This window comes from Tursiops truncatus, chromosome 16 (genome assembly GCF_011762595.2).
Source record: "Tursiops truncatus isolate mTurTru1 chromosome 16, mTurTru1.mat.Y, whole genome shotgun sequence".
Classification (NCBI taxonomy): Eukaryota; Metazoa; Chordata; class Mammalia; order Artiodactyla; family Delphinidae; genus Tursiops; species Tursiops truncatus.
In genome coordinates, this window is record NC_047049.1 from 82,139,422 (window position 1) to 82,282,228 (window position 142,807).

At 45.0% G+C, this 142,807-nt stretch overlaps 3 protein-coding genes and 1 long non-coding RNA gene across 7 annotated transcripts; 3 read left to right on the plus strand and 1 right to left on the minus strand.

Moving 5' to 3' along the window:
- Positions 1-8,162: 8,162 nt before the first annotated feature.
- ABCB10 (ATP binding cassette subfamily B member 10) lies at positions 8,163-40,343 on the plus strand. Its single transcript, XM_033841466.2, has 13 exons — positions 8,163-8,668; positions 15,848-16,048; positions 16,819-17,021; positions 20,743-20,877; positions 21,638-21,784; positions 22,770-22,905; positions 29,146-29,241; positions 30,458-30,667; positions 32,539-32,618; positions 33,769-33,949; positions 36,437-36,480; positions 38,244-38,278; positions 38,745-40,343. The coding sequence occupies exons 1-13, from the start codon at positions 8,173-8,175 to the stop codon at positions 38,974-38,976; spliced, it is 2,196 nt and encodes a 731-aa protein (XP_033697357.1). The 5' UTR covers positions 8,163-8,172; the 3' UTR covers positions 38,977-40,343.
- LOC141276706 (uncharacterized) lies at positions 25,257-47,712 on the minus strand. 2 transcript variants are annotated; one of them, XR_012326684.1, is made up of 3 exons: positions 46,577-47,712; positions 34,247-45,476; positions 25,257-26,669 (listed from the first exon to the last, which is right to left on the minus strand). It is a non-coding gene; the product is annotated as an uncharacterized lncRNA (long non-coding RNA). The 2 variants fall into 2 exon arrangements; XR_012326685.1 differs by lacking the exon at positions 25,257-26,669 and having other exon boundaries at positions 33,945-34,368; positions 35,902-45,476; positions 46,577-47,710.
- Positions 47,713-47,824: 112 nt separating this feature from the next.
- Positions 47,825-105,043, plus strand: NUP133 (nucleoporin 133). 3 transcript variants are annotated; one of them, XM_073793675.1, is made up of 26 exons: positions 47,828-48,123; positions 49,781-49,899; positions 52,478-52,581; positions 58,907-59,014; positions 60,712-60,846; positions 61,466-61,636; positions 63,244-63,399; positions 63,713-63,783; positions 67,238-67,385; positions 68,857-69,004; positions 69,854-70,011; positions 71,415-71,506; positions 75,745-75,908; positions 77,175-77,269; positions 79,876-80,100; positions 83,282-83,404; positions 83,979-84,078; positions 84,646-84,897; positions 85,539-85,672; positions 88,007-88,165; positions 94,138-94,273; positions 95,851-95,969; positions 97,516-97,596; positions 98,348-98,412; positions 99,707-99,795; positions 104,280-104,400. In XM_073793675.1, the coding sequence occupies exons 1-26, from the start codon at positions 47,942-47,944 to the stop codon at positions 104,297-104,299; spliced, it is 3,354 nt and encodes a 1,117-aa protein (XP_073649776.1). In that variant the 5' UTR covers positions 47,828-47,941; the 3' UTR covers positions 104,300-104,400. The 3 variants fall into 3 exon arrangements, 2 of the variants coding, with proteins under 2 accessions (XP_073649776.1, XP_019797170.1); XM_019941611.3 differs by having other exon boundaries at positions 47,829-48,123; positions 104,300-105,043; XR_012326683.1 differs by lacking the exons at positions 94,138-94,273; positions 95,851-95,969; positions 97,516-97,596; ... (1 more) ...; positions 99,707-99,795; positions 104,280-104,400 and adding an exon at positions 87,229-87,407 and having other exon boundaries at positions 47,825-48,123; positions 88,007-88,143.
- Positions 105,044-111,552: 6,509 nt separating this feature from the next.
- ACTA1 (actin alpha 1, skeletal muscle) lies at positions 111,553-114,340 on the plus strand. The gene is made up of 7 exons (XM_019941614.3): positions 111,553-111,695; positions 112,478-112,618; positions 112,724-113,048; positions 113,132-113,293; positions 113,386-113,577; positions 113,664-113,845; positions 113,945-114,340. Exons 2-7 carry the CDS (start codon positions 112,490-112,492, stop codon positions 114,086-114,088), a joined length of 1,134 nt encoding a protein of 377 aa, XP_019797173.1. The 5' UTR covers positions 111,553-111,695; positions 112,478-112,489; the 3' UTR covers positions 114,089-114,340.
- Positions 114,341-142,807: the final 28,467 nt, after the last annotated feature.

Below are 142,807 nucleotides of genomic sequence, written 5' to 3' on the forward strand. Positions count from 1 at the left end.
TTTAACTGCACAGAGGGTCGGTGCCCCTAACCTGCATGTTATTCAAGGGTCAACTGTACTATATTAATGAATTTCCAAATATTGAACCAACCTTGTATTTTAGGATTAAATTGTATTTGGACATGATGCATTTCCTTAATGTGGTGGTACACTCTGTTTACTAATATTTTGTTTAGTATCTGTCTGCTGAATTGTGTCTACCTAAAATGTTGAAGTCCTAAGCTACAGTACCTCAGAATGTGACTGTGTTTGGAGATAGGGTCTTTAAAGAGGTAATTAAGTTAAAATGAGGTCTTTAGGGTGGGTCTCAATCCAATGTGACTGGTTTTCTTATAAGAAGAAGACATTTGGACCAAGACAGGCATGCATACAAAAGAAAGGCCGTGTGCAGACTCAAGGAGAAGGGGGCCATCTGCAAGCCAAGGAGAGAGGCCTCAGAAGAAACAAAACCTGCTCTCACCTTATCTTGGACTTTCAGCCTCCAGGACTGTGAGAAAATAAATGTCTGCTGTTTAAGCCACCCAGTCTGTAATATTTTGTTCAGGCAGCCCTAACAAATAATAAAGTATCTTAGCCTTGATAATCATAAGTGACATCAGTCTGTAATTGTTTCTGTATTATTTTAATCAGGAATCAGTATGAACATTATACTGGCTTTATAAAAGTTTTCCCCAACATCACTTAGTTGAAGTTCATCCTCTAATAGACTCTTCAAGTGGGGCTCATAAACTCTGTTTTTCCCAAGCTTTTGCATGTTCAAATCAATTTTTCTATAGTCTTGATACTTGAAGGAGAATATAGTGGGTTGAATAGTGTCCCACAAACAGAGATGTTCAAGGAACTTCCCTGGTGGTCCAGTGACTAAGACTCTGTCCTCCCAATGCAGGGGGCCCAGGTTTGATCCCTGGCCAGGGAACTAGATCCCACATGCAGCAACTAAGAGTTCACATGCCACAACTAAAGAACCCGCGTGCTGCAACTAAGACCCGGTACAGCCGAATAAATAAATTAACATTAAAAAAAAAGAGAGAGGGCTTCCCTGGTGGCACGGTGGTTGAGAGTCCGCCTGCCAATGCAGGGGATGCGGGTTCGTGCCCCGGTCCGGGAAGATCCCACATGCCACGGAGCGGCTGGGCCTGTGAGCCATGGCCGCTGAGCCTGCGCGTCCGGAGCCTGTGCTCCGCAACGGGAGAGGCCACAACAGTGAGAGGCCCACGTACCGCCAAAAAAAAAAAAAAAAAGAGAGAGAGAGAGATATTCAAGTCCTAACCCCTGGTACCTGTGCATCAACTTATTTGGAAATTGGGTTTTTGCAGATATAATTATCTGCAAATCTTGGGATGAGAGTATCCTTGATTTAGGCTGGACCTGAAATGCAATGACTGGTGTTCTTCTAGAGAAAAGAGGGTGAGATTTTAAACAGAGACACAGAGGGGAAGACCATGTGAAGACAGAGACAGAGATTGCAGTTATGCAGCTACAAGCCAAGAATGTCGAGAGTTGCTGGCACCCACTGGCAGCTCGGAGTGAGGCATCGAACAACAGACTGTCCCTCAGAACCACCAGAAGAAAGCAATTCTGCCAACACCTTGATTTCAGACTTCTGGCCTCCAGAACTCTGAGAGAATAAATGTCCATTGTTTTCAGCCACCAAGTTTGGTAATTTGTTACGATAGCCCTAGGCAACTAATACAGACTAAAATCTTTAGTTCATACTTTTCTTTTCTGTGCTGCTCCATGGTTGCCTTACTTCGTGTGTTACTTTGGAGAAGTCTGAAGTCTGAAGGCTGTCTAGTTCTCTTGCCCTTGCAAGTTATTTAACCCTTTTGCCTGGAGGCTTTGAGAATTTTTCTGTATCTTTAAGGTCTAATCTACCACAATGTCTCAGAATTGACCATTCTCCGTTAATTTTCTCAAGTGGCTGCGGGTTCTTTATCTATTTTTATAGACAATGATGGAGATTGGTACTTTATCTTTATTTATTTATTTGTGGCCACACCGCATGGCTTGCGGGATCTCAGTTCCTCAACCAGGGACTGAACCCTGGCCATGGCAGTGAAAGCACCAAATCCTAACCACTAGACCGCCAGGGAACTCCCCCATATTTTGCTTTTAGGTAATCTTTTGCTATCTTAAAAAATTTCTTCTTCCTTTTTTTTCTTATCTTTGTTTTATTAGTTAGTCAATAGTTTTAACTGATTTTTGAATAATGGTGAAAAATCCAAAAGTTACAGGACACCTACCCTTATACCCCATTCACTTCTCCCCAGAGGCAACCACTGTTCATTGTGTATCCTTCCAAATATATTCTATGAATATATGAATATTAGTGTATTTATATTTTTTGTCAGTGTATTTATATATATATATATATATTTACACAAATACACTATATTATACATGCAGCCCTGCACCTTGCTATTTTCATTGTACATCTAGGGTATGGTTCCAAATTGGTGCATGTAGAGCTGCCTCATTTTTTTGAAGACCGCATGGTCTTCCATTGCATGAATGTACCTCAATTTATTTAACTAATGCCCTAATGCTGGACTGTAAATTACAGTCTTGCTATTATAAACAATACTGTAATAAATATTTGGTACATATTTATCATTCCACACATGTGGGAGTATACATATAGCCTAAATTCCTAGAAGTGACACACCTATTAGAATGGCTAAAATCCAAAACACTGACAACACCAAATGCTGACGAGTATGTGGAGCAACAGGAACTCCCATTCATTGCTGGTGGGAACGCAAAATATACAGACACTTTGGAAGGAAGTCTGGCAGTTTCTTACAAAACTAAACATACTCTAATGTTATGATCCAACAGTGGTGCTCCTTTGTGTTTACCCAAAGGAGTTGAAAACTTACATCCACACAAAAAACTGCCCACAGATGTTTATAGCAGCTTTATTCATAACCGTCAAAATTAGGAAGCAACCAAGATGTCCTTCACTAGGTGAATAGATTAATAAACTGTGGTACATCCAGGCAATGGAATATTAGTCAATAATAAAAAGAAATGAACTATCAAGCCATGAAAAGTCATGGAGGAAACTTAAATGTATATTATAAGTGAAAGAAGATAATCTGAAATGCTACATGCTGTATGATTCCAACTATATTATATGGAATTCTGGAAAAGGCAAAACTATGGAGACAGTAAAAAGATCAGTGGTTGTAGGGGGTTGGAGGGAGGGAGGGATGAATAGGCAAAGCACAGGGGATTTTCAGAGCACTGAAAATACTCTCTATGGTACTATTACGGTGGACACATGTCATTATACACTTGTTAAAATCCACAGCATGTACAGCAGCAAGAGCGAACCCTCATGTATGCTATGGACTCTGGGTGACGATGATGCATCAATGGAGGTTCATCCATTGTAACAAATGTCCCGTCTGGTGGGGGTGTGGTGGTTAGGGGGCTGTGCTGTGTGTAGGAAAAAGGGGTCCATGGGAACTCTCTACTTTCCACTCAATTTTGCTGTGAACATGAAACTGCTCTAGGAAAATAAAAGTCTATTTTTTAAAATCCTGGGGGCGTCTGCAGGATCAAAGGATATATGCATTTAAATTTTTAATAGATATAAGAGCTTTCCAGAACTACTGTGGCAATTTACATCAGCCTTGCCTATTTTTATACCTCACTCTCATCAATACAATATAGTTGAACTTTTTTTTTTTTTTTTTTTTGCGGTATGCGGGCCTCTCACTGTTGTGGTCTCTCCCGTTGCGGAGCACAGGCTCCGGACGCGCAGGCTCAGCGGCCATGGCTCACAGGCCCAGCCGCTCCGCGGCACGCAGGATCTTCCCAGACCGGGGCACGAACCCGTGTCCCCTGCATCGGCAGACGGACTCTCAACCACTGCGCCACCAGGGAAGCCCCTATAGTTGAACTTTTTGATCATCACTAAATTGTTAAAGGAATAGGGTATCTGCTTGTCATTTTAATTTTCATGTCTCATTATAAATTAGATAGAACACCTTTTTTTTCTTTTTTTTAATATGTCTGAGCCATTTGAATTTCCTTTTGGGTGAAGTGCCTGTTCATTTTCTTTGCCCATTTTTCTATTTGGTCTGCACCTAATTTTATAGTTAAAAATCTACAAATTGGAATGGGAATGATGGTGTTAAGATCTTATATTTTGGATTGAAAAATACAGTTATCATATACCCTGCAGTCAACCTTGCATCTTTAAGCATGAGGTGAAACTAGAACCGAATGAGAAGAGTAATAGCGTATGGGTACGTTTTCTGTATATCTGGGTACAACCTCAGCCTCTTAACATGAGAAATAATACCATACCTAAATGTTATAAAGAGCATAGAATCAGGTGCACCGTCTAGTTTCATTTATGCTGTCTTTTGTGGAACAGTCCCGAGCTACATTTCATTAGATCATGCAAGGTTCTTTGTGTAGCCTGAAATCTGGATAGCTGCTGAACATACTTTTTGGTATAATAAAGTTAAGCACTGTACCAGATGTGATCTGCAAACTGACTATTTAAAGTAGCCTGAATAGGGACTTCCCTGGTGGTGCAGTGGTTAGGACTCTGTTCTCCCAGTGCAGGGGGGCCGGGTTCCATCCATTGTCAGGGAACTAGATCCCACATGCATGCCGCAACTAAGAGTTTGCATGCCACAACTAAGGAGCCCACGTGCCACAACTAAGACTCAGTGCAACCAAATAAATAAAAACATAAATATTTTTAAAAAATAAATAAATAAAGTAGCCTGAATAACTCAGTTGCTTTTTTGGCCAAACATGAGTAAGTGGACAAACAGTGAGCATGTGTTGCAGTATCAGACGAGATACTGACCTTTGTACTACTTTCCTAAAGCTACCTTAATAAAACAAAAACAAACTGGGTGTTAAAACAAATTTATTGTCTCATGGCTCTAGAGGGTAGAATTCTGAAATCAAGGTTTCGGAGGGCCACGCTCCCTTTGAAACCTGTAGGGAATCCCTCCTTGCCTGTTGGCAGTTTCTGGTGATTTGCTGGCCATCTTTGGTGTTCCTTGGCTTGCAGCTGTATAACTGCCGTCTCTGCCTTTGTCATCACGTGGCATTTTCCCCGTGTGTCTCTGTCTTCACATGGACACCTTCTTATAAGGACACCCTGCTCCATCTCCAAAATGACCTCATCTGAACTATATCTGCAATAACTCTATTTCCAAGTAAGATCCCATTCTGAAGTACTGGGGTTTAGGATTTCAACATACCTTTTTCGGAGGGACACAATTTAACCCATAACAACCTTTCTCTAGAATCTTTTGGGAGAAGGTGAGAAAGACAAGGTAAAAGCCAAAGAGGCTGACACCTTCTACATACATTGCATTCAGCCTGCCTGAGCCATATCGGCATTTGCTGTAAGCACAGGGTGGATGACTTACCAAAAGCTTAATTTCAGAGGAACTTACAAAGCACTTCTGCCCCCTGTGGATCCTAGTCCTTTCGTTTGTGATTCACTGAACTGTATGCTCCACCTTCAGCCATCACCCTGCCACCCTGTCCCTGACAGGACGAGCTGCAAGCTGCAGAGAAAAAGAAATGAACTAAGAAGGGTCAAATGATCCCCCATTAGATCACAGATCAGACTGCAGGCCGGGGAGACTTCTGTCTGCTTCCCGTGCTATTGTGCTCCGAGGGGGGTCCCCTCCTGTTGTCCACCTTGTCGCCCTTTGAGACTGACAAGGACCCACACGTGGAGCTGTTCCTGAAGTAGTCTCAACTGATCTCAAGTTTCAGCCAAAAGACATCCTTTTTGAATTCGACACCTACTGGCCGCCTAACCTATTAAGCATCTATTCACCAAGGGCCAGATTTTACTACTTGGTTCAGTCACCCCTCTGCCGAGAGCCCTTTCTGTCTCGCTGTGGGTAGCATCTGAACTTCTGCTTGTTGTCTCAGAATTAATGTGCAGCCTTTCCTTGCTTTCCTGAGGAATTTTGTACTACTAATCCACTCACATCTAAGTGGCTTTTTCCCTTCTTTCCCAAAGTCACCTTAGAGCATTTCTTGCCCTTTTCAGTGGCCAAGGAATTTTATACTAACTTCTAAAAAGGCAGTGAGAAGTTATCCTTATTTTAAAATGGGAATACACACACACACACACACACACACACACATATATATATATAAAATTGCCAATATATATTGAATATATATATTTAGAGCAGGCCACACTTTCACTTTTTTTTTTTTTGGTGTGATGACTATATAAGTCCAGATGAGCTTTCAGCCAATTATTATTCCCTGCTCCATTCCCCCATTGTATTTTTTTTTTAAAGAGCCACGGATGTTTTCTTTAGATTCTTTGCTAGTAAATAAAAAAATTCTTGCCTTGAATATCATATGATAGCTGGGTGGGGTTTTTTTGTTTTTTTTTTTAAGCATGACAGTTTTGTCAGGGATAATTTTCAGATTATCAACTGACTGTTAGAAATGCAAGCAACACAGAGAGTTTTGGTTTTTTCATCAGCTACACTTCAGGTATTTTTCTTTTGACTCCAGGCCCCAGAGATTGCTGGCTGAAAAGGCCTGGCGGACTTCATTCCAGGGAAGGCAGAAAGCAAAGGCCAATCCTGCCCTCCCCAGCGATCAGCAGCAGTTTTCTGGAAAGTAGGAAACAGAAAAGAAGAGGAAGATTAGATTTGAGTTAAAATTGTCACTTTCTCTCCAACTGGGAGAAGGTCATTCTCTGACATGATGTGGGGTATGAGGCACCGTATCTCTCTTGTTTGCAGAAGTCACCTAACAAAATCTTTCCCAGTAGGACATACCTACTCATAAATCAGCAGCGTCAGCTTCAATCACAGCTTGCATTCTAGAATGCAGACACCAGGGAGAGGCTGACCTAAGGTAACCTGGGGGGACTCCATGCCCCCCTGGCTCTCAGAGGTTGGAATTTAGAGGATGGCATGCTTCCTGCTGTCTTCACAGGGGCATTTAGAGAGCGATTTAATCCCGCATTATCTTTCCATTATGGGTACTTCTCCTCAAAAGTCCTACAGTCTTTATCTACCAGGGCCCCAAGTAGGGGGCGGTAAGTGAGGCACTCTCCTAGGGGCAAAATTTAGGGGAACCCTAAATAGCCCCAGTAATCAAGATAAACGGTATTTTAACGCAAAAAAATTAAACAAACAAATTGGCAAATAAAGCTGCTAACTGCTTGGTTTTGGAAATAAAGCTTCCAGGGCTGGGATCAAGGTGAGGAGAGAGAGGTGGGCTCGTACAAGTGCGGGGGCAGATCCTGCATTTGATATTTTGATATATTGTTCATTATGGGGTTTTCTGCATTAATTTTGGCCTTTAAAAATTTTTTAACTAAAATACTTACCTTGATTATTGACTTTTTTTTTCGAATCCATAAATACTGCAACTGAGGCAATTGCCTCTCACTGGCCTCACCCGAGTCCCGGCGTTTAAAATACTGACGAGTCAACAAAAAGCTATCCACCTTCCCGAACCACGACTCTTAGATAAGGACCAGGCCCCGGGGTACAGACACCCTGCCGTGAAGTCTCCGCGTCCCAGTGGGTTTAGACCCTCCCCTCCTCCTTTCCGCGCTCGGGTATTAAAACACTGCGCGTTCTGCCCGGCCTTACTCGGAGCGGCCGGCGCGCCCGGGCCACGTCCGCTCCCGCACGTCTGTCCACGTTAAGAGATGACCCCTTCCCTCTCAGAGACCCAAGTTTCACTCACCGCCAAGGCCGTCCCGCACAGCGGTCCCCAGGCCCGCGCACTGCCGCAGCGCGCTGTCCGCTCTCCTCTTTCAGGCGCCGGGCCCGTGTGATCGCGCCTGCGCGCTCCGCCGTGCGCGGGCGTGAGAAAGGGCCCGCGCCGCTCCCAGGTTCTTCCGGAGGGGCAGAGGAGGGCGAAACTGCTCCCCGCGCGGCAGTGCGCAGGCGTAGCGGCGCGCGGCGCTTTCTTCCGCCTCAGCCACTGCGGCTCCGGCGGCGCGCCAATCGCTGGGCTGCCCTGTGGGGGGCGCTGCGGGCCGGGGCGCCCGGGGGTGGTCGGGGCCGGGCTAGCCGCCCCGGGGCGGGGCCGCGCGGGCCGGGATGGGGCGGGCGTCGGGGCGGGGGTCCAAGCCGGCGAGCGGCGGCGGCGAGCGCAGGAGAGGCTGCGGACCGAGGCGCAAGGTTCGGACGCGGCGCCATGCGCGGCCCCCCGGCCTGGCCGCTGCGGCTGCTCCTGAGGCGGGGCCCAGCCGCCCGCGCCCCCGGGACCCGGCCGCCGCCGACGCTCCTGGCGCCGGCGCGGCTTGGGGACTCGGGGCCATCGCTCCTCGAGGGTGGCGAAGCCGCGCGAGCCCCGCGGTGCCGGGCGGGCCGCTGCCCGGGCGGGGGTCCCGGCAGCCCCGCGGGCGGCGCGGGCCTGGCGCGGCTCCTGGCGCTGTGGACGCGGCCCTCCGGGCCCTCCAGGTGCGGGGCGCTCGCCGGGCCCGGCGTCCCCCGGCTCCCGCGCGCCGCGCTCCCCGGTGGCCCAGCGGCGGTCGCGCGGGCCGGGGGCGAGGCTTGGCTGCGCGAGCCGGCCTTGCCTGCGGCCGCGGCGACCCCCGGACACGACCCACTGCAGCGGCCCGTGGCTGCCGGGCGCTCGGAGGCCCAGAAGCTCCTAAGGCTGGCGCAGCCCGAGCGCCGGAGGCTGGCAGGTAGGGCCCCCGTCCCCTCCCCGCGGTCACCGCGACCTTACACACGCGAGGTCCGGGGCCGCCGAGAGGGGCACTGCGGTGGCGGCAGGGGGACCCGGGGCCACTGGAAACGGTGCGGAGGACGGGGTGCCTCTACCTGGGCGTCCCCACCTGGAGCGCGGACAGAGCGCGCCTGCTGTAGCGGTGTGGAGCCGGCAGGCCCGCCAGGAATCTGCTCCCAGAGCTAATGTTTGTTTTCTTATCTTGATACGTATTATACAAATGGGGTAGCATCTCAGTGTTGCAGTTTTCGGGTCTGTTCCGTTTTTACTTTGCTGGCGTTCTCAGAATGACCTGGGTTTTTTCCCCGTATCTTTGTAAAATTAATCCTAGCCCCAAATAAACCAGTGTTGTCATATGTGCGTGCTTCAGGCAAGTTTATTAAGCAGCCAACAATATTTTTACTCTGTGAAGCAAAGCAGTGTAAACTTTTAAGGTTTGTCCCCTGCTTTTGTCTCCTGGGTGGTAGGCAGGAAGTTACTAAGTTCTTATCAGAAGAGTCAACACTGGTCGTGATCAGTGATCTGTAAACTCCAGAAGTGTTGAGAAACTGTGACTCATAACCCAACTAAATCATAATTAAGTAATTTTTAAAAAGAAATCAAAATGAATATTTTTAGGGCTTCCCTGGTGGCGCAGTGGTTGAGAGTCCCCCTGCCGATGTAGGGGACACGGGTTCGTGCCCCGGTCCAGGAAGATCCCTACATGCCGCGGAGCGGCTGGGCCCGTGAGCCATGGCCGCTGAGCCTGCGCGTCCGGAGCCTGTGCTCCGCAACGCGAGAGGCCACAACAGTGAGAGGCCCGCGTACCGCAAAAAAAAAAAAAAGAATATCTTTAGAAACAAAATCCAGATAAACAGATTTTTGTATAGCTTGTCATTTTAGCCATAAATGGAGAAATGTTTAAATGCAAGGGCCTTGTAAGATCTCAAAGGTTTTGAGACTTCTCCAAGTCTTCGTTTCTTTAATAAATATTGAGTCTCATTGTGTGCTAGGCCCTTGGGTTCCACTGATGAGCAGGAAGAAGCATGGTTCCCGCTCCTGCTGGGGCTTGCAGCTTAGTGGGGGAGAAACATTGATGAAAAGATATGTGACTGGAGATGAAACTGCACGTGTGATGAGGGCTTGCAATGAGGGCTTGTGAGGTTCTTAGGCTTGAAAGAGGAGAGAATCCCACCTTTTTTTGTTACAAGTCCATTGCTTTAGGAAGGATAGTCCTAGAGAGCTATTTGTGATGTAGGGCAGGTTGGTGCCGTGGAGGAGGGCAGTAGAGTGGGAACATTTATACCTCTCACTGACTGTTGCAGTTTAGGGGGCTTCTTGGTATTACTGAGGTATAAAGAGAACTATCTCATCGCTCAGTTGGTTGTGCGTGTATTTTTATGGAAATAAAGTTTTTTTCCTTTTTCCTCTTTTAAAAGAAAATTTTGAGGCTAGGAGCTCTCACTGGCCTGTGAGCTGCTTGGGAAAGGGGCTGTGTCTGCCTCATCTTTCTGTGTCTAGTCCTTAGCCTGTGTGTGTGTGTGTGTGTGTGTGTGTATGTGTGTGTACTTTTAAATGAAGAGGCCAAAAACAGCTGAGTTGAAGAGAAGGAATTACAATGTTAATTTGTTAATTTTTAGGAAAAGGAATACAAAAATCCTTTTTCAAAAATTCCGCTGTACGTTTGAATAACAGTGTTTTCATCTGTGTTCAGTAGTTTGGTGAGCATGCTGCCTGAACTGTGTGACCAGAAAACTTTGGTCTTAAGTGATTTGTGTCAGAAACTTTAAAAACAGGGTCCGCCATTTGAAATGTTTATAGGTGTCTGCTGAGAACAGTCATTTTCATTTCTCTTCTAAAGGAACCACAGTCCTCGATGCTCTCCGCGGCCCCTCCTCCCTGTGTCTCACTTTATGTAGGAATTTGCAGATATCTTCCAACAGCTGTGGCCTACAAGGTTGCTCTGCAGTCTTTTTTCACTGATAATTCTTCGTCTTATCACCTTGGTCACAGGAGTCTTAAAAGATGGAGGAGCTCACTGCGGAGCCCCTGTGGGCTGATGGGATAAGAGGTAACTGGTCAGAGCCGTCCTGCTGGGCCTGGCAGATAGAAGCGGCTGCTGGGGCTCCCAGGGAGTTAGAGGCAGGCTGCGCCCTGCGTGGGGTTGGGAGTTAGGAGGGGGCCGTGAGATGCCGATGGAGGGTCTCTGTGCGGCGGGCCCGGTGCAGGGGAGCTTGTCTTGCTCACGCTTTGCAGGCAGGCCCCTGGTCAGATGTGGCAGGTGCACGTCCAGCCCTCCACCCCCAGGGTGTTCACTTAAACACTGATAAGGGCCTGTGTGGTTTGAGAAGAGGACAGTTCTCAGAACCTGATGCCCGCCAGGAGCTTTTGCTGCATTTGTACTTACATTTTATGGAGATAGACCGTGACGTGACCAAAATGAACAGAGTGGTGAAACCAGTGGGTGCGGTAAGCAAGGAGAGGGCGAAGCATGTTTCCTGCAGCCCAAGTCGGGACAGAGGGTCTGACAAGGACAGCACTGGTGGGACAGTGAGGCTGAGCCTCCGCAATGGAGACTGCTCCAGAAAGCCCTACGGAAGTACCACGTTGCAGAGAAAACATGAACATTCTGTATCTGTGCTGCGAAATGTGCTAGTCAGAGTTGATTCAAGACGGAAATACACGCCAGATTTTGAAAGGACTTAGTATGGAAAAAGAATTGTGAACTTTCTTTACTTTTTAATGTTCATCGCATGTTGATTAATATTTTGGATATATTGGATCCAAATATACAAATAAAATACAGTATTAAAATTAATTTTACCAGTTTCTTTTAAATGTGGCAGCTAGAAGATTTTAAGTTCTGTGGGCGGCGCCCGTCGCGTGTCTGCTGGACAGGAGCACCCGACGCTCTTGCCTTGCCCAGACCTTTGTTCTCCAGGTCACTCCACGAGCCTGCGAGGCTTCCTCACCCTCCGCTTCCTGCTGGCTGTCAGCCCCCTTCACCTCCTGCCCTGTCCAGCTTAGCTAGATGCCGGGCTAGCTCAGCCTCCAGCCTGCACCGGGCCTCTACTCCTTTGTTCCCTGTAGACACAGAAAGCTCCTTTCCTCCTCTGTCCCACCCGTCAGAGAGTGGAGCTGCTGGCAGGGACACGGGTCATTCCTGACGCCTTGCGGTGACAGCTGTAATATAGATAATAGCGGATACTTACTGTTTACTAGGTACTGGGCACTGGGCCAGAGGCTTTACGTGTGTGTGTGTGTGTGTGTGTGTGTGTAATTTCTCCTCACAACATTTCTGTGAGGGAGGGATTCTTTTTATTGCTATTTGACAGATGAAGAAACTGAGGCACAGAGAGTTTGAGTGACCCACTCAAGGTCAAACAGCTAGATGGCAGACCCTGTCAGTCCCAACTTCAGAACTGACCTTCCCAACATACTTCCCAAATCTGAAATTCTCAGGTCCTATAGAATCTAGTTCTTAAAAATATCTGCAGTCCTTGTCACTGTCCGTATCCCCTCTGCCCCTCCCCGTTTCACCCCAGTTCCCCTCTCGCCTGGATCAGGGGAGCCTCAGGTCCTTTCTTTTCACTCTGCTGCCAGAGTGGATCACGTAAAATGCAAATCTGACTGTCTCACTCCCCAGCCCGAGGCTCTTAGGCCTGCCTTGCTGCAGAGTCCCAGTTCTACTTTAGAACCCGGAGCCTAGTATGCCTCCATTTTATTTCTCAGTACTTCTCTGCACCAGAGTCCCTGTTCCAGCTTTATCCTGCAGCCTTCCTGCTCCCTGGCTGCCCTCACCCCCAGGCGAGGCCCCTGCTGTGTTCTTGGCTTGGAATGTGAGAAGAAGACAAGCTTTGTCTCAGAATGTGGTTCTTCAGTGTATGAACTGGGTGACCTTGGGCAAGCTCCCTCACCTCTCTGTGCTTGAGTTTCCTCTCTGGAAACAAAAATGAGGGTGATAAAAGCATTGTTGGAGAGAGTGCATATCAAACGCTTCAGAGAGTGGTGGGTGGTTGGTGCCTTAGTACTTGAGTGACACGGGGGTAGCTGCACCTGCCCAGCACAGTGAGCAGACGAGTCATTAAAAGATCTGTCCCGTATCCAGTGGTGATAGACATGCTTGAGAGCCTCCTCCGCCCCCCAGACCTGTCCATCCAGGAGCTGTCTACCGGCCACAGCCCTTCTCCCAACAGCCTCTGTTTCAGGTTTTCCATCCCCCTTCTTTTGGAGGAGATTTCTCTTATTCTTTGAACGCTGTGATGCAGTAGAATGAGGGTAACGGAAAGATACTTGAAGATACCTGTCAAGAGACAGATGACAGTTGCTTGGGACCCGTCAAGCAAGGATAGGAACAAGCAAGATGCTTAACCATGGAGAAAAGGTGGGGAAGAGTTTCCAGAAGGATTATGGTATACTTGGCTTGTCGGGTTTGGGGAGGAATCAGAGATGATAGTTGTGGCGCAAATCTACATGATTCATGAATGTCCGAGATGGTGCTATGTAGTAAAACCTTAATTAACAGGAATCCAGCCCACCCAACGCGGAAAAAAAAATTTAACTTTTGTATACATTCAACTTGTAGAAGAAAGAGGCAAATGGCAATAAGACAAGCTGTCAATCGTTCTTTGTTTTTGTTTTTTTAATAAAAAGGAAAGAGAGGGGAGATCCTGGAACGAATTTTGATTCAGCCCAATTCCTTTCTCTTTGTAATCATTATCATTACTGTGTAAGAACTAGTGTGTGTTCATGAGATACAGGTTCTTATTTCGGAGTTGTAACTTTGAGTTTGAAAACTAGAGGCGGGAGGGAGAGATGGACCTTGATGGCACTCTGCATACATTACACTTACTGAAGTATTTGCCAAAGGGAAGAAACAGACCAGAGAAGCTGGCTGCTGATGACAGATGAAACAGGCCTTTCGGGTTAACCCCCGGCTCGCCAGGCCACTGCTTTCTGGAGCAGCCCGTTTGCCACGACCGTGCCCTGCAGAACCCGAGCTACACTTGCCTCCTACACCCTTCGGGCTTCCAGTCCCTCTGAGCACTGTCATCAGGAACACGCGATTTGAAACAAGACCCCGGGTCTTAAAGCAGAAGGAAATGGCCCTTGGCCAGGTTCACGTTATGCAGTTCGGTTGTGATAAAAGGGGTTTTCAGCCAGTCACATGGGCTTTCTGGCTCTGGTAAAGGAGTCATTGCCACACACGGACTTCCTGAGCCACCAGATCTTACGATTCTCTTTAGGCTGTTGTCGAACTCTGATACGCTTTCATGCCTCCTTTGCCAAAGTTCAGTTTATTTGTTCATTCATCCAACAAATATTTATTGAGCTTTTCCTATATACCTGTCCCTGTAGGCAGTGGGGATACAACAGTGAACAAAACAGACAGAAATCTTTTATCCTACTGGAGAGAGACAGTAGACAAGTGAAGCGTTGGGAAGTGCTGGGAGGAGAACGGAGGGCGAGGCTGCTGTGTTTGGGTCTGTATTAACAGATAGGACTGCAGAGCAGGCCGAGGGGAGGCCATTAGAAGACCCCCAGGAGGGGAGAGAGTGTGTGCAGTGTTCCCGACTTAAGTCAGGCTCACATTCCTCCTACAGCTCTGTTTGCCAACTGAACAACCGGTTCACACTGAGTTCGTTCTCTACTCTTTTTATTAATGTTTTGTGAAAGTAAAGCCTTTCACTGAAGTGTGAGCATTAGGCAAGACACAGATAGAGAAGCTGTTTGCAGGGTGTTGGCAGCGCCCATTCCCCAGGGCTCAACCCTCATTGTGTCCACTTGGGGTTCTCGCCATTGATTCTCCAGTGATGGAGCTAGCTGGGCCCCAAGCGGGACCAAACTCAGAAGGTGCACAGTGGCACGCGCCCTGCCCCAGTCACTTGATGCCACTCTTCAGAAGGAACCTCTGTTACTTGTTTCTTGCTACTCTCCTGGAGATATTCTGTGCATTCATGAGCTTGAAAATCAATAAGCAAAAAAGTGCCACAGATGTTAACATCTGTGTCCTGGGCTTTTTCACTAACAGTGTATCTTGGTGGATGGCTTCATGTCTCTTCCTATAGACTCACCTCGTTCTTTTTAACGACTGCATAATATTTATAAAATAAATGCTCCATAATTGATTTAACTTTTCTCCATTAATGAACGTTTAGGATATTTTGAATCTTTTGCTGGGATAAGCAATGTCATAATGAACACCCTTGAGTGTACATTTTTTGCATACACATATGGGAGTGTATCTGTAAGTTAGAATCTTAGAGCTAGAATTGGTGGATGAAAGGGAATGTGCATTTATGTTTTGACTGATTAGATCACATCGCTCTGCCATTGCAACTGTACCAGTTTGCACACCCACTAGCAGTGTAAATGCTTCCTTTCCCACAGCTTTACCAACACCATGCTGTCAAATTCTTTGATCTTTGCCAGTCATTAGATGAAAGTGTAGTGTAAATATGCATTCCTCTTATTAGGAATGTTGTTATCTGATACATGTTGTTCCTAATTGGATTTTCTCGATATTTTCTTTTCTGAAAAGATACTGTGTCCTGTGTCTTTTTTGTTTTTAAGCCGTGTGAACAGTTGTGTTCTTACATGTTTTATTATCATGCTCATACTCTGGTACTTTATCTCCCAGAGCAATAATATTAAGAAGGAACGTATCACATGTGTAATGGCTGCCCATAACTGCTTTCCAAAGGTTCAAGTGTTTTGAAATATTAGACATAATCAAGAGCTTTACCTGCATAGTTTGATCTTCAAGCTAAGATACAGTTAGATGCCAGGAAATAACAGTGTGTAGCACGAATGTAGGAAAAATGTCATCTCGGGAGGGAGGCCAGAACGGATTTTTGTGGTTAGCTGTCAGTTACTCCTGAGGAAGAAGAGAGCAGCAGACCAGGGTAAAGCAAAAGCCGTCTTGTCTGGGTACTTGGGGACGATCAGTGCCCTTACAGTCATCCTGCCTGATCTGGCCCCAGAAACTACTCGGTTCTTCCCTTTAGTCAAGGGTCCAGGAGCTAAAGGGAGGAGACTCCCGGCATCTGAGAGCATCACATGATCTGAAAAGTTTATTCGGGAAAGAAGCGTGATGAACTCAGCACCCTGCCCCTTGGCCGAGGCACCGATGAACCGGAGAGTTGCTTGTGTTTTCCAGCTGCAGTTGGGTTTCTGACGGTGTCCAGTGTCATCACCATGTCCGCCCCCTTCTTCCTGGGGAAGATAATTGACGTCATTTACACAAACCCCTCTGCGGACTACAGCTCCAGCCTGACCCGCCTCTGCCTGGCGCTCGGCGGCGTGTTCCTGTGCGGCGCCGCGGCCAACGCCGTCCGCGTCTACCTCATGCAAACGTCAGGTGCCACGACCCACCTCCTGGGCCACATGGGGTGGGGGTTGGGGGGCGGATCTCGTGGGTTCCCTGTGCTCCGGCCCCCATGTTGTCCTCTCTTCCTCCACCGCGTGGGGGACAGGGCCAACACGGGGCTGGGGATTGTTGTAGATCATGTGCTCTGTGCTCAACCTGCCTCTCCCGTGAATTGGAGCGCAGTCGCCTGTGTGCCTTCCGGGAGGTTTGAGTGAGGCGGCCGCAGAAGCCGGGCGCCCCGCGCTGTGCCGCCCCTGCAGGCGGAGCCGGGCGATAGTGGTCCGTGTCACTGTGAGGCTTGCTTGTTAGTAGGCGGTGACACCACAGTGACGCTAGAGCCCGGCACACCCGACTCCAAGTCGGTTGCTGGCCATTTAGCTGATGAAATACTCTGTAGATAAGTAACCAGTTCTTGCCATTCGAAGTTAAATCCAGGAAAGGATTGCGAAGGAGAAGCAAAATTAGCTTTTGAGAAGTTAAGGTCGTAAAACTTCTCTGTAAGTTATACTTTACGAAAGTCTCTTGGTCACATTCCGTTTACTACTGTATCCTGTTCTCGGCATCCTCGGGCTGTGGGCACCGAGAGGAGATCGGTGCTGGTCAGCAGCGCGTGCCGATCAGTGCGCCCGGGCTCCCACCGCACCCGAGCCGGCGCAGACAGGCCTCCGGGGCTGCGGCTCAGAAGAGGCGCCGACCTCGGGCCGCGCGGCTGCGTGTTAGCGGCTGAGCCCAAGCCGACGCCACTGCTCTTTGCCTTGCAGGTCAGCGCATCGTGAATAGGTTGAGAGCTTCGCTCTTTTCCTCGGTTCTGAGGCAGGAGGTCGCTTTCTTTGACAAGACGCGCACCGGAGAGCTGATCAACCGCCTGTCCTCGGACGCGGCCCTGCTGGGGCGGTCGGTGACCGAGAACCTCTCGGACGGGCTCAGGGCCGTAGCCCAGGCTTCCATTGGCATTGGCATGATGGTATGTCGGCCCGGCTGCCGGGGCGCCCTGCGGCCGGGGCTCGGCCCGCGCCCTCTTCTCAGGCGTGAGGTGCGCTCCGTTGAGCTGTTCTCATCACTGTCGCAGAGGCCGCGGGGACCTGGAGCAACTGCTTCCTTGGTGGCACCTGCGCCTTCACTTCTCCGCCATGAATTCCTGTCTGGAGAACGGACCGTTGGCATTTAGAAAAACTTACCTTGTTGCCTGGGTTTTCCGAGAACGTGTGAAAGTGGTGGGAGGGCCCTCGGGTCCTGAGTGTGGGTCAGAGGAGGGGTGTCAGTTCCGTCCCCAAAGGCAGGAAGCTGCCACTGCCGTCTGGATGGGATGGACGCCTCGTTTCCTCTCCTCCTCCTATCAGGAGCAGGTCCCCTCCTGCACGCAGGCAGCTCTGCCCTCCCTTAGGGGAGCCCACTCCACCAGGCCCGTGTCCCTTCCTTAGCTGGGGGCTTGAGCCCAGCTCCCTTCTTCACACCAGTGGTCTCTTCAGACCTGCGCGGCTGCCCGGTAGGAATGTAGTGCAGGCCACGTGTGCCAGTGTACATTTTCTAGTAGCCACGTTTTAAAAAGCAAAAAGAGGGAATTACCTGGCGGTCCAGTGGTTAAGACTCCGCACTTTCACTGCTGTGGGCCCGGGTTCAATCCCTGGTTGGGAAACTGGTACTAAAATCTTACAAGCTGCGTGGTGTGGCCAAAAAAAATTAAAAAAAAAAAAAAGCGAAAAGAAAGGTGAGGTGAGATTAATCTTAATAATTTTACTTAATATAAACAATATTATCAATTCAACATGTGTTTAATATAAAAATTGTTAGATATTTCAAATTATTTTTTCATATTAAGATTTCAAAATATAGTGTGTTTTCTTTTATAAATTTATTTATTTTGGGGTCTTAGTTGCTTAGTGCAGGTAGTTGCAGCGAGCGGGGGCTACTCTTCATTGCGGTGCACGGGCTTCTCATGGCGGTGGCTTCTCGTTGCGGAGCATGGGCTCTAGGCGCACGGGCTTCAGTAGTTGTGGCTCGCGGGCTCAGCAGTTGTGGCTCACAGGCTCTAGAGCGCAGGCTCAGTAGTTGTGGCACACGGGCTTAGCTGCTCCACGGCATGTGGGATCTTCCCAGACCAGGGCTCAGACCCTTGTCCCCTGCATTGGCAGGCGGATTCTTAACCACTGCGCCACCAGGGAAGCCCCCAAAATATAGTGTGTATTTTATACTTACGGAACACTTAAATCTGGATGCTAAATTTTCATTGGGAATACCTGATCTGTATTTAGATTTCATAAAATTTGTGGTTGAAAAAGTATATTAACATACCCAAATTCCCAGACATTCTTAAAACTTTACCAATAACTAAATAGAAATGGAATCAGTTTTTAAATTTAAATTTTAATTAAAACTAAATAAAATGTAAGGTTTAGTTCCCTAGCACACTGGCCACATTTCAGGTGCTCAGTAGCTGTGAGAGGCTGTCATCTTAGCACAGTTCTAGACCCCTAGAATGAGGACGGTGACTGATCTTTTCTCACAGGTGGAAAAGCCTGGGTTTCTGTCCTGTGTCCCACAGGGCATTCAGTCCAGAGCAGAAGGATATGTTGAGCCTGTAAGATCTGACATACAGAGTGGAAGACAGCTTTGAAATCTTATGTATGCCCAGCCAAGAGAGAAGCAAAACTCTGGGAAAGGGCCCTCCTGAACTAAAGCACCATTTCCAGATATTAATAGTCCAGGGCTCAGGAAGAGCTGGGAACCTCTTTTTGTAGCAGGTGAAGAGAGTCCCAGTGTAGGGCAGGTGGCTCATCAGGGGGAGGGAGCCTTAGTACCTTGAGCTGCATAGCAAAGTACCACACCTGGGGGCTCAAACAACAGAAGTTTATTTCCCGTGGTTCTGGAGTCTGGGAGTCCCAGATCAAGGTGCTGACAACGTAGGTTCGTTCTGAGGCCTCTTCTCTTGTCTTGTGGGCAGCCATGCTCTCGCTGTGTGCTCCGCTCACAAGGCCTGTCCTCCGTGCTTGTGGGGAGAGAGCTGACTCGCTGGTGTCTCCTCTCTTAAGGACCCGAATCCTATCAGATCAGGGCCCCCGCCCTTATAACCTCATTTTACCTTAACTCCTTCCTTAGAGGCTCCATCTCCAAGTCCAGCCCCATTGGGGCTTAAGGCATATGAGTGTGGGGGGGACACAAACACTCAGCTCATAGCAGGGCCTCATAAGGGGGCATCCCCTGGGACCTGGCCTTTAGCTCTGGAGGAACAGAAGTGTGCTTTGTTTCTCATGGGCTCCCTGGACCTGACTATGGTAAGCCTGCTCCCAAGAACCTAATGATGTCTGTACCATACTGCCAGTTTGGTAATTTACGTTCGGGGGTCTCCCTCCCACCATTAAGATGTGTGTCCTGATACTCCAGCGCTCCTTGTATGACAGCACCCTGCAATATTCTTCAGAAGGATATTTCTAAGCGTGGAACCGGAGCACGGGGAGGGAGGGTTCTGAGCCCGTCCCCAGGGCCTGGGGGGCACCGAGGGATGCTCCTGCCCCCCGTGCAGAGGGCTTGCTTGGGCTGTGCTGAGACCTGCCTGGGTGCCTCGCTGCCCCTGCATGTGTCCTGTGGCCACTGCCATCCCAGCGTCTGCTTGTCTGCTCAGGGTGGGTCGTCCCATGGATCAAGGTGCTGAGCTCATTGCTGCCTCAGGGCCTCTGTGTACTTGCTCTTCCAAGACCACATGTCCCTGTGGTTTCTCTCTCTCTCTCTCTTACCTGTTTGCTCTCCGACTCTCATCTTTGCTGTCCCCTTGGATGAAGCTCCATGTGGGTCAGTTATCTCCCAGGTGCCTAGAATAGTGTTCGCTGCATGACGGCATTAGGCAACCAATGAGTAAATAAGTGAATGATTGCGTGCTTCGTCCTTTACTTTACATTTCAGTCTGCAGCTTTTCCTCAGCATTTTAGGAGAGCCTTGTACTGATGATACTATTTTATAATTAATAATTTGTCGAAGAAATGCTAGTACCATTTAAAATACAATCACCTAATTGCAGGGTTGGCTACGGGAAAACCACACTGTGTTACTTCCCCTTCGAGCAACTCCAGTTGTTAGGAGACTCCTCCTTTTGTTGAGTCTAGATCCATCCGACTGCGATTCCAGTCCTCTGAGCCGCGGAAACAGCTCTAACTTGGTTGTTACACCCCCTGCCAAGTCCTCTTTCAACTCTGTCATATGATGTGGGTATTTTTGGTCTTGCTGCCACCTGAGTCATTTCAGTGAGATATTGCTCAGGTTGTTCAGAGCCCTTGATCTGGACCTGAATGCAGAACTCCTGGTGAGGTCTGGCCAGCGTGGAGCAGAAGGCGGCCTCCTTCCTCTGCTCACATCCTGCCCCCCTTCTCTGTCGGTGAACAGCGTGGCCTGATTTACACAGCACTGGTCCTGCGTTGTGTCAGTAGTGGTGCAGCAGTGGAGGGTAAAAGAGCCCCACCCTTGCTTCAGCAGCTCTCTGTCGCGTCACTCCTGTGTGGCAGGCTGAATATTCATGGGGCTTTGTGAAGATTGAAAATGTTTGAAAAGTTCTACCAAAACTGGATGTACGATTTTGAGACAGCAACCTTTAAGCCTGCCTGTTAATTTCAACACACGCACACACTTAGAGCGGGCAGTGAGAATGTCTTGCTACTCTGTGTAACACAATACCTTTTGGCTTTTGTTTTTGACAGTTTTTTGTCTCCCCTAATCTGGCCACTTTTGTTTTGAGTGTGGTGCCTCCAATATCCATCCTTGCTGTGCTTTATGGCCGATACCTACGGAAACTGACCAAAGTCACTCAGGACTCCCTGGCACAAGCCACTCAGGTAAAGGCCCCTCCCTGGTGTGGTCTCCACTTGAATGAACTCAGAGCCAGGGTATCGGTGGGCAGACCCTAAGGGATGTGCTGAAGCTTTTCAAAAAAGTACTTCCTTTTCCTTACATTAGCCCCCCGGATCTTAGCAACACAAAGTACTCTGCCTTCTAGACTAGATTAGTACCCACACCTCAGCGTTGAGCCCACTTGACTGTACATTGTGTGAACTTCTTACTGTCACTATTTCTTATAGGACGAAAAAGCTAATTATATTCTGAAAATAGTTTCTGGATGATACTCTGTCCTTCATTAATGAATAAGGGTAGCTTTGTAATGCTATCCAGTATTGTCTTTTTTAAAAATTAAAAATAACTTATATTTTCATGTTACAAAACCATGCATATTTATGAAACTAAAATTTTGAGAATATAAAGAGAAAAAATAACATGCATAATTCTAGCTCTCAGAATGAATGTTATTAACATTTTGGAGTCTATCCTTTTCATCTGTCTTTTTCACTACGTAAAATATATGTCTTTATCTATCTACCTACCTTCCCATTTATCTCTTTATCTACCTATATATATGATGTGTCTATGTATAAATATATATTTGTTTCCAAAAACAGGATTGTTTATCACATACTCTGCTTTGTAATCTATTTTTGACTTAGTTGCGTATCATGAGCAGCTTTCTATTGATAGTATCTTAAAAATGAGAACCACATTTTAATTTTGCCTCCCTCGAAATATATGTATTATTTCTCCCAGCTAGCTGAGGAACGTATTGGAAATATAAGAACTGTTCGAGCTTTTGGGAAAGAAATGACTGAGATAGAGAAATACACCAGCAAAGTGGACCATGTGATGCAGTTAGCAAGGAAAGAGGCATTTGCTCGGGCTGGTTTCTTTGGAGCAGTAAGTAGATCATTTTGGAAAGAGTGGAAAGGGTAGACGTTATGACTGGGAGGGGTTTTTATTCTGTGAATCTTGCCATACGTAGAAAATACTTCTCCCTCAAGAGTAAGAATTACCATCCTTAAAATATTTTTGTGAAGGAGGAGGAAAACAAGTAAATGTAATTAAAAGAAAGGTGGTGAGACCAAGACAGTGTGGGATTGGGCACTGATTCTCAGAGTGTGGTCCAGACCAGGCATGTCAGCTTCACCTGGGAACTGGTTAGGCACACCAGCTCCACTCTGGATGTCCTGAATTGGAAACTCTTGGGATGGGGCTGGCAATCTGTGTTTTAGCCCCAGGTCATTCTGATGCAGGCAGTTTGAGACCCACTGAGGATTAACCAAAATAATCTCAGTGTATTTCAAGAAGGAAGTATAAGAAAATTGATCACGTTGATCACAATGAACTCGGGTAGGACACCGAACTAGAAAATCACCATGATGGCAGATTCATAATATGTTCAAACTGGAAAGAATGTTAGAGGTGATTCAGTAACGGCTTTGACTTAACGGATAGGAAGCCCCAAGGAGGCAGCACTTACAGAGACCACGCACCTAACGCAGGTCAGGGCAGGTGAGCGAGATGCAGGGCTCTAACTTCTCAGTGCAGCCTGCCCAGCCCAACACGGTACAGTGTACTGATTTCCTCCAGTTAGGGAAGGCCTCCTTACTATCATTTTTCTCCTTTGCAAATTGATTAGACTGAGTAAAATAGGAATCTGATGGGTGACTTAGTGTTTAGGTTTCTGTGTTAATGAGATTATTTCCTTCAATACTGTGATATTTCAAAAGTATTTTTAAATTCAGATTAAAACTTACTTAGTATTTTGGAAAAATCTTGCTTGATGGTGAAATGCATAAAGGGAATTATAGGCCATGCAAATGCTTTTTGCATTTGGCGACTTTGGTTCCCACCTGACTTCTGTGTTTTCTTCCCTTGACAGACCGGGCTCTCTGGGAACCTGATCGTGCTTTCCGTCCTGTACAAAGGAGGACTGCTGATGGGCAGTGCCCACATGACAGTGGGTGAACTCTCTTCCTTCCTAATGTATGCTTTCTGGGTTGGATTAAGCATTGGAGGTATATAATTTAAATAGGCTTGGGAATTTACAAATCAAAAATAGGGTTATAGTTTCTGAAATGAAAAGTTAACTTTCCCATTACTCCACCTCTCATCAATTAACTAACTGCAAAAACCTCTCCTAGAATGTTACTCCAACTTGACTTTGAAAGAAAGAGCAGAGATACAAGTGGGATCCTCCGTGGGGTCTGGAATTTCCAGGGTTTTGCAGGCCCCCCGTAGCTGGTGGAGCTCCGGGTCTCACTGGAGCTCTTTCCAGCTGCATGTAGGGCAGCCTGTTCCCTTTCACCGTAGGATGGATGCTGGGGAGGAAGGATGGTGTGAACAGACATGTACAGGAACCCCCGTCCTCTGGTGGTGATGCTTCCATGATGGGCAAGTCACTGGTGGGGAGTAAAGTTCCTTCTGTACAAAGTCAGCCATGTTCAAAACTAGTGAACAATCACAAATATAAGTGATAAAGTACATGAAGCACAGTTGCTTGCTTTTGTCAAGAGCCTCTCAGATGAGCTTTCATCGTCTACTTCTGAGTGAAGGGAAGCAAGACCCGTGGAGTCTGCGAGGTTTTCTTTTCCGTAGCTTTCCTGAGGCCCCAGCCAGCTGGGAGCAGATGATTTCCTGCTTTGGAAAGGATGGAAAGGTTAGATAAACACTGAAGTCTGGTTCAAGGAGCTCAGGTATCCCATGGGGGTCACCTCAACCCGACACTCTTGTTGTTTTCAGGGTTTCAGGGTTTTCTACTGGTTAAAGGTATAGACTTTTCCTTAGACATCTGCAGGCAAGTGAGGATGTTTTCTGGACTGAGATTTCCAGAGACTCCTTTAAAAATAGCATAATAGTTCCTCTGGCTGGTCTTGAAAACAAACCTGATCAAGACACTTCCGGGTGCTGAGTGACTTGGGATGCGAGAGGGCCAGTTCAGGAGGACAGAGCAATGACAGTGTTTCTCTTTTCTCTCCGTCTCTTGGGTTGGGCCTGTCGGGCTGTAGGCTCGCACACCCGTGTGGGTGGGTTCCTTTCAGCCTTTTGTCCCACCTCAGAGCGGACTTGTCTGCCGCCACCTTCCCTCTCTGTGGCCTTCCTGTGCACGGTCCACGCTTGACCGCTGTCAGCTTTCTTCCTGCCCCCCCCAATCTTGAGTTTTCTGCCACATTTGTCTTGATCTTTCTTAGTCCCTCTGCTGACACCTCCTTTTTCCCATAGTACTTGACCTGATAGACACTACCTCTGTTTTGGGGTGTTCTGCTGCCCTATCTTTTGTCCCAGGTTCATAGCTGTGTCTTGCACAGAAATTGGTTGGAAACACAGTTCCCGTCCCCTGGGAGTCAGTTACCTCCCCTGGTCACAGATGTGCTGCTGAGGCTTTGTCTGTGCTTGAGATTTCGGGGGGCTCGGCCTCCTGAGCCACAGGCCACCCCACAGCTCTGGTTGATGGTTCCTGCCGTCTGGAGGTGGAGAGAGGAGTGAAGTGTGGGCGGGACTGTAGGGACCTGTTACAGGTTGAGTTGGGTTTTAAATGTTTTTGTGAAGCTCACTGTTTAGAGTGATTCTGTAATGAATCTGCAATCAAGAAATCCTGTTTTATTTATTAAATAAATCAGAATTTTTATATGTTGGTTCCTGCTTAGAATAGATTTTACTGAAAAAAAAAACCCACAGTAAATTCTACATTTATTTTCTGTTGTGAGAGTGTCAGAGGTGCTATTTGAAGGAAAACATGCTTGTTTCTTTTATACCAGAGAAGGCTCTTACATCTTCCTATCAAACCCAATATCTTTTTTTCTTACATTTTTATTGAGGTGAAATTCACATAACACAAACTTAATCATTTTTAAATGTACAGCTCAGTGGCATTTAGTACATTCACAGTGTTGTGCAACCACTACCTCTGTTTAGTTCCAAAGTATTTTCCTCACCTCGAAGAAAGGCCCATACTCGTCAAGCAGTCTATACCCGCCTCCCCAGCCCCTAGCAACCAGTTTGCTTCCTATCTGTATGTATTTACTTATTCCGGATATTTCACGTGAATGGAATTATATAGTTTGTGGCCTTGTGTGTTTGGCTTCTTTCCCTTCGCGTGTTTTCAAAGTTCACCCACATTGTAGCATGTACTTCATTCCTTTTTGTGGTTGAATAATATTCGATTGTATGGATAGACCACATTTTGTTTATCCAGGGCCATTTTGTCTTTGTTTCTGTTTTCCAGAGTCTAAACTCTTTACTATGTTGTGAACTACTTCCAACTCTTTCCCTTGGCTTTTCCTTCCTTCCTTCCTTCCTTCCTTCCTTCCTCCCTTCCTTCCTTCCTTCCTCCCTCCCTCCCTCCCTCCCTCCCTTCCTCCCTCCCTTCCTTCCTTCCATAGACTTCTTAAAAGAGCAGTTTTAAGGGCTTCCCTGGTGGCACAGTGGTTAAGAATCCGCCTGCCAATGCAGGGGACACTGGTTCGAGCCCTGGTCCGGGAAGATCCCACATGTCACAGAGCAGCTAAGCCCGTGTGCCACAACTCCTGAGCCTGTGCTCTAGAGCCTGTGAGCCACAACTACTGAGCCCACGTGCCACAACTACTGAGCCTGAGCTCTAGAGCCCGTGCTCTGCAACAAGAGAAGCCACCGCAATGAGAAGCCCGCGCACCACAACCAAGAGTAGCCCCCGCTTGCCACAACTAGAGAAAGCCTGCGTGCAGCAACGAAGACACAATGCAGCCAAAAAAAAGGAGCAGTTTTAGGTTCACAACAAAGTTGAGCAGAAAGTACAGAGAGTCCCATAGACCCCCCGCCCCCCATGCACAGACTTCCCCATTTATCAGCATCCCCCACCAGATGGTACATTTGTTATAATCGATGAACATACACCGAAACGTTATCACCGAAGTCCAGAGTCTACCTTAGGGGGTCACTCGTAGTGTTGTACGTTCTGTGGGTCTGGACAAACGTATAATGGCATGGATCCACCACTGTAGTGTCATACAGAGTAGTGTCACTACCCTAAAAATCCTCTGTGCTCTGCCTATTCATCCCTCCTTCCCGCCAGCCCCTGGCAACCACTGATTTTTTTACTGTCTCCACAGTTTTGCCTTTTCCAGATGTCGTGTTGTTGAAATCATGCAGTGTGGAGCTTTGCACCTTAGCTTCCTTCACTTAGTAGTAGGCATTGAAGGTCCCTCCATGTCTTCTCATGGCTCAATAGCTCTTTTCTTTTTAATGTTGTCTGGATGGACCACAGTATCCATTAAAAGGACATCTTTGTTGCTTCCAAGTTTTGGCAATTATGAATAAAGCTGCTGTAGACATTTGTGTGCAGGTTTTTGTGTGGATATAAGTTTTCATCTCCTTCGGGTAAACACGGAGGAGCACGATTGCTAGATTGCATACAGTAACAGTATGTTTAGTGTTGTAAGAAATCGCCAGACATTCTTCCAAAGTGGCTGCACCACTGTGCGCTCCCACCAGCCCAGAATGGGAGTTCCTCTTGCTCCACGTCCTCACCAGCATTTGGTGGTGTTAGGATTTCGGATTTTTGCTGTTCTGATAGATTCGTTGTTGTCATAATTTGCTTTTTTCCCTGGTGACGTGATGCAGAGTATCCTTTTATATATTTATCTGCCATGGGTGTATCTTCTTTGGTGAGATGTCTGTTTGTCCATTTTTTAATTGGCTGTTTGTTTTCTTATTGTTGAGTTTTAAGAATTCTTTGTATACAATAGTCTCCCCTTATCCTCGGTTTCACTTTCTGTAGTTTCAGTTACTGGTGGTCAACTGCAGTCTGAAAATATTAAATGGAAAATTCCAGAAATAAGTCATAAATTTTAAATTGCACACCATTCTGAGTAGCATGATGAAATCTCACGCTGTCCTGCCTCCTGCCTGGGACATGGGCCATCCCTTTGTCCAGCGCATCCCACCCGTTAGTCTTTTGGTAGCCGTCTCAGTGATCAGATGCACTGTGTAGTACTGCAGTGCTTGTATTGACGTGACCCTTGTTTCACTTAATAATGGCCCCAAATTGCAAGAGTGGTGATCTGGCAATTCAGATATGCCAAAGAGAAGCCATGAAGTGCTTCCTTTAAGTGAAAGGGTGAAAGTTCTTGATTTCTTAAAGAAAGAGAAAAAATCATATGCTGAGGTTACTGAGATCTATGGTAAGAATGAGTCTTCTGGTCATGAAATTGTGAAGAAGGAAAAAGAAATTCATGCTGGTGTTGCTGTCCCACCTCAAACTGCAAAAGTTACACCACACTGCTTAGTTAAGTTGGAAAAGGCATTTAATTTGTACAAGATACTTTGAGAGAGACCATGTTCACATGACTTGTTACAGTATATTGTTATAATTCTATTTTATTATTAATGTTACTCTCTTTATAAATTAAACTTTATCTTAAGTATGTGTGTGTAGGAAAAAAATACAGTTGACCCTTGAACAACACGGGTTTGAACTGTGAGGGTCCACTTATACAGATTTTTTTTCAATAAATACGTACTGTAGTACTACACAATCCACGGATGCAGTTACAGAGGGCCTGCTACAAAGTTATACATGGATTTTCACATGTGAGGGGGTTGGCGCCCCTAACCCCTGTGTTGCTCAAGGGTCAGCCGTAGTATATATGGAGCACCACGGTTTCAGGCATCCAAGGGGTTTTGGAACGTATCCCCCGCGGATAAGGGGGAACTACTGTATTTTGGATACCAGTCCTTTGTCAGATGTGTCTTTTGCAAATAATTTCTCCCAGACTGTGGCCCATCTTCTCATTCTCTTGACAGTGTCCTTCACAGAGCAGAAGTTTTTAATTTTAATGAACTCTAACTTCCTTATTTTTTTCTTTTGTGGATTGTGCTTTTGATATGATACTTAAAAAGTCATTGCTGAACACAAGGTCATATATGTTTTTCTCTTATGTTATCTTCTCAGAGTTTTATAGCTTGGCGTTTTACGTTTAGACCGCTTTGAGTTAATTTTTGTGAAAGGTGTAAGGTCTGTGTCCTGAATCATTTTTTGCACATGGATGTCTGGTTGTTCCAGCACCATTTGTTGAAAAGTCTACCCTTTCTTCATTGAATTGCATTTGCTCATTTGTCAAAGATCAACTGACTATATGTATGTGGCTCTGTTTCTGACCAATGCATTCTTAATTTAACCTGAAGGTTTTAATCCACCGTATCTTGTATAAATAACCGTATACCTTAGACAGAATATTTGAATTGCATTTTTTCAGCATGCTTACTGAGGGAAAGTGTTACAAGTATATGTTCTGGCAGTTGACATGGAGTGTACTTGGAGTTTAAATCATTAATTAAATCATAGTTCAAAGGTGGCTTTAAGAAGAGGTTGGAGGCTTCCCTCGTGGCGCAGTGGTTGAGAGTCCGCCTGCCGATGCAGGGGACATGGGTTCGTACCCCGGTCCGGGAGGATCCCACATGCCGCGGAGCGGCTGGGCCTATGAGCCATGGCCGCTGAGCCTGTGCTCTGCAATGGGAGAGGACACAACAGTGAGAGGCCCGCGTACCAAAAAAAAAAAGAAGAGGTTGGAGTATTTAATATTGCCAAATTTCTTTTCAGTTTTTAGCCTAGTAAAAGTTGTATTTGTTGAGTGTCTGAAAGGAGGGTTTGATTATGTGGATATGTCTTTTAAATGAATATTGGGGTACCTTAAGTTCCTTATAAGTGTGGGATAAGCATTATATTTTATTTATATTGCTATGTTTTTGAGTAGGTAGACTTTTATGTAACATTGTGATTTGTTTTTTGTGTTTTTTTTGCGGTACGCGGGCCTCTCACTGTCGTGGCCTCTCCCGTTGCGGAGCACAGGCTCTGGACACGCAGGCTCAGCGGCCACGGCTCATGGGCGCAACCGCTCCGCGGCATGTGGGATCTTCCCGGACCGGGGCACGAACCCGTGTCCCCTGCATCGGCAGGTGGACTCTCAACCACTGCGCCACCAGGGAAGCCCTAACATTGTGATTTTAATTCAGTGGTTGATTAATATGACTATATGTATTTATAAATTCCCTGATCTGACCAAACATTAAATCCTTACTAGAAATAATGAAATTGGAGGAGGAGAAACTGAAGGAACACAAGGGTATGAGACTGAGGGAACTCTGATGGATTCCCAGGTAGCTGCTTCAAATCAGATTCTGTATTAACAGCAGGTTGTGGTCACTGTTCCCAGAGGTGCGGGAGTAGCAGAGGGCCGTTTCCTGGTACCAGTGATAGACGTGTGCCTTTGCTTCTCACCCAGGTCTGAGCTCCTTCTACTCAGAGCTGATGAAGGGCCTGGGTGCCGGGGGCCGCCTCTGGGAGCTCCTCGAGAGAGAGCCGGAGCTTCCTTTCAATGGTGGGTCTGAAATGGGTTTGCTCCTCTTGGCTGGGGTTAAACAAATGTGGTTTCGGACCGTGACACCAGCTTCCTGCCCCACTTGGGATGGACGAGCTGGAGCGGGACGCTGTCCCTTGCATGTGGCAGGGACAGGGCCGTCAGCGGGGTGGGCGGTGAGGAAGCACAGCTGCTGGGCTCTGTCATGGGGCCCCAGGGCGTCCCTGGAGGCGTGGGGACTGACCACAAAGTGTGCAGCCACTGCTTACCTCCCTGCAGGCGATTTGCTACCACAGACAGCAGGGTAGAAGTGAGTGCCTCTCAGGGGTGCAGATAGGAAGGGCCCGGCCAGTGGCCAGTGCCCAGACTCGTCTCCCTTGGTGCTTTTGACGTTTGTGTAGGCAGGGGGAGGGAGGCAGGAAGAGGGATCACACGTATAAAAGCCTCTGAGTTGCCTGGCTTCGGGGGTGGGGTGGAGGGTGCTGGTGCTAATTGGCCGGAGCTGTCTCCTTCATCAGCTGCTTCCCGGGAAGCCGGTGCTCGGGGCAGCTGTGTGGCCTGGGCCAGCCAGCCAAGGGGTCGGGGGACGGGGCTGGGAGCGGCAGCCACTGCCAGCTGCTCGCTGATTCCCTAGGTACTGGCGTTGGCCCCAGGTCAGTAGTGAATGCCCAGTATTCTCCACTATGACAGGCTGGGAGAGACTGAGCCCCTTCTCCCAAGTCAGGAGCAAGGTTACACAGGACAGAGCAGACCTCTGACCCCCCTCTAGCTCCGGGGCTGTTGTGCAGCGCCCGCCTGTTCATCATCATCCTCTGAAAACATTGATTAAGAGAAGGTGAGGTAAACCCTAGACAAGGGAACCGCGGAGGCAGCGTACAGGGAGAAGGCCACTGGGCTCGCCCGGATGGCTCCCGGGCTGGAAGCTCCATCCACGGCTCGGTTGGCACGGGCAGCCTGGCCCCTCTTCACCTCGGCGTCCCGTCAGTAAGCCTGGGATGGGGACTTCTACCTCTCAGGGCTGCGAGGCTCCAGCAGGGTGGCGGGCGTATGGTTGTAGTGCCGATGCAAAGTGGGTTCAGGGAAGCGCTGGTCGGAGGCCTCCTGACTTGCCCGGGAAGAGCCCAGACTCCAGGACTGGCCATGCTGGGCCGTGTCTGCAGTCAGACAGGCGGGCACTGGGCTCCGCTGTGAGCCTGAGCTTTGCCCTGAGTGATTGGAGCTCCATCTTCCCTTGCAGAGGGGGCCATTTTAAACGAGAAGAGCTTCCAGGGTGCTTTGGAGTTCAAGAACGTGCATTTCGCCTATCCAGCTCGCCCAGAGGTGCCCATATTCCAGGATTTCAGCCTTTCTATCCCAGCAGGATCCATCACAGCACTGGTTGGCCCAAGTGGTTCTGGCAAATCAACAGTGATTTCTCTCCTGCTGAGGTTGTACGACGCCAGCGCTGGTGAGTGGCTGAGCACATTGTAGGACGGGAGGCCTCTCCTGGGCCCCCAGAGAGGGTCAGGTTACACAGGGGCCGTGCAGTGCGCGAGTTCTGAACACAGAGGGTTTGTTCCCAGCAAGGAAGTCCCAAACAGAGGATTCACTTTTCAGGCTATGGCAGCTCACACAGAGGGCCCATCAGGCACGTTGTATCTTGTGTTCGCCACTCAGGTCCAGAGTGACTTCCTGAACCCCACCTCCTCGTCTCCCGTGTGGTGCTTCCTCCACCGGGAGAGGGGCTCCAAGAAGGTGCCTCGGGGCTGCTGAGCACCACCGGCCACGGCAGCGCCATGAGTACGTGCCACTCTGTGCCGGCCCTGAGCTTGTGCAGGAGCCCGGGCTCTCCCTGAAGCCCTCCAGTCCTCCTGCCTGGGGCTGGTGTGCAGACAGGGCATGTGGCCGTCACTGATTCACTTCTGGGCCGCTGCTCCATTGAAGCTTTCTTGCGGTAGTAGAGATTTTCTTACAGACTTTTCTCATTCAGATTTTTTTTTTTAATTTTTAACTGGATTATAGCAGCTTTCAGAGCAAAGAACACATTATTTTACTTCTTTATATCTTTTTAAAATATACAGTTGACCTACAACATATTAGTTTCAGGTGTAGAGCATAATGATTCCATATATGTATATACTGTGAAATGATCACCACAGCGCGTCGAGTTAACATCCATCACCGCACACAGTTACAGAGTTGATATCCTTCTTTGTATCAGAGCTCGGAGAAGATAGTCTGTTTTTGGATTAAGAAAACAATGATGGGGACTTCCCTGGTGGTCCAGTGGCTAAGACTCTGCGCTCCCTATGCAGAGGGCCCAGGTTCGATCCCTGGTCAGGGAACTAGATTGCACATGCATGCTGCAACTGAGAGTCCGCATGCCGCAACTAAGACCCAACGCAGCCAAAGTAAAATTAAATAAATATTAAAAAAAAAAAGAATGGTATTTCTCAGCAAGAAAACAATTGTCAGTATAAAATAAAACCATGAATTTGAAGAGTATGTCTTATGGTCTTTTTGGTTACAACAGTGTGAGAGCTGGTTATGTGCCAGGTAATTATCTGACTCACAGGTCCTGACCACAGAACCACCAAGTGCATTAAAATGGGTATTACTACACTGTTGGCCTCTGGCATCACTGCCTTGGTTTACCCTCTACTTGCTGTAAAATTCTGAGTTTAGAAAAATCCTAGTGAGTGGGATGCAAATCAAGTCAAAATACTAAGTCTCTAGTTTCTTCACAACGGTGAATAAATCAAGGAGAAAAGCAACTACACTTACATTCCTGCCTTGTGTAGCCTATAGAACACTTACACTTTTTAAGTCAAGACCTCAGGTTTTGGTAGGTTTATGAAAGTTTACAGCTGGCTTGTATAATGCCACACACCTAACTGAGAAGGAATGGGATTTCTTGTGTTGGTCACTGTCATTGTCATCGGGAAGCATGATTGCGTTCCCTCAAGGTGTAGAGGTAATTCTGTCAGCTGAGGTCACAGAGTTACATCTGACTGTTGAAACACTCTGCCACCGTGTCAGAGTGTTAGTTGCAGACAGCAGACTCTCCAGCTGTGCTTACTCGGGAAGGCGAGCTGGATGGATGAGCTAGGTGGGCTTAGTCATCTAACCACTGCAGGGAGATAGTAGGCGTGGACAATCCAGAAAAGTCCCTTTTAGCTCTGAAGTTCCCTAAAATACGTTGGTTTTAGATTCTGTTTGGAGATTTTGAGTATCTGATCTTTAAAAAACTGAGTCTAGAATTTTCACACCAGAGCCTTTCTGGGTTTACATGAGTCATTGGCCCCATGACACTCAGTGACTCTCCTTCTTCTCTGCAAGGAACGATCAGTCTTGATGGCCGTGACATCCGTCAGCTAAATCCAGTCTGGCTGAGATCCAAGATTGGGACAGTGAGTCAGGTAGGAGGAGAGGGCTCCATTTTTATTACATTTTCTTTTAAAATTGCTTTTGTCATTTGCTTTTTTCTTGGTCTTGAACCTTTCAAAAGAAAAGGAATGGAAGTTTTCTAGATGTATGAAACCAGTCTCCAGGGCAGGTTGTTTAGGTTTGTAAATAGTGCTGTTTCATGAAGACCTTAAACATTTTAGCCACTCGAAGCATTGACTTTATCAGAAGCTGGGGACTGGCATTACTTTGTAATGCAGATAGTCTAGAAGATTGGGGAGAAAAAGATACAACTGTTTAGCTGCTTCTGGCTCTTCCTCAATTCTCATTTTCATTGCTAGCCAGTCTACTCTTTTGCATAATGGGTTTCAGAGACAAGCAAGCAAAGGCTGTGGCCAGAGCCAGGGTCTCCTTGCAAAGAGGCTGCAGATTTCAAGAACCTTGATGGAATGCGGTGTCTTTGATGAGGCTGTTTTCACAGGACCACTCGGTGCAGGGGAGTTTTGACACAGCTATTGGTATTTTTATCACCAAGCTTCGTGCACAGCAGGCAAACCCAAGCACCCCGACTGCTGAGCCTCTTCCTCTAATGAGCCTTCCCTCAGCACCACTCCATTGGTGGGGGGCAGCGACGGGGGGCTTGGCTCGGTGGTGCAAGGGTAACGGCAGTGCCACAGCCTTATTAGGGAGGGAGAAAGAAGCTGGGAGTTCATTTGCTTTTTAGCACTATTCCACAGAATAGCTCTGTCCAAATGCCACGTTCCCTTCTGCTCTGTGTGTATATCAAAAAGTGATAGAAATGGATTCTCCCATTGCCCTTGGAAGGCAGGCAGCTGGAGAATGCAGACGGGCTCGGGGTCCTCCTCGGGGAGGGGGACTTGCGTTTACAGAGCGCCTGCTGTGTGCTGGACGCTTGCAGGTGGCTACTGTGGGACCCCGTGTCCTGCAGTGGGGGACCTACAGGTGATAAAGGCAGTCCTGCTCGTGCTAATGCATGAATTTTTTAATCGCCCATGGGGTATATTTATGGAGAATGAACCAGAAAAACAGTATATATTCTCTGGGAACCGTTTAGTGTCTTAGCTGTAAGTATTGTACTAAGCTCCACTGTATTTACTAGACTGTTGCAATTTGCAATAAATACGTTTTATTTCCAATGTGTAGGAACCAATTTTGTTTTCTTGCTCAATTGCGGAGAACATTGCCTATGGTGCAGACGACCCTTCCTCGGTGACGGCTGAGCAGGTAGAGAAAGTGGCTGGTGTAGCCAATGCAGCTGCTTTCATCCGACATTTCCCTCAAGGGTTCAACACTGTGGTCGGAGAAAAGGGTGTTCTCCTCTCAGGTACCTTTTTGTTACCCCTTTGCAGCAAACACTCTCTAAACACTTCCTGTCGCAGTGTTATTTTCTAATTAGGCTCTTGTCCTTAGAGTTTATGAAATTAACCTTTTTCGTTTTCTCACATCTCTTTTGTATGTGGACAACTCCCCAGTTCCTTTCACTTTCTACCCCAGACATGTTTCCAGATTCCCACTGGTGTCCCACTGGGTAGTACTCAGCCACAGCAGCTTTCTCTCATCCCAGAAAAGATACGTTTTGTAACTCGAGATCCTTGAAAATTGTAGAAAATAAGACAGATACCGCGGATGGCAGGATGATTTGTCCAGGGAGGCAGAGACTGCATCAGGGCAGACGTGCAGCTGAAGGGGCTCCTTATTCCTCACTTCGTAGGTTATGTGTAGACCCAGGACTTACAAACTTTTCTGTAAAGGACCAGAGAGTAGATGATTTAGGTTTGTGCGTCACACGTGGTCTCTGTCACAGTCTTATTATCATTTTTTAACGACTCCTTTAAAACATAAAAAGCATTCTCAGCGTGAGGCTGTGCACAGACAGGCCCTGGTCCAGACCTAGCCCAGGTGGAGTCCGCTCTGCCCCATCCTGGACGAATGGGGGCTCGCAGGGCTGTGGCACCATCTGGCCCATGGTATCGGCTCACCCCGCAGGTCAGATCGCCTTTGGGGGCGGTGTTTCCAGGAGGGAAAGAGAAAACAGTTCTATTGCTTTCAAATACAGAAGTGGGACCAATGAATAGAGGAGTAAATCTTTGGTGAAACAGATTTTTTTTTAAATACAAATATTCAACTGTACTTCCTTTCACGACGAGCTCTGTCACGGGATGTGTGCGAGCAGGGGGTAGAGGCCTCCACGTCAGAGTGAAGCTGCCGGGTTGGGTGGGGGCAGGAGTCCTTCCAGTGCTAAACCGTTTGCTTGAACTTAGACTGCAGACAGTTTAACACAAAAACGTTTTAAGTTTGTTGTGTATGATTTGTTTCAATGATAGGCAGTAGATGAAAAAATATTTTTTGATAGATTGGGGAAGTTCCGGGGTTTTGATAGATTGGAGAAGTTCCGGGAGTAGAACCACTACTGTGTCGCTGGAACAGACGTGTCCTTGGGCAGGACTCCAGTGTAAGCTGCTGGTGGTGAAATTACCGAGATGGAGGGGTGGGGTTGGGAGCTACCTGTGCTCTGTCCCATGAGCACAGCACCTGCTCGCTTGGAACAGGTGCTGCATGTCCTTCCCTTCGACCAGGACGCTCAAGCTCCATCTCCAGTGAAGTAACCGAAGGTCACAGTCTACCCTGGAGGAAGGCCCCCCCGTGTGCGCATTGGCACTGGGGTCTTCAGAGCTGACCAGAGCCCTTGCTGGCCGCTCTGCTGACCCACACCAAGCACTCAGACCCCCACCAACCAGAGAACTGGGAAAGGAAGGGTTTTTCCTCCTTCCCTCCTCGTGAGGGTGGGGTTGCCTGGTTGAGGACAGCTTTTAGCAGCACCACCCATTTCAGTTTAAATGATTAACTTGTCTCAGATGAAATAATAAGTAGGTTCAGCCAGTAACATCAACCAAAAAGGAATGTTTTCGTCACCAAAAGTGGAATTGAGTTTCCTAACATGAACTAAGTTGGGAGGAGTGAGTTGAGTCCTGTGCTGAGACTTCACCAGTTATAACTTAGGAGAGCGTCCCTGGGGGGAAGGAGAGGGTGGGGTGCAACAGGGGTGAGGAGGGGAAGTATCATCCGACCGTCCCTCCCCCTTCCCCCACACCACCCCCTGGCGTTTAGTCGAATTTGAGTTTTACAAAGGGGGCTGGCTAGCATGGCATAGTCTATCTGTTGCCCCCATTTTCATACACGCACAAAGTACCGCGTGTGTCGGTTGTTCCCTGGGGCAGGAAAAAGAGCGTGAGAGTGGAAGTATGAAGTAGTGTTCTGGGCGGACAGTGGAGTTACCAGTCCCAGCTCCTTTCGCTCCTGTCCATCTCACGTACTGCTCTGAAACCTCTAACTTCCTCGAGTTTCCCGTTCGTTTCCTGCTACAAGAGGTGCCCTCTTGCGGGGCACGGCACGTGTGGTTAAAAGCGCACAGCACTGTTCAGACCTCGGCTCTGCCACTGGCCAGCTGTGAGGCCTCTCACAGGATATTGTGCCTCAGCTTTTCACCTGTAAAAAGAGAATCATTATAGGATCTACTTCAAAGGCTTGTTTTTGAGATGAAATGAAATAATACATGTAATGCATTTAGGAAATGCCTGGGACGTAGGAATTCCTCAATGTTAGCCATGATAATAATTATTGTTATTATTAATCTTGAGATAGATGAGGAAACATTATAATATTTAAAACGTAGGTTTCTGTTCTCGCATCTATCTCAACTATGACTGGGAGAAACTACCTTCAAATTGCCACATGGCTCATCAGAAAAGCCTGTTACCAAGAATTTTTGTTAAGGCGTTCAATTTTAAAATGTATATATTGTCATTGTCAGGTGGGCAGAAACAGCGAATTGCAATTGCCCGTGCTCTGCTTAAGGTAAGCCGGAAGCCTCTCGGCGGGGGTTGGCATTGTTCTTAATCAGGGACCTTGTAATTTGTAATGTGCAACTTTTCTTCTTCTTCCTTTTTCTTGGGAAGGGGCGGGTGGGTATATGGTTGACAGTTCTGGTGAAAGATGAGTTGGGAATTCCACTGAGTACCTGTGGTCCAAATTTAGCAAGTGTTTCCTGAGTATTAGGAGCCAGAGGGAGAACAGTTTAACACACGGATCTTCCATCAAGAAGCATACAGAATATTTTAAAACAAGAATGTCTCTATGTGTGTAACTGAGTCACTTTGCTGTGCAGCAGAGCACAGCATGGTACATCAACTACACTTCAGTACAAAAAAATAATAAAATTAAGCATACAGTCTAACTGGTAGAGTAGTGATTATATCAAAATACCAAAATAATACAAGTATGCTTACTTGTGTAATCTGTAATCACCTGCTAAACTGAACAGTACAGACTTGAAATACTTATACAAGGCTCCTAAGAGGAGAGGGAAAAGCTGAAAGTCATAGACATTGTATTTTGTAGGAAATGATGGCCTTCTCCTTCGTTATATAACTATTCTCCTCAGATTTATAGGTGATTTTTTTAAAAAAAAAAAAACAGCTTTATTGAAGCATGATTTACATATCATAAAATTGACCAGTTTTAAATGTACTTTTCAGTGCCTTTTAGTAAATTTACAGAGTTGTGCGCCCATCACACAATCTAATTTTAGAACATTTCTGTCACCCTGATACCCTTTTGCAACCTTTCTGCCTTCCCAGCCCCAGCCCGCCACTAATCTACTTTCTGTTTGTCTAGATTTGCCTTTCTGGACATTTCAGATAAATGGAATCAGACAAGATACAGTCTTCTGCTTCTAGCCTCTTTCAGTAGTATAGTTTTTGGGGCTCCTCCATGTTGTAGCCTATATCAGTACTTTATTCCTTTCCATTCCTTTGTATGGACAGACCACAATTTGTTTATCACCCAAGTGTTAATGAACTTCTGGATTGTTTCCGGTTTAGGGCTGTTGTGAATAGCACTGCTCCGAATGAACAGTGTACAAGCTTTTGTGTGGGCGTGTTTTCATTTCTTACGGACGGATTCCTAGACAAAGCTAGAATTTATGTGTTTCTCAGTTCTGTGTGTACTACTCCTAGCTAAACTACAAGCAGGACCTTGAGAGTCTAGACTCCATCTGACTCACTTTAGAGCCCCACTTCATACTGTTGGTTGATTCACCAGCAGGTTAAAGCTGCACTATGAAGAATATCCGATTCAGTGATCACTGTGATCATGGTTTTTGTGTGAGATCATGCGATCTCAGACACTTACGAGTTTGTTTTTCTTCTTTTGTAGCAGCTTTATTGTGATAGAATTCACACACTCTACAGTTCACCCATGGAAAGCGTGCAGTTCAGTGTTAGCGTATTCAGAGTTGTGCCTCCATCACCATAATCAATTTTAGAACATTTTCATCACCCCCAAAATAGCATCCACACACCACCCTGCCTATTTCCCCATCGACCCCAGTCCCAGGTAACGACTCTGCCCCTGCAGAGCTGCCTGTTGTGGACATTTCCTCTAAGTGGAATCGCACACGAGGTGGACTTCTGTGTCTGGTTCCTCTCGCTCAGCAGAGTGTTTTCAAGGGTCATCCATGTTGTATCACGTATCAGCACTTTATTTCGTTTTATTACTGAGAGTGTGTTTTTCTAATAAAATTATGTTTTCTTTTCCTTTTAATGTTTTTCCTTCTTCAGAATCCCAGAATTCTTCTCCTAGATGAAGCAACCAGGTGAGGCTATCTTAATGTGTAACTGGATTAAACCAAATTCTTCCTCTATCACAAATTTTTATTCTGTACTTCAAGTGATACGGCTGAGAATGCCTTACACTTTAAAGTCACGGGGTCTGAATTAATCATGACAGTTGGGAGGCAGTGAGCAGGCCGAGTCATGGGTTGAGGGTTCTAGTTTCAATTCAGACATTTGTGATGAATCCCTGATCACCAATCAGCAACTGTGCAAAATGCTTTTAACTTACATGGCAGTAGTTCTATGGAGGTCACGGGTCCAAAGCTTCTTTTTTTTATAGTAACTTTATAATATAAAATATAGATAGTTGACCCAAGAAGTTACAATTTTGATCATAGTGAAAATTGGCTGCTTATGAGGGGCCAGTGTACGTGTACCAGGAAATACATGCGTGAACAGTGTGCGTGGCCCTGACATCTTTGATTTCCTGTGGGTTCTCCTATTCAGTGCACTGGATGCTGAAAACGAGTACCTCGTTCAGCAAGCTCTGGATCGACTGATGGAAGGAAGGACGGTGTTCATCATCGCCCATCGTCTGTCCACCATTAAGAATGCCAATATGGTAGCTGTCCTTGACCGGGGGAAGATCACCGAGTGTGGGAAACACGAAGAACTGCTTTCGAAACCAGACGGGATATACAGGAAATTAATGAATAAACAGAGTTTTATTTCAGCATAAAGAAGCAATTATTGGTAAACTTAATATGAGATACTTTAAATCAAAGCAGCACTGCAGGAAAAACATTTTTTAAAAACCCAGGCTGTATGAAATCTGTAAATCATACTTCAAGTTATTTGAAATCTGCCTATTTTTTCCAAAGATTGTAAAATATTGTTTTGAGATCGACCTGTTCTCAAGACCTTTTTATTCAGAGTTTTAATAATTGTAACTTTCTAAATGTCTAGTTCACTGAAGTTATTTTCAGGTTTTGTACTTTTTATCTTGGAATATTTTGATTAATATAGCCTGGCACCTCACTTTATCTGCTGTTATAAATTGAAGCTATTGTCAAATGACAACTTTTAAAAGGAAATTATAAATAAAGAGCCTAATTATTTTAGGCCACTTTACCAATCACTGTGTAATCTCTTGGTAGTACTCTACCTACTTTGGGTATCGTTGTACCAGGTAGCATAACAGAAGGTGAAAATCTAACCCTTTATTTTATCCTGATAATCTCATAAAGCAAACCTGACATATATATATATGTATCTATATATATGTGTGTATATATATATGTATATATATGTGTGTATATATATGTGTGTGTGTGTGTGTATATATATACACACACACACACACACACAAATAGTTAACATCACATGGCAAGGAGGGATCATGTATGTTCCCCATCTCCTCTCTTCAGAGGTGTGAAAGTTCAGGGACATGTGTTCCTCTGGGCTGAGACTGTGTTTGGATGTGTGCATTTTCAACATTTTTGGCACCTAAGAACCTGATGAGTTGTGAAAAGGGAAGAGGCCCCATCCTTTGAATATGAGAACTTCTGATTTCATTATTTACATATTTGTTTCTGTGAATTTGGGAAGCCAGGTATTATCAAGAAGGATGTAAAAATGAATTTTACACTTATGTTGTCTGAGGCATGTATCTTGAAAATTATCTTTTAAGAGTTTATAATTCCTAGCCAAATTTTACAGCTTTTTATCAGTTACTTAGTTTTGAAATTTCATTCAATGAGGCTAAATTCCAAAATTATTAATATAACTGTAATGTTCAACCTTAAAACATTTGAAGGAAACTTACACGTTCTTGCTATTCTGCAGAAGATCAAGAAAGCTTAAGAGCTTTTCACTCTTCTGAAAAGAGGACATAACTAACCATCTTTCTTTTATTTGTGGTTGTAGTTTTATTCACCTAAATTTCTGAAAATTCCTCAAGCAATGCTGATGCCATTGGATTTGTCGTATTTCATATCGGCACCATTAATTTGCTGTTGCCTCAAGAAAAAGTGCTTTTCTACATTGATAATGCCAGAACCTAAGAAGTGACAATGTTGATGTGATTAAAATGGACGTTTCCTCGTGTCCTAAGTATTGATTAGTTTCCTGATTATACTGGAAGAAACCACTATTTCACGATAAGCATGGAGTATTACATTTATTCTACGTAAGGGAATTTATTAATGAATAAAATGAGTTCAGTGAATGAATGAACTCAGTGTTCTTTGAATTAGTAAACAGTACATCTGTGACAGTAATTTTAACAAGCTTTACTTGTTTTCTTCATGGTTTACTACTATGGTATAGTTCTCAGAAAGATACAATCACAAGGTTGGATCTGAGGGAAATCTCTTTGTGCCATAGAAATATTTACAAAATTGAATTTGATCATTACATTTTATTTTCTTATACAATGTGTTAATTGTGTCTTGGGTAACATTTTATGTCATGGATTAAAATTCAAGCACATTACATTTATTGTGCACTTTATTTCTATTATTATTACAGATGCAGCTTGTCACTTGCCACTCACTGATAGGGTTTTGATATGAGTCTGCAAGCAGTTGATTTACTATGCAGTCAAACCTCTCTGCTAAGGATAATCTGTATCTGCAGCCACTCCCCAGCGCTAGCATCACCACCTCAGCTCCACCTCAGATCACCAGGCATTAGATTCTCATAAGGAGTGCGCAACCTAGATCCCTCGCATGCGCAGTAGGGTTCGCACTCCTGTGAGAATCTAATGCTGCCGCTGATCTGACAGGAGGCGGAGCTCAGGTGGTAATGCGAGCGATGGGGAGCGGCTGTAAATACAGATGAAGCTTCGCTTGCTCACCCACCCTTCACCTCCTGCTGTGCGGCCTGGTTCCTCCGTGGCCTGGGGTTGGGGACCCCTGATCTAGAAGATAAGCAAAAAGAAGTTTAAATCACATGAAAGTCTCCACGTGAAGATAAAATGTCCCATCAGTGAGCTTAGTGTTCTGTGGTCTGCTCTCCCAGGCTCCTCTCTGTGTAAGGTCTCTGACCTTGGACCTGACTGGTTCCCAGGAAATAATCACAAATTAAACCACTATAGGCCGTACCCTGTATATGTACTTTTATAAAGTAGGGCTCCACTTAGGGAAGTCCATTTTATTCCATAAAAGTGCCAAAGCTGTTAGAAAATAAGTGAAAACAAATGTAAATGTTGTAAAACGTTAAGTATATTAATGAAAGAAGTATATGGAAACTGCATTGTAAATGTTCGTTTGAGGGTGTTTGTTTTTCTCCGTTTTTACATCTGAGGCATCATGGAGCTTAGGTGGTAATCGCCATTCAACCCATTCAGTAAACATTTATGGAGCATCTTCTATTTTGTTAGGTCCTGTGCTAGGTGCTGGCTGCACCTCCCTCATGAGGCTGGCACAGGGGTCCACAAGCTGTGACCTGCTACCTGTTTTGTATGGCCTGCAAAGCTAAGGATGGTTTTTACAGTTTTAAATGGTTAAAAAAAATTCATAATACATGAAAGGTATATGAAATCCAAATTTCAGTGTCCATAAGTAGAATTTTATTGGAACACAGCCATACTCAGGGCAACAGACAGCAAGCTGGAGATTCTTCCTCTCTGGCCCTTGACAGTAAAAGTTTGCAGCCTCCAGCACTGGGGAAAACAACACACATTCTTCACTGCTTGAAGGATGTTTAAACTATGCTGAAATTTAGAGTTATCTCAAGAAGTTCCATTGCCACTAGATGGGGGCCTTGGAAATGACTAGGCCTGGATAATTTCCATGATGAGTTCTTCATTGCACCCCTGCCTTTCCATTTGAAGAGGATCATAATTTCTGTGTTGCTGAGAATGGAATTCTGATAGTTCTACCACATCTGCAGGAAATAATCCTGGCTGCTTCCCTGTTGTTGACCGCAGGGATGAGTCCCACATCAATCAGTGTGGTCGTAACAGAATGGGCTGAGTTTTAGGAAGGTTGGACAGAGGGAGGCACACCTAGGCTGAGAATCTTACACACACACATGCTGCACTTGTGGGGTATTTTTCTTTTTATCTTAATGAAACAAAAATGGGCTTATATTGGACATACTAATTTTTAACCAAACTTTTTTTTTTTTTTTTTACCGGTATGCGGGCCTCTCACTGTTGTGGCCTCTCCCGTTGCAGAGCACAGGCTCTGGATGCGCAGGCTCAGCGGCCATGGCTCACGGGCCCAGCCGCTCCGCGGCATGTGGGATCCTCCCGGACCGGGGCACAAACCCGTGTCCCCTGCATCGGCAGGCGGACTCTCAACCACCGTGCCACCAGGGAAGCCCACCAAACTGCTTTTTTTATTTGATAATATCTTCCTACATCTGCAACTATTCATTACACACATCCACATGTATTCTTTTTAACCATATAGCATTCTATAATGTGAATATACTAGAAATCTATTGTTGGACATTTATCTTACTTGCTGTATTCTTTGCTGTCATAAACAACATTACCTATATATTTTTGTTTTGATTTCTTTGATTTTTTCAGACAAATTTCTAAAAGTGAAATGGCCAAGTTTAAAGAGCATATACAAATTATAAGGCTTTTTGATAGACTGTCCTAATAAAAGACTACTAATTCATAATCCCACCGGGAGGCTATACAGTAGGACCTCTTTCTACACAGCCTTTTCAACATGAGCTATTTTCTTTTTCTTTTCTTTTTTTTTTGCGGTATGCGGGCCTCTCACTGTTGTGGCCTCTCCCATTGCAGAGCACAGGCTCCGGACACGCAGGCTCAGCGGCCATGGCTCACGGGCCCAGCCGCTCCACAGCATGTGGGATCTTCCCGGACCAGGGCACAAATCCGTGTCCCCTGCATCGGCAGGCGGACTCTCAACCACTGCGCCACCAGGGAAGCCCGCTATTTTCATTTTTTAAAACATTCCTGCTGGTTCAACAGGCAAACAGTGCTGATGGGTGGTTTAACTTGCATTTCTTTAATTAGTAGTGAAGTTTAAGACTTTTTCATGTGTTTTTTGTCATTTTTAGTCTTTGATTTAGTGCTACTTCATGCCCTTCATACATTTCCATTTTTTTCTATTGGGGTAGCTTACTTTCTCTTACTGATTTTCTTTAAAGTTTACTATTTTATTATAAATATTTTTCCTTCAGATTTTTTGTGTTTTTTGACGTCCACAAATGTAATGGTGTCTCTGTTCTCTAATTCTCACAAGTGGGCACTATTAGCAGTTTATCAGAGGCTCAAAAAGGTGACACAGATAGTAGACAGCAGAGGCGGGATCTGAAACAAGTCCCATTTAATTCCAGAGTCTATACACTCTTGTCAGTTACTACACAGTAGTTAGCAAAATGTCCCAAGACAGCTGTCTCAATAACACTTGGAATAAAGACACAGACCTGCTAGAGAATGGACTTGAGGATATGGGGAGGGGGAAGGGTGAGCTGTGACAAAGCGAGAGAGTGGCATGGACATATATACACTACCAAACGTAAGGTAGATAGCTAGTGGGAAGCAGCTGCATAGCACAGGGAGATCAGCTCGGTGCTTTGTGACCACCTAGAGGGGTGGGATAGGGAGGGTGGGAGACGCAAGAGGCGGGAGATATGGGAACATATGTATATATATAACTGATTCACTTTGTTATAAAGCAGAAACTAACACACCATTGTAAAGCAATTATACCCCAATAAAGATGTTAAAAAAATAAATAACACTTGGGAGTGCAAATTGTTAGAAATGCAGACTCTCAAGCCTCAGCCCAACGAGTCAGACACCGAGATGGGGCTCAGCCGTGTAGCTTAGCCAGCCCTCCAGGTGCTGCTGGTGCCCACTTAGGCTGGAGAGCCACTGCACTACACTACCCTTCATTCTGGATTTCCAGAGTAAGTGGCTGCACTAGATTAAATGAGGTAGAAGGATAAACAGGGAAATGGCAGCACTGGGGAGGGATAGAGAAGCCCTCGGCTGCCCCAAGGTGTATGTGATGTCTTCTGTTCCACGTGCCTTCTCCACCCTATCCTCTGGGAGGCCGGCCTCCACAGACTGTCCTCGTATCCTCCTCCCTCACACCCTGGCCTCCCTGCACTGAGGTCACAGTACGAACACTCCCAGTCCCCTTCCTTCCAGGTTGCCATGAGTTGCTGCATCTCCTGACCCAAGGCCACGGCTCTGGCAGGTGGCCCTATTTCTCAGGTTCTGGTGACCACTTCCTTTCTTGGCCCATCTGCTGTTAGGAGCCTCAGGGCTTTACACAATCCCTAATAGTCCTCTTTTGAAATTTTATATATTTATTTTATTTTGGGCTGCGTTGGGTCTTTGTTGCTGTGCACGGGCTTTCTCTAGTTGCGGCGAGCAGGGGCTACTCTTCATTGCAGTGCATGGGCTACTCACTGTGGTGGCTTCTCTTGTTGTGAAGCATGGGCTCTAGGCACTCAGGCTTCAGTAGTTGTGGCATGAGGGCTCGGTAGTTGTGGCGCACGGGCTCAGCTACTCCGCGGCATGTGGGATCTTCCCGGACCGAGGCTCAAACCCGCGTCCCCTGAATTGGCAGGCGGACTCTTAACAACTGCGCCACCGGGGAAGCCCCCCTAATAGTCCTTTATTAAACTCTCTACCCAGCTTGAGGGTGCTATCTATTTCCTCTGGGATCTTGTCTGATAGAGTTTACAAGGCCCTTCCTGGACCCTCATTTCTCCAGTCTCCTCTACTTTTACTCACTTGTTGTTGGTTGGTTTGTCTGAAGTCCCTGGAATGTACCAAGCTCTTTGCTGCTTCAGGACCTCTGCCTGAGGACCCACTGCTTCAAACACTCTTCCTCCTCTTCTTTGCCTGGCTGACGGCACGTCTCAGCATAGATGGCCTTTTCTCTCAGAGGCCTTGTAGATCTTCTTCCAAAATCAGGTACCCCAGTCATTCTCTGTCAGACACCCTGCTCTTTTCTTTCATAGTACACATCTCAACTTGTAGTTGCGTAAATAAGTTTGTGTCCATTTGTTCAGTATCCGTCCTTCTCACTGGCCTGTGACTCCATGGGGGCAGGGCCCATGGCTGCTTTGTTTACAGTCATAAACCTCAGCACTTAGCGCACAGTCTGGCACGCGGTGGGTACTCAATAAATCCAGAATGAATGAGTGACTGTCTATTCGCCATCCTTCCTTAGTCATACATCTGGGCTCCAGGGAAGTTCCTTTGAGCACAAAGGTGCTGGCGAGTCGTTTCAGCCCCTGCAAATAGCAACTTTTATAACTGGCTGGTGGACAAACCACTAACCAGACCCACAAAGCCCAAGAACAGATTTATCCCACAAATACCCACTCAGCCACGACTACTCTCATCCCCCTGGTAAGAATGAAACAAGAGGGGAATGCACGGGGCTATAAAAGCTATAAGACTCAAAGATGGGGTGCAAAGTTGGGTTATAAATCTAAGGGGAAGAAAGAGCAAAGCAGCTTGCCTATATAACCTTTGAGTGACTGTCCTGATGCTATAACGTGCACAAAAGAATGGCTTCCCAGGGGAAGTGCCAACACCTGACATCCACATTGTGGTCTCCCACATCATATGCCAGTGTTTACTTAACCATTCCCTTATTTCAACAAATATTTAATGAAAGTCTATGTACCTGTTATGGTGTGCACAAAGGGAACAGCTGTTAAGGCATTCAAAAGGAGCTAAGTGAGAGAGGGTTATGTAAACAACTGTCATGCAGTGTAAAAATATTATAGCCTCTACGTAGGAGCACAGCGGGCAAAGGATAAAGGGATGCCTAGTCCTGTGGAAGGCTGCACCGAGAAGGCAGCACTGAAGTAAGATGATGTAAGAGGCAGACGCTTGTGGGCAAAGGGGGAGGGAAGGCATTCCAGGCAAAAGACACATGTGCAAGGGCAATGCAGGGGGGTGTGGGTTAGGGACAGAAAAGCCAGCCAGAGTTATATCACAAAGGACCCTGCAAGGGAGCTTAGCAAATTACCTTTGGGCAACGATCAGCCAGAGCATTTAGAAGCCCAAGAGCAGCTTCTGGTTTTCCTTAGTTTGTTAAGCGGTGTCAATTAAAAATATATATTCACAACCTGAAAGTTGAGAGTTGTGTTTTATTTGGCAGGAATTTTTAGGACTTCAAGTCCGGGAGGCAGCATCTCAACTAACCCTGAGAGAACTGCTCCAAGGAGGTGGGGTGGGGGGGGAGCCAGGATATATAGAGGTTTTGTAACAAAGGGCAGGTAGTCTGAATGTCAAAATATTACTGTTAAAGAAAACCAGGTATGTCAAGTTATGGAATTTAGTATTTTTCTATGTATGGGAAGATGCAAGAGTCTGGGCTCACCGAAATCATTCCTTTGATATGCACCTCAGCTATCTGGGGCCAGCATCCTGTGTTTTAATATCCTGAGTTTCCTCAAGGCGCATCAGCTCACCATCAGCTGTGGCTGCAATCGCTGATGACTGACATTCTCTGTTTACTGATACGACAGGCAATATTCCATTTATCAGCTGGCAGCATGGGAGGACAGTGTTGTAAGACTACACAGAGGCACGGAGACTCAAAAAAGAGGTGAAAGTCTACAAGAGAGGGAAAAGGTGAACACGTGAACCAAGGCAGAGGCAGTGCAGATGTGGTTTCTACTACAGATGCTCAGTACAATGTCCCAGGTGTCACAGTGGAGGAGAGTATGAAGAATGACCCTAGGACAGAGCTCTTCCTTTTTTTTTCTTTTTTTTTTCCCGGTACGCGAGCCTCTCACTGTTGTGGCCTCTCCCGTTGCGGAGCACAGGCTCCGGACGCGCAGGCTCAGCGGCCATGGCTCACGGGCCCAGCCGCTCCACGGCATGTGGGATCTTCCCGGACCGGGGCGCGAACCCGTGTCCCCTGCATCAGCAGGCGGACTCTCAACCACTGCGCCACCAGGGAAGCCCAGAGCTCTTCCTTTTGCCTTGGCCAACTGCCCAGTTTTACCAAATGTGGCAGAGGTGGTAGTAAGATAGGGGTCCTAATGAAATCGTGAAACCAGCTTTTAACGACTGAATTGCGAGGGGTCTGCAGGACTTCCAGGTGAAAGCGTCCACTAGGCGGCTGTCAGAAGCCTGTGGTTTTTGAGCAGGATCTGGTTAGCGATACGGACTTGTGGCGTCACCAACGTGAATGGGAAATGACAAACCTAAAGAATAACATCTAAAACACTGAGTGTGAAACCCAGTGTCAGATTTAACACTTTTCCTCCCTTCTCGGCTTGGACCAGGAAAGAACTCATTTCCCGAGAGGCTCAGGAAGGACCAGCGTGCAGAGGCTTTGCGTTCCAGTTGCTGGAGGGCCACCCCCACCCGCCGGACTGGAGAAGGGCACCTGCTTTTGCTGCTTCACTTCCCTGGAAACTCCGGATTCTCGCCGCTCCAGGACGGGTCCACGTGCACACAGACCCTCTCCCCTTCTAGGGGCCGCCGCCTTGACCACGCCCCGTGGCTCGACGTCACCACCCCACCCCCTCCTTCCCGGTTTCTCCTGACTTCCCGACCACGCCCCGCGCCTCGGCGCGGCGCTTTGGCGTCATCACAGCGCGCCCCGTGGCCGGGCGCTGCGCTTTGACGTCTTCACCACGCTCTCTCCCTCCCCTCAGGTGTTCAAGCTTCGCGCGCTGCCCGAGCCTCAGCTCCACGGTTGAACGTGCGCTCTCTGTAGCCTCTCCCTTGCGTCATGTTCCCGGCCGTCTCCTCTCCGCGGACCCCGGGGCCCGGGGCTCGAAGGGGCCCGCTGGGCGGAGTCGGGCCGGGCTCCACGCCCCGGGCGACCAGCAGGAAGGGTTTGGCCCTGGGGTCTTCGCTCAGCTCTCCGGTGCTCTTCTCGCCGGCCGGCCGTCGTAGCTCGCTGAGCTCGCGGTGAGTGATCGTCCCGGGTTTGGTTTGGCGACTCACAGGCTCACGGGCCTCCAGAAGCCACCAGAACCGGGGACGGCGCGGGACGCCACTGTATTGGGAGAAGAGACCTCTGTCACCCTTGCATCCTTGTGTGTTATTTTAGTCTCGCTTTAATTCATCAATTGAGTCTTCGCATCATGCACTTTGCATGGAATTACCTTTGTGTAGAGGTGAAGAACACATTGGATTAGAATCAGTGGTTACCCGCCTCACTCTTAGTACCCCTGTGATCTGGTGTAGGTCACTCATGATCTCTTCGTCTGCGAAATGACGATAATGATACCTGACCAGAGCCTGCGAGGAGTCAGTATGAAATGCCACGATGCAGATGTAAAGTGGAGAGTGAGGACCTCAAACCCTGGAAAATCATTATATGTGCTTAACATACTAACTGCCCTTAATATCCGCTGGTGGATAATTAAAGGGATTTTAGCTACAGAAGTTAGCTTTGTAGCCAAATTAATAGGGAAAAGGCTTTCCATAAGCAATGCGATAAGACTAGTAGTTTTGTTACCAAATAAAAGCGTGGCACACCAGTTCACGTCACTCGTGAAACCGTGGTCTGCATCTCCCCTTTCATAATTAAACTAGAATTTTAGAAGAAGCTAACATGTGTCTTGAGTGGTTTCTTTTGAATTCATCTATCAAAAATGAATTTTCCCCTGCAAAAAGACGGTGATACTGGATCTTGAACTTATAGTTAAAATTTATCTATAGAAGTTTGCAATACTTTAAAGGAGAAATGATTTTTAAAGAATACCTTGTATCCTTTTGCGTTTTGTAAAGTGCTCTTCAAATGGTAATCTTGTGATTGTTTTCTACTCCTTTTGAGAAAAGTCAGTGAATAAAAGTCATACTTGGTTTTCTTTTTTTTTTTTTTATTTCTTCTTATCTTTCGGTAATCATTGAAAGGAAAAACCTTTGTTATAATACTTTGTAAGAAACAATGCTCTCAGTCACTCTGCATCTCCTCAGTTAATCCTGTGATAAGAGGTAGAATAACTTTTATACTAATAAATTTACACTGGTTTTCTGAATGTTAAGAAGGGGAGAAGGAAATATAATTTCTACTGCTGTATCTGTTATCGAAGACCAGGTAGCAGCAGATACTCACGACCCTATTTAATTTCTTGATTTTGATTGTATAAATCTGGTAGATTCTTATAATTCTGTATCTGATGAGAGCTTAAAGATAATCTAACCCAATGTTTGTAAAACATTTTTGACCACAGAGTATGATAAACTCTATATTCTATTTCGTTTTTTAAAAATGTTGATTGAGACCCATAATTTGAAAAACACTGATCTAGTCCAGCCTTCTTATTTCACAGCTAAGGAGGCAGAGTTATAAAGAGTTTAAGTGAATAGATCAGGCATCTAATTACTAGAGCATGCAAGTCTGAAACCAAGTTTTCCTAAATCCTGTCAGTCTTTTTTTTTAATGAAAAATAAATTTAATAACACAGTATATATGAGCCAGAGTTTTTTCACTGTTATACTTCATCTTCTTGTTTATCAGAGATTTTTCTCTTTATTGCGAAAATATATACATAAAAATTATAATGAATAATGGAAATTTTTAAGTTATGAGTGAAATAATATGGTTCCGTTTCTTTAGAGGAACACCTACACGAATATTCCCGCACCACTCCATAACTGAGTCTGTGAACTATGATGTGAAAACATTTGGATCTTCTCTCCCTGTTAAAGTCATGGAAGCCTTAACATTGGCTGACGGTGGGTATCATTTTCCATTTGTCTCTGTTAGCAATGCAAAATGAAGCCTAGGTCTGGCATGGAGATTGAAATTTGTGCGTTCTCTGGTATACCTTCACTTCAGTGGAGAGAAGTAGGTGGCTTATTTGGTTTTTCATTGTAGTTGAGAAATATGATAAATTTGGGAAGCAGAATGAGTTCATTTTAGCACAATCAAAATAAGTGTTTATGGTTGTACATACTGTATATGCAAAAGTTAGTCCAATTTCAAAAGTTGATTGAGCATATGAGCATATGAGTATATGCTTTTTAAACAAAATCCAAAAAACTACTGCCTCACATTACTGGGTTTAATAATTCAGTAGAATCAAGTCTTACCTCCATTTCTGGATCCTATGTAGCACCCTAGAGGCTGTATGCACAAATTTATGTTATCAATTTGGTGCACCATTAGAAGATTCTCCTGGCAGACAATTAGAGTGGAAGTGTGGACGGTGCAGCCAACACAAGCTTTAGAAAGACACCGTTAAGGATGAGTTGGGGTGACTAGAAGAGCAAAGTTCAGAGCATCCTGTGATTTCCTGGAACAGTGTTTTTGAGACTGCAGGTAGTGACTGAAATCAGTTTAGTGGTTCATGACCAGCATTTTTTTAAAAAATGAAGTAAAATAGATTGCAAAATATCAGAGTGCTTCTCATTTCGTTTTATTAAAATTGTGTATGAATGCATCATGATGTAAAATGGATTTCATACTGTGAATGACAGTCACAAAAGTTTAAAGTACTCCGTTCAACAAGAAGGAATATTTCTCATCAACTTGAACCGGCACATCTTGCCAGTAAGTCCATGGGAGCTTCAGGTCCAATTATTTTCAGGCAGCTAAACTTCCATGAACCTCTGTCATGCATTGTTCCTATTTTAAATATATATTTTCTTTTCCTGTCTAAAAATTTCAGCTTAAATTGCATTTAAACCTTTTGACACACTCCTGGTTCCTGCCACCAGATCATGTTAATAACAAATAGTACACAGCCTCAGAGGAGAGAGTCTCTAGAAATCAGGATGTGTAAATTGAAGAGTGTGTAAACTTGAGAGGAACTCGTCCTCACGTGGAAACTTCCAAGTGCTAGTCAGTTGGTGTGCTGTGTTAGCGTCCTCGAGGGTTCACCAGTGGAGGATTTGGAGCTGCTGTAGTGCTTTCAGGAAAAGAAAATACGGAGCAGATACTCCAGTTCAGCAAAAAGCCCACCCTTAACCTAGGTATGATGTGGTATTTTAGCTTGTACATTATTGATGCCTTTTATTTTGCCCCTCTACCCTGACTTTAGTTTTATTTATTTATTTTTTTTGCGGTACGCGGGCCTCTCACCGTTGTGGCCTCTCCTGTTGCGGAGCACAGGCTCCGGACGCGCAGGCCCAGCGGCCATGGCTCACGGGCCCAGCCGCTCCGCGGCATGTGGGATCCTCCCGGATCGGGGCATGAACCCGTGTCCCCTGCATTGGCAGGCGGACTCTCAACCACTGCGCCACCAGGGAAGCCCTACCCTGACTCTAAACGAAGAGCAAAGCTCACATTAATTAAATTTCTACGGCCGCTAATACATTTACTCAGGTTTACCACCAACATGTACAACAGCAATAGAGCAGTCTCCCTTATCCACAGGCGTATGTTCCAAGACCCCCAGGGGATGCACCAGACCCTGTGTGTACTGTATTTTTTCCTGGACGTACATACCTGTGATAAAGTGTAATTTATAAATTAGGCACAGTAAGAGAATGTCCAAGTTGCCAGCGTCACTTCTCTGTGCTTTCAGCCATGTTTAAGTAAAATAGGGTTACTTCAACACAGGGACCGCGATACCGCAACAGTGACTCTGATAACCTGCACTACGACTATAATTGGCTAATGGCCGGGTGGCAAAGGAATGATTCACCTCCCCATCAGGACATCAGGACAGTGTAAGATTTCATCACAAACTTAAGAAGTGTTATTTCTGGAATTTTCTATTTAATATTTTGGACTGCAGTTGACCACGGGTAACTGATACCATGGAAACTGAGGATGAGAAGTGACTACTGTATACTAATTTAGTTTTGTCACTTAATACGGAATGTAACCCTTTAGGTCACCATATAATTAAGTAATTTATCATACTTTCAGAGAGCTCTTATTTGAAAATCTTGTTCTTTTGAAGGAACGTGATTTTTCCTTGAAATATTTTATATATTTAATGAGGTTTATTATTTGTGTTGCTTTATCAAAATTATGAATGTTACTAAATATAATATTATAAAAAGTAAGATATCTGTCTCTAACAAAACTTAAGAAATATTAAACCTAGGCCCAAAATATACTTTTTGCCTTTAGATATATTTCTAAAAGTAGTTGTCAAAGTTAAATGGATCTCTTGTTTCGGATATTAATAACTCTTGAATTATTCAAGAGTATTTTTTGTTGGTGAGTTAACCTCGTGTGTGTGTGCTGATTACTTTTTTAGGTGAAGATGGTGCCAATGAAGAAGATTTTGGTGTGAGGAAGTTTTAAGTTTTTCTTATTCATACTTTAAGATTAATTACGTACCTCATTTTTTTTCTTCAGTTGACGATCAGCTGACTGTTCACATAGATGAAGGTGGATGGGCTTGTCTGGTCTGCAAAGAGAAACTCATTATTTGGAAGATTGCTCTGTCACCTATTACCAAGGTAATGGTTCTTTAGAGAGCTGGAAAGAGAGGAGAGGATTCCTGATTGGCTCTGAATTTTTACCCTAAATTTTTAGAGTTGTTGGAGGACCATAATTTGAATCTACTCAAGCATTATAGATTTGCATTTTCACAGCAATATGAAATACTGAGCATATCATTTCAAAAAAGTTTCTCCCCTTATCATGATTTTAAGCAAGATCCATCTTATTTACATTTAATAAAATTAGAGACATGGAAGTTTTTAATGAATGTCATGCTAGTCACTCTGTCTAATGAAGTCTAAGACTAAAAGCCATCCACATAAGCTGATGAACTGAGTTTATTTATTTATTTTTTTTAAGGTTTTCAAAATAACATTTATTTCTTAAAAGTTAACATGTGCATAATAGGACACCAAAGAACACAAGAAGCGAAATACAAAGTCATCCATCATCACAAGCAGTTTACCATTTGATGTGTCCTTCTAGGTCTCGTTTGTGTATTTAAACACAACCAAGCATCCATTTTTATGGAATTAAGATCATACAGTTATGTATCATGCTTTTTCACACATCGTGAATATTTACCATTTCAAAGTCCCAGAGCTATGAGTATTTTGATAACCAAAAATACACTACACCAACTCAATCTGGAAGGGAAAAAAATGTAATCCTTTCTTGGCGACAAAAACTTCAGAAAAGACAAAAATGGCAACAGGCCTCTAGATAAAGATATTGGCAGAGTTATGATTAAAATACTACATTCCCTTAACGTTCAATTAAAAATGAGACATAAAGCAACAGAGTACCCAAAGTATAATGCTTTTAAGAGAATTCATTATCTGATCTAAACTATTAAAGTATTAGCAAGGAGGTATATTTCTGCTAAATTACTTAACAATGTATTCCTATAGTACAGCTAAGAGATGCACACACATCAATGGTTATCATCAAAATATAAAAAGGAACACATCCACATACTTCCCTCCCTTCTATACTTCCTTCTGCCCCTCTGCTGCCAACCTAATGAACAAGTCCTGGTGTACATTTCTCAGATGGTTTAACAATTCCATGTCCAAGATGCTACTTTTTTACCAATTATAACAAAGATATTTACAAATTGGTTAATTCGCTAGCTCTACTTTTTATCATACATTGTCACCTCAGGACTCCTAAAAAGCCTAGATGTTGCAAAATAATGAATGAACCTTGTCCATAGTAGCCATTGGTACTTTACTAAAATGCACATTTAGACCTATGGTTATAACCTAAAACTGTCTTCTAGATATGGAGATACTAGCTAAGAGCCCTTCCCTTCACCCTTCCTCTTACCCCTCCTCCAGCATATCAGCGACTAAGTACAGGACTCTATCTAACTCCAAGAGGTGGATTAACGTAGACGCTCCCAGAAGACACAGCCCTTCCTAAAAACCAACAAAAGGGCATTTATTAAGGGGTTATTTTACTACCTCTACTTTTAATATACTTTGGGCATTAGGACTTGCTTATTCTTTAATACACAGCAATATTAACTAAAACACACAAATAGAACAATGGTTAGACAATCTGAACTTGTCTAAAGACTCATGGGCACAGATTCCTTCTCTGTACTTCCTTCCCTGTCCGCTCCCGCCTTCCCACTACCCAGTGAATAGTCAGCTCACTCTCCAAGACTCAAGTTTAACAATTTCCACTCCCCCAATACAACCATTCCTATGAATTAACAGAAAACAATACTTAAAAGGTGTTACTTTTAACTCTCTACTTTCAACATATGTTGTGCACTTTTACACATCTAGAAAGATTAGATGTTTCAAATCCAGACTTAAGTTTGTCCACTATGTATACACGTAGTAACACTGAAGAAACTGCACACAAAGGCTATAGTCACAAAGTGTCTCCTAAACAGGAACACTGGCCTAGAAGCTTCCCCTTCTCATCTCTATCAACCCAGTGGACAAGAATAATAAGCATCTGTAATGCTTAGAGGGGATTTTAACAATTTTACTTCCTCCAGTTGTTTTCAGAAGTCTTTCCTATGAATTTTAACACAAAGTGTACACAATGTATTTGTCAGCTATTTTTGTCATACACCGGCAACCTCTTTAACATCTAGGAAGACTAGATGTTGTAAATTTGGACCCTCTGTCCTTTATGTACGCTATGTACACAGCCAAGTAAAACAAAACGCAGAGACACACCAGACAATGGTTAGTCTTGGTATAAAGCCCTTTACACTTTCTTCTTTCTCCCTGAAGCAGCACAAATAAAATAATGTGTACTGCTCAGAGAGGTGGTTTGATCATTTTGATCACTCCATTTCTAAAAGACAGTAGTTCATATGAATTTTAACAAAAGGGTATATCTACAGAATATGTTACTTCACTACCTCTACTTTTAACATACTTTGTGCACTTCTAAACATCTAGAAAGACTGGATGTTTCAAATAAGGACTAAAGTTTGTCCACTGTATACGCAGTAGTGTTGAATAAACTACACACGTGTAACAATGGTTAGATCTGAAATTGTCTTCTACATAGGAACATTCTAATCTAGAACACTTCATTTCTCCCAGTTCTCCCATTTCTCCTTTCTGCCATCCATCCAACATTGGGCAAGTACAGGCACAGGTGTCACTTAGATGTGATTTACAATTTCACTTCCAAAGGCCCTTTTCAGAAGACGGCCTTTCAATGAATTTTAACACAAAGTGTACAAAATGTGTTAGTTTACTAACTCTACTTTTGTCATACATTGACAACCTAATATCTAGAGACTAGATATTATAAAATTGGGACCCATTGGTCCAGTATATACAAAATATATACAGTAAAGTTAAATAAAATGCATGTAACATATAGAGCAATGGATAAGTTGAAATGTCCTAGTACCTGCTAGCAAAACATCTTTTGCAATCTTCCCTCCCACCTCCCTAAACCCAAGGAACAAGCACAGAGTATACTGTTCAGAGAGGAGGTTTAACAATTCCATTTCCAAAGACAGTATTTCCCATCAGTTTTTAAAAGCTATTTACAAGAAGCATTATTCTACTAAAATTACTTTTAAATACATCAAGCACTTCTAAACATCTAGAAAGAATAGATATTTCATATAAGAACTTACTTGTCCACTATGTACACAGCACTGTTAAATAAAATTGCACACATGTAACAATGGTTATAATCTGAGGTATCTTCTAAATATGACCATTTTGGCCTGAACCATTTCCTCCCTCACTTCCTTCTCTCCACCACCAATCCAGTGGACAAGTACATGCATATGTAATGCTTAGAGGTGGTTGAACAAATTCATATCCAAAAGTCATTTACAGAAGACAAGCTTTCCTATGAATTTCAATAAAGTATACAAAATGTGCTCATTTTACTACTTTGTCATACAATGGCAACCCCTTTAACATCTAGAGACTAGATGTTGCAAAACTAGGACTCAATTTATCCATTATATACACGATATACACAGCAAAACAAAATGAACATACAAAAAATGGTTTTGTCTGAAAATGCCCAGGTATGAACACACTAGCATATTACCTTTTGCAATTCTTTCCCTCCCTCCTCCAAACCACTGAACAAGTATAGAAAATAGTATACTGCTCAGAGAGGTGGTTTAACATTTAACATTCCCAAAGACAGTGCTTCCTGTGAATTTTAGCAAAAAGTTATTTACAAAGTGATATTTTACTACCTCTACATCTAACATACGTTGGGCACTTCTAAACATCTAGATGGACTAGATGTTTCAAATAAGGACTTAATTTGTCCAGTATATACAGAGCAGTACTGAATGAACTGCACACATGTAACAGTTATAATCTGAAACTGTCTTCAAAATACCAGCATTCTAGCCATTCTAAGACCAATCCCCTTCTCTCTCTCCCCCCTCCACCAACCCAGAGGGCTATAATGCTCAAGTTTTGAGAAGACAGTCTTTCCTATAAATTTTAACACAAAATGTATTATTTACTAACTCTATTTTTGTCATACACTGGCAACCTCTTTAACATCTAGAAAGACTAGATGTTGTAAATTAGGACTCATTTGTCCATTATATACACTATATACACAGCAAAGTGAAACAAAATGCAGGAACATAAAAAAGACAGTAGTTAATCTTGCCTCACTATAAACACACTGGCAGAGATCTCTTTGCACTTCCTTCTCCTCCCCGCGACCTTGAACCAGTGCACAAACAAACACAGTGCATACTGCGTACTGTTCACCCCTCCCCACCCGAACAACAGTTCATACGAATTTTAACAAAAAGATATTTACAAAATGTCTTTTTACTACCTCTACTTTGAACATATATCAGGCACTTTAGAAGATCTAGAAAGACTAGGTATTTCAAAAAAGTACTTATTGTCAACTACACGTACAGTAGTAAGGAGTAAAATGCATACACAAACCAATGGTTCTAATATGCAAATGTCTTCTAACTGTGACCAGTCTGGCACAGAACCTTCTTTTCTTCCTCCTCAACGTCTTCCATTCCATGTCCTCTAACCCAGTGAACAAACGTGGTCCTCTGTGGCTCCTGATGTCGCCTCTAGAGGCGGTCAAACAACTCCATTTCGAAAAGTCATTTCTAGAAGACATTTCTTTTCTACGGTTTTTTTAAAGAAACAAATAGGCATTTACAAGACATGTGACTTTAACTCTATCATACGTCGGCAACCTCTTCACATCTAGAAGGCCTATATGTAGCGAAAAGTTTTCTTTCAAAAGGTTGGGGGGAAAGTTGAGAGCAGCTTTTTCATATTATATACACAGGCCTTCTATAAACGGCCAGTAAATCTTCCCAAAGGGTGGCGGGCACTTCCTACTGGTGGCACGTGGTACGTTATTCTCCCATTTCTATCTTACGACATCGAGGTCTTGGTAGAACGACGACCAACCGCCCGATGACCCGATAACGTTCCACCCGTCGTCGACCGGGGCTCCGCTCACCTTCCGGGCCCGTTAAGGCCTTTGTCCGTTGTTGTCCGGACGAAGTGAGGTCTCGTCCAACTAGGGCAGAGAGGTCACCTCAGGTCCTGGATCCGCGCGGGCTCCAAGGCCTAAGGGTGGGTGAGCTGGCGTCCACGTAGAGCCCCCTTCCCAGGCCCTCGAGGCTCTAACGGCCCTCCGCAGCGTTCCAGTGGCCGCCATTCTTCTCGCCCTGCCACGCCCGACGCCCAAAGGTGCCACGTCCTCGGTGGGCTCCCGGAGGCTTCGCCTAAGCCCTTCAGTGTGGGGTCAAGAGACCCGGCGGTGGGCGGGATCTGGGCTCCAAGGGTCCGCCGCCATTAGGTCGCGGAGGTGGGGGTGTGGGAGCAGTTCGTTGCTGCTTCCAGGCTTGGGCCCTGCCAGTGGACGGCTGCGGCGAGGGCTCTGGGGCTCGGTAAGACACAGCCTGAGCTTGTCCCGGGGGCCCCCCAGTTCACCTGCCCACCAGAGGCCGGAGGGCCTGGAGGGCCCCGGGCTAGAAGGCAGCGATCCGCTTCTCACCGCGCTCTCTGCCGGAACTCTCAACTGAGTTTCTTAGAAGATAGGAATGTATTTCACTGAATCTACTGAATGATGCATAATAAAATAGGAAAAAATGATACCAGTTTTTATAACGCTAATTTAACTTTCAATTGTCAACTTCTCACACGGGGGTTTTCATTTGTACATCCACTACCGTACCCTCAGCAGCCTCTTTTTCTTTCCGCTCCAGATCAGGCATACTTTCCTGTACCACTTGTGTTCACTGGGCCATTGTTCCACTGGGACTTGGGCTCCCACTTACCTAAACTCTTCACGTCTACTGGCCTCTGTACTGCTGCTACCTAGAAAACCGTGTTTGTAGTTTTAGGCGCATAGGTGAGGGAGAGGGCCTGGGGTGGGCATCCTGAGTTAGCAGAGGAACAATGATACTTGGCTGAGTCTAAGAAATGTTTTCTAGGTGACTTGGAATACTAACTCTGTGGTCATGCAGATTTTAAATGTCAACTAAACAAATCAAGATTAGACTGGGAAAATTCCATAGGAAGCCTACACACTTCTTTCAACCAATAGACTTTTTGGTCTGGGAAGAGATTGGAGTAGTTTATATTAAGGGTCTGGTCTAGCTGCTACGTTTTCCTGATTCTATATCTCTTAAAATATTTTGTTTTAAAATTAGTGAAAATGATGATGAAAGCCTGATCAAAAAAATATGAGAAGAAAGAGTATTTGTAGAATGGTATTTCCAGCAATGAATTAGAATCTAAAATATGCAGAGAAGGGAAATAGTGAAGCCAGATACATATTCAAAAAATTGGATTTGACATGAAAGATTTTTTGTTTGGATTTGTTCTATAGTTATCTGTTTGCAAAGAACTTCAGCTACCACCTACTGATTTCCACTGGAGTGCCAACTTGGTGGCTCTCTCTTACTCTGCTACCTCAGGTGAAGCACATTCTACTCAGGTAGGTGACTTAAATGCTTATTGAAGTACATTTTTTAAAATAAGGGAGTTCTAAAGTTGGAGGAATCATCCAGCCCAGTTCTGAAGCATAGCTGTAAAGCTACAGGAATCAAGACGGAGAGGTGACGGCAAAGAGATGGACACACAGGGCAGTGGAACAGAATAGAGAGTAGAGATATAGACTCGCTCAAGGATGGCCCTTTGATCTTTGACAAAGGCACAAAAGAAATTCAGTGGATCAAGGATGGTCTTCTCAGTAACTGGTGTTGGAATCATTGGCTGTCTTTATGGAAAAAAGAAGCATTCCTCCTAAACCTCATTCTTTATGTAAGGATGAACCCAAAATGGATCATAGATCTAAATGTAAAATGTAAAACTAAAAACTTTTGGAAGAAAACAGGAAAAAAAATCATCATGACCTGGGATTAGGTGAAGAGTTCTTAGAAATTACCAAAAGCATGAGTCATAAAAAAAAAAATAGATAAATTGGACTTAATCAAAATTTAAAACTTGGCTCTGCCAAAGGCACTGAAAAGAAAATGAAGAGAGAACTACAGACTGGTAGGAAATAGTATATTATATAAATATTATATACGATTTATCTATCCAACAAAGGACTTGTATGTAGAACATAAAATGAACCCTCAAAGCTTAGTAAGAAAACAGACAACCCAATTTAAAATAGGACTTGAATGCTTTACCAAAGAGGATATAAGGATGTCAAATAAGCACATGAAGAGGTGTTCACATCATTAGCCATTAGGAAAATGCAAATAAAACAAGTGAGATACCACTAGACCCCTGTTACAGTGGCTGAAATTAAAAGCACTGACACTACCAAGTGCTGGCGAGGATGTGGAGCAACCGGAACCTCATACATTGCTGGTGGGCCTGCTGGTGGTACAGCCACTTGATTTTCACTTCTTATAAAGTTAAAGTACCCTTGCCCTATGACCCAACAATTTCATTACTGGCTATTTACTTTAGAGAAAGTAATGCTTATGTTCACACAAAAAACAGCACGCTAATGTCATAGCAGCTTTATTTGTGATAGCCAACGGCAGAAACAATCCGAATGTCCTTTCAACTGATTTATCCATAGGATGGAATCCTACTCAGCAGTAGAAAGGTATGAGCTACTGATACATGCAACAACAACCTGGATGAATCTCAAAGACGTCATTCTAAGTGAGATAAAGGTTATATTCAGTGTCAAATATAACCAGAGTCAAAAGGTTATATTCTATATGATTTCATTTGTTTGGCATTCTCAGAAAGACAGAACTATAATGATGGAAACGGTGATTGCCAGGGGTTAGGGTAGGGAAGGGTGTGACAGTAAAGGGAAAGCGTTAGGGAGTTTTGGGTGCAGATGGAACTGTACTGTATGTTTATCGTGGTGGTAGTTATATGAGTCTACACATGTTTTAAAATTCACAGAACTGTAAAAAGCAAAAGATTTTATGCGGTCTGAAGAGAAACCAGAGTATAAAAATTCATAGAACTGTAAAATAAAAGGGGGAAAATGTCAGTTTTACTGTATGATAATTTTTTTAATATGAAAAAAAGGAATTTTTATTTCTGATTTCTGTTAATCAATAATACATTGCCCTAGTTTCTTTATATCAGTGTCAACAAACTCCCGATTTGGGCTCCTTCTTTTATTGTGGTTACTGAGTGTTATGGTCTTGTTTTGAGGCTGTTGCTGTCATGGTTGCCACCAGAGAAGGATCCATCCGCTATTGGCCAAGACTTGCAAGTGAAGACACCTACACAGAGACGTCCGTAGATCTGGGAGGTGACAAGACTTGCAGTTTCCTAACAACAGTGCAGGTATATGATATTCTTTTATATTTATTGGAAAGCTGTGATTTGGCTTGGAAGTGGGATTTAAATGACTAAAAATTTGGGGTTTTGAGCACATCATACAGGCAGGGGGTGGGGGGAATCAAAAAGAGGCAAGAAAAGAAAGTCAGGATCTAGGATTTGAACACTTAGACAGAGGGAAGCCCTTCTCATAGGACTCTGCAATATCAGTAGTGCATAGTAGCTGATGTTATTCATTTCTGTCAGGAAGATCTTCATAAAATGACGTAGAAACTCTTAGACAGTAGGAGGAATGGTTTGCTAATATATACTCTGCAGGTTTACTGAAGAAATAAAATCTGATACTTGATTTGTTGAACCTGCATGATGGTGAACCTATCACTTAAAAATCAGAATTAAAAAAAACATGCAGTTAAAAAAATTGCAACAAAGTTATTCTGTGTAGAATTAATATTAAGTAAATGGATTCATAAGTAAGTGATTTTAATAAAATAGCACTGTTCTTTTTTATTCTTTTAGATTTGTTTTAAGGTACAGATGATTTCCTTCTGTATCAAAGTGATTTGTGTTAATTTTCTTTTCTTAGTCTTAACTGCTTAACTAATTTTGCTATGTTTGTTCACAGGGAGGAAGTTTTATTTTATCCTCATCGGGAGGCCAGCTGATTCGCCTGATACCCGAAAGTGTAGGAAAAATTCATCAGCATATCCTGCCTCAAGGGCAAGGTGTGCTTTCGGGAATTGGTCGGAAGGTTTCTTCTCTTTTGGGAATTTTATCTTCTAGCAGTGATCTCATAGTAAGTTGATAAAATAACTTTGTTTTACAAGCTTCTCTTAGTGAAATCAATAAGTTGGCAGTTCCCTATGAAGTTGGTATTGCCTCTGTATGAACTGTGGTGTACATGAGCTGAAAGCTTTGATCTTTCAGTGAAGCATTTTTATTATGATGGTCAAATGAGTTCATACCCTGTAACGTTAATATTCTTAAGTCACACAGATTATCTTATAAGTAAATTCTTTGAACTAAAACTATGATGTAAAATTATAAACGTGTTTAAGGATTAATTTTGCTTTCTAGACATAACCAAAAGTGTGTTCTCCACCCCCATGACTCCAGCTATCTGTGTGGATGACTCAAATCTATGTCTGCTGGGCTTCTGCCTCAGTCTCTGGAATAGTGAAGGGAGGCTGATGGGAACTAACGTGTGGGGGGCATCTGCTCTCTGCTAGGTGCTCCATGTTTGTTACCTCCTGTAATTATTAGATGACCTGTAACGTAGAGAGCTTCATTTCCAATTTGTAGATGAGGAACTGGCCTCAGTGAGGCTAAATTGCCCAAGGTTACAGAACCACTCAGCGGCAGGTTCATACCCACGTCTGTTTGAATTGAGAGCACACCTTTTTTTTTAAGCTATGCTGTTCCCTCTAATTTCAGGTTGCTATTATTATCTGCTTCCTTAACTGGTCTTTGAACCTAAAACGTAACATGTCTGGAAGCAAATTGCTGATATTCTCTTCTCTCCTGTTGACTTACAAAACTCATTTCTCTTTTGACCTATTTCTAATGGCACTGTCACTTTTTTCAGAGACCCAGGTATAAAACCCTGGTGCGTGTGTGTGTGTGTGTGTGTGTCTGTGTGTGTGTGTGTCTGTGTGTCTGTCTGTGTGTCTCTCTCTCTTTACCAGGTTCTATAGGTTTGGCTTCTTTCATGTCTCACTGCCATCCCCATCTTCCTGCTTCCATTGTAAGGCCCTAATATGCACTCTTGGTTAATTTCCCCTAATTCTTGGTGCCAGTCCGCTTTACTCACTGTTGGCCCCTCCGGTCCCATTAGTGACTAGAGTCATGGTGACAGGAGAAGTGGAGACAATTAGGGTTTTCACTCAACAGTCCTGTATACCCAACTTAAAAAACACATCTGTTCAGAAGCAAGAAAGACAAGGTTAACATACCCACGTGGAACTACACACAGCCCTACCAGATTCCTTCTCCTGTAACACAGCTCTTGTGCTCACAAGCCATTGAGACTATCTCCCTTGCTTATTAGGTTTACAAGCTCACATTTAAGACTGTGCTGTGTGTGAACCTTATTTTTGCTTCTTTCCTGGTTGTAATCCGCATCCCAATTAAGCAGGACTGTGTCTTGTTCTCTGAAGATCCTGTGACTTTCCCACCTCCCGACTCTGCTCTTCCTGGGCCTTCTGCCTTTATATTTGTGCCTGTGGAAACCCTCCTTACTCAAGGTCTGTTTCAGGATCACTCCTTCCTTCGAGTCTTAAATGAAGAATTCTGCTAGGATTACTATCAAATAGCTATAAAATGTACTAATTTTGAATTTCAGAAAAATAGTTCATTAACATTAGAACGTAATAATCTATAAACTTTTTTCTCCTCTCCATATAGCTTTCAAGTGTCCTTTGGGATAGAGAGCGATCAAGCTTTTATAGCTTGACAAGTTCAAACATCGGTAAATGGGAATTAGATGATTCTTCAGAAAAACAAGCACATAGTTGGGATGTAAATAGAGTCCTGAAGGAAAACATCATTGATGCTATCTGGGTAAGGAACAGTAACATTCATCTCTATAATTTTCATTTATGTGAGACTGCTAGTTCCTTTAGTTGTTGTATTTATTAGAACATATTTCAGTGTAATACACAAAGTTTTAGCCAGCAGATAAGCTGAAATGGAGTAGTCAATCTTTAGAAGTATTGGGAAGCACTGATTTACTTAACTTTTTAAATGCATACATTCATTCAATAAATGTTTGACTTACTGTGGATGAGGCACTTTAGTAGGTGCTGGGGATATAAAGGTGAAAAGAAACGATTCCTAAACTCAAGGAGCTTACGTTATTGATATTTTCATGTAGGGATCTGAAAGTAACTATGAAGCTATTAAAGAAGGGGTCAACATTCGGTATTTGGATTTGAAGCAAAACTGGTAAGCAATTAATTTGTCATGAAGAACATAGGAGTTGTTTGGAAAAACAAACTGATGTTTGTTATAAAATGATGAGCAGTCTTGCTATCTGTTTTTCGAATGCCTCTGATGCTAATCTTATACTATTATGTCTTAACTAAATCGTTTTGTGTTGTCTAGCGATGCTAATTCATTTGAGAAATATAGGCAGTTGTCAGCCTTCCACTGTGTGTTCCATTAGCTGTCTGCCCTCAGTAGGGATCCGTCTGTTCTGCTGTCACAGCCGGAGCCTCTAAGAGCTGCCTACCCCGCTGCTGGGGGTGCTCCGTGCTGTCATTTTTCCCGACTCAGTGGAGATGCCAGGCGCTCTTCTCCAGCCCTTTTTCTGTTGCTGAAGGAGCTTTAGCCTGTGTTTGTCGCTGTATTGAATAAAGGAAGGATGGGGTGAGGTTTTGTCATGGTGGTACAAGTTAGAATTCAGTCATGGTTTATACTCAGAGTGAATTTCCTCTTAGAAATGGTGCTCTAAATGGTGCTTAAGATCCCAGGTTAGTCTGATAAAGCTACTTAATCCCATGTTATTGTTTAGCTTTAATACCAGAGGCCATATGGAACTTAAAAACCATTTGTAATATGGCTTCTGTGGCAGAGCTCATAATGAGTGCAAATACATGACTTGTAATTTTTCAAAACGCAACTTACCAGAAGTTAAGGAGTATTTTTATGTGTTCTAGAGTAATTTAGTTTAGTAGAACAAATTCTACTTGTTTCTTGGCTTGAAGTTGTGCTGTTTAATTTTTCTCTCTTGGGCTATTGGGACTATCAGGACCCTTTATAGTTTCTGAAAACCACATATGTAAACTATCAAAGAAGTAAAAATAATAGTATATATTTAATTTCCCAAAACAGTTGCATTAGATACAGTGTATCTTGTTTTCATTTAGCTTTACCAGACCTTCATAAATTTAGAACTGCTGCCAGGACACAGCCCACTGTGGGTGTAGGATGCGGGGATGCAGACGTTTCCTCATGTGTAGTTTTCAGAACGGAGACACGGGTTGAGAACAGAGAAACCTGCTTAGGACTGGCTGTGCCGAGGCAGACCAGACCCTGGGCGCCTCCCCCGGTGCTGTCATGCTAACGCAGCTTGATTCTCGTGGGGCCTGTGAGATGCAGCTCTCACCCTCCTTCTGGGCCCCTCCCCACCATAGCTCCAAATGATGTGGTCTTCGCTCTTTTGAATACTCTTGTTCTGGTGATCCGTTCACCGCGTCTGGGTGGGCCTCTTCTGTTTAAGGAGCGTGTGTGTCTCCCTGATGCTTATTGCTCCTCCTCGGTCGATTGCTCCTTTTGGCCAGAGCTGCAACCTCGGTTCCTGTTTGCAGTGAACAGCCTCATGAGTTCTTTTACCAGACGATTACTGACGCAAAGCTCAGGTAGCTTCATTCTGGATTTTTTGAAATCATAAACGTATTGCCCTGTATATACTCGCATAAAAATTTGTCAATTAAAAAAAAAATTCTGTTTATTTATTTATTTATTTTGGCTGCACCGGGTCTTGGTTGCAGCACCTGGGATCTTCATTGAGGCATGTGGATCTTCTCTTGCGGCACATGTGCTTCTCTCTAGTTGTAGCACACGGGTTTTCTCTTCTGTAGTTGTGGCGCACAGGCTCCAGAGTGTGTGGGCTCTGTAGTTTGTGGCATGCAGGCTCTCTAGCTGAGGTACGTGAGCTCAGTAGTTGTGGCGCGTGGGCTTAGCTGCCCCGCGGCATGTGCGATCTTAGTTCCCCAACCAGGGATCGAACCTGCGTCCCCTGCATTGGAAGGCGGATTCTTTACCACTGGACCACCAGCGAAGTCCCTGTCAAATTTTTACTGATTTGCAGAATTGGTTATCTTCCTATCATCTTTACTACCTAAAATACCTTCATGTTTTTTTAATCAGGAAGATTTTTTTTTTATAAAGATGTCAAATGAAACTGGTCCAAGCACCACTCCCTGAGGAATCCTCTGTTAGCTGTGTCTCTGGGCCTCAGGGGGCACCCATTACCCCACAGCGGTCCAGTCTTTGGAGTGACTTCAGTGTCGAGCCTCATCTGGACGTGGCCGTCTCTCCCTCCCTACCTGGTGCGGAGGGCAAGAGACTGCATTCTCTGCGGCCTCAGTCGCTTCCTTCTTACGTGTCATCAGTAGCTCTTTAGGTCACTGCCAGTATGTTTGGATGTGGGCCAGTGTCCTTGAATTCTTCTCGGGAATTCAGGTAGAAGTGATAAAGGCTGGGGAGCTGGAGGAAGAGAACAGTGGAGAAGGGAAATGAGAGCCGCGTTAGGACTGCTTGGTTTGAAGTGCATGTTGTCCAGCCACTAGCTCGGTTTATTATTTTTAGTTGTCAGTAGAGGGTGCTTGCCACCCTGTTAATATTTCTGAGACTTGAACCGAGAGTTGCTAAAAATGCTACTAAATGTTTTAGAAGGGGTTGAGATTAGAGACCATTTAATTGGTTGGGGGCAACAACTTTGATAGACTTAAGAGGACCATATACACTTTAAGATGGAAAAAGGTTTGTTTTTCACATATATAGCAGCTTGAATATACAGCAGCAGTTCTATGATTGGTTATTAAATTTAAAAACAACATGTTTTTCCTCTGTGCAAAAGTAAGCTTCAAAGAACAGATCAGATCAGGGGTTGGCAACCTTTCCTGTGAAGGTTCCAAAACTTTTATATTTTCAGGCTTTGGGGAGCATGTGGTCTTCACTGCAGCTCTTTTACTCTATCAGTGGTAGCATTAAAGCACCCACAGACAACACATAACGAGTGGCTGCGTGGCAGGGAAGCTTCATTTACAAAGCCTCCACCTGGGCTCAGTTTAGTCTGAGAGCTGCACTTTGCCAATCCCTGTAATTGATGATTTGTTGGTCTTTTTAAGTCAGATTTGTTGAGTTATATTTTACATATAGAAAATACCTTGCACCCTTTTTAATGTATAATTTGGTGAGTTTTGACAAACGCGTAGTCATTTAACTAGAACCGCAATCAAGATACAGAACAGTTCTATCACTCCAAAATTTCCTTGGTACTCTTTTGTCAACCCCTCTCTCCACCTGCGGCTCCTGGCAACCATTGATGTATTTTCTGTCCTTATAGTATAAATGGAATCATACGGTATAAAGCCTTTTGAGTGTGGCTTCTTTCACTTAGCATAATGCATTTGATATTCATTCAGTGGTTTCTTCCTTTTTACTGCTGAGTAGTAGTTCATTGTATAGATTTACCAGGATTTGTTTATCTATTCAGCAGTTGAAGGATGTTGGGTTGTTTCCAGTTTTAGGCAATCATGAGTAAAGCCACTATAAGGTCCCAGTCTCTAGGACTGGGCTTGCTAGGTCATACGGGAAATGCGTGTTTAACTCTTCAAGACATTGACGGACTGTTTTCCCAAGAGACAATAGATCTTTTTTTCTCACTAATTAGCGATGGTCTCCTGATTTTGTCAGCGGCATGGCACCTGGCAGACAAGCCCTGTCTCCTCTATTACTCGCTGGTAACAGTAGAAGATAACGGCTACCAAATGTCAGATGCAGTGACTGTGGAAGTCACTCAGTATAACCCACCTTTTCAGGTAAGGTTTCCATCTGTAAGTTAAAGTACAAAGTGACAGTAACATGCTGAGTTCTTTTCCTAACCATTGCAGGGTCAGATTCTTTGAGAAATTCATCTGCAGAGCTTGGAAGTACATTTTATTTTATTTTATTTAAATCTCTTTATTGCTTTATTGTTATTATTTTTGGCAGCTTGCGGGATTTTAGTTCCCTGACCAGAGATTGAACTTGGGCCCTTGGCAGAGAAAGTGCAGAGTCCTAACCACTGAACTGCCAAGGAGTTCCTGGAAATACATTTTAAATAGCTAGTTTTTAGGCATTGCATTCTGTTTGCCATCTCATACTCAGTCCTTTGTTCAGCCTTAGCTAAAGAGAAGTGAGAGTGGGAGCCCCTCACAGCGAGGAGTGTGCCTCTCCTGCCGTAGCTCTGTGAAGGGGTCTTCATTTCAGTATCGCTGAGAAGGAAAACATTGATGATGAACTGCAGAGTGAAAAATAAGGAAGAAACCTGACATGAACTGGGCTTTGGTTTTGAGCCCTATATACTATAGAAAAATCCCATTTTTCCTCAAAGTAGGATTATATTTGTAGGTAACCACATTCTATACTTGTCAAATTTCATGTGAACGATTAAAAGGCAAGCTCTCTAATTTTAAGCTTCTTAATAGCAATTGAACATTGTTGAATAAGTATGATGTTTTTGAGGAAAGGCCTTAACTGCTGTAAATTCATTTCATTTAATCTTGTATAGTATCTAATTCTGTTGAACTCTCACTCTTAATATGATTTGTGTAGCTGAGTGCCCTAAGGAAATCTTTTAGTTTGGTCTTTTATTTCAAACAGAAATAAACCTTATGTGTTCTGATTATACAAGAAAAATATGCTCAGTGTTAAAATTTTTCAGACAGTGGGAAAGGGTATAAAGAAGACAATTTGAGAATAAAAAAAATTCCATGTTTATGTTATGTTTGTAAAATTCTTTTAATAAACGGAATATCCTTTTTAGCTTTCGTTAATTTTATGATTAGGTCTTATTTATAATTAGGTCTTATTTCTATTTTTAATTTCATATATGATCAAATTAACTCAGTTTTCTTGTGCTTGATATCTGGACAGTGAAGAAAAAGACAATATTTATCAGGGGTCGTTTATAAATAAATTTGTCGATTCTAAAATAAATAATGAACTAATCCTTTTATTTTCTTCCTCACATTTGTTACAGGCGGTTAGTTAAAATCTTATCACCATGGAAACGTTTTCAAACTTTGCTAATTATTTGCAACTCAGCAAATGGTCTCTCTAATTGATGTTTATAAACTTATTGTCATGTTTTGTAAATCATCTGATGGATAGTGTTTAGGTTTTCACAAGGATAATCAACAAATTATTTTATCATTTTTATGAGCGTACAAAAGTGTGAATTACAAAATCATATAAACAAGTATTTTTGTTTCAATTGTGATTAAATGTAATCTTAAATTTAATTTTCAGTCTGAAGACTTGATTATGTGTCAGTTGATGGTCCCAAACTTTTCAAACCAGACTGCCTATCTGTATACTGAAAGTGCTGTCTACGTGTGCTCCACAGGAACTGGGAAGTTTTCTCTTCCTCGGGAGAAAATCGTCTTCAACACACAAGGTAGGGTAGTGGTTTTAGAAAACAGGATTAGGGAACTCGTTAGTCATTCTGAGCAGTTTTTGTTCTCTTTCCATAAACTTTGCTTCAAGCATGATGCCTGTGACATTCAATACCACGCCTACAGTAGCTGAAAAACTGGAAGGGTGGTAGAGTTCCCAAACTGATACATTTATGGGCAAAAAATAGTAACGTTTTTCCCAGAAGAGGCCAAGAAGAAAAGAACTGATGCTAACAGAAGTAATTGCTTGTTCCTGATCAGTAAGAGTGACTTATTCTGAGCTGATGTTCTTTAAATGTTTGTCCAGACCCCTGGGTAAGAAGAATCCCAGGTGCTGGACTCATGCAAGGGGGCTGGAATTGGGGGGGAGGTGTGGGTGATGGGGGGAGCCAGCCAGCAGTGAAAAACACCAAGCAGACAGTCTCATCAGGGTCTTAAGGGGCAAAGGGCAAAATCCATGTGAGGCAGCAGGATGGAACCTCAATTCTCTAGTCCCAGCACCAGAGCCTTGACTGGGTGAGTGGGATGCTGTTAAGACTCCAAGAGAGCTTAAACCTTTTCCTTCCGCACTGGCTTACTCAGTAAGTCAAGGTAGGGTTGGCAAGCTGTACTCTGAGTCTTGCAGAAGGGATGATTTTCTCGTTTGGTGCTCTGTACCCACTACTCTTGCAAGGCACAGTGAAGGACACAGCCTACCACTCCAGATAGCAGGGAGCCTTGACTTTTGATGCGGGATTACAGAGTAGGAGTAACACGGCAAAGGATATCACCAGGATTTTCTGCTGGGAGGTGGATTTAGGAAAGTACTTTTTGGTTATGTCTATCTGATCATGTACTTTTCTTTCTCTTAGGAGATAGTATTTTAGGAGCTGGTTCCTGTGGGGGCGTTCCTATCCTTTTTTCTAGAAACAGTGGATTGGTGTCTATTACTTCAAGGGAAAATGTGTCCGTATTGGCAGAAGACCTTGAAGATTCCCTGGCATCTTCAGTTGCTGGACCAGGCAATGAGGTAACGTGGTTCCATAAGATTTTTTTTTTTTTTAAGTATAGTTGATTTAAAGTGTAGCTGATTTGCGAAGGATTTAACGATTTTTATCAGGGTGTTTCCCACAAATGTTTAAAAGTCAGACCCTTTTAAAAGAGTTGTGATGAAGACATTAGTTCTTTTATCTCTCTCATCTCTTTTGTCCTCTTATTGAGAAGCGACTACTTGTAAGTCCTTCAGCTGTTTTTTTTGGTGTTTGCCTCCACATTTCTAAGTAATATGCGTGTATTGCTGTCTCTCATTCACTAATTCTCGTCGTCTGTAGATCTCCTGTTGGAGGATGAGGACTTGGGTAACCTACATTCCTCTCTGCGTTTATCACCCCAGTGTACATTTTTTCCATTATAAGGGCTACGTGAATGTTGTTTATAGTCCAGAGTGAAGCAGTGTGCTGATTACTTTTCCTTTAGTGTACAACTTTGTGCGATTCTTGGAGTGGACTAATTTCATATTTGCTTACTTTTCTTTGATATATGGCTTAATCTTCCCACACCCTCCAGCAGCTGCGTAGGCGCCTTTCCGTAAAGCTTTGCCCAGGGTCACGTCTCTAGAGAAGCCCCTTGCCTGCTATCTGCCTGGAACTTCCCTATTTCTTGTCCTCAGGGCCTGTCCCCGCACTGCACGGGTTTGCCTGGCCTCCTCCCTGCTCTGTCACTTGCTGCTCCTCCCTTCTAGTTTCCAACTTTGTGTTGCAGTTGGAACCGCAGATGTGTGGTGGTTGTGTTTCTTTTTCTTCTGGGATGATTTTTGAGGGGAGAGTGGGGGAAAAAAACATCATTTTTTTTTCCTGTCATCTTGAATTCTGAAATACCCTGATCCGTAAAAAAGATTTTTATCATTCTTTTACAGGAGGCTAAAAATTAACACTGTTTGGGGTAATTTCCATTTGAATAGTATGTAAAATATATAGACTGTAATTCAAAATGAAAATGATTTGATACAGGTTCAACAGAAAGTAACTTTTTTTTTTTTACGTTTTTTCTTTTGTAACCATGTGGTTTTCATAATACTGCTGTATGTTAAGATTGAAATCAACCGTTATGCTTAGAAATACACTTTGTGATGAGTTGTATAAGGGTAAGCCTATAAGAAGGTTGTGTTGTGATGAAATCTGCAAATGATTTTACTCACAATATAATTCCTGAATTATATATACATTTTCTATAGGACTTTAGTTGATCATTTGGTGTGTTTTATCTTGTTTCAATAAATGTCTTAAGTATCAATATATAAACCGTTGGTATAGAGAGTACGGCAAACAGCTGTGTGTCTGTACTGTTGCTCTCATAGGTGGGTCCAGTGTTTAGTCCAATAACTAAGAATATTCTTATACCTTCACCTCTAAATTATAGTTTGTTATTTTACAGAGTGTGGTTTTTGACACCTCTACCAAGAATGAAACTATTGCCCGGGAAGATAAAACCAAATTGCTAAAAGCTGCTTTTCTGCAATACTGCAGGTATGATAAGTCTTTAAAATTACTGCCCTTTTGATGTTTGAGGACACATGTTACTGACATATGCTGCTTATTTGTTGACTAGTGGGAACGAGTTGGAGGAGTGAAGCCATCCAGGAGAAGATGTTTTTCTGAGCTTTAGCACTTTAACAAACTCTTGTTCTGAACTTGGTAGCTGCGGGAGGGTTCCAGCTAGGCTGGGAGAAACCTGGTGTAACACAGCCTCTCCACTCGATGGAAACAACGTCCCACTAGAAATGGTGGTCATGAAGGCAGCTTGCAGGCATGCTTTATGTATAATGTGAAGGCAGTGAAGTTGCATACAAAGGGTTATCATCGCTGTTGTAAAGGAATTAGTCTTGGCCTGTTGGTTGAGTTCTGCTGTGTAGAAATCACCACAGAACTCAGTGGCTTATTTAATACAGCTTCTGGCCCTGCGTCTGGCTGTTTGGGGCTGTGCTGGGGTGGCAGTTTTCCTGGTCCTGCCTGGGCTCGCGCATGGTCTGTGGTCAGCAGCCAGCTGTCTGGTTACACTTGCTCCCATCTGGGGACCCTGGCTGGTCAGCTCTGTCTGCCTCATGTGGCATCTCTTCCTCTAGCAGGCTACCCTGGCCTGCTCACAAACCTCAGGGCTCTGGAAGTGGAAGAGAGGAAGCCTCGCTGCACAAGTGCTCTTCGAGTTTCTGCTTGGTCACATTTGCTAATATCCCGTTGGACCCAGCGAGTCCCGGGGTGAGGCCCCGTGGAAGGCTGCTCGCAGGAGGGTGTGCGCGGGGTGGAGGAAACAACTGCACTCGCTCTGTCGCACTTGCTGACCCTATACAGTCATTTCAGTTTGTCCTGCACACACATTCTGCACGTTCTGTACCTGGTACCTTCCATTTATATTGGAATGAATACTCGGGAAAATTGTGATCCAGCCCTTGCTCTGTCCCAATTAACTGTGTGAGACTTTGGACAGATTGCTTAATGTCTCTGGAATTGGGGTTTAGCAGATCTTTGTTTTGAAGAAATAGTCAGACTTTACCGCCTCCATTTTTGCCGCTCTCAGCTCACGGTCCCGTAATTCCACTCCTAGTGGCGTCTGGTGCGTGGAGGCTCCCTCTCACAGAAGGGACACACTTGAGACTTTGTAGTGCAATTACAGTTTGAAAATTCTGTGCCATCGTACTGATGGTCTACTGAGCTTAATTTCCTGTCCAGAAGAGGGCACCAGTGTTTTGTTTCTGTTTTTAAATAGTATTCTTTTAGTCTTGTTCTGTTGCATGGTGTTCAGTCTGACTGCCAAGATTTGGATTAATACTCTGATTTTATCTTGTATAAATTTATCCTTTAATTAACAGTCTGTCAGACTTGTGGCATCTCAACATTTAAATGGTAATGGAGTCACTGTACTAGTTTCCTGTGCCTGCTGTAGTGAATTGCCACAAACTGGGTGGCTTAAAACAATAGAAATTTATTCTGTCACACTTCTGGAGGCCAGACGTCCAAGAGAACGGTGGCAGCAGGGCCGTGTACCCTCTGAAGGCTCTGGGGAAGGGTCTTCGCTAGCCTCTCCCTTAGCTCCTGGTGATTGCGGGCAGTTGTTGGCTTTCCTTGGCCACATACGCATCCCTCCAGCTGTCTGTATTGGCATATGGCCTTCTTCCCTGTGCATCTGTCTTCACGTGTCCTGATGATGACACCAGTCATTGGGTTTAGGGCCCACCCTAATCCAGTATGACCTCAGCATGAACTTAGCTGATCGTATCTTTGAAAACCTTATGTCCAAATAAGATCACGTGCTGAGGTTCTGGGTGGACTTGGATTTGGGGGAACACTATTCAACCCAGTATAGTCATTTCTAAATGTTTTACTGGGGAAGATGATTAAGTACGAAAAGCGGTCCCTGGCCTCAAGTGCTCAGAGCGTAGTAACCTTAGGACCGGTGTTATTGGGCTTCTGACACAACTGTGTTATCCTGTTTAGCATAAAGTACCATGAGGTTAACAAGAAGTCATTTCTGGGGTGGTGTCAGCCAATGGTCTAAAAAAATTAGCCTCTTCACAAGTGGGATCATGGAACCTTTAAAGCAGCATTTCTCAGCCTTCTCACTACTGACATTTGAGGCCAGATGGTCTTTGTTGTGGGGCCGTCCTGTGCACTGTAGGGTGTTTAGCAGCATCTCTGGCCTCTTCCCGTTTGATGCCAGTAGCATCCTTCCCCCCAGACCGTGACAACCAGAATTATTTTCAGGGGGTCAAAGCTGGTGGATAGAACTCTAAACTATTATCCATTCAGTTTTTTGCTAAGGTAATATTACTATTTTTATAGCATGGTTTCTTTAAAATTAATTTGTATATTATTTTGATTTTACTTAATATAAATATAAAATCTTTTGTTCGTGAGAGTTTTAAGAAACTTAGTCTTTTGATTAAAATAGTTCATTATTGAGTGATCATGCTATGGTCCACTTTGTATTCCCATGACCTCTAGCATAACTAGGTTTCTGGCTTCAACCTTGCCTTTAACACTTGGCGGCAGTTTTTCTGTGTTTCTCTGATCAGCTCTGTCTCCTCTTCTGCAGAGACCATTTCAACCCTTTCCTCGCCTCCCTACCTTCCCATTTCTCTGCCCCTTTCCCCCCCAAGCAGCTGACTCAGGCTCCTGTTGCACAGAGATAGTAGAAGCCATCAGAGGACAACTCCCTGTACTTAGCGCCCACAAACTTACCTGCATCCCGGCTCCTCTTCCCTTTCCCTCCCTGGGGAGTAGGAAGAGGTGTTCTTCTTCCTAAGGCCAGTCTCTCTGTTCTGAGTGCCATTGTGTCCTGTTTCCCTTGAGACTGTACTCTCTCAGTTACTCCCCTTCTACATCTTTGACCTTGTGCTGGTCTCTTCTCATCAGCTGTTAATCATATGTAATCTGCCATTTTTAAAAAAGACCAGTCTTTGATTTGTTGTCCCCCTTTGAGCTAGCACCTCTTCTGTTTGTTCCTGTTTACAGCTAAACTGCCTGAGACGTCGCCTCCAGTTGTTATCGTCTTCCATATTTTTCTCTTTCTACTCCCTGTGCCATCTTTCCTCCTTCCTTGGCTTCATTTGCTGAAGAAGCACAGCCCTACCTTGCTCTGGGCCATTACATACAAATGAAGAATGTTCAGAAGCAGTTGTGTGTTCCACAGGAACCTAGTTGTAACACATGTGAAACTGTGCTTGTCTTCTCCAGAGCTTATTCTTTCTTTCCTAGCCCCTGTTCCAGTGGCAGGTCCTAGCAGCCACAGTCAGTTGTTCAGTCATCCTTACGCATCAGACCCAGCCGATGACCAGAATTTCCCTCCTGTGTCTCTTTCTCAAAGCTGTCTGCCTGTCTCCTTCACTGCTGCAGCTGCTGCTGATGGAAACTCCAGTCCTCTCTTGCCTGGATAGATTTCTGCAGTAACTTCCTCACTGGATCTTTCTCCCTTCTGTCTGATCCCTCATCTCCATAGCGTAGTTAGAATGATCTTTTAAAAATAGAACAGATCGCGACATTTCCTTCTAAGCTCAAACTCTGTCACGTGCTTTACGAGACCTTCTGTGCTCTGTCCTTTGTTTCTAAGAGGTCTGCCTTGGACCCTTCTTCCCTCTCGCCTCACTGGGTGATCTTCTCTCCCCCAGGGCTTCCGTTCTCTGCTGGGATGCAGGCGTACTTCTTAGAGGTGTGCCTTGTGCTCTCTCTGCCGCTGTGTGCCCCTCCCACACTCACCCCCACCCCCCTAAACCTCTTACTCCAGGAAGTGTTCCCTACCCGTCGGGGGATTTGTTTTTCCCTCTGTGTGCTATGTGGCCTCTGTTCTTTCCCTGTCTAGTGTGTGTGTGTAACTGCTTCTTTAATTATCTGACTCCTCATGCCACTGTATACTTTGTGAAGTCTTAGGACTGTGTTCTGATGTTTTGTTTATTGTTCTGTCTCCAGAGCCTGCATATTATCAGTGTTCAACACATATTTGTTGAATTAATGAATGCATAATTGTCTCCCTTTTAAATAAATGTTATTAGAAGTAATAAACTTTGGGCTAACATATGGGACTTTTAATTTCACAATTAACTTTTTCATGATGAGTTTAATACTTTTACTTTTTTTTTTAATTTTTATTGGGGTATAATTGCTTTACAATGGTGTGTTAGTTTCTGCTTTGTAACAAAGTGAATCAGCTATACATATACATATATCCCCATATCTCCTAATACTTTTACTTTTGTTTTCTGATTTTATTTCAGAAAAGATTTAGGTCATGCTCAAATGATAGTTGATGAGCTGTTTTCCTCTCACTCTGATTCGGATTCCAATTGTGAACTAGACAGAGCTGTTACCCAAATCAGCGTGGACCTGGTGGACGACTACCCTGCTTCTGATCCGCGGTGGGCTGAGTCTGTCCCCGAGGGTAAGAGCGTCCTAATTTTAATGTTATGGAGAAGAACATTCTGGTTCTTTTGTTCAAGCGTTTCTCAGTGCATACTTTTTATTTTCTGAAACAATTTAATATTAATTCAGTATTTTATAAAAGTTGTAACTTTCCTTATAGTAGATTTTTTTTTACTACTGTAAAAAAAAATCTACTCTCACTGTTATGGCCTCACCTGTTGCGGAGCACAGGCTCCGGACGCGCAGGCTCAGCGGCCATGGCTCACGGGCCCAGCCGCTCCGCGGCATGTGGGATCTTCCCAGACCGGGACACGAACCCATGTCCCCTGCATCAGCAGGTGGACTCTCAACCACTGCACCACCAGGGAAGCCCATAGTAGATTTTTAAAAGGGCTCAGAACAGGGAGCTCCTGGATGGTCTTAGTGGTTAGGATTCGGAGCTTTCACTGCCATGGCCCGGGTTTAGTCCCTGGTCGGGGAACAGAGATCCCGCAAGCTGTGCGTCATGGCCAAAATAAGAAAAAAAGAAAAAAAGACCTCATCTATTTTACATACATACAGGCATACATACATAAAGGGCTCAGAACAGGTGTACATAGTAGAATAGAAATAGAGGAAACATTGGAGCAAATCCTACATGTTCTGTCTGAACAGATTAATCAGCCCTACTTAGCATTCTCAGCATTTTATTTCTAAAAGGAAATTGGTGGCATAGGTAGGCATTTGACATTTGCCCCAAATTAAATGATAATTTTAGCATAACTACTGAATTTGGCTAATGGAAATTATGTGCTTCTCTAAGAGCAGCAGTGGTCAGATCTCAGCCTGTAGAAGTGGGCATGTGTCCTCCTGTTCGGCCTGGGTGACTGTCCCTCTTACCCTCCACGCAGCATCGGGGCACTCAGGGGTCCCCAAGGACCATGCAACTGTCACAAACATCCTTTCAATCCCTAATTTCCTGCCTAGCAAGTAATTCTCATTAGAGTCTTAGGAAGAAAACATCAGTGCTCACCTTCTTTCTTTGACTGTTTTGAGCTGTCAAGCTTAGAATGATACAAGTGATTAAACTAATAATAACATATTTGTGTTTTGAATAAATACGGTATGAATTGTATCAAACCCCCAAAAGTTTCATCTAAATTTTTAACCTCTTGGATAATGTAATTAATAATTGCATTGAAAGGTTAGTACTTTCCTTTTGTATAGATTTTTCTTAACTTTTAATAGCAGTACTTTCTGTCAAGCCAGTGTATTATGTTTCTGTCTTGTTATTGTGTTTCACCAGAAGCACCTGGGTTCAGCAATACATCTTTGATTATTCTCCACCAACTCGAAGACAAGATGAAAGCCCATTCTTTCCTTATGGACTTCATTCACCAAGTAGGCATCCCAGTCGCTGTGAACAGGGATGGCCAGACACCTGGCTTTACTGTGCCCTTTGTGGCTCTCTCCAGGACAGTGGGAGACCCTTTCTCACTAATTCTGAGGTGTTTCATTGGGTGGGACATGACTAGTGTTGCCCATTTTCTTTGCTGACTTAAGTAAATAATTCCAGGGCTGTGTGGAGGCCTGTTACTACAAGAAGCAAAGCTGCATTGAAAATAGGATAAAAAGAAGAAAAATAGTGTATTTCAGCAGAAATGTTATTTCAGCTTTTCTTGTTACATCCTATGATACCCTGCTTTTCATTCGGATTTCCTGTGTGCTTTTATATAAAACTTAGGTTTTCCCGAGTTGATTTTGTATTACTAGAAAGACAGTGAAGAATCTGAAGGTGGTGACAGGTTTTTCTATGTGGATGTTTAATTTCGAGGTGCCATTAGCATCAAATACTCATATAAAGTATTCTTTTTTTTAAGGGGTAAGGGAATTCCCATTTATATTGAGCCTAATAATAGAAAATGTTTTTGCTGCTAGCCAGAGTTGTTACACAAAATCACCCATCCTTACCTTGTTGATCAGTTGTGGCTCCCAGGCATAATCCAAAAGAATTAATTTAAATCCATTTTTGCACACTTTTTCCCAGAATCAGTATGCCTCCCTGTTAAAGAGACTGAAGTCAGTGCCACCTAATAGAACCTTCTGTGGTGATGGGACTGCCCTGTGGCTGTGCCGCCCAGCGTGGCAGCCTCAGTCCTGTGTGGCTGCTGAACACTTGAAATTGCTGCTGCAGCTGAGGAACTGAAGTTTTCTAAATTTAAATTTAATTAACTTAAAGTCACCACTTTGCTGGATAGTGGCTATCTTATTGGACAGTGTGGTTCTAGAGGATTCCAGAAATACCTTGGTTGTTTCTAATACCTCACTCTGCTTCAGTTTTTTTTTTTTTTTTTTTTTTTTTTTGTGGTACGCGGACCTCTCACTGTTGTGGCCTCTCCCGTTGCGGAGCACAGGTTCCGGAAGCGCAGGCTCAGCAGCCATAGCTCACGGGCCCAGCCGCTCCGCGGCACGTGGGATCTTCCCGGACCAGGGCACGAACCCGCGTCCCCTGCATCGGCAGGCGGACTCTCAACCACTGCGCCACCAGGGAAGCCCTCTGCTTCAGTTTTAATGCACAGTCTGGCTCCAGTCTGCTCTTACTGTCTGGGCAAGAGAACTTTATTTGTTCATTGAGTCTTTTCTTAGTGTTTTAGGTGGGCTGCAGATCAATGGGGAAAAAACATGTTTTCTTCTGATGTAATTGTCAGGTGTTATCAGTTAACTCTTAATACATAACAAATACCCCCGGATGTGGTGGGTTAAAACAACTGTGGGTTAGCAGGGGCGGTTATTTGCTGATTTCCCCTGGGCCCTCTCCTTGAACTGCATTTGGGGTGGGCTGAGCTGGCAGGTCCCCAGGCATCTCTTGTCAGACTGGCAGTCGGTGACACCGTCCGCTGGGGCCTCTTGGTTCTCCCCCCACTTAGTCTTATCCTCCTCTAGGCTGGACTGGCCTCCTGTGGTCTCCAGGTGGCGCTTCAAGGGGATGAACTTAGAAGCTGTAGGCTTCAGACGTCACATATTATCACTTCCACCAAAGCGACGTTGGTCAAAGCAAGTCACAAGGCCAGGCCAGATAAAAGGGATTGGGAACTTGATTGTGCCTCTTGATGGGAGGAGTGGCAAGGTCACTTTGCAGAAGGGTGTGCAGAAGGCTGGGGTGGGAGGAGTCCGTGGCCCTCACATGCCACACTGCGGGGATGCTAAGTTATCGGCGGGGGGCGAAGGGGGGGAGCCATGGGGCTGGAGCCGTTGTGGTATCTCCTGGTACAGCCTCCCTGGGCCTCAGACCCTCATGGAGTCACACAGCTGTTGGCAGTAGCATCCGTTGCAAGGGAATGTCTAGCCAGATCTAAAAATCCCAGTCTGCCTGTGCCTTTATATTTCCTTTAATATTTAGAGCTCATTTCATTGAAAGATTTACATTAATAATCAGGAAAAATGTACAACTGGATACTTGTATCTAAGAAAATAATTCTGAATATAAAACTCTCCTCCTCAAGCCAGAAATGGGCATCAAGCAAATCAGAGGCAGCTGATGCAAAGGGTCAGAGACACCCTCCCCCCCAACCCTCCCCATGGCTTTAGGGTTCTGGAAGGTGGAGGCTGCTGAGTTTCTAGTTCTGAAGGTCTGGAGTCTAGGGGAGTTGATCAATGTAGCTAGAAAAGAACAATTTTATGATTTTGATAACCATAAACAATCATTTGAGGAATAAGGTAGGTAGAGACAACAGTAGTTGACCCTAATCTTAGAACAGGAATGTCTGTACTTTCTTACAGGTGTAAATGGCCCTGGCTGGAGAGAGAGAGAGAGAGAGAGAGAGAGAGAGAGAGAGAGAGAGAGAGTGTGTTAGGAACAGCCCCAAAGACCAATAGACGGAGGTCTTTCTGGGGGAGGATGGGGCCAGCATCTCTGTACCCAGTGAGCTGCTGGTGGAAATGTGACTGCGTTCTCCTGTATGTTACTGTGAATGCTTTCTAAGAATATGTGTTCGTCTTGCCTCAAGGTCGGCTTGTTTGGACGTCTCGGCACTTTTCCAGTGAGAGGGCTGCCGATGGCCACACGGCTGCTGCTCTGTGAACACGCTGAGAAGCTGGCCGCCGCCATCGTCCTCAAGAACCACCACTCGAGGCTTTCCGACCTTGTCAACACAGCGATACTGATGGCCTTAAACAAGAGGGACTGCGACATCCCGTGCAACCTGACTCCCGCAGACGTCTTCTTCAGAGAGGTGAGACGAGACCCGTCCTCCCCTTAGTGCGGCTCTGGAGCGCTGTGCCATTTACAGAACGGGCCCCCGGTGAGGAAAGGATTGAGAACAAAAGATGTCATTGAAGTTTTAAATTGGACTCCATGTTTTCTGGGTAAATTATCCCTCAGAAGTATCACTCATTTATCGCTTTCCCTGTAAGTTAGGGCTTGTAGAGATGACTACAAAGTCTTCCCTATCACGTCTGGATGTTTTCCTTGTGTTTCTCCACACCACGTCTTGACTCTGCCCCAGAGGGCATCTCATCTCCATGGTGGGCTCCCCTGTCCCCCGGCTTCTGTTGTTTTGATGAAGGTGCAGCACCATCAGGTCAGAGCTTGGAGCTGTCGTCCCCAGCTTCCTTCCTTGCTGCTTCCACCTGTTTGCTGTGCCTGCTGTCAGACCAGGCTCCTCTCAGGCCGCCCTCTCCGCCCCTCCAGCGACTGCTCTGTCCCAGTTCCCCTTCAGGCCTGGACCTAATTGTGGCTCCCCATCTTGCTAGCCCGGGGCTGCACCATCCTGCCTTGGCCCCCTGACTCCTGCTCACATCTTTGTAAACAGTCCCTTCACTAAACTCTCCTCAGCTGCCTGCTGGGATCCTGCTCTACACCTCACTTTTAAAGTCAGATTTATTTTCAGAGGAAAAGAAAAACCTGCTGTAAACTTGGCAGGGAGAAAAGATGAAGGTGCTGGCCAGCTGGTGGCAGCTGGGCACTGGTTAGAGCACACAGCTCTGGTACCTGAGTGACACCTCACAACCTCATGAAAGGCAGGGCTGACTTTCCCGTCTCCCTTTACAGGTGTTGACGCCAAGACCCAGGGGCCGGTTGACTCAGCTGAGACCACAGATCCTGGCTCTGAGCCACCATTCAGCAGGCTGTTTTGGGTGTGCTAGTCAGTTGCTTCAGGAGTAGTCCTTCACTAGGGCTGTTCCTTCTCCCTTTGTGGCGTTATCTGAGTTTAGAAACTGCTAGCTCTTCCCCCAGCTCTGTGGAATTTGGAATTGTTTTTTGCATTTGGGAAGTTTTTCTGTTTGGTGCCTCTAATTTTATCTCCTTCCTCGTGCAGTCCGGCTGTCATCTAGCATCTAACAGCCTGTGCCAAGGGTCTCTTCTACTCTGAATATTTGATGTACTGCAACCAAAAATAAGACACTGAACTATGTTCAGTTCTGTTGACTCCTTAAATGTGTTTAGTTTGAAGGCCTCATTTTTATACATTTGGACTTTTTCTAGGGAATGTAAGGCAAAGCACTTTTCTGTTTTATTTTGTTTTTTAATCAAGTATACCTGAAATCTGAATGAAAAAAAAGAAAGTTCACCTCAAATTTCATGATCTAACCAAACTGTTGTCATTTTTGTGTCCTTTTTTGTCTTTATTCATACATAATTTTACAAGATAAAGTTTTTGTTTTTCTTATTTAATTATTAATGACAAATTGAGTTGAGCAAGAACCTGGTTGCTTTTTCTGCTTTTGGATCAAAGTGCAAAGCATACTAGTTAATTATGTATAAGTACATTTTTCCAATTAACTGGAAAAGAAATAGGATCTGGAAATTATCAGTTGGATGAATACATAATTCATGAGTAGCACCGTAGGAATGTGATAGGAAAAAAAAAACTAAAAATGTGATTGGTTCCTCAAAAGAATGCTCCATATGGAAGATAGTAATGTTTAAGACTGTTTACATCACCATTTATCTTAATTTCTCTTTACGTTTACTGGTCTTAAGTTTCCTTTGGGTGAAGTTCTAAAGGTCCTCCCACATGGCATAACCATAATAAAAAGAGAGAGCTGAAGAGGTATGCATGTGTTTAGTGAAAAAATATGTATCGATTTTTTTTTTTCTTTTTACCTGTCCATCCACTTGGGAGTGGTAAATTACATTCCAAACAAGTATGCATTTTAAGAGAAGAGCTGGATAACCCAAGTCAGGCTCTGATTGGTGGGCTGTGTAGGGGAGATGTGATCTCATAGCCCTGGATAGAAGGTAAAATAATACAGACTCTGCTTGAGGGTTGACCCTCCACCTGTAGCCAGTCTGGAAGGAGCCCCCGCACCGCCTGGGTCTCTATAAAGCGAGTTAACTGCTTCAGAACAGGCCCTCAACAGTGTTGGTACAGCTTATGAGCAATGTTTGAAACCACTGAACATGTAACTCACGTGGTAAGGCTGTCTAGCAAGTGTCTTGGGATTTTATTTGCTTTTATGTTATTTCATGCCTTTTATATCACATGCTTTCATTATCTTTTTCACATTTACAGTGTAAAAAATTCTTACAAATTCAACGTGCCAGAGGTTTCTTGCTAGGGCTGTTAGGATGCCTTTGACTGACATCAGAAATACTAAAAGAAGAAGAGTGATTTTGTTTGGGCTCCATTGTGCATGTGTTTATGAATCGTTCCTTCAACTAGTTTGTAAGTTCCTTGAGGGCAGCAAATCTAATTTCCATTTCTTCTTATCTCTGAGCGCCCAATGCTATGCAAACTCTAAATGCCAAGTAAATATCCACTTGATAAATAAAGGGGGAAAAGCTTAACTGGGGGCTGAAACTGGAAACAAGTGTTTCAGTGCTTAACATTTTTGCACAGTGACCTTCATGTGTTAATTAATGACAAAAAATAGAACAGTTACAAGTTATGTATTTAGTTAGTTTCTATGTAGCTACTGCTGTTCTACAAACATTTCTATTTTGTCTAAAGAAAAGAAATTCTTCAAAGAAAGAAATTAGCAAGTTCATTGGTTGGATAACTATTTTAATCCATTAGTTCATTTGTTTAATTCATTACTTTGGGGTCTCGCATTGTTATGTGACATCATTTGTAGCCTAGTACTATTTAAAGGTGGCATTGAGCCCTCATAGCTATAATAAACAAATATTTCAGTTACTTGATATTTAAATACAAAACCTACCGGCTACCAATCCAGAATTTGCTTATTTATCAGACTCAAGTTATTTGGGCTCTCCACCTTTTAAAAGTTAGGAGATTCTAACTTTTCTTGGCTTTTAAATTTGTTTTCATCACTGACTGTCCCTTTGACTACTGAGCAGAGGGTGTGACTTAGTGAGGAAAGCCTGCTGAGTCGATTCCAGGCAGCTGTAAGCGTGGCCCATCGGCATGGTCTCTGTTCCTAGTAGGTACCGTCTCTGTCCTTCCTCAGGTGTCCCAGGTAGATAGCGTCTGGGAGTGCTTACTGGAGCACGAGGAGCAAGTCTTGAAGGACACGGCCTTGGAGCCAGTTGAATGGGCGGAGGTGGCGATCAGTGTGAACAGTATTCTCAAGGTACGCACACATGCTGAAGATACCAGCAACTCAAAGCCCAGGCTGTGGATGGGGGAGGAAGTGGTCTCCATGTTCCTACTTCGCATCACCAGCGATCCATAATGGTTTAGCCATTCGTTCATTCCAAAAAGTTAGGAAAACCTCAGTCATTTTATCAGTCAGTTAATACACATCTGAGTGTTTGCCTTGTGCATGTTAAAAGTTTCTATTTGGTAGAATAAACCTTTTATTTGGAGAAGACATGTATATCATTGCAAAGGTATTAATGTTACTGTAACTGTATGCTTTTTAATTACACAAAAGCACACTACTTATATTATTGATTAAAATGTTTCATTTAATTTTAGCTCATGGACTTTATAGTAATGGTCTTCCTAGTTCGGTTACCATAGTTCTCTAAAACTGAAGTTAAACTCTAGAGTAAAACAAATTTCAAATGCAGAAAGAATCAAAAAGTAGTCCAACAGGTCTCTGCCGAGTAATTTTTTGTAATAATAGACTTGATGTTTCAGATTATCTTAGAGATCCTGGGATCCCTTGCTTCCTGCATGTGATAACACATTTCATATTCCAGGACATGCTGCAAGCTGCTAGTCATTATCGACAAAATAGAAACTCCTTGTATAGAAGAGAAGAGCCAGTAGAAAAAGAACCTGAGTATATTCCGTGGACAGGTGAGATTGCAAGCACTGAGCCCAAATACACTGATTCATTAGCAGTTGATCAAAACATATTTCTAATGGTCTGTTATTTTCAGAAGCCATGTTGTTCTCCTAGTGCAAGTTTGTGAGTGAAATGAAAAATAACATAAGTGCCATCCCCAAGATGAGTAGTTCTTACGAAAATCACTTTGTTGCCTTGGAATAATTTGTAGATCTCTTTGTAACTCATTTTTTTAAACTGGTACTCAGGCATCTACTAGGTTTTAGTACGTGTAGTTATTCATAGCAGCAGGCCCTGGATGTACTGACTGTAATTTTTGTTGTTTTAATACAAGGAAATAAGTGGAGTAGCATTAAAGGAATTTAGAAGGCAGAAGAATCATGTTTACCTGGCTCTGCTGAGGCCATCCTCATAGAGAAGATGGGTTTGAGCAGGACATAGAAAAGTATCAGCTGACCTCCTATTGGATTTCTTTTTCCATCCATCAAGGCTGACGGGATATAATTTTTAGGCAGTTGGTCTTTCCCGTAGCCATTATAGAATCCTTACTTGTCATATTATTTTGTGTGATTTTACAGCAACGAGTGGTCCTGCCGGCATCCGAACGGCAATAGTGCGCCAGCATGGGATTGTCCTGAAAATGGTTTATCCTCAGGCGGATAGCAACCTCCGAAACATTCTGACAGAGCAGCTGGTAGCACTGATTGATTGCTTCCTGGATGGTTATGTTTCTCAGCTCAAGTCTGTGGACAGATCCAGTGATCAAGAAAGATACAACAATCTGGAAATGGAATACCTGCAGAAAAGATCAGACCTCTTATCTCCGCTTCGTAAGTGCCTGATATTTAGTGAGGGCTGTGGGTCTTGAGTCTGCAGAACAGATGTAGGAGCCAAATCATTCACGCAATGTGTTATGCAGTGTAATGTCGTTAACCCAGCTGTAGCTCAGAGCTTAAAGCAGAGCTTTCCTGTGTACAGTTTTCTGTGTTCGTTTATTCAGCCTCGTTGTCATTACTTACCAGGTAACAAGTGTCCTAGATGGTGTTAAAGATGATTTAAAAATAAATAAATTAACAGCATGTGGAGACTGCTTACCATCTCAGACCTTCACAGGAACAGCTAGACTGCAGGGTAGAGCAGACAAGGGTCATTCCACGGTGTGGAGAGGTGGTACGGCTCTTCAGAGGAGAACACGAGACGGTCACAGCCAGGATTCAGAGAAGAAGCTTGTCTTGCTACATGAAGGAAGGGGATAGCATCTTAGGTGGGCAGTGATGAAGCAAGGGACTGAATTTACATCTTTAATGAGTTTATATGGATTATGAAACTAAATGCCAGTAACTGGAAAGGTTTCTATTAATTAACTTTAGTATATAATATGAATAAAGGTAAAATTTCAAGGAATATTTTTTTTATTACATATTAAGTTTTCGCTAACAGGATTTTTTTCCATCTGTTCTCATTTCCATAGTCACACTAGGCCAGTACCCATGGGCTGCTTCATTAGCAGAAAAATACTGTGACTTTGATATCTTAGTACAAATGTGTGAGCAGACTGACAACCAGGCCAGACTGCAGCGCTACATGACACAGTTTGCTGACCAGGTAACGAACCCTGGGGGTGTAGGCTGTGGACCCTGTGAGAAGACTTTACCATTTCAAATCTTACTTGGGGTTTTTGGAAGATGATACAGTCTTTTTGCAGATTACCAGATACTAATTTGTACATTATGTTTCGTTGTAAATAGGTAGACAATTCTTTATATATAAATATTACTGACGGATTCTTTGACCTCTGAAAAATATGTTAAGACTTTTATTTCTATTCTTATATTTTCAGTTATAATTAAAAGTACTTAGGGATACGGATATTGCTAGAGTTCTAAAGTTTGAGTAGAAGATCTTGGGAGCATGGGATGCTACTTTTAGAGAGCTCAGATTTCTGTACACCTAAGATTCTTGTTTTCCTTCTTTGACATGCTTCCTGTTGTTGTTTTTTTACGCTTACTATTTTTTTTTAAAGTTCGCATTGTGACACTATTCAGGTACATTTAAGTTGTTCCTTAAAGCCAGTCTATTCAGTCAGTTGATCTTTATGTAAAAACTGATTTTTTTTCTTACTATAAAGGTAACATTGTATAAAGTTCAGGAAACCACTATAAACAAAAAAGATTAAAAAATCGTTCATAATTCTACCACCCAGAGAGAACCCTTTTTAACATTTGGTTTTATTCTTCTAGTCTTTTTACTCTACCAAACATGTTTCATTAACTGCTTATTTCACTTAATACATAACAGACATTTGTCCATATCATTAAATATTACACAACCACATTTTTAATGTTGTTATGGTATTTCATGGCCTGGATGTAACTTATTTGATCAGTACCTGATTGCTGGACATGGCTTATCTCGTATTTCACAGTAGTGCTGAAGTAAGTACTTTGTGCCCATCATAATTTTTATTCCTTTTAAGGATTCTTATTCTCCGCTGATATTTTCCATCCTTTTGTGCTTTGTTCCTTTTATTTTCTTTAATATGTTTACTAGTTACTTTAAGTCCTTTTGTGCTGATTCCACAATGAGCACTCTTAGGTCTGCTTCTGCTGCCTGCATATTCATATTTTTCTGCTTCTTATGTCTTACAATTCAAAAAATATACATTTATTTATTTTTATTTTGGCTGTGCCAGGTCTTAGTTGAGGCACATGGGATCTTCGCTGCGGTATGCAGGATCTTTTTTTTTTTTTTAGTTGCGGCATGCGGACTCTTAGTTGTGGCATGCATGTGGGGTCTGGTTCCCCGACCAGGGATTGAACCTGGGCCCCCTGCATTGGGAGCATGGAGTCTTACCCACTGGACCACCAGGGAAGTCCCTTGCAATTTTTTAAATTGTATTTTGGACATTGTGTATAAAAGAACCGTAAAGACGGAAATCAATGCTGTTCTTTCCCCTGGGAGACAGGTAAGATGAGAGGCAGATCACTCAATACATCAAGAATAGAGGTGGGTCAGGGCTTGACTGCAACTTCCGTTAAATTCATTCATTTCTGGTTTCAGGTGTCTTATGGGGCTGGTGTGTTCCTTGCAGAATTCCCCCTTTAGTGGAAATATCTCTTAAGTACTGTGAGACTGCAGGACACTTTTGTCTTCCTTTCCAGCCCAGCCTCTCACACCACCCCAGAATCCAGCAAACGTCCTGTGGGGAAACTGGATGTGCCTCTCTAGATTCTGATTTATTGTGCCAGCCCACATGGACACGTGGCACCCAGTTCTGCCCCTGAGAATCTTTCATTCTGGAAGGATAGCGTCTCAGTACCGTCCAGTGGAACTTTCTGTGGTAATGGAGATCTTGCCCATATGTGCTGTCCCAAATGGAGTTTCTGACCACAGATGGCCTTCAAGTACTTGAAATGTGACTGGTGTCTCTGAGGGACTGAAGTTTACATTTTAGATTAAGTTTAAGCAGCTACATGTGACCGGTGACTGCCATATTATTGGACAGTGCACATCTGTGTGACCCTGAGCAAGATCCCCTTTCTGGATCTGAATGGCCTCATTTGTTAAATGAGGTGATTTGAGGACCCTACAATGCAGGAAATGAGTGTTTAAAACTCGATTTCTATTCTGGAGTCTAAGACCTTTGGGAGAAATTTAATACTTTATTATCAGAAATGTGTGTTGTTTTTTTTTTTTTGGCACTACGTGGGCCTCTCCGGTTGCGGAGCACAGGCTCTGGACGCACAGGCTCAGCGGCCATGGCTCACGGGCCCAGCCGCTCTGCGGCATTTGGGATCTTCCCAGACCGGGGCACGAACACGCGTCCCCTGCATTGGCAGGCGGACTCTCAACCACTGCGCCACCAGGGAAGCCCCAGAAATGTAGTTTTAAAAACTGTATTACTATATATTCTTGAATTCTTGGCTTTGTTCTTTATAGAATTTTTCAGACTTTCTCTTCCGTTGGTATCTGGAGAAAGGAAAGCGAGGCAAATTATTATCTCAGCCTATTTCTCAACACGGACAGTTGGCCAATTTTTTGCAAGCTCATGAACATCTCAGCTGGTTACATGAAATTAACAGCCAAGAATTAGAAAAGGTAAGAAGGATTCAGTTATATGGAGCAGATTTAGGCAATTTTTTGTTTAGTTTTAACTAGTTTAGTTTTTTGTAGTTAAATACTACTTATGGATTTTTTAAAAATGTATATCTCCTATTCTCTCACATAATTTGATAAAAGTATTTTTCATTTATGATGGTACTGCCATTACTTGTTATATCTCAGTAAAAAAAAAAAATGAAGACTATTGTGATTTGACTGTTATTACAGTAAAATAAAGCACAAAAACTTTAACACATAATTAGCAGTTATTGGCCTTTTTTTGTAATGAGTATTTTCTTGTAATAAAAATGTTCAAATTATCAGTAAAAAGAGTACATGAATTAAAGTTTGTCCTTGACAGGGTATTGACGTGAGAGCAAATGTTGGGATTTGGGGGGGTTTTTTTGGCTAGGCTCCTGTTACAGCCCTTTTTTTTCTTGGATTGGGGTATAGTTGTTTTACAACGTTGTGTTAGTTTCTACTTCACAGCAAAGTGGAGTTCCCTGTGCTATACAGCAGGTTGTTACTAGTTATCTATTTTATACATGTTAGTGTATATACGTCAATCCTAATCTCCCAGTTCATCCCACCCCCCGCTCCCTACCCCCCACTTTCCCCCCTTGGTGTCCATACGTTTCTTCTCTACATCTGTGTCTCTGTCTCTGCCTTGCACACGGGTTCATCTGTACCATTTTTCTAGATTCCACATATATGCATTAATATATGATATTTGTTTTTCTCTTTCTGATTTCACTCTGTACGACCATATCTAGGTCCATCCACGTCTCTACAAAAGACCTAATTTCATTCCTTTTTATGGCTGAGTAATATTCCATTGTATATATGTACCATATCGTTTTTTTCCATTCGTCTGTTGATGGACATTTAGGTTGCTTCCATGACCTGGCTATTGTAAATAGTGCTGCAATGAACAATGGGGTGCATGTGTCTTTTTGAATTATGGTTTTCTCTGGGTATATGCCCAGTAGTGGGATTGCAGTAGTGGGATTGCTGGGTCATATAGTAGTTCTATTTTTAGTTTTTTAAGGAACCTCCATACTGTTCTCCATAGTGGCTGTATCAATTTACATTCCCACCAACAGTGCAAGAGGGTTGCCTTTTCTCCACACCCTCTCCAGCATTTATTGTTTAGATTTTCTGATGATGCCCATTCTAACCGGTGTAAGGTGATACCTCATTGTAGTTTTGATTTGCATTTCTCTAGTTAACGATGTTGAGCAGCTTTTCATGTGCTCTTGGCCATCTGTATGTCTCCTTCAGAGAAATGTCTATTTAGGTCTTCTGCCCATTTTTTTATTAGATTGTTTGTTTTTTTGATATTGAGCTGCATGAGCTGTTTATATATTTTGGAGTTAATCCTTTGTCCGTTGATTCATTTGCAAATATTTTCTCCCATTCTGACACTTGTCTTTTCGTCTTGTTTATAGTTTCCTTTGTTGTGCAAAAGCTTTTAAGTTTCACTAGGTCCCATTTGTTTATTTTTATTTCCATGACTGTAGGAGGTGGGTCAAAAAAGATCTTGCTGTGATATATGTCAAAAAGTGTTCTTCCTATGTTTTCCTCTAAGATTTTTATAGTGTCTGGTCTTACATTTAGGTCTTCAATCCATTTTTTTTTTTTTTTTTTTTTTGCGGTACACGGGCCTCTCACTGTTGTGGACTCTCCCGTTGCGGAGCACAGGCTCCGGACGTGCAGGGTAAGCGGCCATGGCTCACAGGCCTAGCCGCTCTGCGGCATGTGGGATCCTCCCAGACTGGGGCACGAACCCGTGTCTCCTGCATCGGCAGGCGGACTCTCAACCACTGCGCCACTTCAATCCATTTTGAGTTTATTTTTGTGTATGGTGTTAGGGAGTGTTCTAATTTCATTCCTTTGCATGTAGCTATCCAGTTTTCCCAGCACCACTTACTGAAGAGACTGTCTTTTCTCCATTGTATATCCTTGCCTCCTTTGTCATAGATTAGTTGACCACAGGAGCATGGGTTTATCTCTGGGCTTTCTATCCTGTTCCATTAATCTATATTACTGTTTTTGTGCCAGTACCATATTGTCTTGATTACTGTAGCTTTGTAGTATAGTCTGAAGTCAGGGAGTCTGATTCCTCCAACTCTGTTTTTTTTCCCCTCAAGAATGCTTTAGCTATTCGGGCTCTTCTGTGTCTCCGTACAAATTTTAAGATATTTAGTTCTAGTTCTGTCAAAAATGCCATTAGTAATTTGATAGGGATTGCAGTGAATCTGTAGATTGCTTTGGGTAGTATAGTCATTTTCACAATGTTGATTCTTCCAATCCAAGAACATGTATATCTCTCCGTCTGTTTGTGTCATCTTTGATTTCTTTCATCAGTGTCTTACAGTTTTCTGAGTATAGATCTTTTACCCACTAGGTAGGTTTATTCCTAGATGTTTTATTCTTTTTGCTGCAGTGGGATTGTTTCCTTAATTTCTCTTTCTGATCTTTCACACTTAGTGTATAGGAATGCAGGAGATTTCTGTACGTTAATTTTGTATCCTGCAACTTCACCAAATTCATTGATGAGCTCTAGTAGTTTTCTGGTGGCATCTTTAGGATTTTCTATTTATAGTATCATGACATCTGCAAACAGTGACAATTTTACTTCTTCTCTTCCAATTTGTATTCCTTTTATTTCTTTTTTTCTCTGACTGCCATGGCTAGGACTTTCAAAACTATGTTGAATAGTAGTGGCGAGAGTGGACATCCTTGTCTTGTTCCTGAATCTTAGAGGAAATGCTTTCAGTTTTTCACATTGAGAATGATGTTTGCTATGGGTTTGTCATATATGGCCTTTATTATGTTGAGGTGGGTTCCTTCTATGCCCACTTTCTGGAGAGTTTTTATCATAAATCGGTGTTGAATTTTGTCAAAAGCTTTTTCTGCATCTACTGAGATGATCTTTATTCTTCAATTTGTTAATATGGTGTATCACACTGATTGATTTGCATATATTGAAGAATCCTTGAATCCCTGGGATAAATGCCACTTGATCATGGTGTATGATCCTTTTAATGTGTTGTTGGGTTCTGTTTGCTAGTATTTTGTTGAGGATTTTTGCATCTATGTTCATCAGTGATATTGGTCTGTAATTTTCTTGTTTTGTAGTATCTTTGTCTGGTTTTGGTATCAGGGTGATGGTGGCCTTACAGAATGAGTTTGGGAGTGTTCCTTCCTCTGCAATTTTTGGGAAGAGTTTGAGAAGGATGAGCGTTAGTTCATCTCTAAATGTTTGATAGAATTCACCTGTGAAGCCATCTGGTCCTGGACTTTTGTTTGTTGGAAGATTTTTAATCATACTTTCAATTTCATTACTTGTGATTGGTCTGTTCCTATTTTCTATTTCTTCCTGGAAGAAATAGAATGGAAGCTTATACCTTTCTAAACATTTGTCCATTTCTTCCAGGTTGTCGTTTTTATTGGCATAGCATTGCTTGTAGTAGTCTCTTAGGATGCTTTATATTTCTGCAGTGTCCATTGTAACTTCTCCTTTTTCATTTCTAATTTTATTGATTTGAGTCCTCTCCCTCTTTTTCTTGATGAGTCTAGCAAATGGTTTATCAATTTTGTTTATCTTCTCAAAGAACCAGCTTTTAGTTTTATTAATCTTTGGTATTGTTTTCTTTGTTTCTATTTCATTTGTTTCTGCTCTGATCTTTATGATTTCTTTCTTTCTACTAACTTTTCTTTTTCTTCTTCTTTCTCTAGTTCCTTTAGGTGTAAGGTTAGATTGTTCATTTGAGATTTTTCTTGTTTCTTGAGGTAGGCTTGTATAGCTATAAACTTCCCTCTTAGAACTGTTTTCACTGCGTCCCATAGGTTTTGGGTCGTCGTGTTTTCATTGTCATTTGTCTCTAGGTATTTCTTGATTTCCTCTTCGATTTCTGCAGTAATCTCTTGGTTATTTAGTAATGTATTGTTTAGCCTCCATGTGTTTGTGTGTTTTACGTTTTTTTCCCTGTAATCAATTTCTAATCTCATAGCATTGTGGTTGGGAAAGATGTTTGATATGATTTCAATTTCCTTAAATTTACCAAGGCTTGATTTGTGACCCAAGATGTGCTCTGTCTTGGAGAATGTTCCGTGTGCACTTGAAAAGAAAGTGTAATCTGCTGTGTTTGGATGGAATGTCCTGTAAATATCAATTAAATCTATCTGATCTATTGTGTCTTTTAAAGCTTCTGTTTCCTTATTTATTTTCATTTTGGGTGATCTGTCCATTGGTGTAAGTGAGGTGTTAACGTCCCCCAATATTATTGTGTTACTGTCGATTTCCTCTTTTATAGCTATTAGCAGTTGCCTTATGTATTGAGGTGCTCCTATGTTGGGTGCATATATATTTATAATTGTTACACCTTCTTCTTGGATTGATCCCTTGATCATTATGTAGTGTCCTTCCTTGTCTCTTGTAACATTCTTTATTTTAAAGTCTATTTTATCTGATATGAGTATAGCTACTCCAGCTTTCTTTTGATTTCCATTTGCATGGAATGTCTTTTTCCATTCCCTCACTTTCAGTCTGTTTGTGTCCCTAGATCTGAAGTGGGTCTTTTGTAGACAGCATATATATGGGTCTTGTTTTTGTATCCATTCAGCGAGCCTGTGTCTTTTGGTTGGAGCATTTAGTCCATTCACGTTTAAGGTAATTATCGATATGTATGTTCCTATTACCATTTTCTGAATTGTTTTGGGTTTGTTTGTGTAGGTCCTTTTCTTCTCTTGTGTTTTCTGCTTAGAGAAGTTCCTTTAGCATTTGTTGTAGTGCTGGTCTGGTGGTGCTGAATTCTCTTACCTTTTGCTTGTCCATAAAGCTTGTGATTTCTCCATCGAATCTGAATGAGGTCCTTGCTGGGTAGAGTATTCTTGGTTGTAGGTTCTTCCCTTTCACCACTTTAAATATATCATACCACTCCCTTCTGGCTTGTAGAGTTTCTGCTGAGTAGTTAGCTGTTAGCCTTATGGGAGTTCCCTTATATGTTATTTGTCATTTTTCCATTGTTGCTTTTAATAATTTTTCTTTGTCTTTAGTTTTTGTCAGTTTGATTACTGTGTCTCGGTGTGTTTCTCCTTGGTTTTATCCTGCCTGGGATTCTCTGCACTTCTTGGACTTGGGTGGCTATTTCTTTTCCCCTGTTAGGGAAGTTTTTGACTATAATCTCTGCAAATATTTTCTCTGGTCCTTTCTCTCTCTCTCCTTCTGGGACCCCTATAATGTGAATGTTGATGTATTTAATGTTGTCCCAGAGGTCTGTTAGGCTGTCTTCATTTCTTTTCATTCTTTTTTCTTTATTCTGTTCCATGGCAATGATTCCCACCGTTCTGTCTTCCAGGTCACTTCTCCGTTCTTCTGCCTCAGTTACTCTGTATTGATTCCTTCTAGTGTATTTTTCATTTCAGTTATTGTAGTATTTTTCTCTGTTTTTTGTTCTTTAACTCTTCTAGGTCTTTGTTAAACATTTCTCGCATCTTCTTGATCCTTGCCTCCATTCTTTTTCCAAGGTCCTGGATCATCTTCACTATCATTATTCTGAATTCTTTTTCTGGAAGGTTGCCTATCTCCACTTCATTTAGTTGTTTTTCTGGGGTTTTATCTTGTTGCTTCATCTGGGACATAGTCCTCTGTCTTTTCATTCTGTCTGTCTTTCTGTGACTGTGGTTTTCATTCTGCGAGCTGCAGAATTGTAGTTCTTCTTGCTTCTGAGAGCAAATGTTTTATACATGTCTCTTTTCCCAATAATTAGTGTGGGTGGCTGATACTTTATGTGTAATTACTCTCAGCGTATGGTACTCATCTGTTTTTAGGCTTGCTAGCAGTGACTTGATCTTTCATTGATACAGCTTGGGGGGAAACCAAGTTTGGGTTTTACTTAATCTTTATTGCAACTTGAATTAGTATCCAAGATTTTATCATAGTTTTCATATTTTGTTTATTGTAGGCTCATGCAACACTTCTGGGTTTGGCAAATATGGAAACTCGTTACTTTGCAAAGAAAAAAACCCTTCTTGGCTTGAGTAAATTGGCTGCATTAGCTTCAGACTTTCCAGAAGATACACTGCAAGGAAAAATTGAAGGTAAAATACAGTATTTGAACAAGAAGACATACAAATCAGTCATACTGTCAGTGTATTCTTAGAATGTGCTCTTGTTATCATTTAATGAGGTCCATTAGAAACAGGAGCCATCTCCTTTGAGAGGAGTGCTTTCTATTCAGTGTCCTTAGGCAATTACTCAGTTACATAATTAGGATTCTCTTTTTATGGAAAAAGTAATTTGTGCCTTAAATAAGAATTCCTAAAGAGTAAATTCAAATGATTTGAACAGAGTACTCTGATTACACCCCTAGTGACTCATATGCTAAGAAGAAACTGCAAAGAAACTTGACATTTACTCAGTGGGTTTGCTGTAGGTGGTGGTAATTCTGTAGTGGTGGTCTGCTGTAGGTGGTGGTTTGGGAAATTCTTCCTCATTCTTTTATTTTTAAACGCTAATAGTGCCTTTTGTTCTAGAGAAGTGTGTATATGTTCTGCAAGACTGGCTGGTAGTCTGAAAGGGGAGCTGTATTTTAACCTGGCCACCAGAGTTAGATCATGTTAATCAAAATATCTTAACACAAGGCTTTATTATTGCTGGTTCCCCCCCAACTTCTGGTCATCACTTTGCATTTTGATCACTTCTTCTTAGCTTTTGCTTTCTTAGCACAATGAGAATATTTTCAGGTCTCAGTAATTTCCTACAGACTATTATCACAGTGTATCTAATTGAAGGGAGTAGATTTTTAAGAGATAACTTTCTATTGGTTATACAAGTTTAATTATGGAAATTGGTAAAGTATAGAAAAAACAACAACAAAATAAATTGTCTATAATCCCACTGCCCTAGAGATAATTACTGTTACTTTTTTAATCCTCCCAGTCTGTTTTCTTAGGTATGGAAATTGCACAAAACAGTTTTAATTTTTACAAGCTTCGGATCATGTGGAATGATGCCAGTATTTGAATGAGCATATCTGTGATTTAGTCACTCCATTTTGCTGTAACTGCTGTTAGCAAACAGTTCTCCGTCCTTTTTTCCTGCAGCCCAGCTCATTCTCGTGGGTGAAGCCAGGTTATGATAGTTTATGTAAATCAAAAGCTCCTGTCACCCTATCGTATGGCGATAAATAACCATTGCTGGGTAATAGGTCTAGTGCACAGTCCTCTGGCTTGTGTTTTTCCTGGCATGTACTCATGGTGGCTTTTAAGTAGATCATTTCCCTTAGTGAATGAAATTATACTAGAAACTCTGGTAAAGTGAAAAGTAGTACTTTACAGAGTAACCTTAAAATGGCCTGAGAGACCTCAGATTTGGGGGACTTGTGCTTCTGAAATCCATCTGCTCTACAGTTGCTTCAATCAGTTGGTTTGTTTTCTTAGCTCTTCTCTCCCCTCCTAATATTTCCGGTTGCTGTGATAATCCACATGACTTGGATCAAACCCTGAATATTTGTAACATAACTAGGAATCAAGAATAAGCAGAATTAATAACATTCTAGGATCACTGAATTAGTGATGGGATTACCCTTAGAGCTGTTCCATTTCTTTTTAAATTCAGATTTGTTTATGACAGCGCAAAAGTGAATGTTTCCCCCTCCCCCTGTGTTGCCTCCTAGAAATGGCTGAGCAGGAGCGCTTCCTGCTGCACCAGGAGACGCTGCCTGAACAGCTGCTGGCCGAGAAGCAGCTGAGTCTCAGTGCGATGCCGGTACTGACTGCACCACAGCTCATTGGCGTACGTGCTTTTCAAATCCCTGCACCACTTCGTAGTCTCAAAACCACCTCAGTGTTTCCTGGACCACGTAGTACAGTTCCTCAGAGTAGTCATCTCTCCATTTCTTATTTTCCTGGTCACTTTCCCCTGGAGTCAGGTGTCAGAAGCTGCTTATGAGCAGGGTGCCAGTTAGCAGAAAGCAGTGGGTCAGCCTCTGCCCCCCATAGCTCTCTGCCTGTTCCTCAAGACGCTTATCCAGGCGACCAGAAGAAATTACTTCCATTGTGCTTTTCTAGTACAGGACAGATATGTACCATGAGACATAGTTCAGGCTCTTCAAAAACAATGGTTTTAGGAACTGGATTTGCATAGCCTCTAAGTGCCATCGTCACCATTTCCCTCTGCAACATAGCACATTCCTGAGGACATAGCTAGATTAGGGGCTGCAACCCAGATAAGGTAATTTTGTTGCTGTGCACACTTAATAGCCTTAATTCTGCTTCTCTCTTTTCCTTTCAAGAAAGCATTTCCAATGCAAAAGCGGTGTCATAGAATCACCTTGAATTGCCCTAATTATGTTACTAAGAAAGCAGACAATTCAAAAACTTCAGTATTTTAGTCATTATTAGTAACACATTTCCTATCATTGAGCTCACAGCAGCCTCTCCTGATAGAGCACATTTAATTTAAAAATCTAAGGGGCTGTTGCCTCTAAGACTCACCATTATTTTATGTATTGGTAAGAAGGAAAAAGTTGTCCAAATTTACCTTGATACTGAATCAATTTTAATACTACCTTCCAATTTCAGGGATGTTAACATTGTGGGGAAAAAAGGTTCAGAAACAGTGAAATAAAATATTGTTTTCAAGTGTTGTAAGACAATGACAACAAGTAGATAGCTTTTCTTCTGAAATGGTTTGAGTATTGTCTTTGCTGTTAAAGGATTATGTGCAGTATTTTAAAATGAAATTTGTTATGTTATAAATAATTTTTGGAAAAAGAAGTTAGGAAAAATTCAAATTGATATTGTTAATAAGGCAAGCATTTTTCTGATTATAAAATTACGGGACATTTATGATCATATACAGTCAGCTGTGATCTACCCAACCAGGGGTAACCATTGGTAACATATTGGTGTGTTTTGTTATCTCTTAAGTAAACTGTAGACCAACTGCATGCTTTCTCATAGGTCTCAATTTTTAAAACTATTGAAAGGGCAACATTTCAAAAGCATTATAGCCAGCTTTAAAAATGCAAGGGCAGCTGTTTATTACAGAGTATGCTTGAAAGAGTACTGAAATGTATACTATCTTGAACTTATGAATATAAATTTACTGGCATTTTAGAAGTATATATACCAAGTTATACAAGTTAGTTACTGTGAATGAACATAGGTGTGTTTTAAAAGACAGTTTGCTGTGAGGTAGATGGAGTTTACTTTCCAAACGTGTTGCTGTTCTTTGCTATAAAGATACCTATAGACGTGATGACTTCTCTGTAAATCTCTCCAGTCTTGGTTATATGAAGAGTTAAAATAATTCTCTACCTTATTTTAACTTGCCATAGCTGTATATCTGTGAAGAAAACAGAAGAGCTAATGAGTATGATTTCAAGAAAGCTTTGGACTTGCTTGAATATATTGACGAGGTAAGTAAAATCACTTGATGATCTCAGGCAAGGATCACAATTTGTGTATGGTTTTCTGTAGAACTGAGTACATCTTGAAAATGTCTTAATTTTAAAAGACTCTCAAAAAAATAAAATAAAAGACTTTCTGGTTCAGCTACCCGTAACTCTTGGAATACGTATAGCTCTTTAGAAAAGCTGTCAAGAGATCTCACCTCTTGATAATTCTCACACATTTCCAGGTGTCTTTTTCCCTGCACAAATAAAAAATGTTGCTTTTCAAGGTCCTGACATATTTTTTCTCTTTCATTTATTGAGTCGTTGTTAGTTTCTCAAACTGATATGCTGCTTGTCGATTTATTCTTCATAGTATTCACCCTAAGAGAAGCTGTTTCTCAGCCTTCTTTGAAAAAAAGATTATAATGATAATTCTGTAGGGTGAGTAGTCGGCTCTGCAATTGAAAGTAGTTTGGTAGATTATAAAGACAATAATATGTTGGCTTTTATGTTACTCTGTTTAAAATCTTGACTCTCTCAAGCTTCTTGATAAAATCAGATTATCTCAGAATAATCGGAAACAAATTCACACAAAGTTCTTAATAGTTTTACTCTTCTGAGTAGTATTAACGTCTCAAAGAAAGGGAAATTTTTTTAAATTATAAATTAAAGCATAATAATATTTATGTGGAATTAGGAATTGACATAACTCAAATTTAAGCATGTATTTTTTTAAATCAGGACTTAATGAGGATTTTTTTGTTTTGCTGTGAAGGAGGAAGATATAAATATAAATAATCTAAAACTGGAAATCCTTTGCAAAGCTCTTCAGAGAGATAAGTAAGTTCCCATAGTGTGAATACAAGACATGGTTTTGGAAAAGGACTCTTTAGGAAGATTATGATACCATACACATCAAATCGTTTTGTAACCTAATTGCATTGTAACGTATATTATAAAAATGTTAATGGTTTCATTAGCAATCCTAATGTTTTTATTCAATAATTAAGGAATAGCTTAAGGACTTGGGGCCACTGGTATAATTCTCTACTTTTGATTTTAAATTTTACACTGTCAGTTGGCACAGAAATGTGTATGTTCCTTATTTTCACAGAAGTTGGGCCAGTTCTGCCAAGAAAGACTTGAGGCTACAAATTTTTTTTTTTTTTTAATAAGAAGTTAGTACAGTTTGAGAATCAGTACCCTCTTCTAAGTTATTGTGACGTCTTTTTCACTGTAATCTCCCTACATAGGAGGATTTCTGTCCACTGGAACGGTGGTATTAAGATTCAGTGGCAAAGAGAGACAGAATAATCAGCTGTAGAGATGGATTTTTCCCACGGAAAGAATTTTAAAGGGAGCATGACTTGAGTGCTAAAAGCCTTCTCTACTCGGTTTTCCTTTTTCCTGTGGCTTTGAGAAATGGCAATGGAACTATTTTTACTAAAGCATTTCTTCCTCTAATCACTCCCAGATAGTTAAAATTGTTGTCAAATTTGGTCTTGGAGGCCATCCTCCGAAGCATCTGGCTCTGCCTGTTGGATTCTCCTTCGCAATCATAAAAGATGTATTATGTCATTTGACTGGAATACCTTGTCTTGGCTTCCTGATTAAACACTCTACGGTATCATGAGGGGTATAGCCATTGATTACTACAAAGGAGTGGTTCTGTGGGTTTGTATTTCAGTAGTAGATAATCTCAACTAGATAAAGGAAGCTTTTTAGGTTACACCAGACACTGGTTGCCATTTTACTTTTATGAGAAACAGAATATAACATTCTTTAACTATCACCTGTGCTCTGAAGGGTCATACTTTAGGGTCGTTACTAGGTTGTTACATATAGAATTTTCTTGGGAAAGATACCTCACTACTTGGTTTTGACATCAAATACATGCTGGTTATATTGGGCGAATAGCTACCTGAGTATAGCATCTCCTATCTAATAGAGAGACTCTGGGTATATCCAACATTTAATAAAGCTCCTTTATTTAAATAGTTTTCAACAGTATCACAAAACTCAAGATTCTTCACCCCCTACAAACATCAAAACAAATCCACAATAGCAAACAAGTCATTTGTTTCAGATTGTGGCCACAGTTCCATTTTCTCCTCACAGTGATTTTGTTTTCTAGCTGGTCCAGTTCAGATGGTAAAGATGATCCAATTGAAGTATCTAAAGACAGTATATTTGTGAAAATCTTGCAGAAACTTTTAAAAGATGGTAAGTGGTTTGTTCATGTTGGAAATTAGTGTCACTCCTCAGTTTTAGAATCTTAGAATAATGGGGATTTGCCTAGGTGTCAAATGCCAGGGGGTTAAAATTAAACGGTATCATACTTAGAGAAACTTGTTTAAAATAAAGGGAGGGCTCTTTCCTCCCCTACATGTTGGGGAGCTGTGTCATGGTGGAGTTGCCGTCTGCTTGGCCACTTAACTCTTGTGAAGATTGAAAACCTAAAATGTGACTTTTTTGGTATATCCCGTACTGAACTGGCCATACCATGCCTGAGAGCAAACTACAAAATGTTTTATCAATCCATTTTGGACATTAATACTATAAAATTAGTTTTAAGAACAAAATAAGGGGCTTCCCTGGTGGTCCAGTGGTTAAGACTTCACCTTCCAATGCAGGGGGTGCGGGTTCGATCCCTGGTTGGGGAGCTAAGATCCCACATGTTTCAGGGCCAAGAAACCAAAACATAAAACAGAAGCAATATTGTAACAAACTCAATAAAGACTTTAAAAATGGTCCTCGTCAAAAAAAAAAAAAAAGAACAAAATAAAAGGAGACAGGAAGGGAGTATGTTTTGTATATGTTTTGTACCTAAGACAAGTGAGCAAAATTCCATTTGCTGATCGAGGTGCAAGTAAGTAAAGAAGCGTTTGTGGTTAAATGTTTATTATGAAGGGAGAAGATGAGTTAGAGGGTACTTAACTTTTACTTTAATGTAACTGGAGGTTAATATATGGAGAAAGACTAGAGGTGAGAGATTTTCCACATTTTATACATGAAGACAAGTGTGGCTCATTTGTTGTAGAATTATTAAATCAAAATATACGATGATGGGCTTCCCTGGTGGCGCAGTGGTTGCGAGTCCGCCTGCCGATGCAGGGGACATGGGTTTGTGCCCCGGTCCGGGAAGATCCCACATGCCGCGGAGCGGCTGGGCCCGTGAGCCATGGCCGCTGAGCCTGCGCGTCCGGAGCCTATGCTCCGCAACGGGAGAGGCCACAACAGTGAGAGGCCCGCGTACCGCAAAAAAAAAAAAAAAAAAATATATATATATATATATATATATATATATATATACACATATATGATGATAATCCAGGCAGTGTGCAAAATAGGCTAACCTAGTGTTTACCAATCTTTTCAGATGTAAGGACACTCTCTTTAATACCAGCTGGAAAAAAGTACACAATGACAAAAAACCACAGTAAATTCAGCAGCCCTTCTAAACGGATGTGGATTTTATTCATGATGCTGACATTTACACACATTCGGAAATTTCTGTACATATATCTGCAAGACACATTATTTAATCTACATAAGACATGCGCGGCCCAGTGCCTGGTACATAGTAGTCACCCAACAAACATTTGTTCTTTGAATGCCTAGAATTATTTTACAGATTCATAGCCCCAGTTCTTCTGTAATAGATTCCACTCTCCGGTCCTCTGCTTGAGAATCACTGGCTTAACCGAAATGACGGGGGCCTCAGAGAAGCACTGCGGAGCTCACCACACCAACCAGTGTGCCGAGGGGAAAGGGCGCTGAACTTGGTGTTTACACCGGAAGTTCACTCCGGATAGAGCTGTCCACCTCAGCATTGACCTGGGTGTTTACTTATGAAAAATGAATACTTGACTACCCCACATTGACAGTAGATTTACTGAATGCTTTTATTTTCAAAGATGAATAAATAACACAAAGGCAATTAAGCCTTTTCATTGTCAAAAAAATAAAAAATTAAATAATGAAGGGGTATAGCAAAAGAAAATATCTTTTGCTTAAAAATACTTGAAATTCAGACAGAGTTAAAATATATCTATTAGGCTTTTTCTCTTTGCTAGATTTGGAATTGAAGAAATAACTGGATATGGTTGATTTCTCTGTGCTGTTGAAGAGATTCATTCGGACCCATATCTGATGCTTTCCATGAAGTTAGCTCTTGTAAAGGGGCCACTGAACCGAATTGTGGCTAATTAAGTATTTGGTGCTATTTAAAGTTCACTTTTCAGTTGTTGCTATTTTTAGATTATAAATCATAGATGGAAAACAGAAACCTATAATTTTACAAAAAGAATTATTAAATTTTGACCAAAGGACAAAAACAAGTGGAAACTATTATATATAAATTATAATATGTAATGATATAATATATAATACATATATATTAATAACATACATTTATAATATTATATATATATTATAAAACCAAGCCAAAGACATTTATTTTTGGAACCTTTTAATAATATAGCTTCCATGTACAAGAATAAATGTTTTTTTTGGTTTTTTGGGGGTTTTTTTAATTTATTTTATTTATTTTTGTCTGTGTTGGGTCTTTGCTGTACGCAAGCTTTCTCTAGTTGCATCAAGTGGGGGCTGCTCTTAGTTGCGGTGTGTGGGCTTCTCACTGCAGTGGCTTCTCTTGTTGCAGAGCATGGGCTCTAGGCACACAGCCTTCAGTAGTTGTGGCACGTGCACTCAGTAGTTGTGGCTTGCGGGCTCTAGAGCGCAGGCTCAGGAGTTGTGGCACAGGGGCTTAGTTGTTCCACGGCATGTAGGATCTTCCTGGACCAGGGCTCAAACCCATGTCCCCTGTATTGGCAGGTGGATTCTTAACCACTGTTCCACCAGGGAAGCCCAAGAGTAAATGTTTTTTAAAGGGCAGATTCTGAAGGTAGATATAGATAACTTCACATTGTATTTCATAGACTTGGGCAGCCCAACAATTACTTCAGCCTGTGGAATGAATTCAGCCTGCAGATATATTTAAATTACCCACCTGGAGCTTTTCAGTTTTTACATGTTATTAAAGTACATTATACGTACAGAAAAAAATGCACGTCATTGCATGGAGTATAACATTTTTCCTAATTAGTCGCTGGCATTTAATAGTTGAGAAGAGTTCTTACGAAAGTCTTGTTTTCTGACTTGTCTTAAAAATCAAAAGATTTGCCTATACCAGACTGAAATGTTTACCTGGCAGCTGTCAGCTGGAGCTGATGAGCACTGCCCACTTTGAATGGGGCGCTGGTCCTAAGTTTACCAAAGCCCCTAGGCCATCTTTCTCATGGTACCTGCCAGGGCTTTGCAGGCATTTGAGTTTTTTTGACTCCTGCTCTAAAGAAAAATAAACCATCAAATATTATGTCTAACAGAAGGCATGCATTATAAAAATAGAAGTTAAATAAGATGGTTTTTTTAAGAGAATTAATCTTTAGGAAATTAATGTGATATTTTCACGAGTGTAATGCTGTTTTAGAGAGAAAAAGTCTCTCTTGAAAGTGTGTTAATTGTAATAAATGATATATAAATATTGCAGATTTAGTCTCATAACACTTATTATGAGATTTTTTATTGTATAATAATTGAGTATCAAAAATGGTGCTAGGCACTTAGATGGTATTAAAAATAAACAGTATTTGATTTTGAGAAACTTATGATAATGTAACAAACTATAAAATATTGCCTTATTAATTTAAAATGTTTCCTCCAGTTCTCTTTATTTATAAAATGAGAAAAATCGTACATACTGTTTTGTGACTACACAGATGCGCATTGGCTTTCCAGCTCAATAGAGGACTGACTGATGAAGACATAGTTCTTCCCCCTCTCCAGTTGTAGAGAGAAACTGTGATACGTTTGGCGACACTGTAGATAGCTTTCACGGCAGTGTTTCTACTAAATTATTTTCCTGAATAGGAGAATATTGTTTGACCTACTTGTTTTCTTCTCTTTTTAAAAAATTTTTAAACAATTAAATAAACTTGAAATACAAAATAAAGTTGATCAACTTCAAGGAAAATACATATTACCAAAGTTGACTCTAGAAAATAATTATTTAAAAATTAAGCAGACCAATCACCCCAGGAAAAAAACATTAAAAACCGGTTCTCAAATAAGCACCTCTGCAGTGAAGCATTTCTAGAGTGTGGGAAGACCACCCATCCAAGCAAACAGTGGATCTTTGATCTGGGAGACAGATAAATGTCTGAAAGTCTTTTAAGAAGATATGGTATAACTTGTCTTCCTTGATAATTCAGATTCCTGTCTTTCAAATTTTACATGTGGGTTATAAGCAATCTTTCACTGATACCTTCTACCTCTCACTATACAGCTGCTTGGAAAGCTGTTTCCTCGGGCTTGAAATACTTATTTTCAAGTGATTATTAGTTTAAAACTTCCACACCGAAGGAATGGCTTAAGCTGTGGAGAGACGTGAAAGTGTTTCAGATTGTATTAAATACTTTAAATAGAGTGGCTGTTTTGACCACTAGGGCGAAGAACAGTCACACAGCCCCTGCTAAGTAAGGAATGTCATATTCTCAGGCCTGCGAGTATGCTTGGCAGATGGGAAGGAATTTAGAACAGAGTATTTCCCAATAGCAGAGTGACGTTATATTTTAAATAGAAGCACAGGTGTTTTTGTCATCAGTCATCTCAGTTCGTTTGAGAGTTATGTGAAAAAAAAAAAAAAGTTCTGTGTTTGTGTTTATAGGCATTCAGCTCAGTGAGTACCTGCCAGAGGTGAAGGACCTGCTGCAATCAGACCAGTTGGGAAGCTTGAAGTCCAATCCTTACTTTGAGTTTGTTTTGAAAGCTAATTATGAGTACTATGTCCAGGGACAAATGTGATTTTGCTAAAATGGTCATTGTTCCTGAAAATTTGTATGAGTGTGTCCTTATAAAAATTTTAGACCTTAAATATCTAGAAGTTTGTACAGTTTTATAACATGTATTCCTGAACTTTTTATACTGTATTTGGAAGCTACTACAAAATATTTGTATGACTGTGGTTTTAGTTTTTGTTTACATGATAATTTTTTCTTCCTCTTTTCCTCTGAAGTTTATCTGTGGGTTTCATACTTGCTCCCCTTCCTTTTTATCTCACTCCATCCAGGGCCCTGGTTCTGGCTACGTGTATGCACGGGTCACTTCTAGGCTTCAGCCTCTGTAACTCTAAAAATGGCAAGACTGCACTAAGTTGTCTCTGAAATTGCTGTGGCTCTGGATGTTACGTACTGGACAGTGTCTGGAATAGTTGGTGTCCATTTTGGTTAGGTCTGGGGAAAATATCTAGTGGGATAAATGTCAAAATTTGCTAACTTATTATGAAACTAAAGGACAAAGTGGGCCTAATTCATTGTGAGCTTGATAACTGATTACTTCACTGGGAAAAATGTCAGACTTTTCTACATAAATAATAGAGTATTAATAAAAGTATTTTGGTGAATAAAACATATTTATGTGGCTTTCTAATCTATCTATAAGTTACCGTATAATAGGTTATAACCTGTCAGTATGGGGATTCAGTCAGGTTTATGCATTTTCAGGATGATTTACACTGAATTCCATCTTTACCACAGTCTGTCTAGCTAATCTAAGGTGTGTGTAATGCTAGAAACCTTTATAGGTTTTCCTAATGTGGCAACTGATTTAACTGAAGAGTAGTTGTTCTCAAAGGTTTGTCCTGACCAATGTTGTCACTCAGTTTTTATCGGGCTTTAAATAAAGATGGAGTTGCTGGCATATTCAGGCTTTGGCCCAGTTGAATCCTCACTAAACAACTTGCTCCAACAGCTGAAAAGGTCAGGAGTTAAATATGGTGAAGAGAGTCCGGTTCCCGGCTTCACAAAGTGCAGCTCTCGCGCGCTGTCCCCTGCAGGCTTTAGACCCCGCCTCTGAGCATGTGTGGAAGGACGGCTTCATGGAAGAGCTGCTCTCGGCCGTCACCAAAGGAGGGAAACGGGCAGCCTCGCCTCTGTCTGCAGCGCGGGGCGCAGTTAGGGATATCCTGAAGGGCACTAGGGGAAGTTAGGGAGAGGAACTTGTCAGACGGCACAAGAATTCTTGTGTTAGAAGACTTTGGTTTTACCAAAAGGTGAGGGCCCTACGGTTCTCACCTGTGAGATCCTGTCAGGTGATGCTGTGACTGGGACACAGGACCCTGCCACCTTCATGCGCTGCCACAAACCCAGTTATCCCCGTGTGACGAAAGCCAGTCTGACGATGACCCCGGCCCATGGACCCGAGGATGTGAAGCTGCTGCTCTCACAGCAGGATGGATGGTTGTCTCATTTTGAGGGAGAAAAAGGCTCTCTCTTCTACCCCTGTTAGAGATGGTAGCCATAGCTCCAAAATGGTTGGGTTTCTTAAAAGTTATTTTAACAGGAGTACTGAAATTAAGGCCTAAAATATTGAGTAATTTTTTCTTCTAAATTTTAAAAATTTGTTGCACAACGTAGTCTTCATTAAAGAATTACTGATTTTTATATAAACTGAGTAGTTGACGATGACAAAGTGTAAAGGTGCTGTAAAGGGTGAACATGTTTACTAGGAAAGAGAAAGTGTACTGACTTGGAAAAGGTTTTCTTCACTCCTGTCTTTGAACGCTGCTTGAAAAGTCACAGCTTGCGGCCCCAGTTAAATCAAACAGGAAGGTTGGGGGTTTGATCGTGAGCAACAGGCTTTGTGTGTGGCTGTGTTTTAGGAACTTGTGAACGTGTCGAGGATTAAGACAGAATTTGAGAATCACAGCAAGAGACGGTGCTGGAATTCTTGGTGAGGTGGAAGGCGACTGATGCCCTCAGTTTTAGGGATTTCGTTTCTGAAGAAAACTTTTTAGAAATCGGGTTGTGCTGCTTTTTATACTTTGGGGTCTGAATCGTGTTTTTCACAGCTTCACCCTCCAGGTGTAGGGGGCTGTCGGGAATAGGTGTGAAGCATGCTCCTCGAGGTGACTGGGCCTGAAGGAGAGCCACGCCGAGGTGGCTGCAGCCTCGCTCCCCACGCACGTGTGCGTTTTGAGGCTAATAACTACGAAAGTATTAGTGTAGCCTGCCTACCTGTTCCTAGAGACTTTATTCAAGGAACGCTTCTAAAGAAAACAGCTTTCTATATTCCTATGTAAAATTCACTCATTAAAGACCAAGGTATAAGTACTGTAGAAAATGTGAAACCTATTAAGAAAAAAGAAGTGCGTGGAGGAAAATAAACCCCTGTAATCCCACCAGCCAGAAATAACTTCGGTTACCATTTTGAAATATATCCTAGATTGTGCATGTATCAGTATTGGACTGTGCATGTGTTACCTTTTGTAACCTGCTTATTTTGATGTGAGGTATCGTGAGCATTTCTGTGTATCTTTAATCTGGTATTTCTCAACCTTCCTTTTTTTTTTTAGCATCTTTATTGGAGTATAATTGCTTTACAATGGTGTGTTAGTTTCTGCTTTATAACAAAGTGGATCAGCTGTATGTATACATATATCCCCATATTTCCTCCCTCTTGCATCTCCCTCCCACTCTCCCTATCCCACTCCTCTAGATGGTCACAAAGTACCGAGCTGATCTCCCTGTGCTGTGCGGCTGCTTCCCACTAGCTATCTATTTTACGTTTGGTAGTGTATATATGTCCATGACACTCTCTCACTTCGTCCCAGCTTACCCTTCCCCCTCCCCGTATCCTCAAGTTCATTCTCTAGTAGGTCTGTGTCTTTATTCCCATCCTGCCCCTAGGTTCTTTATAACCTTTTTTTCTTTAGATTCCATATATATGTGTTAGCATACGGTATTTGTTTTTCTCTTTGACTTACTTCACTCTGTATGACAGACTCTAGGTCCATCCACCTCACTACAAATAACTCAATTTTGTTTCTTTTTATGGCTGAGTAATATTCCATTGTATTTATGTGCCACATCTTCTTTATCCATTCATCTGTCAACCTTCCTTTTCATTATCACTCCTCCTAAGGAGACTTCTTAAGACAATTTTCTTTAATCACTCTGCTCCCTTCACCCCCTCTGAAAGTTTAATACCACAAATCTATTGTATATCTTTTTATGTACCACAGCCTTTGGAGCCACGCATCATTATAATATCTAAGATTTTCTTTTTAACCCCCTAAGAACCAACTTTTCCCCCTTCAAGAATGTATGTCTTCAGGGGCTTCCCTGGTGGCATAGTGGTTGAGAGTCTGCCTGCTGATGCAGGGGACGTGGGTTCGTGCCCCGGTCCGGGAGGGTCCCACGTGCCGCGGAGCGGCTGGGCCCGTGAGCCATGGCCGCTGGGCCTGCGCGTCTGGAGCCTGTGCTCCGCAACGGGAGAGGCCACAACAGTGAGAGGCCCGCGTACCGCAAAAAAAAAAAAAAAAAAAAAAGAATGTATGTCTTCAGTATTCTTCAAGGTACAATTTTTTTTAATGACTGCCTGACACTTTACCATATATGGCTGTATCATAATTTAACAGGTCTCTCTCTTCTTAACAGTCTTAAAAACACTTGGGTTAATGGTTTGGGGTTGGGTTGGGTTGGGGTTTTGTCTTTTTTCTTACCGTAATACTGGAATAAATCTGTACAAAAATCTTTGTTCATTCCAGATACATTTCAAATGACACTGACTCTTCCTGTTCAGTTAGTGATGACATTGATAAGTGGTCAGTGAACTGTTCTAATGATTTTTAGTGTCCTTTGCTCACCTCCCCCCTCTGTCCTCCTCCAAACACTTAGAAGAAAGGTACTGTACCATTTATCGTTTCTTGTGTTCCAGGCACTTACCTAGTTTCAACCTTCAAATCAGTCTTAAAGGAGTAGGTGGAGTGTCTCTGGAAGCCACCGGCCCCAGGCCACATAGCCCGTCAGAGGGGTGGGTACACCCAGATGTGCTTTACCAAAGTGCAGGCTTTCTTAACTAGTGGGCTGGGGTGGGGACGAGGGGAGCGGAGGGGGAGGAGAGGGGGAGGAGGCCAAAGGAAGCCTCGGATGGAATCATTAGTCCCTTAGAGATGCCAAAGCAGAGCGAGTCCCAGTCTGGGAAAACCAGTAGAAGATCGAAGTCCTCTCTTCCTGCCTGCCACGGTCAGCTGGACATTTGTGGATGTGTGGCTTGGGAGGGCAGTGAGTTGGTTTTTTCTTTCACCCCCCTGCTCACTGGAACGCTTCTGACTCTGTGCCTTGCCAGGCAGCCCCCCTCCCTGTTCTTTTTGAGATGACAGAGGACGGCTGCACATGGAGCCATGGCTTCATTTAAGATGTCTTTGGCCCTTCACTGGAAGAGGTCCCTCGAGGATCTGTTATGTTCCCGAACATACCAAGTGTTGGAGGAGGTTAAAGGGAGATAGGAAGCAGCCCCGAGCACTCCTAGGGAAGGGTGGGTCTCCCAAGCCGCTGTGTGTCCCAGGATGTGCTGTCTGGCTCATGGAGCCTTGGTTTGCTTCTTTTTAAAGCTAGCGCAGATAGTACCTGCCTCATGTACCTCCAGACAGTTACAGGATTAATGGAGCAACACAAAAACATGTGAAGCACTTTACAGATTCGTGTCTAAATAGGTAGGAAACACAGTAGAAGGCTTAGACTGCTTGAGATTGGGGACCACAGGTATGTGAGGAGCTGAGGGGATGCGGCTGGACTGGGTGTGAGCACAGTGGCTGGGCCCTAGTAGGAGGGCCTGTCAGAGGATCGAGCTAAGGCTGCCCCCGAAAACCTAGAAGCAGGAGCTCTATGTCGAGCATACCCTGCATGGCTGACCTTTCCTCAGGGTGTCTCTCAAAAGGCTGTGCAGGCAGTGGCCCACTTACTCAGGCGTGGGGTGCTGGGGTGATCCCCAGAGTGTACATGTATGGAGACGGCCTTCCACCTGCTCCTCAAGGCCATTTATGAGCCAATGAGAACTCAGCAGGACCAGGATGGGCCTGCGGCTGCCCTGTGATAGCCCTCGGGTACTATTTCAAGCCGCGCAGGTGTCCCAGCTGGCGTTCCCAAGCCCACCTCCCCAAGGTTTGCTGTACCAGCAGATCTCCGCTAGCTTGTGACTGCTTGATTCATAGCTTTTCATGTGTGTCTGAACCTAACAGACCCTGAGATTAGAAAGCTCGCTATAGGAGCGGAGTTGCCCTGAGCAACAGTCTGGCAAATACAACCTCCTTCCCCCTTAAGATGTCAACCAAACTCTTAGGTATTCAGTAAATGACAGCATACTTCTTCCTACCTTCAAGACCAAAATTTATTTATTCCCCTTACACTGTACATAGAGTGCATTTGCCAGGTTTTGTTTTTTTTCTAGTGTCGCCACTTCACACTGCCACAGCAGGACACAAGGTATCAAAGATGAAATGTAGCTCTGTCCATTATTCATGCATTCTCAAATTTCAGAAACTGAATATGAAGCCACAGTGGCATTATACTCACTACCGAGGCCCCGTACTAACCAAACTCCTTATTTTGTCATTGACTTTGGCCATTTTGGGGAAGGGCTGCCATGATGTGGGCTGCGGAGACGGGTTTCATATACTTTTATATCCCTCCTCAAGAGGACCCACACCTGGAGTCCCACCGCCAAATGTGAATGGTAGCTATTTTGGGAACACTTCGGCACATCAGAAAAATGAGTGGTTCCATTCTGGCTCACACCGCATCACTGATGTACCCCTTAAAGCATGTCACTGAGTTCATCACAGAAAATTGTTTCTCCTTGTGCCTTCCACAGCAAGGTTACAACTGTTCTCGTCCGGGAGCAGAGGTGGGGGAGGAGTGAGAAGCGCCAACTGGGTAACCTCCTCTGACCCCCACTCCACCTTACCATAAGTAGATAGATCCAAATCCTTCTAGAAAATTAGAAAGGCATATCCCCGTATATCAGCGGTATAAATAGAACGGCTTCCGCAGGCCCTGGTGGACCGGTGACTCTACAAGGTGGACTGGGAAGCGGCCGGCCTCGGCTGGGCGTCACCCTCTAAATATAACGATGAGTTTGTTCAGCCTTCGCAGCAGGAAAACGTTTTGCCCATCCTAGAGCGCGACGTCCTTGTCCTCTTTACCGAGAGGAGAGACGGGCGCGGCTTCATCTAGTAAGAACACCTCACCGTTCCCACCTCCAGGTCGTGGGCTGTGACCTTTGCCTTTCGGCCCCAGAAGCAGGGCCCTCAGTGAGCTCCGCCAAGGATGCGGGAGGGTAGGGCGCTCCGCGCGGCCCGCCGCACCCCGGAGCGCGCCAGTCACGCCCTGAAATTCACTGCCTTCACAAGCCCCCGAGCGCTCCGCGCGTCCCCGAGGCGGGCAGGTCCACGGGCCCTGGCTTTGCGCCCGGCGCTGCCACAGCCGGCCCGCGCCTCCTCCCCGGCGCTCCGCCCTTGCCTCCCGCCGCTAGCTGTCTGCCCCACGACAGCTGCGCGCCCGCCCGCCGCTGGTGACCCTCTCCGGTGGGGGTGGGGGCCGACGGGTCAGCCCTCTGGATTCGGGGAGCTCGGGGTGGGGGGAGAGACCAGGTTCTCTGGGGAGCTGGCGGGAGGGGTCGCCTGCCTCCCCTGCCCGGGACGCGGGTGTGACTGCTCCCCCGGTCCTCTCGGGCCCACCACTTGAACACGGCTCCCTCCTCCCTGGAGCCGCACTTGAGGTTCTGGGGTCTGAGCAAAGAACCCGAAGAAGGGGCGAAATGTGGGGCGCACCTCCTCGAGGCCCAGTGCGCGCCCAGCGGCCGGGGTCGGGGCAGGGCGGCGGCGGCGGACAGGTGCAGCCTGGTGCGCAGGCGCGCTGGCGCACGCCGCGCACGCGGTGACCCTCGCCGCACCCCAGGCCCTCCGCCGGGCAGCTGCGCGGGGTCGGGAGGGGCCGACCAGCGGGGAGACGCTCCATATACGGCCCGGCCCGCGTTACCTGGGTTCGGGCCAGGCCGCTCCTTCTTTGGTCAGCGCGGGGGACCCGGGCGGGGACCCAGGCCGCGAACCGGCCGGGGGAGGGGGCTCTAGTGCCCGACACCCAAATATGGCTCGAGAAGGGAAGCGACATTCCTGCGGGGCGGCGCGGGGGGAGCTCCCGAGGGCTATATAAAACCTGAGCTGGGAGACGAGCGGCCACCGCAGCGCCCCAGCCGGAGAGCAGCAGGTGTAGCCACCCGCCGAGGTAGGCGGGTTCGGGGTGGGGACAGGGGGACGGGGCACCACCGAAGGGAGTCCGGAGAACTCCGGGTAGGGCCCAGCCGACTCACTATATCAGTCCCAGCCCTGCGTCCTCAGTGCTGCGCCTCCGACCCCAGAGCCACGTGCGCTTTAAAGAAGAGACAGGAAACCTTCGTCCTTTGGAAACTTCTCCAAATTTATGCCCAGCCCCTTCGGGCTGCTCTCCCTGACACTTAGTTTGTGCCCAAGTAGATGAAAGGTTTTGCTCTAGTCGTCCTCAGGGCAGTTCCGTCCCAGCCGAGCCAAAGGACAGCAAGGGCCACTACTCCCCGGGTTCGCCGTCAGGCCCAAGGGCGCCTCGGTTGCGAGTCTGGTGTGTCGTGGGGGTCCGGAATAGACCATTCGTCCCCGGGTGGAGCGCCTAAGCCCTTCCCACGGCGTCTCCTTTCACCCTCACAGTCGCCCAGCGGGCAGGGTTCGCGGACCTTGACCCCCTAGGTGAGACCCCGGAGGTGTGGAGAGGGCGGCGCCTGCAGCCAAGGAAGAGAACCCTCGGGGACACTGTGCCCTGGGTTCCCAGATGGAGAAAAGCTCCGTGTGGTCTCCCCCCGGCGCAGGGCCCGGCAGCGAAGCTCGGCCCGGGTGGCATTAATTTCTTCCCCTTCGGGACCGCGCCGGGCTGGGGGCTGGGGGTGTCCATAGGCCCCGGGGGAGGGAGGGCACTCGGGATGGCGGGGCCTTCCGCCTGACACGCCGAGCGTCTCCACGGCCTTCCCGACCTTGCAGAAACCAGACACCATGTGTGACGAAGACGAGACCACCGCCCTCGTGTGCGACAATGGCTCCGGCCTGGTGAAAGCCGGCTTCGCCGGCGACGACGCCCCTAGGGCCGTGTTCCCATCCATCGTGGGCCGCCCTCGCCACCAGGTCAGGCTGCCAGTCCGCGGAGGGAGCCGGGCCGGGTCCCCGCTCAGCCCAGCCCCGCGCCACCCGGAGCCGCGGTAACGAGCTCGTGGTGTCTCCGCTCCGCAGGGCGTCATGGTGGGTATGGGGCAGAAAGACTCCTACGTGGGCGACGAGGCGCAGAGCAAGAGGGGTATCCTGACCCTCAAGTACCCCATCGAGCACGGCATCATCACCAACTGGGACGACATGGAGAAGATCTGGCACCACACCTTCTACAATGAGCTCCGCGTGGCCCCCGAGGAGCACCCCACCCTGCTCACCGAGGCCCCCCTCAACCCCAAGGCCAACCGCGAGAAGATGACCCAGATCATGTTTGAGACCTTCAACGTGCCGGCCATGTACGTGGCCATCCAGGCCGTGTTGTCCCTCTACGCCTCCGGCCGTACCACCGGTGAGTGCCCGGGAGCCGCCCCACCCCCTTCCCGAGCGCCGGGCACTGAGCCGCCGCTCACCGCCCGCCCCACCCCCGCGCAGGCATCGTGCTGGACTCGGGCGACGGCGTCACCCACAACGTGCCCATCTATGAGGGCTACGCGCTGCCTCACGCCATCATGCGCCTGGACCTGGCCGGCCGCGACCTCACCGACTACCTGATGAAGATCCTCACCGAGCGCGGTTACTCTTTCGTGACCACAGGTGCGCTGCTCCCCGGGCAGGCGGGCAGGCGGGCGGCCCGCGGGTCCCCTGGCCCCGCGCTGAGGGCTTCTCTCCCGCCCCGCCCCCCGCAGCCGAGCGCGAGATCGTGCGCGACATCAAGGAGAAGCTGTGCTACGTGGCCCTGGACTTCGAGAACGAGATGGCCACGGCCGCCTCCTCCTCCTCCCTGGAGAAGAGCTACGAGCTGCCCGACGGCCAGGTCATCACCATCGGCAACGAGCGTTTCCGCTGCCCGGAGACGCTCTTCCAGCCCTCGTTCATCGGTGAGCCCCGAGCGCCCGCCCCCCGGCCCCCGCCCGCCCCCGGGGCCCCTCGCCCGCCCGCTCACGCTCCTCCCCGTGGCCCCCAGGCATGGAGTCGGCGGGCATCCACGAGACCACCTACAACAGCATCATGAAGTGCGACATCGACATCAGGAAGGACCTGTACGCCAACAACGTCATGTCGGGCGGCACCACCATGTACCCGGGCATCGCCGACCGCATGCAGAAGGAGATCACCGCGCTGGCCCCCAGCACCATGAAGATCAAGGTGGGCGGCGCCCCCTCCCCCGCCCCGCTTCCCCGGCCCGCGAGGGGCTCCGGGCCGCGGCCGCGTCCCTGACGGACTGTCACTGTCACTGTCTTGCAGATCATCGCCCCGCCCGAGCGCAAGTACTCCGTGTGGATCGGCGGCTCCATCCTGGCCTCGCTGTCCACCTTCCAGCAGATGTGGATCACCAAGCAGGAGTACGACGAGGCCGGCCCCTCCATCGTCCACCGCAAATGCTTCTAGACGCCTCTCCGACAGCCGCGACTTCTCCCCAGGACGACGAATCCGCTTGCGGCGCAGGCGGCTGACCTCGAGCCACCGCGCGGCAACTGCCCTCCAACCACCTGCGCTGCTGCCGCCGCAAACCGACACTGTTTATAACGTGTACATACATTAACTTATTTACCTCATTTTGTTATTTGTAAAACGAAGGCCTGTGGAAGGAAATGGAAAACTTGAAGCATTAAACTCAGCCGTTCTGTTATGCTGCGTAAAGTTGTCTGTTGTGTTTATTTGCGTGGGCGGGGAGCGGCCGAGGTCGGGGAGGAAGAGGGACCCCATCTTCCTCCATCACTTTGCACAATACTCCGAATGAGTGCACGCCTTTCAAGACCGTAAATTAAGTCTTCCCCTGCTCACGGCTCTCCCCTCTGGCTCAGATCCATTCCCCAGAATGGCAGGCGCGCCGGGGCCCGACTTGACCTTCGGGCGTGTCCGGCTCTGCACTGCGCTCGGGTCGGCGGCGGCGCTGGGGCCGCGCGCGGGTGGCCAGGGGACGCCGCAGGCAGGGCGCTGACCGTGGTGCTGGGCCCAGGGGCCGCCCCGCAGCGCGCACTTACGCTCCGCCCGCGGCGGGCGTGGCCTTACAGAATCCGGGTTCCCTCCGGAATCTGCGATCTAATTGTGCTCATTTGTAAGGGAAGATCCCCACTTCTCTTCCCGATTGAGAAGTCCTTTGCTTCGTACCAGGTGATGGTGGCATAAAGAAGCGCCCTTTCCAGGGTGGGGCGGGGGAGGAGCGGCGCTCAGAGGTGGGAGGAGGGCGAGGAAGGACCAAGTGAACGCTCCGAAAGAAGGACGGCGCATCCTAGGCGGGGAAGGGCACTGGGGGCCGGCCAACAAGGAAATGCCTGCAGGGAAGGGAGCCCAGATGGTGCTGAAGAAGAGGTCAGCAAGAGAGAAGACGCAACCCCACTCCACTCCCGCAGTGTCTGAAAGGCACAAAACATAGTAACAGTTTGCATTTCTATGAGCGAACACTGCATCTACATATTTTAAAGTAGCCCAGGGTTTCCCAGTCAAGACTTTCGGGAAAAGTGGTCCCTAAATGAAATAGATTCTGACTCAAGAAGGTAATACACTCATTCAGAAATAAGTGTATAAGTAGAATTAACAACATAGCTGTGTTATATGCCACTGTGCCATATGTTTATTCCCTCCTGTTATGGCCTATTGAGAAGCTTCCGAAATCATTGAAGCCTGCAAGGCAGGAATACTGCCAAATCCAGATATAAAGAGAATCACCATTCAGTAGAACTTAAGATTTTAATAAAACAAGTATATGATACCAAATCCGCTGAAAACCATGCATTTATCCACCTAGGATGGATAAAGGTGAGAAACGAGCTAGGGTTTCCCTGGTGGCGCAGTGGCTGAGAGTCCGCCTGCCGATGCAAGGGACGCGGGTTCGTGCCCCGGTCCGCGAAGATCCCACATGCCGCAGAGCGGCTGGGCCCCTGAGCCATGGCCGCCGAGCCTGCGCGTCCGGAGCCTGTGCTCCGCAACGGGAGAGGCCACAGCAGTGAGAAGCCTGCGTACCGGGAAAAGGGCTAAATTCTAGCCTTCCAGAGATACCCAGGTTTTATGGATAATACTACATTGACACAGGCATATCTGAGCAAACAACACACACACAGCCTGAATAATTCGTATAGCCAACAGCTGGGAAAACACGTCAGAATTACATGAGTCAGCTAACCAGCACGTTAAATCTTTTTTAACCAGGACCCCAGGTCTCTTAATTAGGATTTAAGTAAGATATTTAAGGAGGTAATGACCCATTTCTCCTGTGGTCATAATCATCAAATGCCCGAGAGAAGTTTTCCATATAATCTGTAGCATTTCCTTCTGCCCCACCTTTGACGTTGTTCTACTGAAAACATGAGCAAAAATTAGGAATTGTGTGTTTTTACTGGAAGTGTGCCAGATGACCTTTTCTTTTCTGGTTCTTCTCTAAAAGGAAACAAGCATCACACATTTCATTGGTGTTCTGTATCTTTCCTGCTCTCCTAGTAGGCTGTGATTATAGGTATTTGGTAAATTGTGTCACCTATCTTAGGCCTGAAAGAAGATATTTGGTTGCTATAGTAAAGAATTATATATATATAACATATATATTATATATTATGTATATATAATAATGTATAATTATATGCATATATAATTAATGTATAATTATATGTATATATATACATTTTTATATAATTATATATAATTTTACGTGTATATATAAAATATATATAAACACACACACACACACACACACTGTATATAGAGTGTATATAGTGTGTATAGGGATATACACATGTTCGTGCTGGGTGAGGAGAGCACCCAGCAGCTCTAAGTGCGTTTGCAGTATGAAGAAGCGAGAAGCTCCTGTGTGACAGCAGTGTACTTGGCACTAGAGGGAATAATGTTACGGCTAATTTCCCACTGAAAAGCCATCTCAGAGAATCAATTTTTGGAGCTGTGAGAGAATTGAACGCAACAAAAACAATTTCCCCAGCAATCACTTATGGTGTGTTTCCTTAGACCTGGTAGGTCTTATCAGGGATCTCACTGCAGTTATTTCATTCTCTCAAAAGCTCATTAAATAGCCGTAATTTTTTTCCGCACCAAATCTATATTGCTAGTGTCCAGTTGAAGGAAGAAGGGACAAAGAAGAAAATGGGAAGAGAGGATGTGTCAGGATTAAAAAGAAGGATTAGGCTGAGTGGGAAAAATAAAAGGGTCTGGGATTGGGGTACAGGCTAGGTTTTATCATTTAAACCTTTGGCAGTTAGAATTAGACCATGGAATACTGGAGTACCTCCCAGCTGTTTAGTCCCCTGAACTGTCACCCCAGATTTGGCACAATCCTAAGGGGTTAATGAAATATTTTATTGCCCATCTACTATGTGCCAGGGGTACGGAGAAGGCTAAGATGTGGTCCCATCCTGGGAGTTCACTGTCATGACCCCCGCCATCACCAGGCACTTATGCCTTGACTCCGATCGCCGCAAAGCCTGTTGGAGGAGCTGCCTGGGATATCGGATGCTGTGGGTATCTGGCTGCTTTGCACTCGCCACCACCAGGCCGGCTTCCCTCCCGCACAGCATTGTTTTCTGATGAGGCTGGATGGTTCCAGAAATAGATTCTTACAGGGAAACATCCATCATTGTGCTGGAGAAGGCCTGCCCACCCCTGGCCTTGGGGACACAGACTACTGCTGCCTCTCACCTGGCAGTGCCTCTGCCCTGAGGACAGGAGTCAGAATGGGCTCAGGCCACAGACCAGCCCTGCCCCTGAGGGCACTCATGTGGCCAGGCCACCTGCCTGCCTTCCTCCCTTTCCTTCTTGCCTCATTTCTGTCGCTGACATTTCCTCTCTGCCCCACACTGTCCTTGGAAGTCACCCTCTTTTGCACTGTCGCTATGTCACGGTCCTTTTGGGGAGTTCCCACAAGTTGATGCGCTGTGTCTGACCTCAGCTCAGAGAGAAGCCGAGAAGACCTGGTGTGATGGCGCGCTGGTGAGGTGGGCAGCATGGCGGGTCCCACGTCCGGGTCCACCTGCGTCCTTGTCACCCACAGCCAGAGACACTCCCCCCAGCAGGCCATGGGCTGCACCTTCCAGAAGGGGCACGGATGGCAAAGGCAGCTGGAGGTTAGCTGACGTGAATGAGGAATGGGGGCCCCTCATTAAGGGTGGCCCTTTCACTGGGTGCAGGAGCCCTGAGCCTTCTGATTGACCCTGCCCCTGCTTGTAAGTTTCTTAATGGCTTATCCTGATGGAATGGAGCAGGACCCTAAGGGGTCTTCATAGAACAGAAACACCCCCCTCTATGTCCTCTGCCTGCCTCTTGTCTGTAGAAAAACTTTAGCCAACGAATAAATTTATTCAGAGAAGTGAGAAAATGCAGAAGCAAAGAAAAGCAGTCAAACAAAAATAATGATAATTTAGTCATTAAACAAAGTCAAGGATTTTAGTTCCTCCTCAAGGGTTATAGATAATATTCTGAGCCATATTCTGTGAGCTACCTTGTAGATATTGAAACTCCCACCAGGTGGAAGAAGTTAACTACATGATGACCAGACTGTAGCCATGACATAAGCTGCCGCAATTCCCAGAACTGGCCTCAAAGAAAGGGGAACAAACCGACCCTGGAACTGAAGGCTCACTGTACCGAAAACAATCAGACTGACACTGATCAGACCACCAATGACCAGTTTCAAGATGACGGTCAGAGCTGGCTGTGCTGTTGCTGCATGTAGCCCCCTCCCTCTGCCCATTCACCCCTGAAACTCCCCTTTAAAAGCTCTTGCCCTCTGATTGGCAGGGGAGAATTGGCCTTTGGACATGAGTCCACCTTCTCCCCAGGTTGCCAGCCTCCAGAATAAAGCAAACTTTCCTTTCTACCAACACTTACCTCTCAAATATTAGCTTTCGGGTGATGAGCAGCCGGACCTGAGTTCAGTAGCACTGATGCTGAACAGTTTCTGGGGGTGGTGATTGGGTGAAAGACTCAAATGTGCAAAGGTGATGTTGGCGGTTCTCAGAGCTGTCCGTAGAATCAGGATTGCCTTTCCTGTGACAGTCATTGGGGTTTCCTAAACCTTATCACCACGTGGAGAGCTCTGGTCACTGGAGATGGACTCGGGAGTAGAAGTCTCTCTACATCATGGACCAAGGGTGGCCGTAGCACCCCTGGATCCTTGTTCACCCCATCTTTCCTAGTTTCCTTCATGGGACCTGTATTAAGTTCCTGTAACAGATTACCACAGACTGGGTGGCTTAAAACAACAGGAATTATTTTTTTCCACAGTTCTGGGGTCTAGAACTCCAAAATCAAGGCAGGGTTGTCATCACTTGAGGCCTCTCTCCTTGGCTTGCAGATGCCATCTTGTCCCTGTGTCTGCATGTCCTCTTCCCTCTCTTCATGTCTGTGCCCAAATTTCTCCTTATAGGACACCAGTCATGTTGGATTAAGGCCCATCCTAAAGACTTTGTTCTAATTACTCCTGTAAAGGCCCTGTCTCCAAATAGTCACATTCTGAGGTCCTGGGGGTTAGGACTTCAACATATGAATTTCGGTTGGTGGTGACACAATTCAGCCCACAATAGGGACAACAATTTAACCCACTATAGTAACTAAAAGGCCATTAGTAACAATTCATTTTAATGGTCCATTTTAATAGCCCATTCATTTTAATAGTCCATGGACTATTAAAATGATAATGTTTGTTTGACTGCTTTTCTCTTATGTTATGTCCCTTATGTGTCTTATGTTATATGAAGAACTTTCACATACGTTAGTTCATTTTATCTTATAAGGTAGCTAGGATAGGGATTATTACTCTACTTTCATAAATGATGACAGTGAGGCCTCAAGACTGAGTGACTTGCCTAAGTTTATAAACTTAGTTTATAAATTAGTAAAAGTGGCAGAGGAAAGACTTTAACTTGTAACTCTTGACTCTATTCTTTTATTTTCAATTTTGATGTACCCTTATATTTTATATACATTTCTTGTAAACAGCATAAGGCTGAATAGTTTTCCCAGCCTGACAATTTTGTCTTTTAATTGAGACACTTTGTCCATTTATATTCAATGTGATTACTGGCATATTTTGGTTAAAATCTATCATTTTATTTTGTACTATTAGTCCAGCCTGTTCAAAGTCTAAAATTAATCAATATTTTTACTTTCCTTGGACAACACGAGACCCTTGAGGACTTCTAATTCATCCATTTATTTTCATCCTGACTCATCACATATTTTCATTCTATCTTTATAAACCCTTACATATTATTATTTATCATACATCAGTCATGGTTTTAACCTCCTCAAAATACTGTAATTGTCTTATAGAGCTCAGATTTTCTTGTATATTAATAATTTTCTCTGCTCATTTCTTCTTCCCTATGGGTACCTTCCAAGGGAGATTATTCCCTTACACCTGAAGCACAGTCTTTAGAATTTCCTTTTGTGATGGTGTGTTGGTTGCAAAATCTTTCAGTTTTTGTTTGCTTATGTGCTTATTTCTCCCTCATTCTTGAAAGACACTTTTTTCTCATAAAGAATTCCTGGATAACAGTTATTTCTTTTGGCATATGGAAGATGGCATTTCTCTGCTCTCTAAGTGCTATTGTCACTGTTGAAAAATCAGCAGTCTAGTCCTTCTTTGAGGAAATCTGCATTTCCATTTCCCCACATTTCAGCTTAAAAAATTTTTTTTCTTTTTGTCTTTGATATTCTTAGAGAAAATCTTAGAGAAAATATCGTTTCTCTATGTCATACCTAATTGTAGGTTTCTTTTTACTTATCTCGTTTGGGATTTACAAGCTTTTGAATATGTGGATTGCTATCTTTCAACAGGTTTGGGACATTACCAGCCCTTGTTTCTTCCAACGTTGCCTTCAATCCTATTTTTTCTCTCATCTCATTCTGAGGAATTGACAAATTGGGCTTCACCAAGTTTAAAATAGTTGCTCATCAAAGAACACCACTAATAAAATGAATAATCAGGCCACATACTGAGAGAAAATATTTGCAAAACGTGTACCTGACAAAGGGTTGGTATCCAGTCTATATAAAAATAACCTATAGGGCTTCCCTGGTGGCACAGTGGTTGAGAGTCCTCCTGCCGATGCAGGGGACACGGGTTCATGCCCCGGTCTGGGAAGATCCCACATGCTGTGGAGCGGCTGGGCCCGTGAGCCATGGCCGCAGAGCCTGCATGTCCGGAGCCTGTGCTCCGCAATGGGAGAGGCCACAACAGTGAGAGGCCCGCGTACAGCAAAAAAAAAAAAAAAAAAAAAAAAAAACCTATAAAATTCAATAACAGACAAAAATGTAATAAAATGGGCAAAATATTTTGAACAGACACTTCACAAAAGAATATATAAATGGCCAATAAAATAAGCATACAATCATACTCAATGTAATCAATGGCTGTTGTCAAAAACAAAAAAACAGAACAAAATAACAAGTATTGGCAAGAGTATGGAGAAACCGGAACGCTTGTGCGTTGCTGGTGAGAATGTAAAATGGTATAGCCGCTATGGAAAAATGTTATAGCAATTCCTAAAAAATAGAATTACCATATGATGTGGCAATTCTACTTCTGAGTATATACCCCAAAGAAATACAAGCAGGGACTCAAAGAGGTATTTACACACCCATGTTCATAGCAGGATTATCCCAATAGGCAAAAGGTGGAAGCAGCCCAAGTGTCCATTAATGGAGGAATAGATAAAATGTGGTGTATATGGACAATGGAATATTATTCACTCTTAAAAGGGAAGGAGATTCTGACCCATGCTACAACATGGATGAGTCTGAAGACGTTATATTAACTGAAATAAGCCAGTCACAAAAGGACAAATACTGTATGATTCCACATATATGAGGTACTCAGAGGAGTCAGATTCATAGTGAAAAAGTAGAAGGGTGATTGTCAGGGGCTGGGGGGAGGCGGGAATGGGGAGTTAGCTTTTAATGGGAACTGAATTTCAGTTTGAGGGGATGAAAAGTTTCTGTGGATGGATGGTGGTGATGGTTGCACAACAATGTAAATATACATAATGCAGTAGAACTGTAGACCTACAGATGTTTAAAATGCTAAATTTAATGTTATGGTTTTTTTTTTACCACAATCGAAAAAAAAGACAAGCACATGAAAAAGTGCTCAAAGTTTTTAGTCATCCGATAGATGCAAAATAAAAGAACAATCTTATACTATTATATACCCACTATTATGGCTAAAATTAAAAAGACTGACACCAAATATTGGCAAGTATGTGGAGCAACTGGAACTTTCATACTCTGAGTGGGAATGTAAAATGGTGCAACCACTTCGGAAAACATTTGGAAGTTTCGTATAAAACTAAACATACACCTGCTCTAACGCCTGATAATTTTAATCCTAGGAATTTACCCACTAAGATTAAAGACATAGTCACAAAAGGACTTATACAAGAATTGTGATAGCAGCTTTATTGATAATAGTAAAAACTGGAAACAGGTCAGGTGTCCATCAACAGAAAAATGGATAAACAAACTGTGTTCAGCTGTATAATGGAATACAATTCAGCAATAAAGAGGAACAGACTGCAAATGCACATACAACATAATGGATCTCAAAAATACCGAGTGAAAGAAAATTTACACATATATACAGTAAGATTCCATTTATATGATATTCTAGAAGAGGCAAAACTAGTCTATGGTATAGAAAAAAATAAGAACAATGGTTATCTCTGGGAGTGGGATGGATATTGAGAAGTGGCATGAGGGGACTTTTTGGAATTATGGAAATGTCTGTATCTTGATAAAGGATTGGGTTACAAAGGTCAGATTCAGTGACTGTACAATTAAGATTTGTGCATTTCATTCTGTGTACATTTTAATCAAAAGAAAAAATTGCAGGCAAAAAAATAAGATGTCAGAACTTCTGATACCCTCTACATTAAAAAAGTTTTTTAAAAATTTTTAAATGGAAAAATTTTTTTTTTGTATTTTTCATTTTAGGGGGTTTATCTGAATTGCATTGTGGGTAATTTCTTCCAATTGATCTTCCAATTTACTAATTCTCCCTTTAAATTACTTAATCTATTGTTAAACCCTTTTGCTCAGTTTTAAATTTCTGGTATTGAATTTTTAACTTTTAGAAAATTTTAGAAATTATTTTATTTTAAAATTAACTAGATCATATTTTTATAGCTTTCTGCTTCCTATGGATATGCGTTAGCTTGTCTCTTCTTTAAAAGAGCAAGCATAGGTTTTTAATAATATGAATCTAATAATCCTAGTGGATGAAGTCTTGGAGTTTCTTTCTATTACCTATTGTCCCGGTTCATACTCACACTACCTTTTTCCATGTGTACTTGACAGTGTCGCGTTCACTGTCTTTGAAGAATTATTTCTGGGACACTTGGAAACCCAGAATAAAGGTGACTCTCTCAGGAAAGGACTTGTATTTGCTTCTGCCAGGGATCTCCTGGGATACCACTAATCTGAAATGATGGTAAACTAAATCCACCGCCTGAGGTCTCCTGGTCCCCCCAGATGAGGTGGGCTGCAAATGCATGTGAGAACTCAGCCTGAGTTTACAATTTCCCAGGAATCTGCACCCCACGCCACTACCACACACTTGGTACCAGGGCCACTCGCCTGTCTGATCCTCAAGTGTCGGTGTGGGGCAGGGCTTACCCCTGGCTCACTCCTTCACGCTTCCCCGTGGTGTAAACCCGTGTCCCAGCTTCACGAGGGAGGCATCAAGCTTTGCAAAGCTGTTAAACCCCAAGAGCAAGGTAAGTGAGATAAACAAACACTCTCAGGGCAAGAGCTGTTTCTAGAATCACTGTCCTGCTGGTGATTCCTTACTATCTTGTCAACTCTTCGGTCTTGTAAGATGTTCAAAATACTTGATGTGGCTTTTTAGTTGTTTTCCACAGGAATGTTGTTCCAAGAACTCAGCCTGTCATATTCCCTAAAAATAGAACTCAACACCTTTCACGGTGCAGGCCTGGCTTTAGCCACCCTTGAAACACAGCTCAAATCTCACGCATGGGCTTAAGGAATTTTGCCCCAAATTCTGTTGCCTTATTTTAAATCTGTTATATTTTCCCTGGGCCTAAAAATACACTGGGTCTGAAAATTCCCCAGGATAACAGGGCACCAGCTGGGAGACAGAGCTGCCTGGAGCCCTTCAGCCCAATGTTAATGTGCCCTGTGTCAGCAGGGACCCATTGGACCAGGGAAAAAATGAAGGGCAAAAGGACAAAGCAACTCGGTCAAAGTGATAAATTACCACGATGCTTTCTGCATGGGGGGTGATAGGTGATTTTTTTCTGCCTTTTTTATACTTCATTATTCTTTTCAACTTTATTATTTTCAAGATATAAGTGTTATGTTAATATTAAAAATACTTAAGCGAAAAATGAAAAAATAAATAAACAGAGAAGAAAAGGCCCCTCTAGGCCCTCAGCCCTGAATGGTACTTCCAGCAGCAGAGATGAGTTTGGGCAGATCCATTTGCAGCCACGCGGGTGGCGGGAGGTGGGGCCATGGAGGCGGGGGTCGGAGAACGGCTGTGTCAAGCGTGACCCCAAGGTGGCCCCCGCTGAAAGGACTAAACTGCTCCTGTCATTTCTCCCGTCTGAGCTCCACAGGCATCCTGAGTGAGCTGGGCAGATGGCACTGGGGAGAGCTTCTCTGGGTTCCAGCCCTGGCTCCGCGGAGGACGTTGGTTTCCATCGGTAACAGGAGGGGGAAGCTCTGCTCTAGGTGGTCCCCGTTCCTCTGACAGTCTGTGATCACGCCCCCCCACACTTCTTTTGCTCAGGATCCCTGGGAGAGGAAGGGGGGGCTGTTGTGAAGCCCCTCAGGATGCAGGACAAGGGGATGAGCAAAGGGGAGACTCCAGTGCTATAAAGAGTTTCTCCACTTCCAGGTGCCCTTTGAAGTTCTGAGAAGGCTCTGTTTACCCTTTACCCTTCCTAAGCCAGAGTGCCCACAGTTCTGCCTCCCCTCCCCCTCCCGCCCAGTCCATTCACGCATTTACCGAGTGTCTCTTCTATTGCAGGCACAAGAGGCACTACATGGAATAACTACACTGCACTTGAACTTCTCCAGTAAATGCTTAAAAAGGATGCCTACTATGCTTACCCTCTGTCTTTGGAAGGTTCTCTGGAATCTAGGTTTTCCTCTGAGTTTCGTCTCCGGCCTCTAGCGCTGGTGCAGGGCAGGCCGGTGGAGAACCAGGCTCCAGGAGGCCCGCGTGCTGGGATCACCAGGGACGCCCAGAGCCTCCCTTGGGAGACGCTGTGTAGTGATTTCTTTCTACGCTGCCCTGGCGGTGGAGGCCAGGAATTTGAAAGCTGGGGATCTCAGCACCTCTGAAATTACAGGGCATCTCTCACTGACATGAGAGCGAGCGCAGTGGTCCAGCCTGGACAGGGTGGAGCCCTCACAAACAGCCCTTCCTCAAGCCTCTGCTCCCCTGCGCACTTCCCTTGCTGCACTGCAGTCCCAGCCCTGCACTGGGTGGTCATATTTTTTCCAAAGGGCAATCCAGGCAATTTGAAGCAAACAGATTTGTTCCCAGCCACACGAGAACACAGGGTTGTGGTTCACAGCCAGGGAGATGTCCTTTTTCTCCACCGTCTTCCTGGTTATCCAAGGTGCAGGTGTGGGGCCAACCTTCCCTCAGCTGGAGAAGCCAAGACATCCAACATCTAGTCTTGATTATTCTTTTTCTTTAAAAAATATTTATTTATTTATTTGGTTGCACCGGGTCTTAGTTGCGGCTCGTGGGCTCCTTAATCACGGCATGCGAACTCAGTTGAGGCATGCATGTGGGATCTAGTTCCCTGACCAGGGATCGAACCTAGGCCCCCTGCGTTGGGAGTGTGTAGGTTTTTTTTTTGGCTGCGTTGGGTCTTCGTTGCTGCACGCGGGCTTTTCTCTAGTTGCAGCGAGCGGGGGCTACTCTTCGTTGCGTTGCGCCGGCTTCTCCTTGCGGTAGCTTCTCTTGTTGCGGAGCACGGGCTCTAGGGCGCAGGTTTCAGTAGTTGTGGCTCGCGGGCTCCAGAGCACTGGCTCAGTAGTTGTGGCACACAGGCTTAGTTGCTCCGTGGCATGTGGGATCTTCTTGGACCAGGGATCAAGCCCGTGCCTCCTGCACTGGCAGGTGGCTTCTTAACCACTGCACCACCAGGGAAGTCCCTAGTCTTGATCATCCTTTAGCTCATTTTCCAAAAGCACCCAGAACTCTGTCACTCCACTCTTGCCCTGCTCGTTGACACACCTGCAGCTATAAGTTTGCTGATTTACTCAACAAACTTTTACTGGGCACCTACTATGTGCAGGCACCGTGCTGGGAGACAAGGAGGCCAGCCGAAGAGTCCAGGTCTCAGCCTCAGGGAGCCCTCAGTGCAGAGTGGGAAACAGAATTCATCAAACAACAATGCAAGTCTGTCCATTTAGCATGGGCTGCAAGAGAGCCGTGCGGTGTGACAATAGAGAAGAAGCCAAGGGGGGTGGGCTCCTGAGCCAGGGCAGTAGAGGTACTTTGAGGGTGAGTAGGCAGCAGCAGGTGAAGTGGGGAGGCTGGAGGTTCATGGCCTGTGGAAAGGTGGGTGTGACGGGGTGGGGATGGGGGAGGGTGGTGGGCAGAGAGGATGCAGGGGGAGGCAGACCCAGCCTGAAGACCCTCCACCGCTGACTGTATATTTTTTCTTTATTCTAAGAGCGGTGGAAAGCCATGGAACTGTTCTAAGCAGAGAGAGAGAGAGGGAAGCTGCCCTGCTGGGGCAGGCGGGGGTTCCAGGACGCCTCTCGGGTCTCTGACTCACCTGCGGATGCTCACTGAAATGGGCACCCGGAGCTTGGGACTGCGGCTGGTGTGGCAACCAGGCAGATCGGTGGTCCCAGGCAGGAGGGCGGCAGGGCAGTCCTGGCCCTGAGGCGGTGCACCCTGGGCTCTGAGGCGGTAGTGTGACATGGGCTGCAGCCTCTCACTTCCTCTCATTCCATTCCCACCTTGGAGCTGGCCGGGTACTGGAATGATCTCTATAGAAAATCCAGAAAGACCACAGGAGAATGAAGGTTTGTGCTATTTCCCTCCCATCTGAGGGGAAGGGCTGGGGAGGGGGAGGGGAGGCAGGGAAGGGAGGGGGAGGGGAGGAGGGGGAGGGAGGGGGAGGGGAGGCAGGGAAGGGAGGGGGAGGGGAGAGGACGGAGGGGAGGGGGAGGGGAGGGAGGGGAGGGGAGGAGGGGAGGGGAGGGAGGAGGGGAGGGGGAGGGAGGGAAGGGAGGGGAGGGGAGGAGGGGAGGGGAGGGAGGAGGGGAGGGGAGGGAGGGAAGGGAGGGGAGGGGAGGAGGGGAGGGGAGGGAGGAGGGGGAGGGCTGGGGAGAGGAGGAGGGGGAGGGGAGAGGAGGAGGGGAGGAGAGGGGAGGAGGGGAGGAGAGGGGAGAGGAGGAGGGGATGGGGAGGGGGAGGGGAAGGGAGGAGAGGGGGAGGGGAGGAGCCGCAGCTGTCTGCCGGCCTTCCGTCACACGGGGAGTCGGGTGCCGGCCCCCACCGCCTACCTCTATTTTTACATCAGCGCCGCTGGCAGCTGGCTGGTTGAATCGGCCTCCCAGTGGCGGAGGGACTCTGGCGGCGAGCGAGGGTCGGGGAAGCACGTAGTCGTCTCAGCAGGAATTATGAAGCGAACCGTCTCTCCTGCGAGGAGATCTTCGCTTTTCCCCTGAGCTGCTGTGCCCTGGGCGCGACAGCTGCCAGGCGGTCAGGGCTCTGGGGACTGAGCCGGGAGTCAGCAGGACAACAGCCTGGGCTGGGCAGCGAGCGCAAGGCGTGGGTGGCTGCGGGGCGGCTGGAAGCTGTGCTAATAGGCACTGAAACGCGCCATCCCGCGGCGCGATGGACCCAGCGACACGCGATCGGGCGGGTGACAGACGCTCAGAACCCGGGGCCGGAGCCTGGGCGGGGCAGTCAGATGCCGGAGGAGCCGCCTTCTTCCCGGCGGCGCCGCGTCCGGCAAACCCTCGGCGTCTCTGAGCCTAATTCCCACCTGTGCGAGGGGGTAGCGAGCCCAGCCCTGCGGGGCTGGAGGATCTCAGGCGCTCGGGACTGGTGTCCGCAGTGCCGAGAGCGGGGCTACTTCTTCCTCTCGCTGTGTCTGGAGGGGACCTCGGCATACACCCCCTCCCTTGGTCTGTGACGGGTGCAGGAGCCTTCCTGAGGTCACCGGCAGGGCTCAGGTGCTCTGCCACGCGCCTTCGGGCCCCTCTGGGTCTCAGCCCGCATGTAAAACAAGATCATCTCCAAGAGAACATCGCTCCTCTGAGCTGCGGCTGTACCTTCAACCACCTGGTGGTTTGGGGCGTGGAATCAGAGGCTGATGTTGGGTCCCGGCTCCTGAATTCACCTTGTTTGCACCACAGGGTGAATGTTGACTGTGTCCATCCTGGGGATTTAGATTCCCAGAAGAGGGAGTCAGGGTTGACCCTTGCTGGAAGGAAGGGGATGGGCTGGGAGCAGCACACCCTTCTTGCCTGCTGTGAGGGGTGGCTGCTGCCCTCCCCCCACACAGTGGATCCCCCAGCTCCCGGGCCTGGTGGAGGAGAGCCATGAGTCTCTCTGGTCTGTCCTCTGACATTCCGAGCGAGAGCCTGGTGGCCCAGGGCCCAGGCCTGCCTGTGCTCTCAGGCTGGGGCGGGCCAGGCTGAGCCTGACCCCATGCAGCTCAGAGCCCCGAGGGTCACGGCCCGACCACTGGCACAGCCTCTCCTTCTGGGGACTCCGGAGCAGGCAGCTGTCTTCCCCTTCACACACTCCACCTGACCCTAGAAGGAAGCAGAGGGACATGGACAAGTGGCCAGTGTGGTTTTCCCCTTTCTCCCTGGGTGAGTAAGCTCAGCTTTACTCTCAAAGTCAAGAGCAGCCGTGGTGGGCCCCGAGGGGGAGGCAAGGGTGTCCAGACCCCGTGAGGGACGCACACGGGGCGGCCCAGGCCGATGCACAGGCGTCCTCTCCGCCCTGCTCCGCATCCCCCCTTCCCCACGTCTCTGAGCACCAGGCGCCCAGCTCCCCTCACACTGTGTGCCCGTCTTCCTGTCGGGTATCTGGAATGCTTGGCCTGTGGACCTGGGCAGTGGGCAAGGCGTGGCCCCAGGGGAAAGGCAGCGGGCCTTGAGCTGCTGGGACCCTCTCCCAGGGCTTCAAGTGTCAGGTCTGGGTCTCGTTAATCTCAGATGCTCCTTGAGGGCGGTGCCCAAGCTCCCCAATAAAGTGGCCACCAAAGCCACGTCGTTCCTCCCACGGGGGCTAGCTTGGTGGGGCCGCTGGTCCAGCAGCGAGTCTCTGCCTGTTGTGACCTAGGGTCAGGGGTCTCCCCACCGTGCCCTGTGCCAAGGAGCAGCTGGCCCCAGAGGAAGCTAGAAGTTTTCCCATTTTGCAGATTGGAAAGACAAGGCTGAGAGGTGATTCTAAAGTCCCAGGCTGCTGTTGCGTCAGGAAGCTGGACGTTTCTCCGGCGCCCCGGGATGCCCGGGGCAATGACATGGGGGGGATGGTGGGCGAGCCCTTGGCAGCCCTGGAAACACAGAGTCAGTCTCCTTCCTGGGGAAAGACCAAGGGGGCACGACCCTCCCCCATCCCCTCGGTCAGAATCCGCCTTGAGGACAAAGCCCGCCACCACCCTTCTCAGGTGTTTTATTTTTCTCTCTTCTAAGTGGCCTCCCCTCGCGCTATGCACCTGGCTTGCCATCTCACAGGTTCATTATCGTCCAGACTGAGCTCCCAGCGCTGGGTCTGGACTGCAGCCTGGGGACAGGAAGAAGGGAGTGGGGGGAGAGCAGCCTTCCTGGGCTGGTCTCACAGTGACAGCTGAGCTGCATGCCTGCCATTCCCCCCAGCGCGCTCATTCTCTGGATATAGGGGCTGCTGGCACAGCCAGGGCCCTGGCTCCGGGGCTGGACATGCTGCTGCTTTAGGGCAAGGCCAGCGGCCGGGCTGGGGCGTCAGCTTTCCCCCTGTCCTTGCATGGTCAGGGCCCACAGCCTGCATTCTGATTTGTGTGTATTATTAGGTCCCAGGACTCCTGCAGCCCTGGGAGAGCCTCAGAGGGTGGGCCCCAAGCCAGTCTGTGAAGGGAACTTGCTCCTGAACTTGAACTGTGTTTGGGGGTCCTCTGGCCTGCTTAAGATGGCAGGCCCGCCAGCTCCTGCTGGTAAAATGGAAAGGTGCCTCAGTGCCTCTCCTTGTTGTCCCTCCAACTGCCCTTGAGCCCACGGTGCTTGGCAGTCCCCTCCTGCACCTTCCCTCACCCCCGACCCCGGGGCTCCTTTCTGTTCTATAACCTAGTTCATGGCTGACGGAGCTTCGCTGCTTTCTTCCCTGGTGACATGGGGGAGTGTTTACTAGGGCGGTTAAGGCCACGATTCTACAAGGAGGGTTAATTCTGGGAATTGGGACCACACTGCCCTGGAGGTGAGGGGGCGTCCCCGTCCAGGGCACAGAGCCCCTCGACCCCCAGGCAGGAGGAATGCCCAGACACTATTTGACGATGACTGTGAACGGGGAGAGGCTGTGCAACTTTGCCACCGAGGGGACAGGAGTGACAGGCCCCTCACTCTCTGCCTTTGGCGCCTGCCCTCCACCTTGGGGGCTCAGAGCCAAGGCCAGGCCTAGTGAGCAGGTCTGGTTTGATTGGACTATTATTATTATGAATTAATCTTTTTTACAGGTAAAGAACTTCATTAACCTTTGTTTCAAACGTTATTCCCAGGCCTTTTCAGCTTACTGAGCTGCAGAGAATGAATTGTTTAAGCAAAGGCTGAAAAGAGATGCAGTGTCCGGGGGGCTTGGGCTTAAATTCTCAGAGGTCTGATTTTATCACATCCACGAACAAAATGTTTAAAGGCGGCCATAACAGACTGGCAGCTCCTAGTGACGTCTTCAAGTTTTCTCTTCTTCAGACGTTGACTCCATTCAGTTTGCCTGGTTCTTAGAAGCCTCATGAGAACTCTCAGCGGGCTCTGGACCCTCACCATCACTCCTGACCCTGGTTGGAGCGCACAGGTGAGGGGCTGATGCCGGGAGGCCGGGCCTGCGGCAGGAGCTGCAGGAGAAGCCAGGCCAAGTGGAGGGCACCACACCCTGACCCCTTGCCCGGCCCCTCGGCCAGACCCCCTTCCCAGTGGGCGCCTCTGGGTAAGGGCTGCAGCCTTTCTTCCCAGGGAGCTCCTCCCAGGCGGGCAGCCTGGCAGGCCGATCTCACCTGTGCTCTCACAGCCCTGGGTGCCCCACCTCCTGGGGACAGAGGTCCTACCTCACACTGGGGACCCTCCTCTGCAGAGGTGGGCACAGCCCCCAGGGCATCTGAGCTCTCCCCACTCGCTCCCGGGGACAGTCCCTCATGACTCAGTGCCTCGGGGCCTCATCTTCCGCATCTGTAAACAAGGGGCGTCGCGGTCACCGCCAGGGGCTCTCTCTGCCCCAGCCCTGAAGTCCTGCCCACGCTGCCATTCCAAGAGCAGGACGTGGTGGGCTCCTGAAGGCCCTCTTGGCTGTGGCAGTGCTGGCGGACCCTCCACCCTCGGGGAGGAGCTCTGGCCCCCCGGCTTGCAGCGCCCAGGCCGTGGACCTTCTTGTGTCCTCTGCCCTCTGCCTGCCGGCTGCGGCCACAACGGTCACCACTGGGGTCACCACTGTGTCAGAGGGAGAAGTTGATATTTCTGCTGCCCTGAGAACAGTGTCCTGAATGGGGTAAGCGCAATATATGTGTTTGTTGAATGCATTAAGGATGTATTATTTAAGACCTCAATTAGAGATTTTTCAGAAATAAACTTTTATTTTGGAAAGTCTTTAGGTTTGCAGAAAAGTGCCATGGGAGCATGTAGACTCCCACACATCACACCCCCAGTTGCCCCACTGGTAGCCCTTCTGTTAACTGGGAGAGTTGCCACTCTTGGGAACCAGCCTTGGCGCGGTGCTATTGCTTACACTCCGGGCTTTCTCTGGGTTTCTCCTGTTCTCCCGTTGGTGCCCTGTTTCTGCTGCAGGACCCCATGGATGCCACGTTGCACTGGGCTATCATGTTCGCCTCCTCTGGTCTGTGAGAGTTTCTCAGTCTTATCTTGGTTTTCGTGACTTTGACAGTTCTGAGGAGTTCCGGTCCGGTATTTGGTAGAAGGTCCGTCAATTTGGGTTTCCCTGGTGTTTTTCTCATGATCAGACTGGGATTCTGGGTTTTTGGAAAGGATACTAAGAGGCCAAGTGCCCGTCTCCTCATATCACATGAGGGGACCCGCATGACACCCCTGCTGACGTGAGGGCACGTGGCTGAGGGGGTGCCGGGCAGGTTTCTCCAGTCTGAGTGACTATTTCACTTTCCCTACAGTATTCTTTGGAGCCCAGGCTTAGAGCTTAAAGGAGGGGGATTAAGCCCCACCCCCTGGAGGAGGGAGTCTCTCCGTACACTGTTTGGAATCCCCTGTAAGGTGGAGCTGCCACTTCTCAGCCATTTATTTACTTCTTAAATCATAATTTTCATCAGTCTGGGTTTATAAATATAGTTGTTTTATACTTTGGGTTATAATCCAGGTCTATATTATTTATTTTGTTGCTCGTATCCTTCTGAATTTGGCAGTAGAAGCTCTTACGGGTTGCGTAAGATAGTAGAAAACATATATTGGTCTCTGCCCCCGGTTCCTGACACAGGGCTCCTGAAACCCTTGTGATTTCCTGGGCGATAGGAGGGTCTTCTGTTCTAATGAGGTGACTCTGCGTGGTTTCTGAGTGAGGGCTGGTCACCAGCAAGACCCAGCAGGATGAGAAGCTTGGAATTTCCAGATCCACCTCCCATTGTTTTGGGAAGGAGAAGGACTGAAAGCGGAGTTAATGATGGATCCCGTGAGCCTCCACAAATCCCAGTAGGCTGGGTCTTTAGAGCCCAAGGGGAGGGGCCCACAAGGTGCTGCCTTGGCCACAGGGTCCTGAGAAACGGGGTCTTCACTCCTGCAGGAGGAGCCCAGCCAGGCCCCTGCCCAGCACAAGCCTGCCCGTCTGAAGGTGGCTGAGCTCTGCCTTCACCTTTGGGGACGTCGGCAGTGACCGGCCGCCAGCGACACTACCGGTTTGTCGCCAGCCCCCTCCTCTGTGTGGGCACAAAAAGTTCCCGCAGCTTGGGCCTGAGGTCTCGCTCTTTAAGTCCGGGCAGAGGGCACATCTGAGGGACACGTGGGGCTCAGAGATCTCGGAAGCTTCCAAATTAAAGGGAAAGGAATCTTGGCTGGAAGCACCAAGCATCTTAAGAGACGCGACTGTAGCAAAACAGAGAAGTGTCATAACTCCGCCTTCTGCCTCAGACCTCGTGCAGGGGGAGCCCTGCGGAGGGCTCGCCAGGCCTGGGGCCTCATCAGTGCTGATCGCACAGGGAACTGTGTGCTCTCTGGGGAGAGAAGCAGGATTTAAGTCTGAGGCACGTAAGGCAAGGTAACAGGCATTTATTGGGCACCCACCGTGTACCGAGCACTCTGCTGGCCACTGGGAGAGACAGCAGGGAAGAGGACACGTCTCTCCTGCCTGAAGAGCATCTCTCCTGTCTCCTGAAGAAAGTAAGACGCACAGGAAACCACCCTGTTAATAGGGATGCTGGCCAGTGACACCTCTGTGATTCTGCGAGTTACGACCGGGCTTCCCGCAGACCAAGTCCAAGGCTGCTCTCTCTGCAAGCTCTCAGGGCACCTTCAAAGAGGCACAGCCAGGCACGGAGGGGAGGGCGCATGCCCCAAAGCACTGCCCTGCCCGCGTCAGACAGGCATTTCCTCCAGTAAGAACCTGAGCACCACACTTTGCCCTTCTGCTCCTGCCTCAAATAGGAGCAGGCCAGGCAACTGGACCTCTTGCCAGTTCCCTTGGAAGCAGAAAAGCCTACAGAGGATAGATAGCCCCCAGAGATGTCCATGTGCTAACCCCCAGAACCTGTGACCCTGGTACCTTATATGTCCAAAGAGATCACAGATGTGACTCAGATAAGGACCTAGAGACGGGAAGCTTATCCTGGATTATGTGGCTGGGCCCAGTGGAATCACAGGAGTCCTTAGAGGAGGGAGGCAGAGATTCAGAGTCAGGGAAGGAGAAGTGATGGGGCCAGTGATGCAGTTGCAGAAAGGGACCAGGAGACAAGGAATCCAGGCAGCCTCCAAGAAAACGCACTCTCCCCAGGGCCTCCGGAAGGAAGGCAGCCCTGCGGACACTCATTTCAGACATCTGGCCTCCAGAAATGTCAAACAGTAAGTTTGTACTGTTTAAACCACTAGGTTTGGGTTATTTGTTACAGCAGTGGTAGGAAACGAATACAGCTAACTGTCTTATGAAAAATGGCCCTTTCTAGGGCTAACTTCCCTCTTGACCTGGACCACAGGTTGTACAGAAGCGATGGAGACCATGTTGCAAAGGGGGATGATTTCTTTGGGGTCTGTATTAGGTACTTGACATTGACGTTTATGTTGGGCTCCCACCACCTCCACATCAAAAGCACATTTTTATATGCATCCACCTTACTCGGGTGGCAGCAAACTTGCCTTCCGTTCTCTGCAGTTCTTGCTGACTTCTCTTTGGACGGCAGCAATTAGGTGCCTTTGCTATTTCGAGCCTCTTCATTTCCTGATATCAGCATGACCACAATACCCCACAGACAGACCCTCTGCCACCCGAGGATTTATTTTCGCACGTTGCTTTTCCCTTCTACGTGACAAAGTGTCTCAAGGGAAAGGCAGCTTCGCGGAGCCGGGCACACAGAACGGTGGGCGACATTTCTGTGCACACGTGTCTGTGAGGACGTGGGTGCCATGTTCTCTAAACCTCTCCAGAAATAGACGAACTAAAACTTCCACGAGATTGAGGAAGGCTTAAAGCAACAACCCCGCTCTAGTCTCTGTGCACTGTAGCTGAACCCTCCATAAATGGAGGTCCCCGGTCACGTCACAGATGCCCACATGGAAACCAGCAAAGCGTGCGTCCCGCGCCCCGCCATTCACGACGGCGCTCAGGAAGCAGCACCCGCGCGTCATACAGCATCTTAAACCTACTCTCATTTTACAATTGAGAGCTGCTTCTTTGCCTCCGAGACTTGAGATATGGCAAGTCTGGGCTGTCTAGGTGCTGCGCTCCTTGCCTAGTGTGGTGGTGAGGCAGGTATTTGTCGATGCGTCACGTGCCTCACCCTGGAGCCTATAACTCAACGCGGATTAGCTTGCGTCGTGTATACTTCTTGACTGATGGATGCTCAAGTGATTTTCAACAGCAGCGCCAAGACTACTGGATATCCACATGCAAGAGAATGAAGTTGGACCCCTACCTTATACCAGCACAAAATTAACTCAAAATCAATCATAAATCTAAATGCAAAAGTCAGAATTATAAAAATCTTAGAAGAAACATGGCAATCGATCTTTGTGTCCTTGGAATAGGTGATAGTTTCTTAGATATGATACCAAAGGCACAAGTCGCAAAAGAAATAGGTAAATTAGACTTCGTCAAAATTAAAGACGCTTTTCCAAGTTCTGTGTCTTCTTTTTTTAAAAATTGAGGTATAATTGACATATAACATTGTATTCATTTCAGGTGTACAACGTGCTGTTTCGATACTGTATATATTACAGAATGGTCACCACAAAAGTCTAGTTAACATCCATCACCACACACTTTTATAATTTTTATAATCAAGTAAGTGATCTCTGTGACTGGAAGAAAATGAGGACTCAAAGTAGGTAGGTGCCAACTGCAAGCTGCCAGGGGGAAAAAAAGAAGAAATGAATAAAAAAGTGAAAGGAAGGGGAGGGGAGATGTGTGGGGACAGCAGACCCTGGGGAGCATCAGTTTTTCCTTTAGAAATTTGATGGGGAAGAAAAGGCCTTGGTTGTTGACTTCATTTGCTTTTCTTTGTTCACTAGTGAATTGAAGTTTGTTTTTTGTGAAGCGTGTGGGGCATATGCTCACTGGGCAAACTTGGCCTTTTGTGACGGGCCTGTTGCATCCTCTGTGGAAAAGCACATCCGATTTTCCGATTAGTTTGTAAGGACGCTACACTCCAGCTTCTGGGCAGGTTTACAAGTTGGGAGCATATTTTGCGGCTCCTCAATTTGAGAAGCTGTGGTGGATTTGCAGGTATTTACACATTCTCAGCGTGTGTCACACATCTATGGCTGGAGTCTGGTTTTGAATTTCATGCGCGAGAAAAACTCATGTCACTGGGGATGATAAATTTCCTTCCCTCTAGAGTCTGGTAGAGCGGGGCTGAGAGTGCTTTGTGGGCCCGGAGAGGTCTGTGACACCCTTGCTCGTGGGTGAGGGAAGAGGAATGGCAGACAATCATGGCGTGACAGGGAGAATAATGATGCGGACTTTAGATAGTGGGACAGAAGCCTCCTGACTTGCAGCGAGATCTTGGCAAGAGCTGGAATTTCTGCTGGAGAGGGTGTGGAGAAAAGGGAACCCTCCTACACTGTTGGCAGGAATGTAAATTTGTGCAGCCACTGTGCAAAACAGTATGGAGCTTCCTTAAAAAACTAAAAGTAGAGTTACCATATGATCCAGCAATCCCACTCCTGGGCATATATCCGGAGAAAACTATAATTCAAAGAGATACATGCACTCCAATGTACATTGCAGCACTATTTACAATAGCCAGGGCATGGAAGCAACCTAGATGTCCATCGACAGATGAATGGATACAGAAGATGTGGTACATATATACAATGGAATATTACTCAGCCATAAAAAAGAATGAACTAATGCCATTTGCAGCAACATGGATGGACCTAGAGATTGTCATATTGAGTGAAGTAAGTCAGACAGAGAGGGACAAATATCGTGTAGGATATCACTTATATGTGGAATCTAAAAAAAGTGGTACAAATGAACTTATTTACAAAACAGACATAGAGTTACAGATGTAGAAAACAATCTTGTGATTAGCAAGAGGGAAAGGGGGGAAGGGATAAATTGGGAGATTGGGGTTGACACATACACACTACTATATATAAAATTGATAACTAATAAGGACCTACTGTACAGCACGGGGAACTCAATATTCTGTAATGACTATATGGGAAAAGAATCTAAAAAAGAGTGGATATGTGTGTATGTATACTTTGCTGTACAGCAGAGGCTAACACAACATTGTAAATCAACCATACTCCAGTAAAAATTAATTTAAAAAAAAAAACAGAAAACCAAAACTCTGAGCTTAGAAGTCAAAGCCAAGGATACTCGGCCTCTCCTGATGCAACAAACGGCAGCCTCTTTAATGATGGAAGAGTCAGAGGATAGAGAGGAGGTACGGAGAATAATGACATTTCAAAATATTCTGCCTCATCAACATCAACAGATGTAATGATTCATGTGTCTCAGAGCATATTCAGGGAATAAGCAAAAAGAGGAAAGAAACAGAATTAAGCAACCTTGGCCCTACTTTGTCTCCTAACTTCTTCAATGTGACATGACACTTGTCATGTTTGTTTAGGCCACTTTTCCTCACGGTGCTAGGAACTTCTTGATCACTCTTAAGAGTGATACTGATTTTGATTACATCTTTGAAGATTACATCTTTGATTACATCTTTGTAATTTTGATTACAACTGATGATACCGTAATAAGGAGAAAAACGGATCAAAACGTAAACAAATGATTCATCGTGTGGAAACCGGCAATTGATCCAGCCCTGTTACCACTGTGTGTGCAGTGCATTTCCCACAGTCAGGGAGAAAAAACACTTTGTACCTTCATACAAAATAAAAATAATACGGCCACTCTATCTAGTTTTGGTCTCACCAAAGAACAAAATCTCGAGCATTTCCTGTAAGCCTGGACTCTCAGCAGGGACCACGTCATCCTGGATCTGGGGTTAATGTCTGAGACAGTAACACAACATCAGGGCGTGAGGAGCTGATCCTCTCCCACCATGAACAGACAGATGTAAACATGCAATCTTGTGGAGTTTTATAACATGAGATACTTGTTGGATTTTTTATTGGATGAGCTGGTCTTACTGAAGTCTGGCTCCCTTGCCCTTTTTGCAAATAAAAAAATTTTTTTCATCCTGAAATACTTCTTGCCTCTGAAGCTTCCCTTGACAGACTCAATGAATTTGATCTCACAGTTTTGAAAAGCCATACATGTGGCTCTTTGTAGAGCCATGTGGAACATCTAAGGGGCCCCAGAGCCCCAGTGCCCGCTTTCCCATGGCTCCATCCCAGGGCTGGCACCCTCCTTCACGGTGAAACTGGCATCAAGGCTCAAGGGACAGCAACGGCCTCACTGGAAGCCTGGAAACTCCACGGGGCTGCCTCTCTCAGCCCACTGTGTAATCCTTGCAACTGACAGCGCTCAGCTTCATCTCCTTGAGAAAGTGTTAGCCCTGGGGCTGCAGGTGGGCAAGATGTTGCTGGAGGAGTTTGGTGACCTTTGAACCCAGTCCCCATCACCTAGGGCCATTTGTAGGCATCCATGTATTTGGAAAGAAACATGGAGATGCATATGGCCTGATCCCTGGACCAGCCACAACGCGTCTGAAACCACCTCTGCCCTGCAAATCCAGGGCTGTGCTCGCCCCAACTGTGTGTCTGCTTTCCATCGGGGCTCCTGGACCCGGGAGGCTGCCCTCACTAGAGGAAGCTCTGCAGGCGGCATGTCAGCTCTGACGGAGGGAGGGCCGCCCCATCAGTGTGTCTCTAGCTCAATGTCAAAGCTCCAGGGTTCTAAGGGTCCCCATGGTCCTGTGGCAGCTGCCTGTGTCACGCCTGCGTTACACGGTAACTGAAGCCTTCTTACCATAGCAAGGGGTCGCTAGCAGAGCACCTGTCTCATCCCTGCTGTTCGGCCTCAGTGAGAGGAGCTGAGCGCTGACATCCCCCGCGTGGACCTTTCCGTGGGGAGAAGGAGAACGGCTGCGCGCAGACCTGGCGGAAGTGCTGCGCGCGCCGCGCAGGCGCAGAACGGATGCTGAGACTGGCGGGTGCTTTCTGGCAGCCGTCTGTCCACACCCTTCTGTCCTCCTGGGGACTGGCCCTCGATGCTGCCCTGCACTGTCAATCACATTGTGGTGCACCCCCCACCCCAGCCCGCCAAATCGGAACCGGGCACCTGACCCGGGATCAGCTGGAAGCAGCATTAGGTCCTGGATGAGTCCGTGATCCAAATGGTCCAGTCGTCGCCCAGATTGGTCTGTGGAATGCAGAGACGGGGGCTGCTTCTGCGGGGCCGGGGCGTGCCACATGGGGGGGGGGGTGCTGTGCGGCCAGGACCCCGCCCGGGGAGGGAGCTGGGAGACAGAGAGACAGATGGAGGCGCTCGGATCGGGTCTGAGGACCCAGTCATGCCCGCATCCATTCCCATTGCTTGAATAATGGGAATTTACTTCCTTCCCACCTTTGTTTGGCTTCAGCTAGTTTGATTTGGGCTTCTGTCATTTTCAACTAAAACAGTCCCAGCTGTCCCTTGTACCCAGGCAACTACCTAGTGGTTAAAGGCACAGATGCCCGGGTTCTGATGCTGGTTCCACCTCTCCAAGTGCAGGACTCTGACGCCCCAGCCTGTTTCCTCAGGTGCGAGGTGGCCCCGGTCGCTGTTAAAGAGCCTGTTGGTCATGCCCAGGTGATAACGGGTAAGAAAGCTTCCAACACCTGCCAATCATTATGACTGGGTCCTTTCAAGACCTCCAACTGTTAGGTGCTCCAAAGAAGAGCTTTCCTTTGGAAAGAATGTTTTTATTTTTGAGGCAGTTTTAAGTGTAACTGGATTAACCCGAAGACCTCTACTTGCTTGTTATAGGGAAATGTATCCAGAGGAAAGGAACACATTCCCATTTCTCCAGAGAGCTCTTCAAGAAAGGAAATCCTCCTTTACCCCAAACATTCTGCTAAATCCCAAGGCAGAGGTGTTTTAATTAAGTGTGTAATAAATACCTATCGTGGCCAGGACACTAGTAGGTCATGTTCCTCTTTCAGCTGCAGAGCCTCTTTTAAGAGCTGCAGGGCATTGTTTTGTAGAGTTCTGATTGCTTTTTGTGAAATCGCTGTAGGCTTTCATTCACATAGTGATTTGTATGCAAATCCTTGCAGGAGGCTGAAATGCTGTTTGTTTTTTTATTGGTTTTTTTTGTTTGGTTTTGTACACCTTCTTGTTCCAGAAAAGGTTTATGATAATTTATACAAGATTATAAAAGATAAAATAAAAACAAATAAGTGAAGAAATTGGACTATGGAGGGTGGAAAGCTAAGACAAATCTAGGAGTAAGATTTATAGGCAGGTATAAATAAACCATAAATTTAATTCTGAGCTTAGTAGCAGTTTACACAGAGAGGGAAATACAAGCAGGTATATGTTTGTGTTAATCATGCCTTTTTTTTTTAAACATGCTTATTGGAGTATAATTGCTTTACGATGTAATCATGCCTTTTTATTCTGAGGCTTTGACATCTTGGGGTCTTGATGACCTTGTGAAGACCCTCCCCCCCTCCCCTACAAGGGCTGGCTAATTCCTGGAGATAGTACACAACTGGCCTTCAAGCACCTTCCAAGTGCAAACCAACCAATGCCACACCCCAGCTACCTCCTCTATGGGTCTCTCACTCTGGGCCACATCCCCCTGCCCTAATCACCCAGGGCCAGGTAGCAGACACCTAGGGACAGCTCCTATGCCCCAAAGCCCACTGAGATTATTCAAACTCAATTACTCAAAATCAAGTTAGCCAATATTGCACCTGCTTCCCCTGCCGCTTCTTGCCCTGCTTGCAGAAACCACAATAAAGGCTGCTGGCTGAATTTTCCCCACTCCCTCTGCCTTCTGGCTGACCCTGGTACTTCCCTGTACGGTCGTGCCTCTTATTTCTAGGGACCTGTGGATATACAAAAATTTTTCCTTCGTGACAGATATTTCCATGTCTGCGTGTCTTACCGTACCTGAGTAAAACGAATCCCTGGCACATTCTACGGTAGTGCTTCATGACATCCAAGGAGAAAAGCCAGTTGCTCAGAAGCACAATTATTCATAAAAGTGAGGCCAGAGGTAATCGTCTCCCGTGAGTCCTCTTAAAGAGGACGCTGTGCCACGGTGTAAACGAAGCCTCAATGGCAAATGCACAGCAGAAGGCCTCGGTGTCAGTCAGGACACTTTCAGCAGCAAGTGATAGAAAACTGACTGAAAGAGGAATAGACACCAAAAGCTCAGAGGTAGGGCGGTTCCACAGAACTTACGGCTCCAGGAGAGCTTGGTTTCTTTGTGATTCTTTGGGTTTTTTGTTTTTTGTTTTTTTTTTTGCTTCCCCACTGAACACTTTCTGAGACACAGTAGATCTGTTTATCTTAATGTAGTAAGAAAAAAAAAAATATATATATATATATATATTTTTTTTTGCGGTACGCGGGCCTCTCACTGTTGTGGCCTCTCCCACTGCGGAGCACAGGCTCTGGACACGCAGGCTTAGCGGCCATGGCTCACGGGTCCAGCTGCTCCGCGGCATGTGGGATCTTCCCGGACCGGGGCACAAACCCGCGTCCCCTACATCGGCAGGGGGACTCTCAACCACTGCGCCACCAGGGAAGCCCATAAGAAAATATTTTGACATATTAACTGATCATTTTTACTTTTGGTATTCCTGTCTACCCCGTGGCCTTTCTTTTTAATATTAGAGGCTAAGTCCAGAGATAAAAAAATGGAGTCAAAATCTTAGCCTTGACTCTAAATAAAATAGACGTGTGAAAACCATAGCAGAGGTAATGTCTTGAAAACTGAGGATTTCAATGGACAAGACCCTGGCCTTTGGGGGAGGATCAAAAAGATCAGAGTGAAGAGCTGAGTGCATGATGTTTACCTGGAAATGACAACTGGAAGAACACCTACCAGCCATTCTCTCCACCACAGAGCGAGGGGAGGAAGGCCCTTTCTGGGCTACAGGGAGGAGAGCTTCTCCAAATTTCAGAGGGTAGGATAGTAGGGAAGGCTACTGATGCTGAGGGTCTCCGAGAAGGAACTCTGTGTCAGGCGCGTCCAGGCTGAATGAGCCATGATAATGACCCTTTGATAAGTTGGGAGGACCCCCGAGCACTGGGGTCTGTGCCCTAAGAAATGGCCAGCATGGACCAGGGCTCAGAGCATCATCTAAGCAGGGTCTGTGCGTGGCCAAGGCTATGGTTCTCAGGGTAGATCAGGGAAAGGTCCTGAGACTCCAGGAGGTCCCAGAGGTGCTGAGAGAGCTGGGGGAGCCTCGTGGTCCTGGTGAGGGGGTGTAGCTACTTACAGAGCTGGGGATCTGGCATCCAGGACCATAGCAAGGCTGCGGGGGGTGCAGAGGCGTGGGAATAAGGACCCAGAGGGGCCAGGTGGGCAGAGATGGACTGAGGCCAGCACCTTCTTCTCCTCACAGCTGCAGCACTTACCTGGGTCCCCCAGAGCCTTGACCCATCCCTAGGGCAGAGCGGGGGAGAAACATCTGAACTTAAATCCTGAAATGGCTCCATAGTCATTAATAGAGTTTGTCTGGAAATACCAAGATTATTTTTGCTCTTGGGAGAAAATAGGGGCTCAAGACAAAAGTAAACATGATCATGGAAAAATACTGTTTCGTTTTCTCATGGTTGAGCTCACAGATCCTAGCGAAGCTCGGTGTAAGGTATTTTGGTGTTTAGTAAAATAGTTGTTTCATTCCAACTAATACCCAATTATTGGTTATTAGCTGTAGGCAGGACTCAGATGAGTCTTAAATTTTCTCTTTTATCCTTACAGGAAAATAATTTGCCTATATTTCCTCATTTTTATTAATTTTCTATAGTGAACTTTATTGCTGTGGCATTTATTCATTCAGTAAACTACTGGGGACTTCTAGGCACCAAAGGCATCACGCATCAGTTTGGCATGAGAGACAAAATACCAGCGACTTGAATGAGATAGAAAAGTATTTCTCTTTCTTATAAAATCCTGGGAATAGACCGTCCAGGACTGGAGTTGTGGCTCCACAACTCCACAAGGTCCTCATGCACTCAGGACTCTTCTCTTGCCGTGTATGGTCTCATTTCACAGAGTCACTTCCTGGTCTAACATGGCTGCCCAGGTCCAGTCATCACACCCATATTCTGGCTAGTGGGAAGGAGGAAAACAAAGGACATGCCTAGCTGTCTTCTATGGAAAGCTC

Excerpts from the sequence above, each read along its gene's own strand:
- NUP133 (XM_019941611.3), top strand. The coding sequence starts at position 47,942 with ATGTTCCCGGCCGTCTCCTCTCCGCGGACCCCGGGGCCCGGGGCTCGA. Across the intron at positions 52,582-58,906 it reads CTCTGTCACCTATTACCAAG|TTATCTGTTTGCAAAGAACT; the intron begins GTAATGGTTCTT and ends TTTGTTCTATAG. Across the intron at positions 75,909-77,174 it reads GGCTGAGTCTGTCCCCGAGG|AAGCACCTGGGTTCAGCAAT; the intron begins GTAAGAGCGTCC and ends GTGTTTCACCAG.
- ABCB10 (XM_033841466.2), top strand. The coding sequence starts at position 8,173 with ATGCGCGGCCCCCCGGCCTGGCCGCTGCGGCTGCTCCTGAGGCGGGGC. Across the intron at positions 17,022-20,742 it reads CCATTGGCATTGGCATGATG|TTTTTTGTCTCCCCTAATCT; the intron begins GTATGTCGGCCC and ends TGTTTTTGACAG. Across the intron at positions 22,906-29,145 it reads GGTTGGATTAAGCATTGGAG|GTCTGAGCTCCTTCTACTCA; the intron begins GTATATAATTTA and ends CTTCTCACCCAG.
- ACTA1 (XM_019941614.3), top strand. The coding sequence starts at position 112,490 with ATGTGTGACGAAGACGAGACCACCGCCCTCGTGTGCGACAATGGCTCC. Across the intron at positions 112,619-112,723 it reads TGGGCCGCCCTCGCCACCAG|GGCGTCATGGTGGGTATGGG; the intron begins GTCAGGCTGCCA and ends TCCGCTCCGCAG. Across the intron at positions 113,578-113,663 it reads CTTCCAGCCCTCGTTCATCG|GCATGGAGTCGGCGGGCATC; the intron begins GTGAGCCCCGAG and ends CGTGGCCCCCAG.